This window comes from Homalodisca vitripennis, chromosome 7, assembly GCF_021130785.1.
Source record: "Homalodisca vitripennis isolate AUS2020 chromosome 7, UT_GWSS_2.1, whole genome shotgun sequence".
NCBI lineage: Eukaryota > Metazoa > Arthropoda > Insecta > Hemiptera > Cicadellidae > Homalodisca > Homalodisca vitripennis.
Window position 1 is genome coordinate 126,244,093 of NC_060213.1, and position 144,179 is coordinate 126,388,271.

General features: G+C 33.5%; 5 protein-coding genes across 8 annotated transcripts; 2 read left to right on the forward strand and 3 right to left on the reverse strand.

Moving 5' to 3' along the window:
- Positions 1-316: 316 nt before the first annotated feature.
- LOC124366274 lies at positions 317-41,113 on the forward strand. Of its 2 annotated transcripts, none has more exons than XM_046822679.1 (13): positions 317-628; positions 12,320-12,413; positions 12,802-12,997; positions 15,203-15,399; positions 17,714-17,848; positions 18,914-19,071; positions 19,462-19,501; positions 21,030-21,231; positions 22,154-22,300; positions 23,068-23,216; positions 24,362-24,512; positions 34,551-34,709; positions 35,978-41,113. In XM_046822679.1, the coding sequence occupies exons 2-13, from the start codon at positions 12,390-12,392 to the stop codon at positions 36,151-36,153; spliced, it is 1,734 nt and encodes a 577-aa protein (XP_046678635.1). In that variant the 5' UTR covers positions 317-628; positions 12,320-12,389; the 3' UTR covers positions 36,154-41,113. The 2 variants fall into 2 exon arrangements, with proteins under 2 accessions (XP_046678635.1, XP_046678636.1); XM_046822680.1 differs by lacking the exon at positions 317-628 and adding an exon at positions 3,423-3,487.
- Positions 41,114-42,259: 1,146 nt separating this feature from the next.
- On the reverse strand, positions 42,260-64,861 carry LOC124366275. The gene is made up of 10 exons (XM_046822682.1): positions 64,688-64,861; positions 63,333-63,521; positions 61,549-61,682; positions 49,598-49,960; positions 47,950-48,097; positions 47,511-47,679; positions 46,212-46,297; positions 45,930-46,070; positions 44,239-44,415; positions 42,260-42,615 (listed from the first exon to the last, which is right to left on the reverse strand). Exons 2-9 carry the CDS (start codon positions 63,497-63,499, stop codon positions 44,247-44,249), a joined length of 1,377 nt encoding a protein of 458 aa, XP_046678638.1. The 5' UTR covers positions 63,500-63,521; positions 64,688-64,861; the 3' UTR covers positions 42,260-42,615; positions 44,239-44,246.
- Positions 64,862-79,480: 14,619 nt separating this feature from the next.
- LOC124366276 (glycoprotein-N-acetylgalactosamine 3-beta-galactosyltransferase 1-like) lies at positions 79,481-99,798 on the reverse strand. Of its 2 annotated transcripts, XM_046822683.1 has the most exons (9): positions 99,752-99,798; positions 89,966-90,095; positions 88,693-88,805; positions 88,343-88,495; positions 87,827-87,965; positions 86,787-86,905; positions 84,591-84,695; positions 81,677-81,831; positions 79,481-80,249 (listed from the first exon to the last, which is right to left on the reverse strand). In XM_046822683.1, the coding sequence occupies exons 1-9, from the start codon at positions 99,768-99,770 to the stop codon at positions 80,106-80,108; spliced, it is 1,077 nt and encodes a 358-aa protein (XP_046678639.1). In that variant the 5' UTR covers positions 99,771-99,798; the 3' UTR covers positions 79,481-80,105. The 2 variants fall into 2 exon arrangements, with proteins under 2 accessions (XP_046678639.1, XP_046678640.1); XM_046822684.1 differs by lacking the exon at positions 84,591-84,695.
- Positions 99,799-105,381: 5,583 nt separating this feature from the next.
- On the forward strand, positions 105,382-129,294 carry LOC124366277 (myeloid differentiation primary response protein MyD88). Its single transcript, XM_046822685.1, has 9 exons — positions 105,382-105,614; positions 112,636-112,775; positions 120,371-120,546; positions 121,584-121,676; positions 122,018-122,145; positions 122,598-122,763; positions 125,407-125,581; positions 127,023-128,925; positions 129,075-129,294. Exons 2-8 carry the CDS (start codon positions 112,648-112,650, stop codon positions 127,417-127,419), a joined length of 1,263 nt encoding a protein of 420 aa, XP_046678641.1. The 5' UTR covers positions 105,382-105,614; positions 112,636-112,647; the 3' UTR covers positions 127,420-128,925; positions 129,075-129,294.
- Positions 129,295-131,962: 2,668 nt separating this feature from the next.
- Positions 131,963-142,385, reverse strand: LOC124366278 (ribonuclease P protein subunit p25-like protein). Of its 2 annotated transcripts, none has more exons than XM_046822686.1 (5): positions 142,269-142,385; positions 140,211-140,307; positions 138,733-138,908; positions 133,988-134,104; positions 131,963-132,298 (listed from the first exon to the last, which is right to left on the reverse strand). In XM_046822686.1, the coding sequence occupies exons 2-5, from the start codon at positions 140,304-140,306 to the stop codon at positions 131,995-131,997; spliced, it is 693 nt and encodes a 230-aa protein (XP_046678642.1). In that variant the 5' UTR covers position 140,307; positions 142,269-142,385; the 3' UTR covers positions 131,963-131,994. The 2 variants fall into 2 exon arrangements, with proteins under 2 accessions (XP_046678642.1, XP_046678643.1); XM_046822687.1 differs by having other exon boundaries at positions 142,185-142,340.
- Positions 142,386-144,179: the final 1,794 nt, after the last annotated feature.

Genomic DNA, 144,179 nt, shown 5'->3' on the forward strand with positions numbered 1-144,179 from the left:
TTGTTCCAGATAAGAGGTTACAGCCATATCTCTTCCTGGAACGTCATAGTATATTATCATCTTAATATATTTTACTACTACTTAAAATATTGTATTATTTTTAAATAGTGTATTTATGAACGTTACTAAACAATGGATAAATCAATAACATTATTCCAGAACACATACTACAGATTTTATTTCTAGATCCCTGGATAGGACAACAAACGATCATGTTACCCTCTTCAACATTCGAGGAGGCAATAGGTACACGTGACCAGCTGATCGATCCGTGACGTCATTGTCGCAGTGTTTAACTGTCAAGTGCTCAGCTGTGCCGTGTTGTTCAGTTGCCGGTAGTTTTAGCAGACGACAACCGCAAGTTTTATTCTTTCTAAACTGATTGTTCGTGTATATGTGTGAAATTTCATACCATATTGGATTTCCCGTGAATGAATTGCAATGCTGTTTTAAAATTAAGTGTTCACACTAACGGAATTCGTAAATTAATTTCGGCCCAAACTGTTGGTAGGTTATCTGAGAAATAATGAAGTTAGTGATAATTTGATTATACAAAACTTGGCAATGATTTTGTCAGCAACAGACATTGCAGCTAGTTTTCCTTCTCGTTAATGTTTCAAATCAATTGGTAAGTTAAGAAATTTAAATATTGAAAAATCTACTATTAACATACTATTTTTAACATAAAATATCTACCTAAATATAGAATTTTTGCTGTGAACTGTTTCCATCTTCGAATATAGTTTATTCTGTTAAAGTAAATGCCTCTACTATGTTTTATTTTATTTTTATTTATTAGGATACATGATTAAAACATGGATACCCAACACATGGAGAAAGGCATTACAGCAATATAACCCATTGTTTGTGTTTGTTAATGAATTCATAGACCGTTCTGAACTGTGTTCTAAACCTTTCTGACCAAAAAGAAATTGATCAAAAACAAGATTGTGTAAAAGGTTTCTGTACCTCTCCCACATAATTTTTATGACTAGTAATGATATATCTTCCATAAATTTATTTATTTTGATAGATTTCTGCCTAGTTTAAATAGAAGTGGGTTTTCATATTGCCCATGTTGGATTGTAAATCAAACAATCAATCTTTATTTGCCTTTTTCATATGACATGCATTGACAAAGTCAGTAATATTGTCTAGATGACATGGTCAGAAACTAGTAATCCTTAATATATATATATATATATATATATATATATATATATATATATAGTTAAATATATTGAATTTCATGTTCAGTAATCATTATGGTACTATATTAGATCTGCCTTTTATTATTGCTGCTGTTTTGTGTTTAACTTTAAAATTTGGTATGATTTAACCTTATTTATTGATGCAGCTTACTATCGCTACAAGCCATTTTGAAAACATTATTGTAATATATAATAATGATAATAATATATAATTAATATAATATAATAAATATATAATAATAATAATAAAAATCTGACGTAGTTTAGGACAGTGAATGACACCATTAACATTCTAAGCAACAGGAGTAAATATAAAATTTGTTCTCTGATCTCAAGGAAAAGGAATTGCGAAGAAGTAAGCAATAAGTCAGTATGCACTTGTAAATGCAATTTTATGAAGCTGCATGCTGATGAGTTGATGTGCCTTGATTATTTTCTCAAGTGAAGGTGTGTGTCACATTAACGAGGATTCCTTACAAAAAGAAGTATCTCACGAGAGTTTAGAGTGTTGCTATAACACGGGCAGATCGATCAGAAATGAGAAACTCTTTATTTCGTAAACATAAAGTTTAGAAAATGCTTCAGTACATAGCTTAGAATTATACAAGTGTGTGTATGTATAACAATGATGCTTAGCGGGTGTGGCCCTTGTGTGTAAGCCCTCAATCTCAGGAACTCTTCGATGCTGTAGAAGGGGTGGTTTTGTAGCCATCTGGTAATTGGCTTTTTCGTGTTCTTGAGTTCGTGGATGGTCTTGAGTTCCTCTAGTAGGTTGTTTGTAAACTTGGCTCCACTGTACAAGGGTGAAGTATGAGTGGGTCAGCTCCTCGAGGCACAGAGACTCCTGATACATGAAGGATTGTTTCCAAGATGTATAGTGAAATTACTGTAAGGATTAGTTTTTTGATGTCCGAAACAGAAAACCTACAAGGGTATTAGGTTTCTTCCAAATTTTAATAATGAGCTCCCACTATTAAGATTGGATAGTACAGTTACAGCAAGATGTTTTAAATTGTTGACTTGGTGTAGTATGAGAAAGGTTTTACTGTAGTCTTAGAGTTTTGAAATTCTGTTATATGTGCATGACAACTGCATGTTTGTTTGCGTCTAAGTCCACAGAGCAAGCTGACATTGACAGGTTCTCCTAAAAATGTAAACAGTCCTTTCGAGATATTGTTTCTCGAAATATCTTGATGTAGCAATCAGATAATACAGGAACAGGAAAGAGGTTGGGAACTCTGGGTTACACCAAAGAAACAAGGAAAAATGTTGACCACATACTTGCATTTTTATCAAGCCACAATCTATGAAGGAACTCCTAATCTATTTCAGCAAGGACCAGAAACTTCTAGTCTTCTAACTTTCTAGGAGGTTTAGTTTTTTCCTGTAAACATTTTCAAAAAGCTCCAAAGAATTTAATCAATATTGTTTGGGATATTAATTGCAGAACAAGAAATAAAGCACAAGGGCACAAGTTTGGTTGTGGTTGTTCTTCTTGTGTAAATTTTAAAAAGAGCAATATTAAAACTTATCTTTGCTCTGAACTTGTGGTGTTTTTGAATTATCACAGAGTCTATTACTATATCTCAGGAAATTAAACACAGAACTTTCAAATACTTTTGCATTAGTACAAGATTAATTTGGAATTGGTAATCCTAATGTCCTATGGCACAACTTTGAAAGTAAGATTTTCAAGTCTCTGTTATGTAAACTATTTCCAAGTTGAACTGTAAAAAGTTATTCAATTTGAGACTAGATTTGTAGACATTTAGTTAGGTATAATACCAAATCAAATAAAGTCATGATACATTGTCAAAGATGTTAAACAAGTAACTAATATTTTCAAATAAAATAAGTTATGTTTTACAATGTGTATTAGAATACCTAGTAACAAGTAACATCAGTATACATTTTGTAAACAGAAATAAGTAATTTTGTTTTATGTAAAAATGTAAGCTTTAACCATCAAAACATTAAATAATGGTGCTCACATATTATTAACTACAGTATTGTGTAAATTATACCAGTAAATTATTTTACGCATTTAGTTTATAAAGAAAACAAGGAGGAAAGTAGAGTGTTGTTTGTTTTACTTCATAAATAAATAATACAACATTTTCATAGCTATCCAAGAGATAATTACCATGTTGTAGTAGATAAGAGTTATGAGCTGTATTGACAAGTTGACACGGAAGCGTTATCTAGCAGTCGCCAAGTAGAGTACATGCAGTAGAGTTGTGTTTACGCCTGTAAATGTGAAAAAGAGGTTAGAATTTGTAAGTGTTTCATTGGTTTTTTATATTTAAGCTTGTAAAATAATGTAAATGTTAAAATTAACAATAATTTGAAGTTGTTCGATTGTAGTGTTGTTAAAATAACAGTTGATAAGTGTGTAAGGGGTACTTTGAAGGTGTTTTATACATGGAAAACACACCCACTGGTGTAAATTTTAGTAAATAAAAATTATAAATATATAATTTAGTTTTAGAATTTTATTTTAACAAAATATTGTAACAACTAATACTACTTTTACTACTAGTTTTACACTACAGAGAATCATCCATAATATAATTTATTATATTTTAAACAATAATCTACAGTAAATTATTAGTCTGTCATTGGTTTATTTAGTTTTTATACCACATTGATCTTTAAGAGCAAAACCCGTTTTTTAAAGATTTTTGGACTGGTTAGTACGGTTCTTTGTTTAAAGTTCAATATTAACAAGGGATATTTTAAAGGATTCAAATGGCTATAGAAATTCACCATTGTGAAATTTTATAATAAAACAAAAACTTTTTGAGGACTAGAATCTATTGTCTTCCTCAGATTTTGTACTAAAACGTAAGTTTAAGTATTGAAAAAATTAAACAGGAAGCAGAATAAGCATCGACCTGATACCCGCACTTGTGTGCAAAATGGATAATTCAACCATTAGTCCTTCTAATTTAATATCAGACTTGTATGTAAGATTTTATTCTTTATTTTGCTCAAAACTAAGCAAGGTGTCATTTTGGGCAGCATATTATATGTAATTTGAAGTTTATTGGAAATGTACAAAAATTATCTATGATATAGTTAATACACATAATAGACAAACAAATTTGTTCTTTATTGTTACTGATAAAACTTTTACACTCGAAACGTGTATTTGTTTTTAGTCCCTATTATTTTATGATCAGTGAAAATTATCTCCCAGCAAATGTATATCTTTTTGTTATAACACAAGGAAATGAAACACCTAATTAGGCAGATTAGGCCATAAATAACACAATTCAGGACACTGTAATAGTGTCAGGGCCAAGATATTGTAATATCCTACCAGGAAATCTAAAATAACAACATTAAAATTGATAATACATTTTTAAAAGTTGGTTTTTGTGTTTCATTTATTAACTTTTTATCAAACAATTTTTATCATTACTACATTAAAAAATGTGATAAACATATATTTGAATAATCCTCTAGTGTACTGTTAATGGAGGTGCGCTTGTTTGTTGTATTAATTTCTAAGGATTTATTGAGGTATGCATGTTAGGGTAAATGAACCGTACTATATTTAATTGGATCCCATTTCCTCTTAAAGCCTTTTTAAATTAATCAAATGCTGGTGACATCTAAGTATAGATAGGAAGTAATAATTTATTGCTGTATTGCAATGTACTATGAATTTATTAATCATACAACAAATATATCAATATTTTTTAGCGCAATATTTGAGCAGTAGAATTATAAGTTATCAGAATGAGTTTATTGCATTATATTCCTAGTGTGTATTGTAAAATTGCTGTCCAGAATAAAATGTATTTTATTTTTAATTTAATTTTAGTTTTAACAACTGTTTTATTTAGAAACAAGGCAATATGTCTAAACATAATAAATACCCCTGTGGAGTATGTGGAAAAATGTGCAAGCACTTCAGCTATATTTTGTAATACCTGTAAATCATGGAATCATTTGAAATGTGTAAATTTAATATACAATAATGTTAAGAATTTGTCAGAAGAAGATTGTAAATCATGGAAATGTCCTAATTGCAAGCAGAATTATGTTGAGGAAAGTGGAGATGAAAGGATCGTATGTGACAAGCATGAAGAGGAACCTAGTAATTTAGAGGATTCTCTGACACTGGCAGCAGAAATTGGACAAGCACTTTTAAGAGAGAATGAAGAGCTAAAACAGGCCCTGCATGAAACCAGCAATGCCAAATCTGTCTATGAGCTGGAACTTGAAGACAAAATAAAGCAAAAGGAAGAGGAAATTGAAATAATGTTGGAAAAATGTAAAGAAAAAGAAGAAGAATTACTTTTAGTTATAACTACTCTAAGAAACAAGCTGGAAGAAGAGAAAAAACTAAATATGGAGCTCATATTACAAGCAGAACAAGGGAACTGTGGTATGGTTGAAAAACGAAAGGAATTACCCTGTACAAAATGTGAAATACTCAAAAATGAAACTAAAAACATGGATATCCTCTATAAGATCTCTAGAAATTGCAGCAAAAGAAATAAAAAATGAAAATCTAGTTCTACAAAGTAAACTGAACAATTCTCAATGTATTCAGTGTTTTCCACCTTTAAAACTGAACACAGGGACTAAGCAAAACATAGTTGCTGACCAAAATAAGTGGCAAAAAGTTCCTGTGGCACATAAAAAAATCTGTACCTCCAAAAATCCAAACCACTAGTAGTTGGATTGACACGAACAATCGCTTTGAAGTATTGTCAGGAGAGGAGACTGATGAGGATGAATTTGGAGATGACACAGAAGTAGCTACAAAATCAAAAGAGGAAGGCAGGAAACAAATTAACAAAAATAAATCAATTTTTTTTACATCTACAAGACAAAATAAAACAAAAAGTAAAAACCAACGTCATACTGCTACACATACCGTTAAACAAAAATATGCATGTGACAACGAGACCTTCAATGGAGTCTGGAACAATAAACAAAAATAAAATCCTTATTCTGGCAGATAGTCATGGGAGAGGCTGTGGTGAACACATCAGGGACCGGCTTGGTAGAATGTTTGTGGTTACTTCAATAATCAAACCCAATGCAAATTTTAATGATGTAATTGAAAATATTGAAGAACTAACAGAATCCTACCAGAATGGGGTGATTATGTTATTGTCTTAGCAGGAACAAACAATTTCAACAATAGAAACACCAGATTTAGATTTTTCGGTTTGATTTAATAAAACAAGTAGCCCGTAAAACCAATGTAGTTATACCTGGAATTCCACATAGATTTGATAAGTTGGGGTTCAACACCAATGATGCTATTAAAAGATCCAATATCAAACTGATCGAATACATAAGAGTCTCAAAACTTGATAACCTCAACTTTGTCATTGTTCCAAATACTAAATATACCTTGCATGATCATACCAAACATGGCCTGCACTTTAATGCAAGCGGTAAAATTAAACTCTCAAACCAAATATTTGTCTTGGAATTAAGAATCATATATCCAAAAATATACGAGGTTACGTCATTCCACAAGCTAACTGAGAGTGAACTAATTACACTTCCCCATGAGACATACGTGGATGCTGTCAAAGGGATCACTGATATACCTGGAGGAGAAGCAGAGTTCACCACCTCAACTACATCAGAAGTGCTGCAGTCACATGAGGAAAAGAGACAGTCCAGTGCCAGTGTTTACCACAAACTATAACAAAACTTGACAACAAAAATTGTACTGATGATTTTTTAGGGACACAGGTTCCACCCCCAGAGTTGCAACACAGAACTTAAACCTCTTCCAAAAAGAAAAACACAGACATAAAACTTTGTTAACAAATTCTACGTTCAGCATAGTCCACCAAAATGCTCAAACTGCAACAAATAAGTTAGATGAACTTTCTCTTCTATGTGAGGAACTAAAACAAGACATCTTCATTAGTTTTCGGAACACGGATTTACAAACGAAACAATAAATTTTTTCAAAATTATTAACTTTGATCTGGCCCAATCCTTTCAGCGTCAATTTTATAAGGGAGGTGGAGTAGCAATTTTAGTTCGAGATCGAATCAAGTCTGAGCCACTGAGGTTTAATGTAGGAAATTGAATTAGATTTTTGAGATGGCTGGAGTTGAGGTCTGCTTGAGTTCTCTCGGGAGAATTGCTGTAGTTGGTTTGTATAGATCACCAAATGGCCAATTTGGTGTTTTTTTTCGAGAGACTTGAGCGGCTTCTAAACTATCTCCTCAATAATTTTAAATATTTTGTTGTTATAATGGGGGATATCAATATTAATGTTTTAAATATGAATGATAAGCAAACTCAACAGCTTAGAGACTTGCTCAAATCTTTTAGTCTTAGCTGGTCTGTGAACTCGCCAACTCGTGTGACAGCGACATCGAGCAATGCCATTGATAATGTCATAACAAACGTACTCAATAGTTCTGTGTCAGTGCTGAACACTGCTATATCCGACCATTACGCACAGGAGGTGGTGATCCGTGGATGTTCAGTGAGCAAGAATCCCACAACATTATTTTAAGGAGAAATTTTCCATCCACATAAATATAAATCTTTTAAATAAATGTCTGGCAGATGAAAATTGGGATTTTTTTAGATTCTTTTACTTCTGCAGACACAATATTCGACTCCTTCAACAGTTGTTTTCATGTTCCACTTAAATGTTTGCTGTCCCCTTAGGAAAATAAAAAAAAAAGGTAAAGTTCAGAAGAAATTCTTGGATAACACCTGGAATTCTGATTTCTAGAAATAAATTAAAATTCTATAATGAAATATTCAGGAACACTAATGATTATAGATTCAAATCCTTCTATAGAAATTACAAAAGAATTTATAAAAAAGTAATAACTGCTGCAAAATCATACGAAATAAACAATAAACTAAAACAGTCATCTAACTTTTCTAAGACAGCTTGGAACATTATAAAAAACTCAACAAATAAAGCATCTTCAAAATCCATTCAGCTTGATGCTGATGGGATAAAATTAACCGATCCAAATGCAATAGCTTTGGAATTTAATACATTTTTCTCTTCAGTGGCTGGTTCTCTTGATGCTGACCGTGAATTGGAACTGGATTACAGTCACACACACATACCCCTGCTTCATCTATGGTTCTGGCCCCTGTGTGTGAGGACGAAGTGGGACGTATTGTAAGAAGTTTTTCAGCTAAAACTTCCAGTGACATAAATTGGCATATCAATGTGGCTTATAAAACAATGTTATCAGCACATATTAAGCCCATTGACAAAAATCATAAATTAATGTTTCTTTCGAAACTGGCACATTCCCATCCGCACTCCAATTGGCAAAAGTCGTACCTGTTTTTCAAAAAAGGCGATCCAAAGTTAGCGGATAACTATCGACCAATTTCAATTTTACCTGTTTTTAGCAAAATTTTTGAAAAACTGTTCCTGGACCGACTTCTTAATTTTCTTGACAAACACAAAATTTTGTCTGATCTACAATTTGGTTTCAGACCAGGAAGATCAACTTTTGGAGCAATCACACAACTTGTAGACTTTATTGTGGAAGGCTTTGAGACACACCAAAGAACGCTCAGTGTCTTTCTTGATCTCTCAAAAGCGTTTGATACTGTTAATCATGGTATATTGCTACACAAGCTGGAAGGCTGTGGTGTACGAGGGACAGCACACCAGTGGCTCCACTCATACTTGAGCAGTAGAAGTCAATGTGTTCAGGTCCAGAATGCAGTATCAAGTTACTATTAGAATATACCAAGGAGTCCCACAGGGATCAATCTTGGGTCCTGTCCTTTTCTTGATTTATGTGAATAATTATCCATGCGTCAGCCTTATATGGGAAAATCATTCAATACGCAGATGACACGACTCTCTGTTTCCGGGCTGATTCTCTAACTACATTGGAGATTCAAACCTTCATTGATCTATAACTCCTGCATTCAAAATTTTCTGGTAAATAACCTCAAAACTAATCATGAAAAGACAAATTACATCAACTTCTGTTTACGTGGGTTGAATACTTATGAAACCCCAACAGTAATGATGGATAACATTGTTCTGGAAGAAACTGATTCTGCTAAAATTTCTAGGAATACACCTAGATAAAGGGTTAACCTGGAAAGTTCACATTGAAAGTGTATGTGCTAAATTGGCAACTGGAATTTTTGTCCTTCGCAATTTATCAAAGTTTTGTACGTCTGATGTCTTAATGATCGGCTTACTATGGATTGATATTTCCATACCTGTCGTACGGAATTTCTCTATGGGGCAGTTGTGCCATATCAATCTTGGAAAGAGTATTCAGACTGCAGAAAAAAGCTGTTCGAATCATCGCAAAATTGAACAACAGAGAGTCATGTCGAAGTGCCTTCAGGGAGCTCAACTTGCTAACTCTACCAGCTTGTATATTTTAGAGACTTCATTTTACTGTCGATTTCAGTGTATATTGACGCAGGGCAGTGATATACACAAATACGAGACAAGAGCTCGGGGGCGCTTTCGAGCCCGACAGCATAGAACAGTAGCATTTGAACGCCTCCTCCCTTCTCAAGCTGGGATCAAATTCATTAACAATCTCCCTGAAACACTAAATTTAGAAACAAATCCAAAAAAATTTAAAAACCCAATTAAAACACTACCTGGTGTCTTGTGCTTTTTACTCAGTTGGCGAGTTTATGGAGCACACTTGGGATTGATATTCGTGGCAGTGTTGCAATCCTGGGGGTTGATCCCACGAATTATGAATTTTGTATGTGTATGAATGTGTGCCTGCGTGCAACTGTATGGAAAGTCGAGTGAATCGATTTAGTTTTTAAGATAAATACCGTAAAAAATTGGTATTATTGACTATTGCAATACAATGTAATATATATTGTCAACGCAATAAAATATATTCTATTCTATTCTATTCTATTTTAAACTAGCAGTTACCCGCGGCTTCGCACGCAATTTTCTGTTGAAAAACTGTACAATATATCTATGTATTCTTTTTATATGACATAATAAACAGTCTAGAGATAATCGATAGTCACTCAAAGCTATTCCAATCTCCTGATCCAATTTAGATTTATGTTTAAAGAACATAGGTTTGGGATCCTGAAGTCGTAAAGTGAAACAGTTTTTATAAGATTAGTACTTCCCTCCCACATTCTATGATAATTTATTGAAGTTCTTCGATGGCTTCAGTAACAATAAGAATCAGCCTTTTTATCCCAATGACAAAAGTGTATTGTACAACTAAAAAGTTGCTGTGGTCAATATGGGTCTGTTCTGGTTGTTTAAATTCACCCCCGGTGTTTTGGGCATAATAAGTCGCCCGTCATTATAATTTATTTTATTTTCATTAGCAATTTCAGAAGATATTTCAACAGATATTTCAGAAAGTATGTCGAATTATAGCTGTCAACAGCTGTTTAGTGCCAGTTTAATTTGAATTATGAAACATTATTACGTTTCGTTCTTATCATACCATTCGAATGTAAACAAACTAATTTTTTCAATTTGAATTTGAATTTATTTGGTGAAATGAATGTGTTATGGGTGGTAAAAAGTACTATAAATGTTAATTCAGAACCAAAAAGCTATATTTGTTCCAAATTTCAGCACAATCCAGTTTGTCGCCCGTCATTATATATTTATTTTCATTAGCAATTTCATTAGCAATTTCAGAAGATATTTCAACAGATATTTCAGAAAGTATGTCGAATTATAGCTGTCAACAGCTGTTTAGTGCCAGTTTAATTTGAATTATGAAACATTATTACGTTTCGTTCTTATCATACCATTCGAATGTAAACAAACTAATTTTTCAATTTGAATTTGAATTTATTTGGTGAAATGAATGTGTTATGGGTGGTAAAAAGTACTATAAATGTTAATTCAGACCAAAAGCTATATTTGTTCCAAATTTCAGCACAATCCGTATAGCAGTTTCAGCGTGATTCGAGGACAAACCTCCAAATATCCAAACATTCAAACTTTTGCATTTATAATATTAGTGGGATTCTGGTGACATAATTGTCAAAATCACAGCAATGCTACTCTTCTAAGGGTGGGGTTATTTGGATGCTATTTACACTTTATACCTAAGTAACCCTGAATAATAACCATTGGTTGTTGTGTAATTAGAGGATTTCAGGTCTAGATTTTTATGGAGGGTCTGGAATATAAAAAAGCCCTTGTAAGGTATATATGCCAGCCTTGGTACCTGTTGTCAGAGACAATGTCAGAGTCAAGAATGACAGATAGTGACATGCATGTGTTACAGACATTTAGTGACAGTTTCTGTATGGTTAGTGAGTGTTAATGTCATGAAGGAACCTTCACTCTCTGAAATATATTCATGACTGCAAAACGGTACTGGGATACTGATCATGTTTTAATCCATCAAAGGGAAGGGCTGAACTTATAATTCAATATAGTTAGATACAAGATCCCAGTTACATATATGATCCTGGCCATTTTTTGCATAATATCTCCAAAATTCCAATGATTTAGTGCAAAATTTAATAAAAATACCAACACTATTTTGTCCATTTTGCAGACCTTTGTAAAATAAATTGTCTGTAAAATGATCTTCGGCTAATTTTCAATATTTACACGTCTTTTTATTCAGCATCAAATATATTAAATTATACAGTAGTAGCTGTGACACATATTTATTCTTAAAATATGCAAGGAAGGATCCAGAACTGACTTGAGGGAGGGGCCACATTGGTTTATTTTAATTGTTACCATATTTACTGCAACAGTAGATTTTGCATTTCAATATTAAACAGGGTATACTGTACATATACAATGTTTTGAAAGAAATTCACTCATACTCACAAAATTTAGTTCATTCAGTTAAGTTAGTTTTTATAGTTACAACGTGAGAAAGATTGAATTATTTTCAGAAATACTTCTTTAAAAAAAAACTTTTTAAACTGTTTTTAACTTGTTATTTATGTAAAGTACATTGTTGGATTTTTAGTAGATATAACGGATATCCATGCATACTGGTGTTAGGATCTAAAGGATTAATACATATAAAACCAATTTTAGTGAATATTCTCAAAATGTCATTTTGTTTGATTGATTAGTTATTATAGTAATGTCTTAGATAGTAAAGTAACATTAATCAACCATTGTTTATTCACAGATGTCTCCTGACTTGAGAAAGCTTGGAGTGATTGCTCTGTTTTAAACACTCGTAGCAACATCTTCCAAAGATGGAAGCCCTCATAAGTGACAAGGTAAGCTAACAGTTTGGAATGTAAATCATGAGTTTAACTTCTTGACGGTTTTGCGTTTATACCTGAAATTGTGTTGTTTTGCTGAATTCTTTTTTATAGAGAGGTGTGTAGAAGAGTTTATATATATATATATATATATATATATATATATATATATATATAAACTTTTGTGAACTTTTTTTGAACTTTTTTGAACTTTTTTGTGAACTGGAATAACTTTATTGAGTTTTAGAATGTTAGAAAACACTCCTTGTTTAGTATATTCATTAAACAAGTAAGCTAAAATTTCATGTATATACTTAGCAGCTATCTTTAGTATTGGAGGGTAATAAGTAAGGTTGACAGGAAACAACAGCTGTTGCTCACCTCTGAATTTTGTTGGTGGCAGAGTGCCATGGACCCCGAGGTAGTCATACCTGAGGAGGTGGGAACAGCGGGTGGCGTCTCCCAAGCGCTGTGGATAGGGTTGCCACGCTCCTGGGCGCTTGCAGTGTTCTTGGCAGCAGGAGCGTCTCTTTCCCTGTGGGGACCTTCCACCTGCCTGTTGGGAGTCATTGTTGCAGGACTTCTAGCTTGCCTCAGAGGTAGAAACCCCCTGTAATCTACAATTACAGCAATTTCTTAACCTGATGATTTTAAATGTAAACTTTAATTTATTGGCACGAGATACGGTAGAAAGTTCGGCAGATTATTACTGTAGCCGTAACATTTAAATTAAAGTTTAATACAAAACATGATTTTATTTATATTTAAATTACAATAACTAGAGGAGAACACCAGCAAGCTGCATTCACTTGTTCCCTACTCGGGGGAGTCACACCCATATATTAAAGTTTGTTATTGATGATGGAAGGTTTGAAAGGATAACAGGATTTCAAACATTTGCCTTTGTTATATGTTACAAAAGGTATAACTCAACGCTTCGAGAATTGGGATCTATCCTCTTCGTCAGGTGGAGGAGGTATTAGTACATTCAAAAATAAAGAACAGAAAGACGAAAAGAAGGGAAAGAAAAGAGTTCTAACATACCCAAAAGCTGCTTGGAGTCTAATCCAGGCATTGCCACTGCAGAGAATAGAATTTCCGAGCATAAGTTATATCTATCACACTTTCATCTGTGCCGGTGTGATGTGTGATTCTGTTTCTTGTGACTTGTGCTCGGGACTTGCATTTTCTGCAGTGACAACGCCTAGACTAGACTCCAAGCAGCATTTGGGTATTTTTTAACCCTTTTCTTCCCTTCTCCACATACATCCTCCACCTGACGAAGAGGATAGACTCCAATCCTCGAAACGCTGTGTTCTATCTTTTGTAACATATAACAAAGGCAAATGTCCAAAATCCTATCCTGTCGACCAACATATTAATTCTAAAGCCGGAATGTAATATACAAATTTCTAATACTTTTAAGAAATTCAATAGTTAAATAGCTATAAAACTCAAAGTGCTATATTTTCTGACAGAGTTATTTCTAAAAGATTCATCCTGTACAAATTGGCGGCCATTTAAATGGTTAATATTTATCTTATTTCACAGCCACCATTTCGTAATGATTAAGGCTTTTGCAGTGTGGTATGCGGCGTTATGTTCTAATAATAAATATTTTTTAAATGATATGCATATTGTCTTGCATGCCTTCTAAACCAGGAAAAAAATAAAAAAAATATATTATTCAGCTTAAGATCCAACATCGAAACTAAGTCAATTGATAATTGTGTAAATTCAATTAAATTTCTGGTAATTCAGATAGATAACCAGCTTAATTTGGAACAACCATATTGATTATGTAAGCACCAGACGTTCAAGAGTAATTTATTTATTATGTCGCCTTAAATTTAGTGTTCCTAAAATTGATGTAACACTAAATTTCATGTAATTTTCTGATTTAATTTTGTAAATTTCCAATTAATTCTAAGATATGGATTGATTTTTGGGGGAATTTTTCTAGAATTTACATATAATTATTGGAAAAAAAGCTCTTAAGGTAATTAATTACATATTCAGGTCTGATGGATCATCATACACAATTGTTTACACATTTTAAGATACAGACAATAATCATTCTCTATTTAAATGACAGTCAAGTACATTCTCCAAAATTCTTATTATTACAATTTTATCATTACAATACAAGAACAAAAAATAAAACAAAAATTGATTTTCATTGCTTAACCAAAACACTCAAAGGCATATTGTCTTATCATTGAAATTATGTAATCACTTAGAACCTTTAATCAGGAAATATCCCTACATTACTTGTAAGAAAAAATATTTGAGTTGGTCACTGGAAAATCTTTTTTTTACGATTCATATGAATTCTTTTGTATCACCAATATACATTTTTAATTACTCGCCTAATAAATGAAATTTTATCACATTTATCAATTAGTGTTAACATTTATTTTGTATGTATTATAATAATTATTATTGTTATTTTTACAGGTATAATATGTTATTGGCTTGGCATTATGCTGAATTTTACTTTGTTAAAGACTGTAATATCCTAACAACGAATAGTAATTTTTAAACTTTTTTTATTATCACCAAGATATGGATCATTGAGAACCCGAAGTACATAATAACGTAATATTTTTAGAACTCTGGTGTATAAACTTGTAACATATTATGTGTGACATGTAACGCAAAAATGTTTGTTGTATACATTTTGGCACTACTGAATATCGTAAGATTATAGTTGTACACATATTGACAATTTACTACTTGTAAATTTTGCCATGAAATTTCCATGTGATCTCACCACAGCAGTTACTCTACTCAGTGGTGGGCAGGTGGGTGCTGCGGAGTGCAGAGATCCAGCGGAGGCTCTTGGCTGTGTGTTCTACAGCGTGCAGCCAGCCTCGGAGTTCTGGCCTGCGGCGTGAGTGCTTCCCTGCAGCTCAGGCTGGTCTGGCTGTCGCAGGCTCCTCACGTCTTCTCCGTGGCGATCCTGCTCTTCCTCAGCTTGATGTTTGTCTTGGGTCTGGAGGTGAGTGGAGGGTCATGCTTCGTACTATCCTTTTAGATCATGTATAGATTCAATCCGTTTTCCACATACGTTGTAGTTCCGTATTTTTGGACATTATCAATGAAATTTAATATTTGTACATTAGTGATTTGATTTCGTCTTCTATGTGATAACAGCTTTTGCTAATGTAATTCATTCCGAATCCATAGCTTCTTTTTAAATAAAAGAAATATATCCTCTTTAAAGCTTTCCGTTTTAGAGGCACTGCATAAGAGAGCTGGTGTTTTTGAGGGTGTTTTTTTACTTAAGGGGGTTTGTCACGGCCTATCCTTTTAATGCTAATTTATGAAACTTTGTGTACCTTTTTCTCAGGAACCTCTTGGCCTATAATAATCCAAATTTAGGACAATATTATATGAGCATTCCTTAACAGTTGTAGGGGGGAATAATTAAATATGTTTTTAAACATATTTTAAGATATAAAATTTAAAATATATATATTTTTTTATAAAACTATATCACGGCGGTTATCGCAAGATAACCAGATCAAGCAACGTCGAGCGTTGCATCTGCTTGGATGGATGACTGCTGAGCGATCCTGTTCTTGCTAGCCTGCCCGGCCATTGGTGGTGGTTCGGAAGTCACCTTTAAGCCATTGGTCCCCAGGTTAAGTGTTAGAGAGGGCTTCTTAGCCCTAACTTCGCCTGGTAAAATAAGACTTTCTTTACTTTTTTTTTTACTATATAATATTTTATTTTTGTACACAAATGTGTTATATTTTTTTTCTAAAAATGTCTTGTGCTCAAAATGTGTGTAACTTACTAGTTTAAAGTACAACTGTAGCTTTTTCATCCTAATCTGATGAGTCGTTCTAGAAAAAAAGGTACATATGTGGGGAAAAAAGTTAAATTTTGGGAAATCACAGGTGAAGACCATATTAAGTGAGTTCACTAACCTGTAACATAAGTTAAATTAAAATAGTTAATCCGACATCAGATTTTAATAATTTTTGCAACAAACTCTTCAGAAAATAACCTAGAACATTAATATGTAAAGAAATAAAAATTGAAATTTTTTATATTTTGCCATACTGAACCCCTTTAAGGCTAAAGCATAATTATCTCAGGATCCAATATTTGGGAAGGTATTTTAAGAAAAACGTAACCATTCATATTATACCAAACACTGTCGAGTCGACTTTCAGATGCCGAGCTATTTCAACTTTTCTCTATACTCAAACTGTTTTCCATGAAGAACTTCTATAAATTTTGGAAAAAGATTAAAGTTTTTAAGATTAAAGATTAAAGTTGATTAAGCCCATATATGTCTAGGTTTATGTTACACAAAGCAGTTACGCTTTGTCAAGTGTGTATACAATATAATTATGATTATATAATTATAATAAATTAATTATTAATTGGTTACATACTTATTATTTATTAGTTATATTCCTGTTATTTATTTATTAATCAAAAATAATATTTACTTAGTGGTATGATTCTTTTAGCGACTTCATGTTTTGGTTACTATTTTTGGCTGTCTAAATTTCTGTTTTAGAATATTTTTTATATTTGTTGGCTAAGCTTTAGTAAAACCTGTCACTCCTAAAACTAGAAGAATTTCATTTTTGACTCTCTGCACGATATCTCGAAAATGTCCTATAGACGTGAAACTGTGCATTAAGTTTCATTCGTATGAGGAACTCTGAGTTCAATGATGGCACATGTCACTTCAAGGGATTTGGCTGAGCGTTAGCGAATATTTTTACATTTGTCTTATGGGTAACTATAATGCTATAATGCTATAATGCTATGGGTGGCTATAGCCAATTTTTGTGTACACATGTGACATATTAACATAAGTAGTATAACTATCCCAGCACATACAACGCCATTTTGTAGTGACTTGGTGTGTAGACTTTTATTATTTAAACACTGATATGAAACCGAATGTAGTGAACAAAAGGCGGAATGTATCATGTAGTTAGATATTTTGAGAAAGATTTCATACGCAAACTTTAAATTTTGCACGAAATTTAATTTCTACAAGAATGAGTTCCATGATGCATCATTTTTGCGTCAACATCTTTTTTGTATGATTGTCTGTCTACCTATATGTCCACAGGACATCTCGAGAATGAAATGATCTGTAGATTTGAAATTTTGCATGCAACCTCAGTGGAACCTGTTATGATATGTGATGTGGTATACTTCAACCTCGTCTTATACATGACTTGTGACAACGCTGTTGTAAAATTGATGACAGTAAAAATATTCTTATTTGATACGAGAGTTATGTGAGAATGTCTGGAGTTAGATGTGTACTTTGTGTCTAGAGATCGAGATTGCTCCGGACTGCCTTGATGGTTGGTATGTCTACGGCGTTGCTTCTGCTGGTTTCCGCAGTGTGTCTCTTCTACCAACCTCCACTTCTGCAGAAGCTGATTCAACCTTCTGTTACTCTTAGTCAGGTGAGACTTTGTAAGAGACAATTTTTATTAAAATAAATTCACTATGGTTTATTTGCTTACTTACTTTCTAATACATGATTTAAGAAAACATTTTCTGATGGCAAAAGAAATAAATTTTGATTTTCAGAGGAAATATTTCTATTGTGACACTCCTAATTGAATAAAATACAAACGAGTATTGGACAAATTTTTATCCATCCCAACGCATGTTTGCATGAAAGCATCGGCTGTAACCAAACAAACACGCCAATTTTAATACCCAAGTACTTAGATATTTTAAAGTATTCAATTATTATTATTTTTTTCTACAAAATACGTTTTTATCTAAAAATAACAAATTTCAGTTAAACTTTTTACTGTTTCTAAGCCAAAATTGTGTTTGTCACAAATTGAAACATCTCTTTAAACGTTGTTATTTAGAAGTTACAAAACATTAAATTTTATTTTTTTGTGGGAAATGCAGTTAAAACTGTAAGGCATTTGATTCACCTTATTTATAAATATTTATGGAGAACTTAAACCATTATCTTTTTCTAATTATTGTTTTTCTTGAAAATCAGAGTTTTATTAATGTGTCTAGTGTTTGTAACTCAAGTGCCAATCACCCATTGTATATGGAACAAAAACAAAAGGTGCACAGAAATAAATGGAGATTTATTTGTATTTCAAAATTTAAAATCTAAAAATGTTTATGAAAAGGAGCTTGGTTGGCACTGAGGAATATGAACAGTAATGAATGCTTGGAACTGACTGTGCCACCACTTCAGTAAGTGCTTGGCACTTAAAGGGTTAATAAAATAACGAATGTATAAAATATTTTAGAAGTTTTAAAGTATAAACAACCTCTGCATAAAGATTTTTATTACATTTTGGCTTCTTAATGACTTCTACTGTGACCCTTGGTAAATAATGTTTAGAAGATTGTGTTTTATGTTGATATGGAAGTACAGTTGTGAGCCAAACAAAATTTCATGGTATTGCGGAAATGGTAAAGTGCAGTTTTGATAAGTAAAGAAGGAAATATATGGCATTTTTATACTTTTTATTTATGGTGTTTTGCCAAAGGTAATGGAGTGTGCAGCATTCTTCACCATGGTGTTCTCAGGAAACAGCAACAAAATTCCTGACAGAAGTGTGTCTCTGGCGTCACTTCTTCCTGTGGTCATCCTGCATCTGAGCACGCTTATCACTGTGGCCTTCCTCTCAATCGTTGTAAATGATGAGTAAGCCGTGCATGACCTTCTCATACACTGATCAACTTGTGAATTTTAAAAATATATTCTGTCTAACAACAAATTTATATATTATATTGGTACAGAACTAAATAAATAAATGTATTTATTTAATATCAACACAAAATTCTTAAGACAAATATTTGCCAGTAATTGTAATATAGCTACATAGTTTTAACACAAATATGTTTTTATAGCTAATAGTGATGGCTTAAAAATACAAATGACTCAATTTACATTAAATTGTCTAAATTTGTATGGATGAAGTTTTATAAACAACATGTAAATAATCAATAACAGGCCTAGTCACATATTTTAAATTATTTATCTTTTAGAGATTTATTTGCTTTCACCATTTATTAATTTGTTGTTTTTTTCCAGAAAATTACATTCAGGAATCTTTCTCATCAGTGAACTGAAGGTAAAAGCACTGTTTATAGACTATGTTGTAGAAACATATTCTTTTCTCTGACTCAGACGTAAGCTCTAATACAAATTTTGAGGAATGATACCTATAATATAAATAAAAAATGTTATGTTAATGTCCTCAATATTAATATTCTTAAAATGTTTTCAGAAAATGTTTTTACCATTATTTGTTTGTATAATTAAATTGTAAATAACTCAATTAAAATAGAAAAAGAGTAAAAACTAAAATGTATAAAGTAATATATATTTTTTATATTATAACTTTAATAAACTGCAGACTATTGTGAAAAATAATTGAGCCTTACTAAACAGATTCTTTATTAAAGAGAAAACTTGCATCAAGTATTTGTAATTAACATAATTTTCTTGTAAATAGAAAGTGTAGAAAAAATGAAAAATTAGACTCCAATCAATATAAAACTATAGTAACAAATTTTGCTGTATACCAACATTACTTTTTAGCTTATTGGGCATTAATTAAATGTTCAAATCATTTAATAGATTCTGATAACTAGTGACAGTTATAGAATTGATAATGATTCATTTTGAAATAGCAATCAATGAAGTTATAGAATTCAACAGTTCATAAAGATAAGACCAATAGGGTAAAATTGTACTTGAAAGAAACAGGTGTATGAACAATGTAATAGTAATTCTTCTAAGAGAAATATAACGTAAGATTTATGAACATGTTTTATATGTAGTAATAACCTACCAATTTGGGAATTGCATTACATAAGTCATGTATTTTGTTAAACAGATAATTCATGAACGTTCAATTTCTTTAGACAAGGATATGTCTAAATAGTATTAACTGTTAATAAAACAAAACTTTCCATATGGTTTATTTTTTGGACAAGGCATTTCGAAACCAAAGGTTTCATCATCAGGCGACTCTACAAATAAATATTTGCATTATTTTTCTTATAATTAATATTAAAATACCACATGGTGTAAGTATGCAAATATAGAAATATTGGAAATATTTCAGCCAGTATGAAAAATTAGATATGACTACAGTCAATGAAGAAGGGAATTTTTAATATGACCTTAATTTTTTATGAGTTTTCTTTATTTCTGTTTATGTGTGGTTTCCCAAGCATTTAAGTTCATTGGTTTTGTTACTTCTTTTATTAATTTTAGGCTTTTAATTAATGTTTTGTGTCCTGATTCAATGCAGTGCTTGGCTACAGCAGATTTTTCAACTCTCCCATATTTTGTGTGCGATAAATGTTCTTTAAATCGTGTTTTTATCGTTCCTTTGGTTGGCCAATATAAATTTTACCACAGTCATCGCATCCAATTTCATAAATTCCTGATTTATTATCATTTGAAATTTTGTCTTTAGGGTTTCCTAAAAATTTGGGATAGTTTGTTGCTTGTTCTTTGAGTGACAGTTTTATTTGTGTTTTTCTAATTTTTGCACATTTGGTTTTGAGGAAGTGTTGTAAGCTGTGCAAATAAATTCTTGTTGTGTGTCTTGAGGTAGCCTTTAAAGGATATGTCTGTTTGGGTGTCAGGTGGAGACATCTGGTACTGTGGGAAGGCTGGTTTGTGACAGTCTCGCAGTGTTGGCAACACTGAACCTGTGCCTGTCATTAGTGGAGGAAATGGCTGAGAGCAAGCGGAGTGTGGCAGCAGTGGCCGGCGTGTTGTTACCAGCTCAAATAGCCAGGGACAGTCTCCTGACTGGTACTCAGTTGTGGACTATTCTGATATCTGGTAATACAATACGATAATTCTTTACTTTAGTATGCAAAAAATAGAATACAAATATGTTGTGTGTTTGTATTGTTAGCCTCAATACATCCATGGTAAAATCCATCAGTCTTCATCTACAGTGTTAAATTCTCCAAGACTAAACAGATTTTTAAAGCACTACCCTTCAGTTTTCTTAAAAGCATGTTGTAGAACCTAGCTCCAACACAAAATGCCTTCTTGGCAAATAGGTCTGTTATATATGCCAGCAGTTAAATCCAGTTGTGATGCCTATGTATGTAATTATATTACGTATCTAATATTCTATATAAAATAGTCCATGCTCTCAACATGAAAGAGCACATAGTGGGGTTGTTCATTTATTTGAGCAAGGCTTTTGATCTAGTCATTGATCACTCACTTCTGCTGTACAAATATGTAAATTATGGGCATCAGAAGTCAGGCTCACAAATGGTTTTCATCATATCTTGTTGGATGTATTCAGAAAGCGGAAGTGCGATTTGTTGATCTCTCAGGTTGTTTGCAGAAACAGTATGCTGATGAACTGCGAGTTGGTGTTGGTGTCCCCCAGGGTTCAGTCTTGAGACCATTACTGTTATTAGCTTTTGTCAATGATATAAACACCTTTGTCTATTTTCTGCTGATACTTCACTCTTGGTCTCAGACCTTGAAATAATCATTTTTACTACATCAAATGCTCTTTTTTAGTGGAGTTCTGAGAATGGATTAGTTGTAAACTAATCACATGACTCGGAACTCAGTGATGACTCTGGTCACAGTTCTGACACGGACATCGATGCTGCCGTCCATGAGTACAGGGAGACTATTAAGGTCATCAATGAATACTATATGGATGAAACAATTTCTTACAATAAACACAGTAAAAACAAAACTTTTATTATTAAAAATGACCTTGTGTCCACAGGTGCGGTGAGCTCCCTCCTGGTCTGCCTTTGGTCCCTTCCATCTCTCATGATGTTGGTCAGTGTCTGCTGCCTTTTGGCCCACTCTTGTGATTTGCTCTCTGCACTGTATTTGACGTACCAGCCTGTCTTTGTTTCTAAACATGCAGGTTGGTAATTTTTAGTTAAAATTACATACATATTGTTTTGGTTCTATATATTGTACATTTATTATTGGAATTGTTTATTTACAAAGCCAATTTAGTTATAGTAGTTTTTATAATTTTGAATTAAATTCTTACCTCTAGTTCTGCTGTAATATTTCATTATTATAGGTAAAATATTATAAGTACTAAGTTTATAAATAAATAAATAAACATTTGATATCTATGAAAATTTATTAATTTTTTGGGTACTTATTAATTTTATATTAGACAGTTATAAAGAGAATATTAAAATTTCTAATACTTTTAATCAGTTACAAGTATCAGAGATTTGTTTTTGTATTTTGACTTAACTTTTAGCTAAAATATTTATTTATATATCAATAGACATAGCTTGAATTTAGAAAAAAAGTATTGGATTGCAACAAAGTTTTATTAGAGAGAACGTTATGGGAAGAATGAACGTACTCCTGGTTGTATTTTGTGGGATGACCGAAATATCCTATTTTGAGAGGAAAATGTATTAATTTTTGGTTACTTGTTAATTTTTATAATTAAACAGTTTTAAAGAGAATATTAAAATTTGTAATGCTTTTAATCAGTTACAATTATCAGAGGTTTTTTGTATTTTGACTCATTATAGTGTCCACCTACGTAACAAACTTTTGGCTAAAATTTTTTATTTGGATATCAATAGAAAAGGTTGAATTTAGAAAAATCGTATTGAATTGCAACAAAGTTTTATCAGAGAGAACGTTCTGTTGATGCTGCAGGTGAAGAGGTGGAGGGAGGGGGGAGCTACCAACTGCTGTCTGACACTACCCAGCTGGTGGTGAGTGACTCGGAACTCAGTGATGACTCTGGTCACAGTTCTGACACGGACATCGATGCTGCCGTCCATGAGTACAGGGAGACTATTAAGGTCATCAATGAATACTATATGGATGAAACAATTTCTTACAATATGGATGAAACAATTTCTTACAATATATTGTTGAGGTGTAAAATTAAATGAGGAGGTGACAATCATAGCCGGAATATTGAGTTATTCTGAAGATTGGAGAAAGTTAGTTACCATAATCAAGCAGAACAAACATCTAGACAGTAATTTAAACAGTAACACACTTAAAACCATTATTAAACTAGCAGTTACCCGCGGATTTGCACGCAATATCGTAGGTTCTGGATTGAGTGAATTATATTTCCAACAGCAATATTGAGTTTGCCTTCTTCTCATGATCAAGAAAATATGTTAAAAAGTGTATGTTTATGGTCATTATAATTTAATTCAAAGTTAGTATTTTTTTGTTACATAGCTAATTTGCTTCTTTCCTGATCAAGAAAATTTTTATACATACACAGCTCTGAGAAGCCTACTTTTGCCAAAAGACAACTAATTTAGGTTTCATAACATTTTTTCAATGTGAAATGTCTCTTATATTGGCACTGCTTTCATGTAGCATAGTTCTTGCCGACTGCTTCAAAGGAAGTTTTCGGTGTCAAATTCTGACTATCTTATGTTTTAGTACATTTTCTAAGATAGAAGAGTACTTACCTTATCCCTGAAATCTAAAACAGCATGAAAAACAATGGTTATTCCTTAGAGAATGTACTTACTGTAAATGTAAAAAAAGTGAGAAATAATAAACACTTTTAAGAACAGTGGGATGTAGCCCGGTGGGATTTTTGAAATAACGGCCCACATTCATCCCATGGACCGTAAGAATGTCCATGTAAAATTTCAGTACAATCGGTTGAATAGTTTACGCATGAAAGCACAAAATAAACATACAAAGGCACTTTCGCATTTATAATATTATTAGAATGTGTTATGGATACTTATTAATTTTAGTGTTAAGCTTTTTATTTTATTTATATCTTATTATAATTGACGTGCATATTTATCAGAATTATAGATGGCCTTTTTTTGGACAGAGAAATTCCTGTCAATAATTAATAGCAATATGAAAAATCCGTTTCATTCGGATGGAACAGCAATGAGGTACATAATTTCAACTATAATTGTCTAGATTGATGTTGCAGTTTCTAATATTCAGCTGGATGTAGGTGGTGGCAGCTACGGCAAGTCCACAAGAACCAACTGTCAGTTCAGCTCGCCATGCCACGTACAGTCTGCTGGCGTTATTGGTGGTGTCTGCAGGACTGGGGGTGGCTCTGTCCCACGGTTACACCTACCTTCCAGCTTTCGCTGTCATGGGTGAGTAATTGATTTTTCAAAATTCTCAATCAAAATTTTAGGAATTCATAATGATAATAATCTTTCACGGCGACCTCACATTGAGTTTCTGTCTACTAAATTATCTAGAATTTTTTTTATTGAGACGTCTATCTTGCTGCATTAGTAAAAATTATGTTTGGACTGCACATTTTGGCTACTTTCAGTCAATTTTGAGATAAGGATCGATACTGTGGGGCAATAGTGCTAGAGTTCAGGAAATACTGGTGCTTCAAATGAAAGCTGTTAGAATTGTTGGTAAAGCTGAATATCTCGATCATTGTAAACCTGTTTTTAATAACCAAGGAATTCTTAGAAACCAAATGTTTGATTATCTATTTACATTTTAAATAATAAGGAATTAATAAACCATACACAAACACATAATTACAACACAAGAAACATACGTAACATTTTAATTGACTTTTGTCGACTGAGCAAAGCTTTGAATAGTCATGTTGTAATTGGCTTAAAGGTGCATAACAAAATTAAACATCTGATTGAAAGATACCCTCTTAAAATTTATAAAAATAAACTTTATGAATGGCTTTTAATGATTGTTTTAAGATAAAGTCATGATATAATTAGTGTTATTCTCAACTGGACAATTAATATCTTATATTGTTATATATAATATTTATGTATTATACTTATTAAATATTATTTAGAGACAATGCTACTTAGTCTGTAGCTAAATTAGACTTTGTCAATGCATGTAACATGTTTTATGACAGATAAGTGAATTTATTATATTATTATTATTCCTAAGTCTACTTGTGATTCGAAAACGATTCCTTTACATGTGTTCAATATCTTCCAGCATCGAATTTTATCAACGACTTTTAGAATTTTCATTGGAAGTTGAAGTGTATTGTTCAGGAGTTGGCATTGTTTTGTGTTAGGACAAAATGAGTCTCTGAAGTTAGTAGTCTAGAAAATGAGAGCCAGTTTTCATTTATAAGAACACAACCTAGTTTTTTTTCTGAAATCAACAAAGGAATCTCTCTGAAAAAAGGAATTGATCTTCAACTGTTATAATTTTGGTGATTGCTGAAATGTGAGGAAAGCTAAAAAAAATGTGAGTTGTTAATTAATTCACAGGTTTCTTTTATTGACACACTGTAAAACACCTAAATAATTTTTTTGAAGGCTCTTGGAGCAATTGGAAAAATGTTTAACTAGTACTAAAAGTTAATAAAACAATACTTTTCAAAATGTTTTATTTTTTTGAAGTAATATTTCCAAAATTGTTGTATTTGCATATTTACACCATAGGGTATTAATATTAACTGTAATAAAAGTTATGCAAATATTTATTTGTGGAGTCGCCTGATGATAATGCCAAATGTAACCTAACATTATTATTATTTACATGTTGCCTGAATCACTAGTGTGTCAAGGAAAAGAAATTATGACCTGCGAAAATTTATAGTTTGATATGTTTTTCGCAGCTCTGTTTCCTATATGTTTAAAAAAAAATGTGTTACATTGCATCAACTCCATCATCAGCCACCGGTTGTTGACATCAGAGTCGAAATGCCTTTTCAGTCTGCTCGTTAAATGTTTGACACTAGTACAAATTACCTAATGGGCTACAATAGCCGACAATCTCTCGTTCAGATGGTTGCCCCAAAATTTATTTGGCGTTGAACACAAGACAATTTCAACAATGTTGCAAGTGTAATTCTTATTCTGTTCTTTCAAGGAACACAAAAAACTTGTACAATGGGTGATAAATAAAAATCGGTAAATAAGAGATGTATTCAGTTTTTCCTTAACCCTCTAACTGGCAACTGCTTTACATATGGCAGTTTGGCAACTCCCGTACTGACACTACCGTACATACGGCAGTAAGAAGAAGAAGACTTTTTGGAATTTACCGGAATCTACCACGGCTGGTTGTGTACCGAGTGGAGGAACACTCCGACGCCAAGATGGCAGCGTCCTGCCTATTGCTGCGCCATGTCAAAATTTCGGTTACTTTCTGGATAGCCCCCGTATAACTTGCAAATGGTGTGCATTCATACACATAGTGATAAATGAGTTTAGAGAGGACAGCCTCTATGTTGGGATTAGAAAAGTCGGTTATGAAGACATTCAAAATGAACTGTTTACATTGTGTCAACTTCAGAGAGAACTAGACCGCAAAAGAAGTTTGTCTGGTTTACCCAGCAGCAATCCAGTATAGTCTAGATACTGAGGTGTTCTCATTGTCTCATCAGTGATTTCACAGTGTAAGATTTCAGATGCTGCACTAAGCATCTGGGCGGTACCAAGGATGGGCGGATCCAAGATGGCGGACACACAACATTCATAGTGAAAGTGCTCCCCAGTTTTAGTGGGTAAAACAACAAATTCCAACTAAACTCTTTCACAGAAACAACCCGTAAGTAATAATGTACTAACTAAACAAGAATTACTTACCAGAGAAGAAAACCAGACTATTAAAGCAACATAATACTACTCAAGTCTTGACTGCTCAAGAAAACACATTTTTATGTACTGTTACAATATTAAAACAAACACTATACCAAGTTTTATTTTTTAACAAAAGGCAGTCAGATGAACAATATCTTAATTTCACTCAGTAGTATTTCATAGAAGACTGATTACACCTTGAATCTATAACAGCTCAGTTCAGTTACCTGATGACTCTGCAAACACAGCACATTCCACTGCTGTCGACTGCCAGCGGACTAGCTGTTGTGCAATATTGACTAATACTACCTTGGTATTAGATTACTAAGTGTGACAATCCTATTTATTTATTTATGCATTGCAGCTATAAAATGGAAAATAAATAAAGTGAAAAACTACATCAGACCACTTTTATTGACCAACAATAGGAATCAGACAAACCTGGCTCATAAAAGTGTATTCACCATTTTATTAATTATTGTAACAATAGGAATTAGACAAACCTGGCTTAAAAAACTGTATTTACCATTTTATTAATTACAACAATATGAATCAGACAAACCTAGCTTAAAAAACTGTATTTACCATTTTATTAATTACAACAATAGGAATCAGACAAACCTGGCTCAAAAAACTGTATTCACCATTTTATTTAACTAACAACTGGAATCTGGCAAATAGTAGCAGCCATGTCCAGCTATCCCTGTGGAATCTGCGGCTCGGGTGTGAAATATTCTGCCATACTCTGCACTGGGCCGTGTCTCCACTGGTTCCATGCAAAATGTGTAGGAGTATTACCAAGTGACTTAAAAAGACTAAAGAAAGCAGGAAAAGAGTCATGGCAATGCAAGCGATGCCTAATACCTCATCACACTGTGGTACAGGACCCAAGTGCCGCGACGGAATACTGTGAAGTTGACAAACTCAGCTCAGATCAGAAAAAACTCCCACTGAATCAGTCAATAATGAATGAGTCAGTGAAAGTACTTGAACTGAGCATAATTGAGAATAACCTAGAAGAAAGTAATGATAATGAAGAAAAGCTGAACATGGCAGCTAAGCTGGGGGCTGCTCTCCTAGAGGAAAACCAATTACTGATTCATAAAAACCAGAACCTATTAGCAAAAATGGCTACTCTGGAGGCATTAATTGAAGAAGCTGCGTCCAAGGAAATTACGTACCTTGCAAAAATTAAAGTATTAGAGGAAAATTACCATGAAATTCACCTTCAAGCTGAAAAAAGAAAATCAGACTGCTTAGAAATTCAGAGCATGTTCGAAGAACATGACAAGGAACAAACACAACTCATTACGGGGTACATTAAGGAAATAGACAAACTTAAAAAGCTAACAACAAAGCTACAGGCAGTGGCAGAGAAAAGGGAGTGGGCAGAAAAAGCGGAGTCTGAGAGTCAAAGCATAGAATGTCAAACAGACCTAGATCTAACTACTCCCACTATCATGCAGTCAAGTTTTATCCCCAGAATTTTGAGTGATCCAACAGAACTCGAAAACAGTCTGAATAGTCTAAAAAACAGAGTTGAATCTTTAGAAACTCAAATCCAGTACCACAGCTTCAAAACTGAAAATAAACAGCAATCTAAGAAAACCAAAACATCGAAACAAAGTACTTTCAATAAATCTATACCCTGCAAGAAAGGAAGAAATTGCTTTTCTGTATCTCAAAAACGCATTGAAGCAAATACGGCAACACAGAAAGAGCCCATATTGGAACACTTGTTGGATTCTAAATCCGGCCATGTGATCAAACTGGATGGTGTAACACGCAGGAATGTAGGGAAACATGAACTAAGCGATGATGAAGATACTGATACACGCCAGACTAGATCACTCTGTAGAAGAATTATTAGGAAAACCGCAGTCAGCACAAACACAGGCCGTTTGTCCTTTCTAAACCCCCGGGATGAAGGTAACATAACAAGCCTAAAAATGTTTACATTTGTTCCTGACGAAACTCCTCTGATCTCCTCACAATTGAACATTGACTCTGACTGGGAAAAAGCATGCGGTGTGGCATTATATGATAAAGACACTAACACATGCCAACCATCACTACCCCTAGAACTACTCACACAAATATCAGACAGAGTCAAAGCAAATGAGACCTCTTATAACAGTTTTATATCAATTACAGTTAATGGGAAAACTATCCTCATTATCTGCTACTCGTCATGCCTAAACAATTGGAAGACAAAATTATTTAAGTTTCTGGAGGTATTAAATGATTGTATTAAATACCCCCTCCTGCTCTCAATTGACATAGACAACACCTGACTACAAATACGTCCAGAGATGACCACCACAAGAGATCTACTACAAGTTCTGCTGCAATTTGAATGTAACACCTACTTGCACAGGTTCAGACTTTACACTAAAGATATAACCGTTAAAAGAAACATAGACACTGTCCTAAACAAACTTTTTAAGCATCAGAAAGAGGTATCCAGAATATCAATAAACAGTATCCCAAATTTATACAGTAATTGGAGGAAACCAGTGACTTCAATCTGCTTGGGGGAGGTACAAAGCATGACAAACGACTGCACTCCGACCAAAAGTACAACTGACACAAGCAAGGTGAAACAGGCATTTGCAGAGCATGCAATGACAGAGCAGAGGGAATTGTGGCAGAAAGCTGAAATTCTTCTGCTGCAACAATTCTCTCAATTTTATAGATCTCACAGCTTAAACGAAAAACATCTATCCAGTCAAGAGATGAAGCAAGTAATAACTTCTCCATCCAAAATCAACTATGACATAAAATTCTGGAAATATCTTACTGGGAAGAAACCCTGGCAAGCAATATAGCCATGGCTTTGATGGATCACGATTTGTTAAACTTGCATGTAAAAACTCAAAATATGTAGTTGATGCTAACATCAAACCAGCAAATGATATCTTGCTCGTCTCAGAGGAAACAGAGGTAATGAATCATCTGCGACTCTACAACAGCGTCAGGGGTATCGGTAGCAGAGACACAGTGGGGACAAGGCTTAAGTTGGTCCAAGGAGTCCCCGGCAATGGGAAAACTACCTTTATTATCAACAACTATAGAGAGGGTGACCTTGTACTGTTCCCAACACGAGATGCAGCAGTTGACTTCCGCAAGCGGCTAAAATTAAAACGAGAAGAAACATCTGCTAAAGAGATAAAGGACTCGTGTCGAACAGTACATTTCTTCATCATAAACTCTACAGACCACCTGAAAAATGGAGGAAAATATAAGAGGGTAATTGTGGATGAAGCATTAATGCTACACGCAGGGGAAATTCTGTTTGCTTGCGCTCTTGCTGGAGTTTCAGAGGCTCTGCTGATTGGGGACAAAAACCAAATACCTTACATAAACAGAACCCCCCATGATCTAAAGTACTTTAACATCCTGGAAACAGCAGAATTGACTCAAGTGCTCAGTCACTCATACCGATGTACAAGTAGTGTTGCAGATCTTCTCTCAATTTTCTACGAACAAGGCATGACAACCAGCAACCCAGAAAGCAATGAGTCAATGCTGATCTGCCCTAACGGGATTACCAACCTGCAGATAAATTCTGGTCAATACAAAATCCTGGTCTTCAAACAATCTGAAAAGCTTGAATTAAGCAAGATGGGGTATAACATTTCAACCATCCATGAATACCAAGGGAGACAGGCGGAGAACATCATAGCAATACGAACATCCAAGTATAAAGATGAAATATATGACTCACTGCCCCACTGCTTAGTCGCCATAACCAGACATACAGGATCTTTTAAATACATTATACCAACAGCAGATGATCTCTTGAGCAAGTGGATAAGAAAAATAAATGGAAGGAACCAAGAAGTTCAGCAGTCTATTCCCGAAACTCACCAAATCTCTGCAATAGTTCACACTAAGAAAATCTCACCACCAACAGGTTCAAATTTCAGCAGCAACCTTCAGTCTACTGTGTTCCCAGACATTCATCGCTATGAGGATGGCTCATATGTAGAACTACCTGCCTACCTCAAGAGACCAAGACCTATAATCTCAACCAAAAAACCTTATTCTGTTGAATAAGAGAACGAGATAATAAGTATTGGTGAAACTAAGTACCTTAAACACAGACATTCTATCAATTAGAACCAAGATCAATGCTGAAAATCAGGGCAACCAGAAGAACAAAGTTGATCAGAGAGTAGATCTTGTACAAAAGGCACCAAACTCTTCACATTTTTTAGCACAGGCAAAAAGGAAAAAAGTGAAGCTCAAACAGACTCAGCTTTTCCCGACCAGAACATTCATAAACTCAAAATTAACAAAACGCAATCCAGACAAGGTAAATTTATAAGTCCCACACTCCACCAACAACCAACAGATTTGTCGGCCCAAATTAGAAAAGCAGATGGAAAAAACTCACCTGAGAAAACCAAAATTCTCCACCACAATGTAGACCGACTTAGCAACAAACTTGATAGGCTCAACCATTTCCTTGATCATTCTAAGCCTGACATAGTTGTGCTGACAGAACATGGACTTAGCAACAGCATTCTTCCTAACGCTAATCTGATCAATTATAACCTCATAACTTCCTATTGCAGAGTCAACCATCTCAAAGGGGGCGTGTCTATATACAAACGCAAAACTCTAGCCAACTCTGTAAAAGATCACAGCATTGCTAATCTAAGCCAAGAATTAATCTGTGAAATGGCTGCCGTAAAAATGATGACAGGGAAAGGTGATCTCTGTCTTGGGGATGTACCGACCTCCAAATGCTCCTTTTGATGAAACACTAGCATTGATTGCCGAGGCTTTGGACACTATTCCACAAAATAACTGCGGAATCTGTTTGGTTGGAGATCTGAATGTTGACAGTCTGGAAGATACCAATGAGAAATTCCTCCTCCGTGATCTTTTAGCTTCCTATGACATAGCTAGGCTTGATCTACCACCAACAAGAATCACCAACACATCCATCTCATCCATAGACGTTGTGTGCACTAATCTGAACAATACCATGATAGATGTAGATATTGTGGACACTGGCATATCCGACCATACAGGGCAGTTATGCACTATCAAGTTTCCTTGTAGATCTAAAAAGAACCCAACATCTTGCAACAGAACCTTCACCTCTCGTAACGTGGCACTTTTTAAAAACCTAGTGTCTAACCAATCTTGGGAGAAAATCTACAAGGCATCAGAAGCAGACATGGCATATGATAACTTTATCAACATTTTGACAACCGTGTTAGACATAACTTGCCCTTACAGAAATTCAAAACGCAATAGTCAACGATCTAAGCTAACCATCTCCAGCCCAGAAGCAGATAATCTAAGAAGATTATATATTGCTGCTAATAACAGGTACATTCTCACAGGTCAGGAAGAAGACAAAATAGCAGCCTCGAGAACAAAAAAGGAATATGACTTAAAATTAAGATCTATCAGGCGTAAGGCTAATGAAAAGTTGATAACTGACTCTGAAAATAAAAGTAGAATGATTTGGAGCATGATTAATTGTGAGAGGGCTTCGAGAATGAGTGCTGAACAAGAAAAATGGAAGCTAAGCATTGCAGGAGAGCAAACTGAAGAACCGTTGAAGATAACAAAACATTTTAACAAGTTATTTACAACAGTGGCAGAAAAGACTTTAAAAGCCAATAACCCCCCAAGAACTGTTGGTACAGGTGTTTTTCAGCACAACTCGAGGAGCAAACTTGTTGCTTTCAAACCTACAACGAGTGAAGAAGTTAGGATTATCATCCAAGGAATGAAATCTTCAATGTCAGCTGGTGTAGATGATATCTCCTCAAGACTTCTGAAGCTCTGCAAAGAAGAGTTGTGTGCTCCCTTGAAGGACATCATAAACAAATCACTTTCACAAGGAGTCTTTCCAAATAAACTAAAAACTGCCAAAGTAATTCCTCTGCATAAACAAGGTCAAAGAGATGAAATAACCAATTTTAGACCCATATCACTTATCCCAACGGTATCTAAAGTCATCGAAAAAGTTGTGCTAATAAGACTAATTGAACATCTTGAATTTAACAAGCTCCTACCAGAGAGACAACACGGCTTCATCTCTGGAAAATCCACTACAACTGGGCTTGTTGACCTGATTGAGTTTGTTATCGATAGCTTAGAGTCTGGAAACTCTGTTGTTAGTACCTTTGTAGACTTAAGCAAGGCTTTCGATTGTCTTGACCACAGCCTAATACTGAAGAAGCTTGATTCTCTGGGAATATGGGGAACACTTCTCAAATGGTTCACAAGCTATTTGTGTAACAGAAGACCGATTGTTAAAATCAAACATGTTATTGAAGGGTCAGTGAGGAGAGTGGCTTCAGAACCTAGGGGTGTATCACGGGGCGTGCCCCAGGGATCCGTCCTGGGACCCGTTCTATTCATCTTATTTGTTTCAGACTTGCCAAAGTACTTAGAAGCTTACTGCTATCCCATCATGTATGCTGATGACACAGCCTTACTCACTACCAGCAGGTCTCCAGAAGAACTGAAAATAAATGCATACATATCTCTAAGTATGGCACAAGACTATTGTGAAAAGAACGATCTTGTGTTCAATGAAACAAAAACAAAGCAGATGAGCCTGGGACGACTAAAAGATAGGGTATCAGGACCTCCTAATATAATAATGACTGACTCACTAAAACACCTGGGAATGATTCTGGATAGCTGTCTTTCATGGACTCTGCATGTTGACTACTTGTGCCAAAAACTAAGCACGGCAACATTTGTTCTGAAAAGGGTAAAGGCCACCAGTACAGATGAAGCTATGACCACCGCTTACCATGCTCTGTTAGAGAGTCACCTACGATATGGTGTGGTACTGTGGGGCAGTACATCTAGTACAAATATTCAAAAAGTTCTTGTCCTGCAAAAGCGTGCCCTAAGGACTATGGTGGGTCTATTGCCGCATGAAAGCTGCAGACAGGTGTTCAAGGATCGCGGAATCCTGACAGTAACAGCTATCTATATTCTGGAGGTAATTCTTCACGCCACAAAGAAAAACTTGAAGAAGCTTGGAGACTTTCGAGGGCATGCAACTAGAAACGCACAGGATTACATCCTCCCACTACACAGGATGGAACTCTTTACGAAGAAACCATCATATGCCGGCGCAAAGCTCTTTAACTTGCTTCCTTTTGAAATCAAGAGAGGAGACAACAACACTCTGAAAAGAAGACTGCAAAACTGGCTGCTTGAAGAAACCATCTATACCCTCAATGAATTTATTGACCGCTGCAGGAACTACAGGACCACCTAGGAAGAACTGCACACAATTAATAAATAAACCAATTTTTGACTTATTGTTAAATCCTTTAACTTTATTTGTAAACAAGATTGTAAATTCTGTGACTCTATTACATTTCTTGAAGAAATTGTTAATAAAGATTTTTAACTTGACTTGACTTGACTAAGCTGAAGGTGAAATAGAGCTAAACCTAACATTCGCATTGAAAAAACTCTTCCCGCCATAACTACTTTATTTGTTGAAATAACACTGGTTCCAATATAGACCCTTGTGGAACTCCATAATTTACAAATGAGTATTTTTATTTTGTTACTTCCATCACTCCATTTTTTGTTTGTTGTTCACAGAAGTGCTGTTGTTCGCATATGTGATGTCACGCCAGCCTCAGCGGTCCCAGAATGCTCTCTCTCCTTGGTTACCTAGTGCCGCATTAAGTGTAGAGGTGATGCTAGCATCCCAACTATTCCCAGCCCAGTGGTCTAGCTTGCTTCTCTGGTCTTGTACAGGTTAGAATCACCTCTTTTACTCATTTCTAAGTTTAAATTTAGTTCGTAATTATCCATGAATATAGATTTAGAATGAATTATAACTACACTGTTTCCTCTCTATTTTTAAAGTTTAATTTAGAGATTATTGTTATCAATCTTCTATAGTGATATAATTTAATTTTGCTATAGTTTTAACATGAGGGCTGTCCTGAAAGTAGATACATTTTCATCTGTAGCCACTAGGAGTGTGGTTAGCACCAGCAGTAGTGTGACTCCATATAGAATGCACTATGTTCCGTACTTCAACATTCAGTTGTGCTAGAGTGAGGGTTGCATTTTTTCGCACCATTTTACATTGTAAGTTTGAAATGAGTCCCTCAATTGAAAATCCCACAAGTTAAGAAGTAATAAGATTTTTTTGGGCAAAAATCCATAAATTGATTGATATTTGAAACGGTAATATGATTTTGAACATTTGCCACCGTTCTACGTTACAAAATGTACAGCACAACGTTTTAAAGATTAAAATCTATCCTCTTCGTCACAAAGATCTATGACAAAGAGGATACATTTCAATCCTCAATACGGTGTGTTGTACATTTTGTACCATTTAATGATAGTGAATGTCTGAAATTCTGTAATCCTTTTAAACCTTCCATTGTCAATAGCAAACTTTAAATAAAGGGTTGAATTTATCAGAAGTGTTCGGAAACAATGTAATCACTACTAAAGGTGGAGTGCATCAAGCGATTAGTATTATTTCCAACTGGTTGAGTTCCTGATTGCAGAATTTTATTATAATTTCAGAGCTTTTATTCAGTAATGTTACAAAAGCTTTTGTTCAGTAATATTAAAAGTGCTTACATTGTAAAGAGATTATGTTGAAATGTAGTGTTTATTTTTTGTTTCTCTTATACTTTTTTGTTTTCATTATAGCAAATGATAATCTACTTTCTAAAAATAGTTGAGAAAATGTAATTTTACTGTTATTTAAAAAAGTTTAAAAGAATATAAATATCACAGTATTTGGAAATGTTATAAAAAATCTGAAATCCATAATTTTGAAACCATTACCAACATCATTTTTGTTCTTAGTTACAACTTAATAAAATAAAGCCATATAAAACTACAATTCTGTTACTTTATTGTTTTTGATTCTTTAAGTAATATACTAAAACGGACAAGACGTTAAACAAAAGGGGATAAAATATATTTTAACATATGGTACGTGTTGTTGTTACAGTTTAGATGCAACATTTAATAATCAACACAATGCTGTTGTCTAGGTTTGGGATTTTGGCTGTACAACAAGCGTAAGTACTGGTTTCATCTGCAGTCTCGTGCACGTAGTCACGTGGACAGGACCAAGTTACGCATTGACCCACACCACCGAACTACTCTGTCGTTCCTGACGAGCTACCGCAACCTGACACATGTAGACACAGTTCACGTTGTACGATAAGCTGATCAATATTTTGTCTTCAAGTCAGAAATTGCAATATCTTGCCTTAGTTTCAACAATACTAAGAAGTATGCTTTGCTTTCATTTCTGTATTATTCAGAATGATTTTGGCACAATTTTAAATTGGCCTTACTTTTGGATTTGTACAAAATATTTTGATTTGAGAGTTTTAGATTTGCTTTTATGGATTTATAACTATTTGTTATTTATACAAAACATTGCAAATTAATTTTTTTACTTCAACACACTTGGAGAAATTTAATTGTTTACAGATACCCGTATTTGTGCTAGAATTAATTCATTCTTGTGGACTTTAAATTGGCCAATGTTTTATTCCAACAGGCAAGATTAAGACAGTTACAGCTCCCATATTCACCTTTGAGAAAAGTGCATTTATTCTTCAGATATGTATGTTTTTGGGGAATAGTATTTTTGACTTCAAGGTGAAGTCAGGAGTATCAGATTGAGTGGAGATATTCCCTTGTATTTGATTAGCTTATGCTTCTTTTAAACTTCGTGGGACCTTGAAAATGTTGTGCTCCTTGTTTCTTTTTTGTCTTTGTCACATGTACATGTTTAATAGAATAAGGCTGGGGAAATTGAGATCGTTGGATTATAAGTTGGGCGATAGCTGCGGATGCACAAAGATGCGACTACTGGTGACTAACAACTTTTTCAATGCTGCAATAAGCAATAGTTTGCATGGCTGTATGCAGAAACTTTATCAGATGTTGAGGCTATAACCTTTTATGCAAGGACGTAGCCAGCGAGGGGGTCCGGACCTCCCAAATTTTCAATTACTTTTTTATTAAACAATTATTACTATTTAAATAATTCAGTATTACTGATGTGTACTGCTGAAAGATCGTTCTCAACAAGTAACAGGTCAAGAACTTTTTAAGAAACAAAATGGGGCCTTACTCTCTGTCCACTACGGGAAAAATGTCAGTTGTCTAGACCCCCCCCCAAAGTTTTTTCCTGGCTACATTCTTGCCTTTATGGTCTGCAGAAGAGATGGTGACATGTTATTTATACTCGAGTAGTAGGTGGGATTTTTACAAGAAGGATTTTCATTGTGCATGGATATCTTGGCAAAGAATCTGATGTCCCAGAGTGCTTTGGACCTATGTTCTATCTGCTTGAAAGAATCACCAATAGAATTCTCTGAAGCAGCTGTATAAATGTTTATAGGAACATGATAACCACCAAAGATATGATGGATTTTTTTAGTCGGATACTCCGTCCATCTCCCACATGGTATCATTTGTAATTCCATATATATATATATACACACAAATATATTAATGTAATAATCATTACTTGCTTCTACACACTAACAGTATTTTCTAATAATTTCCAAGATTGTCTGCATGTATACAGTGGTAACCATATACTTGTTTCCGTTACAAAAGTTTAACTTGTAATGATTGTCTAGTTCACATTTCACATTGAGACTATCTTTCTGAAAGATTGGGCATTTTCCGTCATAAAATTACACAGACTGAACATAAGGAATATAAAATTGATGACAGACCATGGTCATCCTACCATAGCTTTGCTATTTGTCGATTCGCTATACTCATAAGAGTTCTACAATTCACACCTCATGTTGCTAGGAAAATGATTTTTTACACACTTTACCGTTTGATTGTTCTACATAAAACTTGTAGAAGAGGTCTCAAGTTTGATTAAGGTGGTTAAGTTTGATGAACACTTAACTTACTTACTTAATTACATTATTAGATTATTGAACACTTAATTAGAGATTATTGATGTTCCAATTAATCAATGAAATCTCTAACGATCAGTTGTGATAGTATGTACTCCATCTTCTCAGAACATTTGGGCTTCCACTATGTTCAATACTAGTTCCACAGCTCTTGACACAATGAACAGATCTGAAAAATCTTTGCCAAATGGAGAGCCAGTGGGCGATTGGTTCTAAGGCATTGGACTTTGGGTCAAGTTAGAGATAGCTCTGTACCTACTATTGACCTTGAACTGTACTGGTTGTCTCTCTTGCTGTTTGATAAGATCCTCACACAGGTCATTACCAACGAGGACAAGCAGATTAAGTCTAAAAGAGGAACTGGCTTCCTCTTTTTGGAATAAAACTTTTTGACCAAGATAAATTACACACATTTTACATGAAATGATGCCTTAAGATAAAATATTAATTCAGCATTACAATATTAGAAATTACAATTATGGAGTAGCAAGCCTTTGAGTTTTATAAACTTAACGTTATTTATTGAACTAAGTAATTAATTGATTATAACATGGCTTCTTTTGGTATATGCTGTTTTGTTGAGTAAAACGTGTCCATCCTATCTCTTAGCAATACTTTTATGCTATTGTCATCTACATCACTTAGACATAACTGTAGAAAGCACATATTATATGTTTTGTAACTGTTTGAAACCAGTTAAATCTATAATAAACGATATTCAATATGTAATTGAATACTGTACTACTGTTAAATGTTTGATGCAGATTTGTTTTGTAACGGAACGGTGGATTTACATCTGTAATTGACTTTTAAAGAAAGGATTGTTTTAAAACTCATTTTCTCAAAGGTTGTTTATTAAAAAATATTGCTATTTTTAATGTCAACATTTACTTGTAGGGAAGTCATTAATGTTAACTATTTAAAGTAGGGGTAGTCATTTATCTGTTCGATTATTGAAGTTAAATCATTTTTGTAGTGAGTAGCAATTTGTATGGTTTATTACAGCTATAAAGTATTTTGACTGTTAAGTGAACTTAAAATGTTAAGAGTTAAAACTAGTTTATTACGTTACTAATAAAATATATTTGGTTCCAAAAAGTTTTAAATTTTTATCAATAATTATGTACCTACTTATATGTCTCAATACTCGAGATATTTAAAAAATGATTACTTGGTTACGAGCACATGTAGAAATGGATGTTTATTAATTTTTTTGGAAACAGATAAAAAGTATTGATTAAATACGTTTCTGGCTGTGAGTTGAGTGAAGAAACTGGAAATAAAAGTAAAGCAAGAGTTTATAGTCCATTCAAAATATACTGTTGAATTATCCTTAACCTGTTGAGGAGTAGCTGAAAGTTGTTCCAAAAGAGTACAGACGGTTATAGCCGTTTGATTCCAAAAGAGTATTGACGGTTATGACCGTCCATGACGGGGTTGCTAAAACAATCAATATTGCAACTGTTTATGCACTCCAGTGGCGTTCTTACATACTATTTCGACTGTGAAATGTTCAAAGTAATTATTGCTGTACGGTGCTGGCTCCTAGTGACGGAATACATAAACACAGATTTGCCGCCAAATGTTCTGTCATTTTCTCGTGCCACGTCCATTTATAGGCTATACATGGAATCAAAAAACCCAAATGCTAAGGTTCACATCATGGACTTCCGAATTAACGTTATCAGACAGATACTGGAAGCACATGTTGCACCAAGAGAAGAGGCCGCAGCTGTGACGCGTCCGTTGGGCGGAGCCCAGCAGCCGCTACGCTTGTCAGGTCGCCATTTCCCCCGCCCACTACCAGTAAGGGAAAATGGTCGAAGGAAGCTAAAACGCTGCTTTGTGTGTTCAAATACAACACGGGGTGAGCGTAAAAGGAAAGAAACTGCTTATGAGTGCACAAAATGTGAAGTAGCACTTTGTGTGTACCCGTGTTTTAAACACTATCATACGTTTGTAAAATTCTAAAAAAAAAAAAACAAAATGTATGAATTTATCAAGTTGTAGATCCAAAAAATGCATTATTATGATATTTTGTAAGGTTTCAATACATTTTGAATGAAAACAACAAAAATTTTTTCTTTACTCCCTGGAATTCATTAAGGATAATTTTGCTTACTCTAGTATACACTAGGTAGGATGACAGTTATAGCCGTCAGTACTCCCCAACAGGACCTACCTTTTCAAATGTAAATTAAATTGGTCTTCCTTACAATCGTGAAAATTCCCAGTTTGGCTTGTGTAACAGCCACTGTACCGCAGCTAGAAGTATATTCTAGCAACTATTACAGTCTAAATTAACAGGTGAGCAGGGTGGAATGTTATTGTGTTGGCCGCGCACTTACTACACCAAACTCTACATCACTTTCTTTACTGAGCTCACTGCCTGTACAATTACGTTTTGGAAACATGTTTACGTAGCTATACGTAATTGAAAGACGTAAATAGTAACTGAAAGGCAGTTCAAAAATTGTAACCTTCAACAAGTGTGTTAGTTATTTTAAAAAATAATTACTTTATCGTAAGTAGAGTTTTGTAATTCTGTAGAATATTTAATAATGCAGTAATATAAAAGTGACAACATTTGAATATGCCACATTATTTGCGGACTGTAAATTTTGAATGAATGTCAGGCCTTGATACAGACTGTATTTCTATAGATTATGACACAATTTACCAGTCTTTGTAATGTAATAAATAAGTATTTTTTTCAAAATGGAACAGTTGCGTATGGATGTGCTCATTTGTGTTGTGTGAACATCATTGAAAAAGTTTAATTGAAATTTTCTTTAAGCTAGATTATATAAGTATGTGCTAATTCGAAATGTTAAGTACCACCTAGTACACATTTATGTAAAGAATTAGTTTATAATAAAATATATTAAGATATATTTTAATTTTCAAATTAATATTTTGTGACTATTTTAAAAAGTAACAAGAGATTTTCCATTAAAGATTTAGTAAACAAAAGTCCAGTTGTTTTAGGCAATAATAAATTTCAACCAAATATATTTTTATATTAATTAGAGTTTAGAGAACATTGTAAGAGCTTTATTGAAATAACTATTCCATCCAATTACAAGTGTGTACTGATTGTTGTATAGTGAATTGTATGTACCCCTCTAGGAGCACTCACTGATGTATGTTTCTTTTTAAACCATTTTAGTGGATCTTTTGAAATATAAATCTGTTTTGAATTCAAATAAAATTTAAATTTTTGGACTAGAATTGTCTTACTATTATTTACACGTGTAAACACCTCATATGTTTTTCAGTACAGTAAGTATATTATTGATTTTGTCACTTATGTTCACAGTATTCAAAACGTTTTAAGTGCCCTTTAATGTAAAGTTTTGTATGTACAATAAATACTTGACTATTCAGATCACTAAGTGAATAGTGTAATGTCAAATGACCACGTAACGTAGCACGTATGTCTACCTCAATGGGTTAAAGGCCCATAGTAGTCCTTTGTAAAATGACTAAAAACTTTTTCGGTCATCATGGAAGCTATCTTAACCAGCTAAAAATTTAATATTCAAATATTTTTCCAACCAAAAATTGAAAGCATTTCCTTCAATCCCAACTGACCCATCATATTGATCTGAATCTGGAGTGGGTACGAATTATCCCATACTTTGCATCCTTTTAAATGTCTTTATGTTAAGAAGAAGAAGGGAATTATCCTTCCAGTATAGTAGAAGTATGTTTGCTCTTACTATCCTACCATCAGTATTTTTAAGAATGACTGTCTAGGGTCTGATAAAGTTTTTCATATACACTCTAATACTAGTTGTGACTAGAAAAATCCAGACTGAGACTGATATTTGTAAGTAAAAGATTTTTCAGACTCTTAAAAAGTTCCATGTCTATTTTCCACTGATGATAATTTTCCGTAATCTCGTCCATGACTTCTGTCGCTTTTTATTTTACTGCTTCGACAGTATCAAATACTGTTCCTTCAAAACCTGATTTGGCTTTGGGTAATAAAAAGATCACAAGGGACCAAGTCAAGTGAATAGGGTGGATGGTCTAAAACAAGGATGTCATATTTGGCTAAAAACGTCTTTATTGAGAAAGAGTATTGTGACCTGAGGAATTGTCTTGCTGGAAGATCTATGACTTCTTTTTCCACAAATCATTGTTTTATCTGTACACGCTCATGTAATCTAGTAAGGACACTGATGTAATAATTCTAATTCACTGTTTGCTCTGGTACTCAATCAATATACACAATCCCTTTGATATAAAAAAACCAATCATTATTGCCTTGAATTTCAATTTTGACATTTTTGCATTTTGCTGTGAAGAACAAAGGGATTTCCAAAACATTATTGATGTTTTATTTTGGGATCATAAGAAAAAACCACAAACTACTTTTTTATAAGTTGTAGTTGTATTTGAGTAAAATTTGCAACAATAACTAAAAATTGTACACAGAATAAAACTAATCAACAAATATTATGTTTTAAATACAATAAATTATTTGTACTAATAAAAAATAATTAAATTAGTTCAATCTATGTTTATATTATTTGTACTAATAAAAAATCAAACACTCAGAAACTTGAGGGTTTATAAAATTCCAAACGTATAAAAAATAAGTAATAAAAATTATTACAAGCCTTTGAAATTTGTACAACTATAAAAATGTAAATAAAATGAGTTTAATCTTTGTTTATGTTTATCCGCCGATTCATGAACTGCTGGATCTTCTCCTTGAAGAAGACCTACAAAACATATGGATTAATTAATAAAACTGCAAGAACTTTATACAACATACTTTTAAATCTTAAAGTAGTATACAGCCCATCTGAGAAGTATTTTTTGTGTATCAGACAAATTATTATGTCAAAAAAAAGCTGTTAGATGTCTTGCAGGTCTTTGATTCTGACAGAGCTGTAGAACAGTTTCGTTGAACTTAAAACTCTGTACAACCTTTACAACCTTAGCAATTTATGTTCAAGAGTTATTTTCCATGCATTATCCACAATTAAATCAATATATCCACCACTGCAATTCAAGTCAGAGCACAAATTTTTTCCTAGCACTCAATCGTATTGATTTTGGTGTGCCATAATGTGCTCTTATTTAAGTGCACATTTGTTTATATTATTGCTGTAACCTCTTTGTTTCCGGTTATGCAGTTCTGATAATGCTCTCCTTGAAAGCAAAAAACCTCACAAAATAAAGTTTTATTATCGGAGTGTTCGATTTTAAAATTAATGAGTAATAAATAATAGCACTACATCTGATTTGTATGATTATGTAACTAAAGAAAAACTGTCAGTTCCATATATAATTCTCAATATTTATTACCCTCAAATGGAAACGTTGGTAGATTACATTCCAACTGTGGTTTAGAAGACACTGTTGCACTGATCAAACGTACCGGGTGTCCCACATAGAGGTTTAAACGTTTGATTTTATATTACTTGCCAATTTACGCACCAAACGTTTTCGAACTCTACACAATTCATTAAATAGGTTTTTAAAATATTCTGTGAAAATTTCAGCTCTCTAGCAATTGTTGAATCAAAATGGTGGCATTTTGAAAAATTATACTTTAAAAACAGTAAAAAAAAAAAACAGTATTTTCGGTTTTGTAAAATTGTTTATTGTCATATTCTAGAGAAATAAAGCATTTCAATTAAAAAACTAGAACATAGCGTGTTAAAAAACCTACAATTACAGCCACAATTATCCAAACTGTGATTCATCAACAGCGATACACTTACAAAGAAATTCTGCGGTATCCAGAGAAATTCCTCTTCAATTGATTGTTTAAATTCCTCATGATTATTGAAGCTACAAGTATAAACTTGTTCCTTTAAGTAACCCCATAGAAAAAAAATCACGCACAGTTTTATCTGGGGATCAGGTGGCCAATCTAAAAAATCATTTCTACAACCAATCTAACGACCATGAAGGTTGTCATTTAGTAATCGCTTGACAGGATTTGCAAAATGAGGAGGAGCATCATCTTGTTGGAAGATTGCTTGATCCATTTCTAGAACCGTAAAATGAGGCAAGAAATATTCTTCAATCAAACAGCTGTTTTCAAGAATGAGCATTATTAAACAGCTGTTCTTTAAAACAGCAATTCAGTAATCTAATCAGGTAATTCAAGAAATAAATTTGTATAGAAAGCAAAATGGTAAAATTTTCAATATTTGCTTTTTGCATTTTGTTTCAACAGTTGCTAGAAAGCTGAAATTTTCATAGAATATTTTTAAAACCTATTTAATGAATTGTGTAGAGTTTGAAAATGTTCGGTGCATAAATGGGCAAATAATATAAAATCAACGTTTAAACCTCTTCTTGGGACATCCGGTATATATATGTATGCTTACCTTTAGTGTCAGGGTTTTTTCAAGGTCACCAGAAACTTGGGGTGTTTTCCACCCCACTTCCTCGCCTCCTCCACCACTTCAGCCGCAGGTTTCTCCTTGTAAATGCAGACATGGTGATCTTTCAATTGCTTTTTTGAACCAAAATGTCGGAAACCCAGTTTGAACTTTTGGCTAGAGCTGAAAAAGGAGACAAGTATTAATATCTACCTCTGTCAATTTGGTGGTGGTAAGGTGATAAGGTGATAAGATACCACTGCACTGTGTGGTGTCCTACCGACTTAACTTGACAAAACAGCATAGTTTACTTGGTTGTTTTCAGTTTCAGAAAAACTGACAAATTAAAGGAATGTTTCATGCTGACAGTTCAAAAAAAGAAAAAGAAATGTATCTACTGTGAGGTTACAAACGTAAGATCACTTACAGAATACAGAGTGTCTGTTCCTTATTAAAGTAACCCGTAATCATAATGATTAATCCATTCGCTCAATACGATATTGCTGGTTAACACATTATTGCTGTGGAATGAAACTTCTGGACATTTGCTATCGTTAATTGAAACAAAACAAAAAACAATAACACTATGTTTTTAATTCCACAATCTGTTGCTCTTCCTCCGGTAGATCACTGATCTAATATATATATACTACATATAAGATAAAGTAAACAAATCATACCAATGCATCATGATACAGAAGTCATTAATAATAACAAACGTTTTAAGTATCAACTCCATTCATATTATCTCTTAAACATGCGCTAACATTAATTATTATAATCAGAATTAAAGAACAAAGGCAAAAGTCTGCTTGTAATAACCAAATAGTACCAACTTACCAGCAACCGATACAGTAGTATACAGCGATCTTGACAGGATAAACAAGGTGGTGGCAAATCAAGAAAGGGAGGGTGATCCTTTTTCATTGGTTCACTCTGGATGATTGATTCTTAAGACCATTTTGAGACTAGAGATAGTATGCATGGAGTTGACATACACAACATTTGTTGTGATTTCTTACATGTTACAATGAATTGGTATGATTTGTTCACTCTAATCTAATTTCACTCTATATGTTAGGTTAGTTATCCACCAGAAGAAGAGATCAGACTCCAGGTTTTGAAATGTGTTGCAATTCTCCTTTCACTTAGTACTTATTGGCAAGTGTCCAAAAAAATCACGTTACCTTCCAAAACCCTCCCCGTCAAAAACAAACTTTAACCTTTAAAGCGCTGCAGAAAATTTTGCCTCTGTTCATAATCATAACCATAATACTTTATTTACATATTCAATTAGTGTGCACTTACAAAATATTTAGTTTTTGCCAAAGTTAATCTTTATCTTTTTCTTGGGAGAAGAAATAACAAACAAATTGTTGTAAAAAGTTCTACCAGCTTTACATGTAGACACAACGCATACGTGAGCATTGCATACGTTAAACCCGCATGCCTCGCCTCGCATCATAAGAAAAAAATTCTATAAAAAAAATAGCACCAATAGATAAATTAATAAAGGTTTTTTATTGATTTTCGACACGACACGCAATGTATTACAAAAGCAAACCAATGTAGGTGTTAAAAAGAATTAAAATTCTGAAATCTGAGTCGTGATAGTCAACAAAAAGAAAACACAATTTAACAATTTATATTCTCATTTAAAAGTAGAGTTGAACTTAGAAACAGACTTTTCAACTTACTTCATCAACTGTATTTTCTCCTTCTCGTTGTACTCTGTGTCTATGAAAAACATGTCCTCGTTGGAGCTCTTTTGAAAATTGGTGAGGAGCATCTCGGCAACCTGCGGTGTTACATGGCCAGTATCCTTCTTTGTCATAATTCTGCAAAGAAGAACAATTATTATAATGGTTATCTCTTTGATAAATCTTAAAAACTAGTCAGATTATGCCTGAAAACGTGTGTTTCTCTACACTGTGACAAATTGTAGGGTAGATTAAAACGTAAGTTCTACATTTACTCACAAATAACTGCGTGGGTTTTTCTTGCAAGGTATTCTTTTCTCAATGAAGTCTGGTGTTCTTCCTTCTTTAAACCAAGTAGGATTGGGCTGTAACAAACAATAATTTTAGGACCAATTGCTTATGGGAGACACAAGAAAGGTATAAAAAAGAAAGAGAAAGAATAATTACCCTTATGAAGTATGTATTATAAAAATTTAGTTTTAGAGAGCAATGTGAACAAGCCTACCTCGAAAGTTGGCAGAATTTTGATATTAACAAAAAGCTCTGTGTCTTTAGTCTGTGATAGGTTGAACCAGAGAATCATGCCATCTGAGCACTAAATCACCTCACTATTCTAAAGTGATGTATTCAGGCAATTGACATAGATAAACTGGAAAGAGAACTGGACCTAGGATTGACCCCTGAAGAGATCCCCATGGGAAATTAACATTATTTTATTACTTTTTATGTAATTGAAATCTTTAATTGCTCCACTGTCAGAATAACGTAATTTAACATTAAATTTAAACAAGAAATAGACCTTTTGCATGTCAACTGGTAGTCAACTCAAATATGTAAGCAATACTTAACTTGTGCTCGATTTGACCTAAAAATCCTGTGTTCACAACTTCTCTATTGTGTTCATATAAATTCTTTAAAGGGAATTGGAGTGTTCAAAAAACATGAATGGTTAATTTAATATAACAACTTTTATGGATAATAACTAAAAGTCTGAAGTTTCTAAGGTCTTTTAGAGGGTAAATAAGGAATTACTCTCTAGAAGCCAGAAGTTTAGTGACATTTCTGCATCATTGAGGATTTTTAAAGAGAGGTTTTGCATCCGTATTCAATTTGCCAATTTTAGGCATAATTGTTTTCAAGTGTTTCAATTTTATTTTTCTTATCTATTTTAAAAACTTTTCTGTATCTATTTTGGACGTTTTCGAGAATGTTCTTGAATTCTGTACCGATCAGGGTTTTTAATTCAATACTATTTTGGAGGAGGCTTTATTCATGAAGATGATATGCAATTCTTTTATAAGTAAAAATTTATATGCAGATGACAACATTTTACTGGCTTTCCCACTATTATGAAAAGGAGCTTTTAGAGTTAACCAAGCTCTAAAGATTTTTTAATTGTTTACTGAAACAGGGTTTTTCCAGACATTTGCCATCGTTCAGTGATAGAAATGATCGTTAGTCACCTGAGGAAGAAATCAGATTGTAGATCTCGAAATGTAGTGTTACCGATTTTTTGTATCATTGAACGATGGAGTAAATGTCCAGAAAGTCGTTACATTCATTTCATCCCACACTCACCTCTATGTAGGTACAGAATTTCTTCAACGTAGCTACAGCGTTGGCAGAGGCCTGCTGTTTGCCCTCGCGCTGAGTTGGCTTGAAGCAGGACGCTATACAGAACGGTGGCTTCTGTTTACTTCCGGCAGTCGGGTTGACCCATAACTCGCACGTCCACCCTCCTTCCTCCCTGTAACCAATTTTGTGGGATAACGAAATGGTCAGTCACCTGTGAGTTACTCATAGACATCCAACAAATGCCCCTTGAAACCCAAATTGTAGTATTTACAGAGAGATGCAAAAACAAAGTGCCATATCAAATAAAGATAGCTAAGAGAAGAGAACATTATACAAGATACTACGGGAGAATGGTTACGATACTACAATACTCAGGCTCCGAACCTGAGTGTACAAAACTTTTAATTGGACAATAGTATGAGTAGAACATAACCACACTCACTTGCTGCCATTGAACTTTAGAGACATCTGGTTTCCGGGGAAATTTGCACGTATGATGTTGACTGAATCTTGTTCAGTCATACTATTGGTTCGTGGTGGTATCATCAGAACAAACGTCTTGGCTAATTCCTTCGCATCAGCTGTTACGTCTGGAACAAGACACCAGGAAGGTAGAATCACTTAATTCCTAAAATTGCTTTATACAGAGTTTATGTGAACAGGAAATCTTTCTTCCTAGGGTTGACAGAGCGCAACTCTTCAAAAAGCCGAGGTATACAGTAATCTACACTTTGCTGTAATTTAAAGCTGCAGGTTGTTTCTGATAAAAGTCTAATTTTATTCTTCAAGTTTCGAAATATTGAGTTTAACTGCAGTTCTCCTTCTTCTTAGTGCAGCGTATGGAGTCTGATGCTGTTACAGACTTGACTGTGGAACCTGGAGTCATGATTGTCTGAAGAGATCCAAAAATGTTGGTGACAAAGAAGCTAAAAACAAACTATATACATCATTTCAACATCAGACGATGTCAACATTTCAAATGCTGCATTAAGAGGAAGGTGAACTGGAGCTAAACTCAATATTCACATTGATTTAATCCTTCCTACCATAGCTACGTTAAGTATTGAAGTGTTAACTTTGAAGCAGCATTCTAATATCAAATCCTCATCTAAGACATTGGTCTTTTTACATTTGTTACAAATAATTGTAAGGAAATGTCATTAGTATTGTTGATATTTTTGCATATTATCCTGAGATTGAGTGAAATTGAGGGCTGAAGCAGCCCTACCCTAACTCCACCTAAAAAATAGACATATTTCATTTCATTTATGATTTTAGAAAAAATATACACAGAAGATGTGATTAAAACAAGGCAATGCATGAATATGTGAGTGGCAGTTAATTTTGCATAATTATTACTATTATCTTAAAAATGGGTACCTCCATCCTTATCGATGCTCACTGACAACATATTCACCTTGTTCTTAATGATAATTTGAAGGTGAATTATCCAAGATTTAAACATGAAATGTGTTTGTATGCACATAATAGATGTTTCTGAAAATGTTAATTTTTCATCTCTAAGAGTAATTACATCGCAACTATTTTTAGCCACACACAGTTCAACAACAATGTACTGATCATTACAAGTTCAATTCTTAGTTCTGTCTTACCTCTTGTACAGTTATACTCAGTTTTTTGTGGACCTTTTTGGATTCTTGTGTGGTGAGTGTTGTATTTTGTATAATTAATTCATACAATGCGGGAAGTAAGATGCAAACGAGTTGTAACACTGTCAATTGTTTCATAAACAAACATTACCGATTATAAATGACACCAGGCTCATTATTGTACTTCATAGCTATAATGATATTAATTTTAACTGACTTTTGCCTTAATCTAAACAAGATTTGGTCCTGTACGTAGTCGGTCAGTTAAAAGGACTAATTTAATTGGCTGCTACTATACTTTATATTAGACTTATCAAAACTTAACGACCAACATTAAGTAGTAACAAAAATCTTAAAACTTAAGCTCAAAAAGCTTCAGGTAATTAATTTGTAGAAAAACTACAACACTTCCTTAAGAATAGATTTGTAATTTCACTTAAGTTTCTCTTGAGAAAATAGCCAATATCAACAAAATCCTACCTTTTGTATCCGGAACAGATTTAGACTTGTTATCATTGTCATTGTCATCATCATCATCATCGTCCTCATCATCATCATCATCCAATGTAATAATGTCCGATTGACTTTTCTTATTCACGTCCGGTTTGGGTTTGTCATCATCCAATGTGATAATCTCTGGCTGATTCTCTGCATTCCCCTTCTCCACCCTGGGTCTCTTTGGCGCAGACCCCTGGTCCACATCATCTCCTCGTACATCAGTAGCAAATCTCTCCAGAGCCCCAAGTGGAGGTTTGGATCCTACAAAACAAGACCCCTGGTCCACATCATCTCCTGGTACATCAGTAGCAAATCTCTCCGGAGCCCCAAGTGGAGGTTTGGATCCTACAAAACAAAACCATCTTAAAATCATATTTTTACAGGTTTTTTTGTTTAGTCATATGTAACCACAATATTTCACTCTGAAACTCAAGGTAGAAAGTTACAATACATTTTTTATTACAAAATACATGTACCACGAAAATATTTCACTGGCTATGAACTATTTGACCAATCATTATGATAATTTCTACGTATTTTTCCATGGAGAAGGTTTATATGCTATATCCAATGATGTAACTCGCCACCAGGCAGTGCTAAAAGATGTTTTCAAAGTGCCTGCACATTATAAACTGCAATTACGAGACAGTTGTGTATATTAAATAGCCAAACACTATTTGAAGATGCTAAGTTATAATGTATATTTGTCTTTATAATAGATTTCTGATTGAACTTAAAGCTCAATAGTTAGACCACTTTATAATAAAGTACATGTGCGTGTACAATGGCTATAAACATACACTTTTGATAGATTTCTTGATCGTGGCAACAAGGCAAACTTTGCATCAGCATTGGAAATATAATTCACTTGAACCAAAGGTACTCAAACACAGGCAAATCTTACAAAAAGCGAGCGAAGCCTTGGGAAACAGCTAGTAATGTATATTTAAAAGAGGTTGTTACATGATATGGTAAATTTGTCGTGTTTATGTTTACAATTGATTGTGTATATTTATCAACACTTTCTTCTCGAAGGGCAAAGTTGTAGTGAATGAAGACATAGTAATGTTATGTGCTGGAGCGATTTTATCGTTATTGGAAGCGATCAAGTTTTACCTAGAAACAATTTAGTTCTTTTTTGGCTTTAACCACATCAAAGACAGCTTGGAAACAGTGAATGCCTTCATGACATTCATAACTTGGAAAATCTAAATTCCTCAGAACCTTGCTCGTACTGGTAAACAATACTTATCCTGATCTGTTGTATGAAATGCAGATAACTGTTGTATGAAATGCAGATAACTGTTGTATGACAGTTTCACTGGAATTACCATTAGCTCTAAATAATCTGTTTCCACATGATCAACTGGACGATAAGTGTCAACTTTCCTGAGTGACGTTCAGGTAGGAGATATCCTCATGAAATGTAGTCTTTATTCTCTCCTTACTTACAGCATGGAATATAGTCTTTACTTTTTATTTCCAGATAATATAATTTTTTATTTAAAATAATATTATTTTGATACTTTGTTTTTGGAATATTAAACTGAATATGTTTAAGTTAACTCATTCGCTGTGACATAAAGAATGACTACAATTAACTGATGCAAAACATTTTGAAGCATTCTGTGCAGCATTTCACGATGCAGGTCCAATTGGAACCAAGTACTTTGAATGTATTAACCCATTGCGGATCAACGACGTGAGGGTGACGCGGAGCGAGGCGTGGACCAAAAGCACAATGACGTGACCCTCACGCGGATGACGTGGTACGGATGACTCATTTGTTTTGAACGCTTATCGCTGTTATATGCCTCGGAGATATTTATAGTCTGTTTTCCTGGACTGGCTTCCTATCTTATCTCTGGTACTCGTCCACAAATACTCCCCTCGTTATCGGTCAATAACGTTATTATTTGCGACAAATAGTTTGTCTAAGGCGTACAGTCGTGGCGTTCGATTTTCCTTTGCCTCGTGTGCGTGTACGTAAATAAAATGGGTGACAATTTACGATCATCTGAATTAGATAGACTATTATTAGAAATTGGAAGTGATGAAAGTGATATCGATAGTGTTATTGAGGATGGAGACGGTTCTATCACGCGTATTTGTCCACGTTTTCATAATTACGCGGATACTAATGTTGACAATTGTGGTGACTGCCCACCACATTTATCAGACCGCCGAAATCAACGATTAGAACCGGTCTTTCTGATAAGCCGCGTGCGGATGGAGGACCGGTGGTCTGATAAGGGGGAGTCTAGATTGAGTCAGGGACCAGTGAGGACGTCTGATCGGCGAGTGGCGGTGACGGAGATATTACCTGTCGCAAGTCTTATTTTTATTATTTATTTTAAGAATTGTGTGTCACACTATGGATTGATTTAATAATCAGGGGGGGGGGGTTAGGGTGCCGGAAAAAATTAATGGGGGGGTCATTGTAAATTATAAATTGTTAGTATGTTGGGACGGGTTTGGTCGTGATGGGAGGTCGGCGTGTCGGTATGTGTAAATTCGTGTCGGTATGTGTAAATTGGTGTCGGTAAGTGTGGATTTATCTTTGGCGGTTATTGAATTGTTTTAACGATTTACTTTTAGTGTTTGGTCCTTAAATTACAACTTAAAATTCTTATCAAAACTGGAGGAGAATATTGTGTAATTAGGATTATGGTCGCTCCACGGTCTTCATCGTGCAGGCGGGTACAAGCCTAGTCCTGCGCGGTGACGCCACGCCTGTAGACATTTTAAAGCAACAATTTGTAGCTCTATTGAAATGCATTCGACGTCTATGTCCAAATTTACACATTCTAATCTCTCAGCTTCCGGTTTATCCTCGTATTCAACGGTGCAATCACACAGTTTAATAAATTAAATGCCTTCAACCAGTTTTTTATCTTCATTGAAGTCGGTAAACAACACTATTGTTCCTACTCCCACAGTCATTTATAATCGAAAGTTATTCCATAAATTTTACCCACATTCGGACAGACTAGACAGCGTACATTTTAACAATGAAGGGTTTTTCTACTTTTAAACAATGTTATTGAAAGATATATTAAAAAAAAAACTCTTGAAACCAGTTATTAAAAACCAGCTAAAATAGAAATATAGACTTGTTATTTTAAAACTGAATTAAATGTTTCATAGGTTTAATATACAGACTGTTGTTTATGTTTTCTGTAAAAAAAAAATACTTTAATGCCAGTAAGTAATAATAAAGGGTATCCATAAGATAAAATATGATGCATATATAAGCCTTAAGTAATAATATTACTGGATATAATAATCTTTTTTCTATCCAATTGAATATACGCTTAAATAATTGGCCACTATAATAAAATTGAACTATCAAATGAAGCACTCAATTATTGCAGTAATTAATTTAATAACAAATATATAAGTAAAAGTGAAACATACAACAATATTAATTGGTAAACCCCCTTATGGTTTACAATGGTACTGAATACCCCTCCATCTTTACATAATAAATAGTATTGTGATATTAGTATTGATATAATTTAGTAATTGATATAATTTATTTATATTGAGTCAAGCATTAAATAAGATGTTAGAGTGCGAAGATATCCTCAAAGAAGACGTTAGTGTCACTGATCCACCGTATGAAATGGGAAAAACGCCCTAAAGGACTGGCTTGGGTAAATCTATTAAATGCATCTCAGGCCAAAGAACAGTGCTTATGTTGGGGAATAACTCCAGCACCTAAATTAGAGAACAATCGTGTTCTACTAAAAGAGCGTATCAGTGGAGCCAACTGTCAAGCCAACTGTTCTTAATCCAACAGAGTCGTCTACTAGCCATACAACCACAGACATTCAGAGTCCCGTAACCGATTGGATGCAAATAGTCCACACAACGGCAACCGCTGTGGGAAACCAAATTGCGTCAGCCTTGTCGCAGATGCAGGGGACTTCACCGTCACCCTCGACATCACGCGCAATGTTGCCCCTCTGTGTTAACTGATTTAATTACAGATTTACCATCGCTTGATGGAATAGTTATTAGAAAACTACTCGATTTTGTTATAAAATTTAGGGAAATTTTGATGCTAAATTTAGCTAATCCAGACAGCGTCATATTAGCAATTTTACCTAAAACTACAGGTCAATTAAGAAAATATCTGGCTACAAGCTATTTCATCAAAACAGAATCCGGAAAGTCTAATTACCACCGTACTCGATACTTTTCTGCCTACTAGAGCTCGTCAACAGGCCACGGTCGAACTTATATATAGAATCCAGAAACCAAATGAAACACTGGTTAGTTTTATCAATGATATCAGACCGTTAGCAGAATTGCTTATTACCGGCTATTTCACCCCAGGAGATGCTTGAAATTGTCATTACAGGAATTAACCCTCAAACCAGAGCTCGATTAGCGGGTTTTCCGGCTCCAGCCACCATTTCTGATTGTTGAGCTTAGCCCCCCGATTACAAGTAATTCAAAATACGGAAAACCGGTTCACCACAAGATTTAAATTCACCGGAGTATTATCAACAAACTGGACCACAGGTCCATGGTGGACGTCAACTAAACCAATCTTATAGACAAATAGGGAGAGGCAATGTAACTTAAAATCGATATCCTATACAAGATCAGCAAAATAGTTTTCATAACCGCCGCAGTCAATCGGGATAATTTACTCAACATAGACCTCCTTTTCAAAATATGAATACAAACAATAGGAATCAACTATATAATCGATTCTCCAGAAATCAATCTCAACGTGGGTTTTTTAAAACTACAAAAGAGGGTTCTAATGGGCGGAGAATCCCCTCTTCTAACTTTAACCGCCCGTTTTGATAAAATCAAGCCAGCAGTGAAGACCACCTTTCACCAAGTCGGCTCAAGCTCCTTCTTTCCCGGGAGTTCAGTTTTGTACAGTTTCCTTTGACTTTTCGCAAGTTAATCATTAATTCTTTGGTAGATTCGGGTTCTTCATTCTCCATTATATCGAATGCCTGTTTTCAGAATTTAAAGAATATACCAATGGTGATAAAATCTGTTTCAACCATACATGAGTCAGCCATTTCAGCCTCGGGACAAAATATAATATTTAATTTAAAGGTTATATTACACTTCAAAATTTCAAACTTGTTCTTGGGATTTTCCTTTTCTTGTCGCCTCAGAAATTACCAATGCCAATTATTCTGGGCTGTGACTTTCTAACTAAAACTAGGGTGATCATTAATATGGCAAATAAAACATTAACTTTTCCATATGGCACTCCTTCGGTCATGTATCTCGCTCAATCAGCTGAATTACCAAGTACAACAATATGTCCAATTAAGTTAGGGGAAAACCTCTCATCTGATCAAGCGGACCAACTGTTAGGACTAGTAAATGAGTTTTCCGCAGAAACAATTACTACTAAATTAGGCCGTACAAATTTGGTCGAATATCAAATCAAATTAAATTCTGATACAATCGTTAGAAATAGGCCCTATCAGTTTGCTCCACCTAAAAATGGAGGCAATCAAGGAACATGTGGATCATTTATTGGGCCAACGGAGTGATTAGACCATCAATGTCTCCCTATGCGTCGCCAGCATTTTTAGTACCAAAAAAAGGCGGAAAAACGCGCATGGTAATTAAACTATAGACAGCTTAACTCATTAATAGATCTTGAGGCAACTCCCATGCCAACTATAGAATCTGCTTTCCAGCACTTAGGGCAAGCTACTTTCTTTAGTTTGGTGGATTTAAATCAGGCATATTTACAGGTCCCTTTACAAGAGAACTCAAAGAAATAATACAGCTTTTGTTCTACCTTTCGGGCAATTTTGAGTACAAATTTTCTGCCTTTCGGTCTTGCAAACCGGCTCTCAAGTCCTAACACGTTTAATTGATCAATTTTTTGGAGATATAAAATACAAATATGTGTTCAATTTTTTCGATGATTTGTGCATATACACAAACGGTACTTTTGATCAGCACTTGTGCCATCTCCGAGAAGTCATAAATCGGCTAAAGCAGGCAGGATTAACCATCAATCCAGATAAAATGACCCTGGCAGCAAATCACATCCAATTTTTTAGGTCACACATTTGCCAATCATACCGTGACGATTCACACGGATAGGTGCAAGCCAATAGTTGAGGTTCCCCCCGCTCCTAAAAACTTGAAACAGCTAAATAGATCTTTGGGTATGACAGCCTTTTATTCTAAATTCATTAAATCATTTGCAAAAATAGCGCAACCACTTAATAGTCTAAAGAAGAAAGGTGTAAAATTTACCTGGGGGCTTGAACAACAATCCGCATTCGAAAAACTTTAAAAACAGCCTTGACATCAAATGCAGTTTTGAAAATGCCGGATTTTAATCGATCTTTTGTTTTACAAACCGATGCATCAACCTCCGCCTAGGTGCTTCACTCAGCCAAGAATATAATGGCAACTTGATGCCAGTGGCATTTGCTTCGCGACCACTAAACAAGCATGAGCAAAATTATGACACTCTTCAACTTGAATGCCTGGCTGTTGTCTTTGCCTTTTCCAAATTCCAACAGTATCTTGAACATAGGGAATTCCTTTTGCAGACGGATTGCTCGGCATTATCCTGGCTTTTTAAACCCACCCACGTCAAGTTGGAAAAATTTCTCGCTGGATTACATTTATAAATTTGTTTAAATTTCAAGTACAACATATCAAAGGATCGGATAATGTAGTTGCTGATTGTTTATCGCGCCTGTTCGAAAACAGTGAACCAACTGAAGTGCACGCAAATAATTCATCGGAAAAGCCATCCACCTTACCACAAGTGGCACTCTTGGCAGGATTCCCAGAAATGTTTAAAGATATTGGTACTCATCAACGTGAAGACCCTGATCTCTTAAAGATTATAAAGTCGAGTAATAGGCCACTAACTATCAACTTAGTCAGGGAGTGTTGATGTACAAAATATCGGACAGACATACACCTAGAGTGGTATTACCTTACAAACTCATCGATATGGTTATTAAATATTATCATGAGTCCCCAACTGCAGCTCACTTGGGCATTAAAAAGAACACAAAAGCGTATTCTTAAAATATTTTGGGCCCAAAAACTTGATACAATAATAGCAGACCGAGTAAGATCATGTCAAATTTGTCAACGTTCCAAGCAGGCTCAAAACTCTAGAGTGGGTAAACTTGCATCGGAAGTAGTTACAAGACCTTTTGAAAAGATATTCATAGATCACATTGGTAAACTTCCTAGATCAAAAACAAAGGCAACCAAATATCTGTTGACGGTAGTTGATGCGTTTCTCCAAGTTTGTTATTCTGTTACCAGCTAGAAATGCTAACAGCAAAAACTACAGTGGATATTTTGTCTAAAAACGTTTTTTCTCTTTTTGGGTTCCCAAAATTTTTAGTTTCAGATAACGTATCCCAGTTTAAATCTAGACATATGGCAGACATGTGTATGACTTACGGTAATCCAACATATTTACACTTCTGCTTACTACCCGAATCCTAGTCATGCTGAGCGGGTTAATAAAAATCTTAAGGTGGCACTACGAATTTTTCACGGACATAACCACAAGACTTGGGATGAGAACATTCACTGGCTGCAGGTAGCTTTTAACTCAGCATCACATGAAAGCACTAAAGCAACTCCAGCTAGCGTATTTTCTAGGCCGGGAAATACAGCATCCACTCGAATTGGCATGGAATCTCGATTCATTACTGGCGCAAGAAAACCGCTACAAACAATGCAACAGCGTTTGGGACAATGCACTCTCAAACTTAAAAAAAAGCTAGGTCAATTAGGGAACGCTTATACAACGCTGGTAGGACAACTACCCACATCTCACAGGGTGACTGGGTTATGTTTCGAAATAATCCAATTAGTAAAGCTGCTGAGAACATCAAACAGTAAACTGCTCCCCCTGTGGTCCAAACCTTGTGTGGTGGAATGCTTTACATCACCTGTCACAGCTAGACTCTCGTCAATCCTACAAATGGGAAGTTTATAAGAAAGGCTCATATATCTCAATTAAAGAAGTTTTTCATGCCCTAAATATTAAGTCCGTGGTAAGCGACCATATTCCTACACAATTCTCCCTAGGTGATATTAGTTCAATGTATCTTTTCCTCTTCTTTCACACTCTAACATTCTTCTTACACATTATTACACTTTTGGGTCCTCTGTTAGCGGCTGCTTGCACGGCTGCTGAGTCTGAGGGAGTTTTCTATGAGGGCTTCCCTACAGTGGTCTGTGGTTTGATCGTTGGTGGAGTATCTAAATATACACTTTGAACACACTATGGAGATGAAGTCTGAGTTTCCTCGGTTGGTGGGTTCTTTGTATATTGTAATTTTTTTTCATAAATTCTTTCTATATTGCAATTTTACGTAGCTTTTGGGTAAAATAATCTATGGTAAAGATGCATTTTTTTTATTATATTTTTAGTGCGCATCCTTTTACCGGATTGCTTATCAACCAGGAAATGCATAGATTCTTTTGAACATGTTGATCACATGGTCAAATTAATTTTTTTCTTCCTCCATAGATATACACAATCAGACAAGAAGAAAATCTACACATCTCTATTCTATCCTTACTTTTACTAACAACTAACGTCTTACCAAAATGTAGGGAAATCTGTAGGAGTCATATTGTACAAAAACTAAAAATACTTTTGTGCTATTTTGTGTAATTTATGTTGTAATATATGTTGTGTTTAGGATTTGATTTTAGTTATGTTGAACAGATAGGTTTATCCTGTCTTAAACTATTCAGAACGAGTTACGAATATAAACATGATAAACGCATTAATCGTATGAAATACAATAATCGTTATTACTCGTAGCATCGTATGCTGCTCGTATGTGTGTTGTGTGTGAATTTTTGCAAATTTAATGTGATCAAACGAACATTAAGTTAAGTTGCAATATCTATGTTTTTCTAAATAATTAAATGTTATTTATTGCTAGATATATATAACACCGTCTACATTCTACGTGAATTTTGTGCAAGCGAATATATGAGTTAGGTGTTGATTGTAAATGGGTATATTTTAAAAATACCTTTCCTTGTCATTTCACTATTATATCTTAATGTATGTTTTCCTTGTTAGGGATACCTTTGTTATTTGTGTGCTTATTTATATATTCGTGTATCCGACCTTTAATCGTAAAGTGGATCTATTTTTTTTGTATAACGGAGCTATTTTTGGATATCGCATAAGCAAGTTATGATCCAGCCGGACGACCATCCCCAAAATTTTTCGCCGTATATTTACGCACCTTAGCTTTGCGGGAACATGGGCAATGTCACACACTAATTTAAATATACTACCTCATTACTAAAAAATACTACAATACTTCGCCACACGACACGTCAAAATCCTATCATATTCCAATTAATTCCTAATTTAAGAATATGTGAATATTTGTAAATACGCGCAATGTGTATTCCGAGCACTTTCCACATAAATTAATCCTTACCAAATTCTCCACCCTGAACAATGGCCATTGGATAACTGAAAGCTATACATACCATGTGAAAGAAACAGTGTTGTCACTGCAATTGCAAATGAAGTCATCAGGATCAAGAACGGCAACATCTAAAGAAGAGACGTACCACAGTGCAAGCACCAAAACACATTACCTCAAAAAACTCTCGTCTCTGGAAGAAGACACTATCTTCACTAGAAGTATCGCTAAAACCCACAGGACTGTATACGCACATCGACTGCAAGCAGAACAAAGACAACCTATAAGGTCGCCAAAAAACCAGGCGCGTAAACCACTCTCTCTCCGCACGGAATCCACATGCAATTTTATTTTCAGGATGACCAGAATTCAATCCTAAATCCCTCACATACACTACACAATCACATAACAACTTTCTGATTGTATCGAAACTCTTTCCTGTTCGGGGGGGTGGGTGTGTGACATTTTTCCCGTTGTTTTAGAATATATACAAAATATTAACGGTAGGTGCGATCGCCTATTCGGTCAATACTTGAAGGGTGACTAGTACAAGAGTAGACCAACAGTTGGATTTGGTTCCATCATTATTTATTAATACGTAATTGGTCCTCCTGTCGTCACCCGCTCTTCGATTGGTGGAGAGCATCCAATATTTTTTTGGATATTCCAAATTGAAATTTTTATTTAACTATAATGTTTCTTCCTTCCCCACTTCCTCTCCATTTTTTTCCTTTAGGGGGGGAGATTGTGGTGACTGCCCACCACATTTATCAGACCGCCGAATCAACGATTAGAACCGGTCTTTTCTGATAAGCCGCGTGCGGATGGAGGACCGGTGGTCTGATAAGGGGGAGTCTAGATTGAGTCAGGGACCAGTGAGGACGTCTGATCGGCGAGTGGCGGTGACGGAGATATTACCTGTCGCAAGTCTTATTTTTTATTATTTATTTTAAGAATTGTGTGTCACACTATGGATTGATTTAATAATCAGGGGGGGGGGGGTTAGGTGCCGGAAAATTATAGGGGGGTCATTGTAAATTATAAATTGTTAGTATGTTGGGACGGGTTTTTGGTCGTGATGGGAGGTCGGCGTGTCGGTATGTGTAAATTCGTGTCGGTATGTGTAAATTGGTGTCGGTAAGTGTGGATTATCTTTTGGCGGTTATTGAAATTGTTTTACGATTTACTTTTAGTGTTTGGTCCTTAAATTACAACTTAAAATTCTTAATCAAAGCTGGCAGGAGAATATTGTGTAATTAGGATTATGGTCGCTCCACGGTCTTCATCGTGCAGGCGGGTACAAGCCTAGTCCCTGCGCGGTGACACGTTGCTTCCAAAAAATCCATCCCAATCGTCACACACAGTGACGAGCGGGCTATCACACTAAAATCCACTACTAAGACAAAAGACAGTCTCAATACAGTGTAAATATTTTGTAAATATTAGATTAGTTGTTTCTTGAAGTGACAGTATTATTACAACATTTTTTTATTCTGTAAAACATTTGATCCGTCCTACAATCAAGCAGCTACAACACGCAAAAAACGTTAGTAAAAATGTTACGTACCTGTATTTTTACATTTTTTTTAGTATAATATACTTGTTTAATATGATCTGTATAATGTTTATATAACATAAATAACAACATAAACAAACAAAACATGTATAATTAGCGAGCGCGCTAAGCAGGCAGGTAGGCGTGCAACCACTGCGGGTGCTGCGTTGTAATACGGATTAATTCGTACTCTAAGGCCCGCGCGCGCGCCGTTTTCACGATCCGCAATGGGTTAACCTGATTGTGAAGCAACATACCCTAATAATATCACTACAAAAGATCATGATTACAATACAAGACAGAGAGACAGACTTACGTATCCAATCCATAGAACTAAATTATTTGAAATGTCCCCTTATTACAAAGGACTAAAATTTTACAATACAATTCCAATTTCTCTTTCCTCTTTGCCTCTAGAAAAGTTCTCTATAAAATTAAAAAAATATCTTAATAAAGAACGAATATTATTCAGAAAATTATTTTCTAATTGATGCAACCTTCATTGAATAAATTACTCCCCAACCCTTCCAAAACTTTTAATGTGTATATTTATTTTATTAAGGAGAGGTTGATCCCCTTTTAAGCCTTATTCTGTCCTGTCCTCATGAGCCACTGGCCTGTGCGAGGATCTTATCAAACAGAATAAGGGGGAGAGTCGATACAGTACAAGGTCGATGACACTGATAAAAAGTGCTTCGGTCACAGACAGGATTTGAACCTGCGCTATCTCTAACTCAGACCCAAAGTCCAACGTCTTAGACCGTTTTGTGTGATTAATAATGATTATTTAATTGATGAATTATTAATTATGTTTATAAATTGGTTTTTTCTTTTCAGATAAGTATATTTTAAGTTATATTGACGAGTCACCTGATCATTATAGACTTTATCTACTACAATTATTAATGTTAAGTAACAATAAATTTTTGATTACTGACCCTTAGCTTTAGCTCCTGCAGCGTCTTGCGCTCCCACAAACGTCCTCTTCAGTCTGCCTTTCCTAGACTCTCTGAACTCCTCCGCCACCTCCTTGGCCAGTCTATTGACCAGCTCCATTGTCTTGTGGGGGTATCTGCCAGACACATCACGTTAGGAAGGTGACAAGTCTACTGACAATTAACCTTATTCTACAAAACTTACATCTTTATTCGGGTCATTCCATATGAAATCAACAAACTACAATAAAAAAATCTACTTGACCACCTCAGAATTTGATGAAATTTGTTATGAAATTTCCAATTTTATGAAAATATCTCAAACGTTTTAATTTACAGGTATGTAAATTTTCTCAACATCGACCAAAATAATAATATAATACATACATAGTATTTATTGCATTTTCACAAGACTTGTAAAATACCCTTTCTTAAATTATTATTTGACTATAACCACATCAGCCTACCACTTTTGAGAATCAATACCAAAAAATATTAACTATTTATAGCATTTTTTTAAATTTCCAAAAATGCACTTTTTGAAAAAATACAAATTTTGAATTTGATTTTCCAGAAGCTTTTTTTTAACAAAGTATGTTGTGTTGTACATCAACAGAAAGAGTATTTAAACTTGAGTAAAATGATAACACCTCCATATGTCCAGCTCAGTTAGGAGAAATGTTATGGTGATTTCAAAACATGTTGGTTGCTTTTATTATGGTCGATCTGAGAAACTTTACATAGCTATAACTTAGAAACCGTTTGGGATATTTGGAGAAAAGTTGGCAATTTTGCTAATATATATGAGGAAGACAACCTTCATACCAAATTTCATCAAATTTGTAGGTGGTCAGGTTTATAATACCCTGATGTTCATTTGTAAATGGGGGTAAACACAAAAACATAATGGAATCCTCAATAAACTAACAACAAAAACAATAATTACAAAAAGATTTATAGAAAATATTAAAGAAGAACTACATAATTTTAATCAATACAGAAATTGACTTTGTTGTATTTTGAAATTTATATTTAAACCTTTTACGCATTTACATATAATAGAATACTAGAAAGTCACTTACCAAACACAACTGTTACTGTTTTTCTGAAGTGTGATTTGTAGCAAGTTATGTATTGTTTGAATTTTTATGGTATAACTGTTCTAAGAAAAGCTTTAATGAAAATCACATTATGGTACACAAGTGAACTCTGCCAGTTTGAGGATTAAGTAAGTGAACAAATCAAAACATGAATATACCCATAATTTAATTCAATAGGATATTCAACGGATGTTTCATACTTTCTATTTCTCATGCATAGCATAGGTACCATAAATGAGGGGGCTAGTACTCCATTAGCAGCTTCCACAGAGGTCTGTCATTGTGTTTCAAGTTCACTGGTTTAAATTATAAATATAACAAAGTCTTTGGTTTGAACAAAACATTTTCAGTAGCTTGACAGTACTCTAAAGATTCAATGCTTTTAATGTTGTTGTACAAAATTTTTAACTTTATGGTGGCAGTTTTTTCAAAGTTATATTGTGTATGTATTTCATATGTATATATCAACTAGACTGTACGTATTTTTATGAACATTTTAAGAAAATTTCACTTACATAATTGAAACCGTACATTTTGACTAGCTACGTAAAAAGCAGTAGGACCTATTTACAATTTGAAATGGCAAAAAGGAAAATTGCAAAAAACTACAGACAAATTCCCTTGTAGAGATCCTCAGAAAGATATATATATTAGTGAGAGTTGCTAATTTAACTTAATAATGCCTACCTGCAACCCAGGAACTCCATATTGAAGAACACCTGGGTGAGACATACAAGCCGATCTTCTGGATACTTCTCCTTATGGGCAACCATGAACTGTCTCCGCAGACCCCAGTGTTCATCAGACTCGTGTTCGATTCTGTAACGGTCCACATCCCAGCTGGTGTTGAACATCACAACTTTCAGACAGACCTTGCTGCAAAAGTGATTTACTGGATACAATTTAGTATAAATATGTTGTAATATATAAAATAGTTTGAAAGAATAATAGGATTTCTGACATTTGCCATCTTTATAACAATACATTTCAAGGATTTAAATCTATCCTCTTTGTCAAGTGAAGAGACAATTAGTACATAAAAGTTAGAATGTGCAGAAATTGATTGCCACTAAAAAAAGAGATAAGAAATGAAACATTCTCTAAAACTGCTTGTAGTCCAGACAGGAAAAATTAACCCAGGCATTGTCACAGTACAGAATGCAATTCCAGAGCACAAATACTCATCACACCAGCACATGTGAAAGTGGGATACTCCTTTCAATTTGTTTTATATAGCTTAAACTTATAGAAATCAGTAAACACCTTGAATTAAAAATTTTAAATATACAAATTATCCGGGTTTTTATGCCGACCAAGAAAATGTATATTTTTATAATACAGAACAAAGACAACATCAAACTAAAAAGAACAGAATGCAATTGACTTGAACAGCAATAGTTGTAAAGATTGCACAGCACGTTAACATCTTTAGCTTTTAAGTGGCCAGTAACAATATAAAGAATTGTAACATTATAAAATTGAGTTCGTTAAAAGAAAGTATGGAATCTGCTGATTATATTTATATAACTTTCATTATGATTTGAATGCAGATTGTTCAAAAGATGACTTTGTTAGCAGGTTATGATTAATCTGTCACAAATTGCTACCCTGCCAGTTCACAACACGAAAAAAGCATTGTACATAATGACTGGGTTAATTGTTATGTAATTTATGTATTGTTCAACTTTTTAATTAGATTGTAAATAAAAGAATTCTACGAACATTATCTCTAACCGATCCTAAAACATTCCGAAACAACTGTTTTCTCTTAGTTGAACTTTATTTTGAACACTTTTCAGTTAGCCTATACCAAGTTGTTGGTTATGGAATTGCAATGTTGATTAAATTTGTCCACATACTCTGTTTCAAATGCCTATTTACCTCAAAATCATCTAGGCCTATTAGCATCTTTTGCTGGTCTAGTCTATATCTGCGATTTCAAACTGAACATAACCTACATAATTAACTTAAAACTTTAGACCTATAAATAAGTTTTAAAAAATTTTCAAAAAGAATGTCTAAGGTTAGAACATCATACTTACTTTTCTTCAAAAGATAATTAACCTCCTCACAACTTTAAAGATTTATCTTCATATAATAAATCAACGATTCTACTTTTTGTTTACCGATCCAATCCAACATCTGCACCGTGCACCACAATAATATAACAAACAATGAAATGAATGACACGAAGACGAAAGCCGGCACCTTACTCAATTTTTTTCCACAGAAAGCACAAAAGGTTAACAGGCGCCAGAGAAACGCATGCTGCTTCATACTACAAAAAAATGTTGTGGTTGTCCCTTTTTGTTTATTACAATTTAAACAACTATTTAAGGCGTCCAATAATACTTGCAAATGTTGATAGAGGTTCAAGCGAATTGGAAATTTTATTTCAAGTTTTTCCTAAATGCCTATTCATGTTTATTTCTCACTGCACTAACCAGAGACTAGACTTGTTACAGAAAAAAAAAAAAAAAAAAACAGTAGCAGTCGTGGGACTGCCGATAGAAGTGAAAACGGAACTATTAAGTTGAGAGTAATTAACAATACGTTATAGTAGCAGTACATCTGTAATTGTAAATGTGACGCGTTTTTAATTTTCCAATTTTAAAATCCACGAAAAATATTATCAAATAACTAGAAATCTATTTTACCACGCTAGTAAGATAAATCTTATACCGTAATAATCGTTGTTTTCATTATTCATTTATAAGTGATTAAACACCGAGTGAACAACAGTGAGTTGAACACCGTTGTAAATAATACAGTTATTGCTACGGATAAAGTATATAATTGCAATAACAATTAAACCCACAATATTTTTAAAACTAATAAATTAGTTAAATTAACTTGGTTCTTTCGTAAAGGTATTTTTATTGCACAATAAACTAATTTATTGAGTTAATACGGTATCAGTGAGCCAATGCGCCAACTACAGTTCCGGCAGAAACGTTCACTCATCACTTCATACGCTACTACAGGCTAAACTAAACTTCCAATAAAAAAATGATAAATTACAAAAAAAATATTCATCTATTTTCACACAACTTTCTCGCTGACAAATTTTTTTCGGACCAAAAAATAAAAAAAATCCTCGCTTACTACTTTTTTCTTGTCATTGTAAACGCTATGTAAAATGTAAACAATAATCAAAATTATTTCGAAATTTTTTTTAATATTTAAAAATGTAACCAATAGATTGCCAATATTAAGAGCTTTAATTTGACGCATCTTACAGAATTGTACGAAATTGGCTTCACTTTTAAATCGCGAGAGGAAGCCGTAAAGGTCACTGATTTTCGCAGTCTGTTTTCATACTCCGCCGGGACAGTTTTAACACAGCGAGACTGACTTTTTCATGCAGGTTAGTAGTCCGCGGCCAAGTCTACGGTTAAAAAACACAGCGAGACTGACTTTTTCATGCAGGTTAGTATCATTAACATGTCGGTGACGCGAACCGAGGATTTTACCCTCTACCAAAACGCTCAACGTGCCTAAAGAAGTTTTCACTTCAAAAATTAAAAGTAGAAATGACAAATTGTTATGATAATATGCTTTTAGTGTGATGTATTCTGGTCATGTGCTACAACCATCTACCTAGCCTCTCAGATTATTCGTCAACTTATGACTCAATGGGTAATAAAGCAATCAAACTTGCTATTTCAAGGCAACGATTCCAGCTATTAATTTCTAAAATGTATTTCAATTTGCCTCAGCAACCCGAAAATGCTTCAAAGACATAATTATATCGATGAAATGATATCATGATTAAAATTTACCTTTCGTAAAGCAAAAAGTGAAGCAAGTTATCAAAGCATAGATGAGTATATGGCAAAGTTCAAAGGAAGATCTTCCCTCAAACAATATTTACCTTTAAAACCAATAAAAAGAGGCATCGAACTATGAGAAAGGTGTGACGCTGAGACTGGGTACTGTTATGATTTGAATGTTTATGCTGGGAAGGAGACGGAGAATGTCGATGGTACTCTAGGCGAAAGAGTTATAGAAAAACTTTCGTCTAGCATTCGAGGCGATAAAGAAAAAGTTGCACTATCGTTTGATCGGTTTTTTACTTCTGTAAACATACTGAATACCATCAGCCACCCTTGTGTTGCTACCTGTATTAGTAATAGAAAAAACACGCCACACTTTGATAAAAAGCTGGAAAAGGGAGAATTCGACTTTTTGGGGAATGATCTTGGTGTCCTTGCTGCTAGGTGGAAGGATTCAAAAGAATTTGTGGTCCTCAGCAATTTTCACAAGGATACTGTTACAAATGTTCAGCGAATGCAAAAAAATGGCAAGAAAAAACTAGTCCCATGTCCTGAATCAACTGCTTTCTATAACGAAATCATGGGCGGTGTAGATCTTTCCGATCAGAAAGTTAGTATCTATGATTTTGGTAGAAAATCTAAGAAGTGGTGGAAGAAGGTATTTTATAAGCTCTTGCTAACTTCTGTTGTAAATGCTTGGATTTTATATGAAGAGATTCAACATAAAAACCTCTTTACTGTCATTTGTTGTTCCACTAGCTGAGCAGCTGTTGTGTGAAGGACGGAAAAAACACCAGTGAAAAGATGGCTCACATTAACCAGTTGAAGGGACCACCAGAAGGAGGTGCAAAAGTTGCTCCGAAAATAAAGTCGAAAAGAGAACATAAACCATGTGTGTGGAATGTAATATACCTCTTTGTAAGGACTGTTTTTCAAAGTATCATTTATAAATTGTAATCAAACAGAAAACAAATCTTAATTTTGTAATATTAACAATGTTTTGCACAAAACAATAATAAACTTATATTTTGCAAAACAGTGATTATTATTTACCTATACCGTTGGGACAAATATGTTCCATTATTAAATACCACTGGGACATATGTGTCCCATTAAAAAAGGTCATAAAAAATAGTAAATATTAAAATTAAAAAAATTTACATGTTATAATTTAATAAAAGGTTGTAATATAATAAGGTTATAAACAAAAATAAAAATTGGCAGTGAAAGGGTTAAGGATGTTACGCAACTTGTGGTCTGACGTACTCCTCCTAAATTTACATATTGTTATAATTTAATAAAAGGAACAAGATTATAACAAAATTTAAAAAATAAAATAATAATATGATTTATATGTAATTCCCTCAATTCATCAAAATATGTGTAGAGTTAAGTAAATTATTTATTCAACGAATAAATATAAATCAAGCAAGCGTATTATTTTTGTATATGAACAAATGTTAACATAATATGACACATAACTAGAAAAATATATTAATAATGGACTTTTTGTAAAGGAAAACTCTATAAATGTGATTTAAATATTTTAATAAATAATATATTGTGGTTAATACTACCATGCAAAACTATTACAGTAAAGTAATATAGGTAATGAGCAAATATTTTTAATTAGATATGAACTGTTGGTGAGAGCTGGAAACCTTGTGACTTGGACAAATATCTTATGTAAGTTCTGCAGGATATCCAAGAAGACTGCTATACACATCATCTGCAACTGTGAAGCAAGAGAGATGGAATGTTCGGCTGTAGAGCCAACTTAACAAAGCATTTTTTTTTTAATCTGCTGAGGTGGGACTTTTAGCTCCTAGGTATGTCTTGAGGTTTATCAAGAGCCTCAAGATAACCTAGGGTCCAGACTTCAGTATCAATCACAATAGCTTCCCAGAATTACAGTGAAAGTGGAAAATTGACCATACCGTTTTGTATCGTAATAATTAATTTAAGCTAAATTGTTTTAGGTTACATTAAAGTGCCTTTTAGTACTTTAATTATTATTCTTTAACGAACCAAATTCACTGGCTGCTATGCTTTATTTAACTTTTTGTTAACAATTTACTGTTTTAAATCGTACATCTTTTAGCCTCAGCATTTTGTATAACTTCACAGATACATACGGGTGCTCATGTATGCTAATTTTTGAAAGCTTTAAAGGTAGAGAAAGGTCAAATGTTGCCAGTGTTCCTGGACAAATAGAAACAGCGTTTAAATTATCCCCCGAAGAAACAAATTGGAGACATTTGGACATTTTTTGAAAATGTTTTCAAGTTTTCCCCCAATTCAAAATTTTCAAATTTGAATCCTCCCCTTTGTTTTTTCACATAGGATATAAAAATAAGAATTGTGGCGTAAACTAGAAATCTACATCCACGATTAAGATAATCCGTCAAAAGTGTATGTTTATAGCCATTGTACACGTACATGTACTTTATTTTAAAGTGGTTTAATACTCAAGCTTTAGGTTCAACCAGAAATTTATTTTAAAGACAAATATACATCAAAACTTAGCACCTTCAAATAGTGTTTGGCTATTTAATACACGTAACTGTCTCGTAATTGCAGTTTGTAATGTGCACTTTGATAACGTTTTTAATTTACAGCGCTGCCTGGTGGTGAGTTAGGCTACATCAATGGGCATAGCATATAAACTTTATACGTGGAAAAATACATATACATATAAATGTTAATAATGATCGGTCAAATAGTTTCTAAAGGACATACAGACAAACATTCATTTTTATATACATAGATGTACTCACTCGTAACTCATATTTTTCTATAATGCAAATATCTTTATAAAAGAAGCTAGATTTATGTCATGCAGTAGATTTTAAAAGTTACTTTTTTCTTCTTTCTCTTTATTAAAACTACTAATATTTTTGAACCTAAGTATTTATTAATCAACATTTAATTGCTTATTCAGTAATTTTCTCTCTGTTACAATAATGACCAATTTAAATTTTAGTATTTCTTAACCCTAGAAGTGTGTCCATGTTACCAAAGATAAAATGTCAGTCCATTTTCAACGTATTGCAAGGGTTTATTAAAAAACTCGTAAAAAAATACTTAATATAAAGAAAACATATATTGTTATATATCGTTTTTCTTCTCAGAAGTTGTACTATTTGAAATAGGAATAAATGTTTTGATATTCTTTGGTTTAATATATATTTTCATGAAAATAATGAGAAATTGCAAAAAGTTTTATATGAAAATTTCAAATTTGGACCTCTGTAAGGTATTGAAATATTACAGTAAGGTCAAAATGTTAAATGTATCAAATGTAGAGAATTTTATACCAAATTAGAAAATATATTAAACATTTCTATAAAATAAAAATAGTAATTTTGCCATTTTTTTTACAAAAGCGAAAATGTATAAAAATGGACAAGGGTTTGGTTTGGTTTTCATTTTTTTACCTCCAAATGTGACTATATATTTATATAAAAAATAGTTTTCTATTGTAAATTATACATGCTATTTGAAAACACTAAAAGTAAACAACAACAAAATAAACTGTTATTTTATTATAAGCATAAAAAAACATCTTTTGAAAAATGAAAATATTTTATAACAAAATGCAGAAACAAGCTAAATATTTTCACTTATACTTTATGTTTATGTAGTTTTTGAATATACACTTAGTAAGTATGTTTATTTGGCTAAAATAAAATATAAGATATGTTCAAATACTTTGAAAAGGAACTGAGTTATAACATTTTTTGTTAATAGTCGCACGTTGAAGAATTTACTCATAAAAAATAATCTGGTTTGCAATGTAAAAAAGTATGAAAACCATTTTTAAATTTTTTTACTTGTTATATTATGTTAGCACATAATGTTTGAAAGAAATACACTCAATAATTTTTGAAATTGAGTAAAAAATAAATGTTGTGCGTCAAAAACACAAGCGTAATGTACTGTGGTGCAAGTTACAAGACAATGGCCGGCAGGGAGGGGTTGGGTTGGTCTTGATGCGACGCCGTGATTCATATTTTTCGTTTCGCACTGCCGGAAACTTACTGAACTAAATTTACCGCTGAAAGATTGTACCGGTAGATCGTTTCTTTCACTTTACACTGTTTTTTTTTCTTTATTGACAATAAATAACTGTGTGAATGTTATTATACTAACCAGCATAAAATATGCTGGTTTACAACTTTAGAATTGTCCCTTTTTAGAATATTCATAGTAAATCAACTATTCGTTCTAATGACTTTTTGTTTGCACTGGAAGAAAGAATACGGTATTTCATTCCGCGTCTATTGACATATGGCAGCACTGTTTGCAGGCAACACGTAACTTGCTGTGATTGGTTGAAAATGACGTATTTCTTTGACCCGGCCACCCGCGAAATTCAACTCAAATGATGACTTCTTCAGAAAACATTTCACCACGGCCGTAATATTGAAGTTAGAAAAAGAAAGTTTGTATGAAAATTGTAGAGTGGAATCTCACAATTTCAATGATACCAAAAACATGGTGATTGTTTGAAGATAAATAATTATTTTTAATGAAAAACTGAACCGACATACAATATGCTGGTTCCCACAACACACATAAATTACAACTGACATAAAATATGCTGGTTCGACACTTCTAGGGTTGAATTTTAACTACTTTTTCTTAAATTATGTGTCCCAATCTACTGATTTAGTTGGTTTAGTCAGCTGCTCTCTCTGTTTAAATTTTAAGATCTCTGCCTCCATGACTCAAGAATGATCGCAAGCAATGAAGAATTGATAAATGTGTTCAATTATTTTAAATTTAAATGCAATCGTTCTTGTCTGATGTAATCTTAATTGTGATTTAATTTCCTTTTCACAATTTCATAACAACTTCCTGCAACCTAGAGAAAATTCTACATAAGACTGCTGATTTTATATTTATTGTTCTGTTTTTAACTGGAATAAAACAGTGATACTGAGAGAATAAACTTAACAGTGATAGTGTACTGTAGTTTAACCTTTAGACAAGTATTGGGAAGTGATCTTAAAAGAGAGCGAGCATGCTGGTTTGTTATAATCTCATTAAATTAAATTCTAGGTGCTCGGCTTATTTTACCCTTAGTAGTTGCAACTATCCTTGGCGTGTGAACAGCGTAAGCATCTGTTACTGGACGGTGCTGCTTTCTAGCGACATTTAAATGAACTGTATGACATCATATTTTCACAAACATTTCCTGTTACGCATACACCCATGCTTTGAACTGTATCATACTATGAAGATCTTGTAGATTTTTTATCTTGATAACCATTTTCAGTCAGTTTTACATGTTTTTGTTCTAATATGACAAAACTATTTATTGAAAAGATTGTAATTGCAGTTTTACATTTTTATATTGTTTTACTATTTTAAAAAGTGTACTTAAACCATTTGGAAAAAGGACACTACTTGGAAAAATATACGTTTCATTTTTGCACGAACTTACTTAATTACCTTGATACGTTCACATTTACTTCAACACACAAAATGTTTGATCCATTCCACAAACAAGGGGCAAGGAGAATATTGATGGCTAATTGAGATGTGGAAGAGAATTAGAGAAATAAAACAGGTAGTATGAGATGTATAGACAGTGGTGTAGTGCCGAATTTAGCTGTGCCGGAGCGACCATGGTGTAAGTATAATAGGTGTGCTACCGCGCAGATTCCCCCCGCCACCCTCGCAAAGGTCGGGCACGTGTCGTCAGTTTCCGACGGCGGCGTTACATTTGCAGACTTTCCACTTAACTGTCATTTTACCCACTTAAAACTAGAGCGATTGTAATAAATATTTTATATATTCTGGTTCATTATTAAATACACTTTATAACAGTAGTTATTTCATGGTGAAAACTGTAATATAAATACATTATACTTACACCATAGGAGCGGCGAGTTTCTGGTATAGCAAAAAAAAATCTTATTGATTATTAATAAAGGACATTTTATTTCGTAAACTAGGCTAACACAATTTGTAATGACAAACAGATAAGCTATGATTTTAGACATACCTTGAAAAATTACTGTGCTGTCGTGCTAATACATTATTGTAGCCTGAAAATGAATACTGTAAAAATGCATTGTAAAAAACTATTAAATATTGTAAAAATAATATTTTTACAATTTTCAACGGTAATACGAACATGAATATTGTGCGATAACCTCTGAAGTATGTCCCAAAATTCCTCTCCTTTTCCATTCCCATTTGCTTTCTTTAGAGGTTCTGCTATTTTTGTTTGGGTGTCGGCTGCTGAACGATGTCTTCTTAGCTATGTCATGACATAGAGGTCAGGCCTTCCATCTGCGGAGCGGGGGACCTTGGAGTAGTTTAAAAACAGTAGGGCTGAGACATAACTTACTGTCAATGAGTTCCTTAATGGTGTGAGTATGTTATTCATACTGCTGAACTCTCTTTCAAAGCCAGAGGAACTACAGGGTATTATTTTAGTGCAGCTTATAAGCTCTTTCAGTCCATCAGGTACCCGCCTGCTTTTGTCCAAGTAATCCCTGTAAGCAGTCACAGCTCTGTTGATGTTCAACTTGAAGCGTTTGCATAGCTGCTTCCACTTGAGTTTGGCCAAACCCAGGTTGAATATCAGTAGGCCAGTAATTCGGGTTCCAAAACTTTTAGTCACTCTACAAACTCCACGTTCTTGACAATTTCTTCGCCTAAGCTAGCGGTAAACATTCTCTTCTTTAAGTTGCTGATTACACTAGAAATCAACTGTTCACCATTAAATTATACGATTTTAGGTTTTCATTTAACTTTACAGAAGCAAAACAGTCCTTCCCTCATGGCGAATTGTGCCTCCAGAACTTTTGCACCAGGTTTTTATTTCAAAGATTCCAGATATCTGATTGATCTATGAATCAGTTTGTCTGCAAATACAAGGGACGTGCTTCTGTTTTCCAGACTTTCAGACAACAAAGCCAATTCAGCAAGAATGTCATACGTAAATGCTAAGTTTAACAAAAACTTATGGGAAGTCAGCTTCTTTAATAAACCATTATATTATATTTTCATCTATCAGTGGATGTTATCTCAGGATCATCCACTGCTTTAGAGAAGTGGCTGACTAAGGCTTTATAACCAAACCACACGGCGGAAACAGTACGAAAACTGCTTGCTACCCACCTTGTGCTTAAAATTCTGCCGATTTTATTCATTTGAAATATCGAGCTCCTGTGGACATTCTTTTAACTCTCGCTTATTCTTTGGAGATGTGCTGTACAATGAATAAAGTTTATCCATGAAATGACTGGAAATGGTTAACTCCGGCTGCTTCACTTATGGCATCCCCAATAGCCAGTTCCAGTCTGTGATTCATACAGTGCCATAATTATGATAATATTAGGTAAACAGATAAAAATCTCCTTGCTAAACCTGAGTGATTTCCCAACATTGCGTTTCGCCCCGTCGCTTGTAAAGGAAACCAAGTTTTGTTTTAAGTACTCGCCATTTTAAGTATCCTTCAAGGCAATGGTAAACACTGTTAAAAAACTGTCTCAGCTTTTTGATCGGAAAGCTCGACTAAGTCCCAAAAATAAATTACTTGGTGGTTTATCCTTGCTAAATTCACATTTTACATATACAATGAGGACAGATTGTATATAGAATGCTTGTGGAATTCATCAATGATTATTGACAGTTTTCCAGAAATTTCCTTTACTTGATTCAAAATGCGCATTTTCATTTCTTTTGAAATATGATCTATTATTTCGAACCGCGCTATACCTTGAATGAAGGCCTACGCCGATATCTACCCCATTTAGTTTTTGTAGCTCAAGCAATCCGAAATGGTCGCTGTACGGACGGTCGTTTTGAGCAATAACATATGCCGATCTAAACACAGCCTTTGTTGAATCGAGCTGAGCTTGATTCATTTGATAAATTACTTGTGGCATCGAATGTTTGTTTGATTTGTCAATAAATTATTTGAGCGATTTGGTGAGCTTTCGACTGTATTTATGTTCAATAATCTTTTTCCTCAAAGATTTGAGTTGATTTGTTCTATTTGAGCCATAAAAACAAAACTTTGTACAAACGCCACTCATAAGAAAGCGAAACATGTTCTTTTTTGTAGGCTCCCAAATTACCGACTTTCAAAAACAAATTTTACAGCCTAATTTACCTTCCTTTGAGTCTATCCAAGGAAAAGCCGCCTTCTTTTTCTCCCAAATATATCTTCTGTCCAAATTTTCAGGCCACTGTGTTTCTTTGTGGGGGGGGGGGGGGTCATCTGCTCGAACTTCCTTTTCATTAGGCTCAGGCTCAGCGAGGTTACTTATTTTAATTTTAGCTTTTGGATTTGATGTTCCAGGAACTGGATTTGAGTCAGTCCATATTAGGGGCACTAAAAATGACGTTATATATTTTTGTTTAGGTTTTGGTTCCATCACTTCACAAAATTCACACACTAATAATTAAAAAAGTAGTAATAGGCTTTCACAAATGTATTATAGAGTAATCAACTCAAACAAAACTAACAGTATATACGGGTACGCTGTTTGAACTCAACCACTACGACTTAGGCCCCGGGGCACGATACGAGCGGTGAGCGTCGAGCGTCAGAGCGGCACCGCTTTGCAATCGGGCCCCATATGTTGCCGTGGAAATGTGATGAGGGGTGTCACGATAGACTTGAGCGGTGAGCGACAGTGAGCGGCGCCGCTTAGCGTCGAAGGTACCGCCAAACCCTGCCCCGATTACTTTTTGTACGACGCTTCAGTCTAGTTCAAGATGGCAGAAGGGCAAAAACCACGTGAACCTCCGACTAAACTTAAGAAAAAGGACATTTTTGCTTTGAAGAAGCTTAGTGATACTCAAATTGAAAGTTTGGTACGACATGTGAAGTTCAGTGTCGTTCATCATTGTGGAATGATAAAGACAACAACGTTCTGGATTTCTTTCAACTGTTTGATGAGATGGTGGTACTCTCCGTAAATCCTTCTTCGCCTGTTAATTGGATGAACTCTCCATCGTTTTATCCCGCGCTTGCAACCCCGAACTACGCGCCATTTCAATATTGAATTTTCCGATAACAACAGAAGATGTACTAGGTCCTCACTCGAAGGTATATTGCAACACACTCGCGCCGCTTGTATCGTGACCACCCTCGCCGCTCTGGTGACGCTCGAGTGCCGCTCGACGCTCGACGCCTCACCGCTCGTATCGTGCCCGGGGCCTTAGACTTTCGACGATAACAGCTTAATACACGCACTCACAACAACATAGACACCGGGAACGCGAATAACAAGTCTCGACCTGTCTGTGTAAGTATACACTTCCACAGCCAGTAGGAGATGGACGGGCGGGGTGGTGTGGCACACCTGTCATGGGAGGGGGAGAGGGAGAGTGAGAGAGCATCCTGATTTTTATGAAGGCGCTAGTTGCTAGTTTATAAAGAGTTGTCTATTGCACAGCGACTACAATTACCTTGATACCACTCAACGGACATATAAGTGATGCAGGTTTGTTCTGGCCTTTTTATTATCCAGCGACTCGTCACCCGCCTACCACTTTTTTACAGGCGGATGGCGCCAGTTCACAGCTCCGGCTCTAGATGCTATGCCGGAGCAATGAATACAATTGTATTCATTGGCCGGAGCGACGGTCCGCTTCTTAAAGCTGATCTGTGCCGGAGCGCCGCTCCGGACCGCTCCGGCCTCACTACACCACTGTGTATAGAACTTTAATTTTAACTTAGTACAATACTTTTAAAACATTGAGGAACAGTGAAAGTTGTACAAGTACTAATAACTCTTGAGTATTCCACTAAAAGAACAAAATAAACATAAACATCACAAAAGTTGTAAAAGTTCCATATTGTCTGGTATGGAAAATATAGAATGCACTAGCGACATGATTATTCGGAATGCGGTTATTCAAAGTTCTGGATTATCCAAAGAGTGTTATAAGAGTTAGACTTACTCTCAGTTCAAAAAGTAAAGATGCCTCAGTTGGAAAGTTAACCACAAGCTAACTAGTAGAACTACAACACGAGGTACATTAAAACATAGTTGGTTTGTTCTGTATTTAAACATATACCTAAATCAAATCATTAACAAACAATAATTTCTAGGTTTTTTCCATACAGAAACAAAAACAGTTGACGATTAAGGCGCTTTTAAATCAAACTGCGACTTTTAAAATTTATAATTTGGGATCTGATAATGCAAAAATTTTACACACGGTAGAAGCGTACTGTTTTCAAGTACGTAATTTTATAAGGGAGAAAAGTAGTCATTATTAAATTAACATCTTAACTATAATTCGTTCCTGGATGATTTGAAAAATTGAGCATTGTTCAAATTATATAGCTCTTAAAGTTATTATCTAGAGCGGGTAATTTGATAAAGTGCTATAAAAAGTTTAAAATTTAACAGAATAACTAATGACTGTGAAGGGTGGTTTTGCCATGTTCGTCACATGCCTCCAACCCCAGTTCTTCATCCTCCCCTCCAACCATGTACCATAAGTTTTGGAGTCCATTGAGAAATCAATAACAAAGTATGCACAATAGTTTTTACAAAAGGAAATTGGTGTGAAGAAAATCAAACGATGTTTTATGCTTGGTAAGAGGACGTTTTAACCACATTGAACATTGAACTTTAATAACTACGACCCATAAATAAACTGTATGTAAGAAATTTATGACAGCTCTAATGGCTAACTTTCATTCTCGGGTATTTAATCCTTGTGATCCAAGGGTAGTGATATACCATTATGCTTGCTTTCCATTAGGAATTGTTTACATTTGAAAGTTATAAGTAATGATCTTATTGTAGGTGCATGGTGGAAAGATCATGAACATACGGAGCACATGGAGTGCAGTTTATGGATATTGTATGACTTCATATATATATACTAACAGTTACCCGTGGCTTCGCACACAATTTCCTGTTGAAAACAGGACACTATATTCACGTATGATTTTTCTATGACATTTCAAACGCTCCTGAGATAATTGACAGTCACTCAAAGCTATTCCAATCTCCTGATCCATTTTAGATTTAAGTTATGTTAAACTTATGAACAACTTCCATCTCAGGTTGGTGTCAAAGTGATCAACAGACTCCCGGAGTGCATCAAAGGATTGGCAAAAAAGAAATGTTTCAAAGCTCGATTAAGAGATCTTTTAGTGTCGAATGCGTTTTATTCCATTGACGAGATCATAATAAATCACTGGGAACAATAACACTTTTTTTTCTAATTCAATTCCAAAGAATGCACCTCGATAGAGGGCTGACTTCGAGTGATCACGTCAACGTGCTATGTTCCAGAGTTGCCAATGGTATCTTTGCTCTGCAGAACCTTGCAAAATTTTGAACTGAAAAGTTATAAAAATGGTCTATGATGGGCTAGTATACAAAACACTTTTATTATGGAATAAATTTGTGGGTGGCTGCGCAAAATACAAATTCGAAAGTGCCTTTCGGCTCCAAAAGAAGGCAGTCAGAATCATTGCAAACTTAAAATTTAAACAGTCATGCAGAGATGCCTTCGGGATTTTGGTATTACTGACTTTGCCTTGTCTCTATATCCTGGAGTTGGCCCTGTATTGTCGATACAAACGTGATTTTACATAGGGTAGTGACGTCTAAGGATGTAATACGAGGAAAAGGGACAACCTGAGGATTCAGTCTCACAGAACGATGGCTTATGAACAACTTCTGTCTCAGGGTGGTGTCAAAGTGATCAACAGACTCCCGGAATGCATAAAAGGATTGGCAACAAAGAAACTTTTCAAAACTCAATTAAGAGATCTTTTAGTGTCGAATGCGTTTTATTCCGTGGATGAGTTCATGAAAATCGCTGAGAACAATTAACACTATTTTTGGTAACTAAATTGTCAAAATAAATTAAATTCTAATGTTGACAATAAATTTGTAAAAAATAGATTAACATAACATGAATCGAAATGGATGTATACTTAGTGCAAAAATGTATAATTGTATTAATATAAGCTACATAACTGACATATACAATACAATTTTTCTTTAATGTCTACTGCAATAAGAAAATTTGAATTGAATGATGTCACATGCCTGCAGTTAATCAATATTTATCTTTCACCATGATTTAGGTAAGCATGTGTGTGCATGATGCTGTGGTTCAGTTTTTAGATATCAATATCAACCGTAAGCAGGTTTTAATGGTGATCTACCTTATTTGACATTTTGACTCCGAAATAGGTTTGATCCCATCAACACGGGATAATCATGTCTCTAGTTCTTTACAATATCAATTTTTATAACTACTAACTTCATACTTATCCAATCACAGATTTAAAGTTAATAGTTTCATTTTTTTGAATATTAGGTAATCTCTAATTAGGCAAGTAACTGCTGGTGAAGAAAGTTTCCAGAAAACCTAAAACATACACTAAATATCTCATTGGAACATTTTTTTGGGAGAATTCAATCCCCAAATCTTCCCTATTCCTAATTTTGTACTGGTCATTCCACATTTCCCCAACAAAATCTCTCAAATTCGACATATACATAAATTATCTTATTTTCTTACATTAAACATGTTAAAAAATAAATAAATGCACATTAATACATAACAATACAGGTAACAACCTAAATTCTAATTTTCAAGGCTAGACAGGACAACAACACTTATTATAAATATCAATTATCTCATACTGGATTAAGAACAGTTCATTAAAAAAGGTTAGAACTGTTACTGGACTAACAAACCATTAACATTATGATGATCGGAATATTAAATTGTCATTTTTAGTGGAAAAATTCATTTTGAGACAACCTCCGATTAAATTAAAAAGTTGGACTTTTAGTTTTCAAATAAAGTAAGAAAGATGCCTTCTTTCGCACTATTAATTAGCTGGGATTTAGGAAAGCCTATCATTGGTGGGGCTGGAAAGATTTAATTTCTTTCGTCTGCACGATATCTTGAAAACGAATTGACCTATAGACTTGAAATTGTACATGCCTCATTTCTATATGAGGAACACTGAGTTTAATGATGGTCCATTTCACCCTATGGAATCTGGCTGAGCGTTAGCAAATATTTTTATTAGTCTTATGGGTAACCAAGATAGCAACAATAAAATAGCAGAATAAATAAATCTGTAAATAAACTCAATACATCCAAAAGAAATTCTAAGTTGTAACAATTAACTCATGCAGCCTATACATTTCTACACAAATATAATTGTACAAATTATTGTTGTGTAGCCTACTTTTATTATTTAAACACTGGTATGAAACCTAATTTAATGAAAAAAGTGAATGTATTATGTGGCAAGGTATGTTAAGAAAGATTTCATATGTAGACTTCAACTTTTGCATGAATCTGCATTTCTAATTGAAAGAGTTCTATGATGTACATTTTATATTTACGAAATGAGCTAAAGATTAGAAATTTTGCACGCAACCACAGCAAAGCCTGTTACGACAAAACATATTGTGGTGTACTTCTACCTTGTTTTAAGTTGTGCGAAGACAATAGAAAACTCAACAAAGTATCAACTGAAGTGAAGAAAACTAATATATCTGTAATATTGTACACCGAGCTCATGGCCGATGTTGAACTTCATTGGTAACTTTCAGATCACAGCGTTTTCTTCAGTTGTTCCTCATCGAGTCATTCCCATTCTCCAATATTACAATGATATAGAATTATAGTAATGACTATCTGGCCGACTGTCTATTGGTCAGTCGGTGTGGAGGATGCCGAGGGTGTCATGGTGTTGTATTCCGTACGGCCGCAGATGATAGATCAGGTACTCCATCACGTACATCTGCTGTGGAGAGATGTAGTGGAACGTAATGGCTAGGTCCGAGCAGCAGTCCATACCCTAAAAACTCCATTGATTACAAAAAGTTCCAACATTTTCAAAAATTTTCTCTAAACAGTTGATTCTTATGTAGGTACCAGATTACCAGTCTGATTATTTCTATAGGGTCATTAAGAAATATATTTTTTTTGTCTCCATAGGAAGGAAGGAAATGTCGGGGGTAAGGACTGAATAAAAATTTAAGTAAACTAGATAAGCCTAATTACAACACTTAACTGCTGTATTTAAAACAAGTTGGATTGCTGCTTTAAAAACAATTTTTATTTTTGGATTTCTTGGGGGAGGGGAGGGTTTCTGTCACCCTCAATCTTCCATAGTTACGTCACTGGTCTGTGTCATGTTTTGGTTTACAGTCTCAGGTATGTTTGTATTTTTTATGTACAACTTGCTGTTAATTTTTACTTTTGTTTGTTCATCGTCATGTGTTTTTAATCATTTAAATCCTTGCATGTTCAATCTTATATTTTTGAATTTGGCATTAAAGAAGCTTGCATAGAGTAACACAACTTTGTGAAGTCTATGGCTCTGTTATCCTTACAACTTAATCTAAAACTTAAAAAGCGTAATGTAGTGATTTCCACTTTGCGGTGTCCATGCCAATTTTTTTTATATTATCTAGGTCTCTTCAGGTTTTTCAAACTTTATTTTAAAATTTTTTTGTTTTTAAACAAGAAACAATTACAATTATGGCTTTTTCTTATGTGCTAGAGGCTAATGGACAACTTAATTAAAATTTCATTATAATACACAGCTCAATGACATTTGAAATATTATTTATCCAATAAATATTTTTCAAATTTATCAATATTAATTTTTTTTACAGTTCTTGATGATGTGTACCTTATCAAGGACATGCGCTCTATCACTGCTGATGTTATGTAGTCTACCTAATAACATACACATCGGACTTTCGTAAAGCGCGTCATGTGTTTGATTGGATACACGTTGTTATACATTTCCTTATTACGATTTTAGTATTTCTATGTTTTGGTGGTTTGGTAAGTGTGATCCAGCACTTAAATAAATACCTTAGAGTGTTGTGTACATTGTCGAGAGGACGACTGTTTAATTTTAAGGTAAATTAATTTTTTAAGTACCCCTTGGAGGTACATGGAGAAGCATTGAAAAAAACACTGCAACTGTGTAAAATTGCGAAGCCTACATACATTTCCCATTATACTTAGACGTTTAACGTAAAAAAAGCTATTACGGTTTTTTGCCATTATTATTGAAAAACTCAACATTGTTGTGAAAGTGTTAAACACCTGGTTAAAGAAAAAACTTAATCATAGATTTTTTTAACAAAGTAAAATGTGTATAAATGTCACCTTTTAACATCCTCTATCATCAAAAATAAATTTTAGGTGAAATAAAAATTATAAACTACTAAATGGCACGATTTTACTGTACTGTCAGAGTTCACTTACATCAGTGGTATTGTAGTAGATGTAGGACCAGTACCAGAATCCCGGGTCCAGGTGTGGGATCAGGTGGTTTTCTGGGCTAAACGGGAAGAACCGACCACGCTGGTACTGGTCCCGGGAATCCATAGCCACCACTCCCACATTTTCCAGGCAAACACCTTTAACATAGTTCTTCTCTGAGTAATTGTAAAAGAGGAATAATTAGGTATTTTGTGGATGGCTATTGAAAATTATGGTTACAAATTTAATCATAATAAAATTTCAAATGGACTGAAAATCTATAGCATTGGCTGATTAAAATGTGATAGGACAAAAATGTATCTCCGATGTTTTTAAATTGGTGCTCAAAACCTTCATACTGTTTCATGAAAACCGATGCAAAAATATCATGAGTAGTAAATAAACCACTCAAATAAAGACATCATGTTTTGTACCCACCTAACTGATTTCGATAAATTGGAGAATAACTGAGAATACAGGTTTTTACTGTGTATGTAAATATTGATTTTATTTAAATTCTCTATAGTTTGTTGGATGCAAGCATTAAATATTAACTATCTTATTATGTAACGAATAATTTTTTAAGGCCATCTTTATGTTACTTTAAGATATTTTGGTTTTTTTTTTTCTCCTTTATTACATGAACATAAAGTACAGTAATAGTGTCATACAGAATTCAAAATGTCATACAAGTAAAAATGGTCACATATTTTATGTCATTCAATATTAGTGCAGTTCTTTCTCAGCTTGGCGTTGTCAGGAACTCTTCAAGGGTGTATATTGGTCTTTTCACTAGGTAGTCTTGAAGTCCTTTCTTGAGTCGATTTCCTGATAGGTTTCTGATGTTTTCTGGGAGCATATTTTTGAGTTTTCTACCAATGTATGATGGTTTTTTACCAAAAAGAGCAGTGCGGTGTTGAGGCAATATGTATCTGGAAGCATTACGGGTATGGTAGGAGTGGACGTCACTGTTGGTCTGGAGGTTTAGTCTGTCAACATGTATGATTGTTTCAAATATGTAAAGAGCCGTTACTGTTAGTATACCCAGAGACTGGAAGGCTTGTCAACAGCTTTGAAGTGGTTCCAGTCCAGCTAGAGTCCTAACTGCTTTCTTTTGTAAAATGAGCACTCTATTAAGGTTTCCAGCAGAGCTGCCCCAGACAACCAGTCCATATCTGATATGTGATTCCACTAATGTGTAATAGGCAGTTTTTGCAGCTTCTAAAGTTCCAATCCATTTGATTCGTTTTACTACATACAGTCCTATGCTCATTTTTTTGCAGGTGTTATTTACTTGTTCTGTCCATGAAAGCTTGTTATCTATTGTGATACCCAAAAACTTGACCTGATTACCTACTGATGTATTGGGTAGACTTGGTGTTTGGTCTTTTTTCCTACTGAAATGCACTTGAGTTGTTTTGTCGGGGTTTAGTGCTAGGTCATTATATATAAAGCTTTGGAACCCTGTTTTAAAACTAAAAAATATGCTTTTTGTCTACCCTTCATTTAGGTTTAAATAAGAGAATCACAAATATTACAATGATGTAGATAAATTATCATGAGTTTCGAATTTAAAATATAAAAACACAAATGTACCAATGCTGAACAAAGCAATATAAAACAAATGTTCTTAAGAATCGTTTTTTAAAGCTTTTACAGAAGAAACACAAGCATTCATAAAATTATCGGAAAGGTATAGCAATGTTTTATGATTCACTGTAACTAATAATAAGAACAAAGTTTCCCTTTAGACATTTATATTTTGTGTAAAGTCTTTCAAAATCAACCATTTGATCTTCAAGCTCCTTTACAAATTAAAAAAAAAAAAACAAAAAACAAAGTAACTCTCATGGAATGAATGAGTTTGGATAACCCCTGAGTGATAAACATTCATGGTTTGCATGCCCTCAGAGTGGTGAACTTTTATATTTTGCCACTAGTGTGAGGAACTCTCATGGTTTGTGTGCCACTAGTGTGAGGAACTCTCATGGTTTGTGTGCCACTAGTGTGTGGAACTCTCATTGTTTGCGTGCCACTAGTGTGAGGAACTCTCATGGTTTGTGTGCCACTAGTGTGAGGAACTCTCATGGTTTGCGTGCCACTAGTGTGAGGAATTCTCATGGTTTGCGTGCCACTAGTGTGAGGAATTCTCATGGTTTGCGTACCCCTAAAGTGCTGAACATTCTGTTTTGTTTAGAAAAGGTCTCAGTAGGAATCATCTCTATGGCAGCTATATGAATATTTTGATGGTGAGCAAGCTCTCCAGTAAAACTGTGGGAGGGAGCTGTGAAGGATCTGGTACAGAAGTCATTGGGCAAGAGAATACTTCGTCACCGAGACCCTTAGGATCTATTGTGACATAATCCTGAATATGGACAGCCCAGGACATTTTGAGGCTTTTGATAAGCCCCAAGACGTCCTTTGGAGCTAAAGATTCCACTTCAGTAGGTTTAATAAATACCCTGTAAAGATTGTTTCTGCATAGAGAGCTTCCTACAGAAGTGACATATGTCCGACTCATATATTCCCGTCTTGTACAGGTGGTAGCTGATTTCCCAATATCCAGTCAACAGATTAGAGAATAATCTGATGTTTGGCTTTCAGAGTCCAAGAATTATTTCATTGTCAGTCGATAAGGGGTCTAAGACAGCTTTGACTTGACTCGGATTGACCTCCAAGAAAAGGTTCCAGACCTGTGTCACGTGCCATAGCTGTATCTCGCCAACCTATCCACTGTCTCATTCCTACAACCACTGCATGCCATGGTACCCACTAGGTATGGCAGTTGGTTGAATTAAAAGGCTTCGGTATTGTGTCTCCCAGTGACCTTAATTTTGGTTTCTTTCCTCTTACCTTTAATTTAGATTTTATTTCATGTTGTTGGCAATGATGTACAAACACAAAACAAAAGTCTTACCAACTTCCACATCCTCCGCTCCATATGCTCCAGGTCTGCACTTAGTTTTGTCTGGAATGGCCTTAGAGACTAACCTCGATACGGCCTCCTTGCTCAAAACGTACCCTGGGAATATAAAATCCTTTGTTTAACTAAAGTAACAAATATTACAACATGAGCATTATGTGAATGTTGAGTTTAGCTCCAGTTCAACTTCCTCTTAGTGCAGCATCTGGAACCTGAGACTTAACTCCTGGAATCTGGAGTCATGTTCGTCTGAAGAGATTCAAAACAATTCAGCGACGAAGAAGCTGAAAATGAACTTTGGTGCACCTGATGAGACAATGAGAATACCTCTTCACCTAGATTACACTATATTTTTATATTCTGTAGTCTAGGTGATATAAAGAGTTCGTTCTGAGCTTCTTCACCGACATTTTTTGATCCCTTCAGATGAACATGGCTCCAGATTCCAGGAGTCAAGTCTGTGACAGCGTCAGATTCCAGACACTCTCTAGGAGTAAGGTGAACTGGAGCTTAACTCAACATTCACATTGAATCAACCCTTCATACCATAGCTATGAGGACTAAGCAAAAAAATCATTTTGACCACATAAAGTCAAATACAATTTTTGTTCTAGGTACACTGCCAGTGATGATAAGTTCTAACCCAACCTCAAATATTATAATACTGTACCTTCTTCTCTTGTAATATTTCACACCTATGTTCACAAGTAAAGCTTTAAAAGTTGGTTCTAACTTCACATAAATGTGAAGTTTTACGACAGTAAACACGTACCTTTCTGATGATATTTTGAATGAACTTTATAGACATTTAATTTGTATTTATCATTTAACTAGTAAATAATAACATTTGGGAAACATAAATTTTAATCTTAAGAAAATATTATTGTTGCAGCTATAGTATAAACTTTTTATAATTATTATCTTGCACGATTGGGACTTCTTATTTGAAGTCTTTTAAAATAAAATTCTGTCTATTGTGATATATCAGTTAAACAATGAAGAATTAACTAACCCCTGGGACAGTAACTCAGATGTAAATATTCTAAATCGAACAACCAGTAACTTCTGAATGAATACATGTTCAGCACGTAGTTGAATTAACCTGAATAAAATGTTTGATATTAGCTTTACGACTTCTGGTTTCATTGGTTTGTGGCACTAAACTCATCTTATTTTGTGTCACTCATGGGTTTTATTCATTTAAGCGTACCATAACAAATATTTTTGAAATATTTCGGAGTTTCTGGTAGTGAAGAGTTTCACACATTCAGAAGTACAGTGCATACCACTTCTTAAAATTTTGTATTTTAACTCTTCATTCTATTAAGGTAGACAGTAGTCTTAAATATTTTTTAATGTATTAATTTACATGTTGATCCAATGTATGATTAATAACCTACAAATATTTCTTTAAAACCCATTACCAAAACCCAACAGGGATGATCACTTCTGGCTGGTTTATACCTTCCAGTTGAACCTACCACTGGGCATAGCAAAAACCGATGTGTCACTTAAATTTGGGCAACCCTATGGATGTCCAGGAGCGGCACATCACTAACCGCAAATGTCAAGATTCTGGGGTTCAAGGGCAATTCTATAGGTCTAGTCTACTGCAGGAGATGACTGTTGGAGTTGGTGGAGTTTGTTCCCTAAACTCAGAGGTTCTTGATAGCCTCAACAAGGGTGTGCCACCCCCTACCTGCTTTGACTGGAGACGCTGGTTCAGAGCTGGCCTCCCCTTCTTCCGGGGAGACATGACTTTGAGATTTAGTGACCTAATTCTTTCTCATGAATCTTGATTAGAGGCGGCCCCTACCCCCTAACTTTATCCATCCTGAATATCATGTCACTACGGAAGCAGTGCTAAGGTTCTTATAGGACTAAGTGCAATTTATAAGCTTCTTGTCCTAAGAGAACAAAAAAATAAAAAACTTCAATCATTTTGCAAGAATACTTATTTATAAGTTATGAATCAAAAATAAGAATACAACCTATTTTATTACAATATAAGTATAAAACCAATTTGTTACTTGAATATTAATATTACTAAAGAACATACAAATACAAAATTACTTCAAAATACAAAATACACTATTGGCAATCTCTTTTAAAAAAATGCATGTTTATGTCTTTGGATGTGGTGGAAGAAAACTTTATTAGAATAAAAAAAGGTGTCAAACCTGTCAGTACCTGCCCCACCGCTCATGTAGCCTTGCTTGACATACGGCTTGAAGCGACAACCGAAATAGAGAGGGTCTGAGCTATTGTAGTTATACAGTAAGTAGCGAAGGTTCTCCATGATGACATACCTGTACACATTATCACATGATAATCATGAAGGCGATATGTGATGTAATTTAAATTCAGTAATGAAGTGAAGGCTTTTCAACTTAAGATATCAAGTACTACATATTAGTAAAAAAAGACAAAACTAACAAGTTTAGTAAAATTATTTTTGAAATTTTCTCTTTTACACTGTAACTAAACATTACTATCTTGAGATATTTTGTTCTCCAATACTATGTACAAAGTATGTATCTTTAACGTGGTCATGACGGGTTTTTTTTGGAAAAAGACCATTGGAATTGTTACAAAAATTAAAAAATAGTATCTTGTAGAAATTTTTATACTCTATGTAAAACAGCTGATCCCTATCAAAAGACAAAATGTTTGTTGTTCCTGGCTTGTGCAAGTCTACCATTAAAGTGTACTTGCATTGACGGATTTCAATGAAACAAGTACCGTTGGAATTGTAATGAAATTTTTCATATAATTGGTGTCTATTAAGTTTTTTATAACTGTACTGGTTTTTTCTAATTTGCCTTTAAAATTGGTTTATATTAAAGAATATTACACAATTACTTTTATAACATTTTCTCTTATCTGTTCAAACTTTAGTTTAACTACTTTTATAGATAATAATGTTTGTACAAAATTGCGGCTAGTGGCTAAACGAGACATTTCTCACCTATGAATACTATCAACCACTGAAGTTTGTGACACCTTTTTGAGAACAACCTGCATATAGATGCCTTATAAACATATTATGAATTGGATTGTTAATACCAATGGTCTGAGAAGTTACAGGAATGAATTCGTTGGTAGAAAAAAGTATTATGTTTAATTTTTTAGACTGTTTTATGGTTCTTCATATTTGACGTATGCAAACTAGAAAATGCAGAAAATATTTCTTTAATATAACTTCTCCAAAGTTTACATTGTTGACTTACGTGTCGTCGTCTGCCTTGAGAACCCAATCGTAGTCCCGACTGTGATGCTCATAGACATAGGTGAAGGCAGCTTTCGTCTTGGCCCATAGCAGCTCATGACTTTCTAGTACGTTCAGTATAACCACCGGCAACGACGAGTCTGTACATATCACGAACAATTTATTAACTCTAAATTCAAGTTCTCCCTCACCATACATCTCACTGATCTTCCTACCGGCCAATGATATTCAACCAGTACAATTGTTGAAGATTTAAGTGTGCAATCAACGTTAAAGCCCTGCAACACTTAAAAAAATAATATCGGAAAACAACAGAGTACAAGTAGTGAATCCCACAAATATAGGTGACATGCCATATTATGTTAGCTAACAACTTGCCCAAGTCGATTTAAAATACCACCATAAAAACACACTATAGGTACTTTTCCTTTATCCAATATATTTAGTGGATATTAAAAACATATGTAGACTAGACTGAAAACGTATTGAAACACATATTTAATTGACAGTAACGTACCGTTGGCAGAGCTCATGAAAAGCAGAGTGTTACAGCGTTTTCCCCAAGTGGCCAGCACATGTTTAGCCTTAGTCTGATGGTTGGCCGGAGAAGTCATGATCCAACACAACACTCGCACCTCTTGTGCCAACCGTTTTGCAACCAGATCTTCATCTAGATAACAAGTAACTATTTTAATACATAGGTCTTCAAAAATCTACTTATGGTTAGATTTTGTTTAAGTACATTTTCCTTCCAGAATATTTAACTGAACATTGAGGTTCACGATAAAAAAAGGAGACATTGAGCATTATGAGACTCTATTTAGTTACAGAAATAAAACGAGTAACAGTAATGGCGACAGTAGGTACCTTTGTGGAAGTCCTCGTGTGGAGAGTGCAGGGCCACTTCCCCCTTTAGTGGTGGAAGACCAGCCATATCAGCGTGACTGTGCGGGTCTCCTAGTCTGTCTACTGCCTGAAACCTGCCGTAAAAATTATCTTACCAGTAATAACTTGAGATGAGTAAAGAAACTGAAAATCACACAGAGGGAGAGGTGGATTAGTGGTGGAAGGCGGTTCCTCTCAGACACTAGTTTTTTGTATTAACTACAATTCCATTAAAACATCACCTTTTAACTTACCTATATGAGCGTGACTCATTTTCCTTTCAATAGTCTTATTTTAATGCAGGTTTGTTTCTCCCAAGGACCAAAATCTTAACGTTGTTCTCTAGCTATTGCTGTGCTCCTTGCTTTAGTACTGAAGAGTAATCTTTTAGTGCAGCAAATACAGAGTAAATTAACAGCAGAAATTAATGACAGCTGGATTTGACAGGAGATAACTGCCTCAAATGTGCAATCAGTTGCTTACCTCTACAGAGTTTCTTTATCTATCTCAGGAAAGTGGATGTCTCTGAGGCCGTTCTTGTGTGAAGAGAGAGGTCATATTTCCAGATCTTAAATGACTGACAAAATATATCTACTCATCACTCTGCTGCATGGTATAGAGGTAAATCTTTGGAAGTGTTCATGCCATACTTTGATTCATACCACCTGTTTCCAGCAATGCAGACCTGGCTTGTGACTCAGCACTTTGATGATGACGTGGAACTGCAAGAAGGTGTGACTGCTTGGTTAAAGTCTTAGGTGGCCAAATTTAATAAAGCTGGAATTTCAAAGCTAGTTCACCGTTATGGTAAATGCCTAAACTTGTATGGTGACTATGTTGAATAATATTATTTTAGTGTCACTTTTAACTGTATATGATAACACTTTCTTTTACTTTGTTTTTTGTTTTTATCAAAACGTAATCTACTTTTTAGATAGCCCTCGTACTAAAAATATTGAAAATACACAAGTATTAAACTTAGAATAAAAAAGCACACAATAATAGATAAATATTGATGGTTGCAGAAAAATATTGAGAAAAAATAAATCTATTTACATTGATTAAATTTATCCTGTACTTAAGCAAAAACAAGTATAGCATACTACATATTAAAAAGTACAGTAAGATAAAAAAAGAAATTAAATACAAGAACATTCTGAAAGCAAATTCATCTACTGTGATAGATATTTTGGGGAGTTGATTTTTCATGAATTAATTTAATCTCCTTACATACTATTATATCAATAACTCTCACCACTTTGGATTATTGTGGAATTCTGGGAAGAATGGGGAGTGTTCTAAGATCAGATAAGTGCCTGTGAAGCCGATTGCAAACCCAGTGAAAACGGTGATAAATGTTCGTCTGGCTGGATTCACTCCCAGACCTGTTTTGAACATTTCATTTTTTACGTGAGCTTTATCAATCCTAAAAGTAAAACTAAATATTTACTTTCTACTTAAACAAAATATATAGGGAAGAAAGTATTGATTTCATTTAAATTTATTTTCAAGTAGAGATAAAAATTATTTTAGGTCTTTAATATTACAAAAAGTGGCATTTAAAAAATTGGTACCGGTATGCCTTTTTATATAAGGAACTTACGGATATACTACTGGAGTGGTTTGCTAAAATTTGTTGTAAGGGTAGTTCAATAATACACACAGACCAGTTTTTATATTTTACGGTTTTTTGCTTATAACCAAAATTATTCATTAAACATCTAGGTTACTATCCAATAAAATTACTTTTATTCAGACTTTTTCTATATACAATGAATAATATGTCAACTAAACACCACAAAAACTCAATAGAAATTCTTAATACATTCTCAACCAATACAAGATTTGGACAGATATCCAATTGAGAAACAATAAGAACCATATGACCACCAAATAACAAGCTTAATAAGCTTAAGCTTGTAATTTTAGTAACAAGCTTAGAACTTTATTATTTTTAAATGAAAACTGTAACTCATTTTACGAATAGTATACTACATAATTAGGTATAGGCTATATTTATATAAATTTCCAATAATGTAGGTAATGTTTTATTTCACTATTCATATGTATATAGCTTCTGTAGTCTTTAGTATATATAAGTATAATAATTTGTTTATTAACCATTTGCTCTTGTAAATAATATTAAGCATAGCAGTTGTGTGCAGTGAAAAGTTTCTGTTGAAACCATATCTAGTGATTAGTGTTTAGACGCCACGGAGAGCAGCCAGGCTGATAACAACTTGTACTGTCTTTCTGGACTCAGATAACAATCATGTTTTGTATTGTTGTCCACTGACCACATTACTTGTAGAAGTGGTCAGTTAATTCCAAGTCAGTCTTATGTTTTGTACAATGTACTATTATGATGGAATAAATTCATTTATCATTTATCATTTAAATATTTATTTAAGCTATTAAATACTAGACATATAGGTATAATATAAAAATTCCTAAAGATTGTGATCAAGAACATTATCTTATGAATTAATTATGCCTATGAATTAACATAAGGATCAAAATTTACTGCACCATTTTAATTAACATTTTAATAACAATTACTTAAATCTTAGAAATTACTCTATTGAATTTCATGGAATTCACAAAGATGTTTGTATGTAATATATGTAGCACTTCTTACTAGCTTGAGCCACAAGCAAATAAGTCAATAACAATTTACAGTTATTATACAAAAGCATTAAAATATGTTTCAATATAGGTACACAATCATTAGAAAGCTCAAACATTACAGGTTATGTAAGTCAGGTACTGCACAAAAAGGGATTAGTACACATCTTGTTGACAAATTACTTTAAAATCTTGAAAAGTCCTTTGATGACAAAAGCAGTCACTCGGAATATTCATTAATCTGAATGAGTGTGTGACATTAGTCATGTCTGCCATTAGTCAAACTTCAAATTTAAGTTTTGTAATTTTTGTTCTAATTGTCCATTAATTGATTAATATTATCTTTTTAATTAATGGCATACCTATGAGATCAATTTTATCATAGGTTTTCTGTGCTTGTTTAAAAAAAAAAAATTATGAATATTTATTCTAATAAAAGTCATCTGACATAAAATGCTTACTAATTTAAATACACAATATTTAACACTTTTACCGTATCACCGGTCTGTGAGACCGGAGGGGAATTTCATGTTTCTAAAATTGGCACTACTGGTGTTCGGTTTGCCCCCTCTACGCTCAGTAGCTGACAACCGGTCTCTCCTGAGCCGATTTTGATTGGTTTTAGTTTGTCTAGGGCGTTTGACCTTGAATCAGTCCAGATATTTTGTGAGCGCTACGGTCTACTGTACCGGATGATACGGTTACTGTAACTATTCTACCGGTCTGTCATACCGGGTGATACGGTTAAAGTGTGAATAGTTATTACGTGTTTGTATATATTAGTTTTTATGTTTTATTATAATTTGTTATACTTATGAGTGACTCGGAAATTTTAAGAGTGAACGAAGGAAGATTTAACGAGCAACTTTTACAACTCCTACATAACGTTGAAGGGGATGATAGTGACGATGAACCTGTTGACGATTCGGATGAAGATCCAAACTAAGTACTGTCTGATAACGAACTAAATCAAAGTAAAAGTGATGATAGTTTTGCTGTTGATGAACCCCAACTGGAAGATGAAGATACATCCACTATCGTGTCGAAAATTATTTGGTTCAGGAATCTGAAGATGACTTTTTTGGGGGAAAGATGGTAGCGTATGGTGCAGAAAGGAGCCACCCAAGCAGCGCAGAACACCACAACATAACATTTTGAGGAGACCATTACCCGGGCCTACTGCAAGAGCAAGAGCCTTAGGTAACAATCCACTCATTACAAGATTTGAATTCATAAAACGTCTGAACTTAAAACTTATAAAGCCTCACATGACAAGACGCCTAGAAATTCAAAATTTGCCAAGAGACATTAGACGCGTCATCACGGAGTACGTTGGAGAAACAGAAGCAGCAAATCCTAATGAACGTGTTCCTAGTGACAAACTGGAAAAATGGAAGACATGCTCCAAGTGCCCAGCTGATAAGGAAAGAAAAACCAATTACAAATGCGGTCAACCCATCTGTTTGGAGTGCAGCAGAAAGTTGTGCATTCCAGAAAGTTGTGTTAAGAATATCTAAAATCTGTGGATACTTTTTTTGTATGTACTTATACCTTTTTAAGTTTTAATTGCTTTGGTAAAAATGTATGTGTATTTCTGATATTTGTAAATACAGCTTTATAATATACCAGTATTCTAGAATATTATTTTCCATCCTAAATTCCCCAAATTATTAAATTTTATAATTTTTGCAATTATAAAAATTAAAAAAAATATTAATTGTAGTTTTGTTATCAGCAGGGAATAATTGTAAATATATTTTGTGTTTAAATCTGAACTAAAAAACAAGAATAGACCTAAAACAGCAAAAAACCTCCCTCAGGTCTGTGAGACCGGATGATACTGTAAGTGACTGTAATTTCATGATACGGTAAAAGTGTTAATGAATCATTAGGTTGTTGAAAGTGTTTGGAAGACTTCACTTATCACAGTGAAGTTTTATTAATTACACAGCCGTACGTCTGTGTAACACCTGTGTACACTCTGCCTGATTATCTCCTTAGTGAACAGGTGTCTTACTGTCCTACATTTACAGATTTCCTTGAGAAAGCTAATTTTTAACAGATTTTCTCAAAAATTAGTAAACAATTTCTTTCCTTTAGGATGCGTTTGTTATAATTGATGACATCTGATTTGGGTATTGGCAGTATTATTTTTTTCTAATTGTTTTTTGAAACAAAACACGTTTTTTCAATGTTTGGGTGTCACCCAAATTGTTGGTAAAAAGCAAATGTTTAGTGAGAGTCTTTTTAATTATAATCAGTTGCTTTAAATTAATAAACTATTTAAAAATGTGGTCCACACGTAAATTTGGAGGATTAATGTATTATTTGGACAATAGACAAAATTCTTTATTTGTAATCTTAGAGATCAGAATGGTGACACAACACAATAAAATTTTCAATTTGTTTCAAAGTTAATAGATACATCTGGTAAATAAATAGTTCTTATATACAAGTTTAAATCTTCTAATTGGTAGGTTTTACAATCAAGTAATTATTAATGTAAATTATCTTCTTCACTCCTCCAGTTTAAGAACTTATCAAGCAAGTAAATTGGCCGTCAAAGCTGACTTCAGCCCTTTTCCTTGCAGTGATTTAAGTTCTTCAGGAAGGAGATTAAAAAGTTTCCTGTCTGAATAAGAAGGTTTCTTCTCAAGAGTGCAGTATGTTGTAGTGGAAGATGGAAGTTTGGTGCATGGTGGGTATTGTATGAGTGAATGTTGTGGCCTTGTAGTAGTTGTTCTCTGTCTGCGTGGACGATGACTTCTCTGATATACAAGCCAATAATTGTTATCACACTCTGGCGAGGGAATGCACTCCTACACTCTCTCTTGGACCAAGGGTTGACACTATCCTGACTGCTCTTTTTTGTAATAGTAAGATTTTTCGTAAGTTTCCTGCTGTTGTACTCCCCCCTCCCAAAGATTAATAGACTGTATAAATAGATGGGACTCGAATAATGCATAGTAGGCAGTTCTCGTAGTCACAATATCACTGACTTGCGTTATCCTTTTTAAGATGTATAAGCACAAGTTAAATTTCTTGGAGAGTTGGTCAATATGATTGTTCCATGATAAGTTGTTATCTATAGTAATTAAAAGGAATTTCGTCTGACTTTCCATTGATACATCAGGTAATCCTGGATTGTCTTCTGGCCTTCTCCCAAAAGCTTTTTGTTTAGATTTCGCTGTGTTGATTACTAAGTAATTTTCATGACAATTCAGGTAGCCATATTTAACACAATGTAGAAGTTAACAGCCAAGTTGTTTGATGATATTTCAGACACTAAGAGTGTCGTGTCACCTGCGTACATCAGAGGAGTACAGTGTCTGCCGAAGTACTGTGGCATGTAATTTGTCAGAAGAATAAATAGGACTGGTACCAGTACAGAACCCTGGGGTACACCTCTGTTAATAGGCAGGGGGTCTAATCTTTTTGTTTGTAAGAAGCCTTTTTGCATATGTTGGATGTCAACAGTCTGGCTTCTTCCCTCCAGATAACTTCTGAACTATTCCTTGATCTTTCTTTTAACTTCAACTGTTCAAGTTTTCAGAGGATTAATTCATGCCCCAGACAGTCAAAAGCTTTGGTGATATCCAGCATAATGCTGTTTCATTGAGAATCAACATCAAATATTACATTGTGTATACCATTGTATATAATGTGTTATTGTAATATTTTCAAAAATAAATGATATTCTATTCTATTCTAATTATTTGGGCAACCATATTTTAGAAAAGAAATATTTATATTTCATGATAGAATGATATATTCTACATAATACATAAAACACACACACACACACACACACACACACACACACACGCGCGCGCGCGCGCACACACACACACACACACACACACATATATATGTTCTACTGATTGGCATGAACATCAGCATAATGACATATTACAAATATGTTTTAATTTAGATTTAGAATATTTGAATCTAAATATAAATTGGTATTTTTTATACCGTACAAAAGTGTACATAGTTGTTTTGATTAAGTTTTAACTTAAAATCCAGAATCCACACGGTTTAAGATAGCCTACACAAGATGTCTTTAAATGGTAAGAAAATCTGGTTTTTAAAACTGTTTAAATTGATTGAAATTAAATATTAGAAAGTTACAGTATTGTTGAGGCAACTACAGTATTGAGAGAATAAGTCTGTGAATACATACCACTAGACATTCACTTATGTAATGACAAAGAGAAAATAAAGTAAATCAATTAGTCTAGTCGTGATAGTAACTTCTCTACCTTAAGCCACTGGAAAGGAAATGACGGTTGTAAAAACAACAAGATAACCAATAACAGATAACAACTACCTTACAGTTCATTGCAACTAGTTTACGTTCAAGTATTATGTTTTTGGTGTTTCAAAATATTATTTTTCTGTTCTGGAAAAACCTTAAAAATGCCCTCTTAGTCTTGTTTTAATCCTAATACGGACAGTTGTTTTACTATAATTGGTAGGTTTGTTTGGGTGATTTGCAAATTTTTTGTAGTGTGTAGACATTTTTGTTTATTGTAAACCTATGTATATTTGATACCATTTTGTTCACAATGAACTAGTGAACTAGAGAATACTATAATGTATAATAGTATGTAGTACAAGTCAGTTATAAAAACCTGTTATAAAAAATAAAAAAAGTAGTGGAAGTATACATAGCAAAAGTAAAAATTATAATATAGCTAAAACGTTCATGCATTATAGTTGGATATGGAGTTTTTGAAAATATACGACACTATTGTACATAAAGTAGTACTTGAAAATAATTGCTACCATGGAAACATAAATTTCAACATGTAAAGCTAAACAATAAAAAAACAGGTTGATGACATAACAATATATTGTTATGTCATCAATAATATAATGCATGTGTGTCAATATATTGTTATGTGTTTTAAGATATATTAAGAATATATTCTTGACCATCTTAATACACATATAAAAAGATAAATCACTAAACGTGATATATATATATATATATATATATATATATAGCAATATAGCGATCATCACTTTGTTCATCCGTACATTGCAACTAATGCAATTTTTATATGCAGCACTTGGTCTTGTTTCCGTAATTGTTTTGAGGTATATATATATATATATATATATATATATATATATATATATATACAAGTGACCAAGTGCTGCATACAAAAATTGCATTAATTGCAATGTACGGATGAACAAAGTGATGATCGCTCTTTTACGGTAACTGTCACTGACATCGTAATTAAAGTAAGGAACAAAAGACATTATGTTATTCAGCTGTCCCATCATATTTCCTATGGTATACACATCACATAGTTTTTTTTTCTAAGAGATGAGAGTGAGCGATGCTAATCATCACAATATCTGTTGAATGCCAGGTTGAGGGTTACAAGTGAATTTAACCCTTTTGATCCCTATGTCCTTATTTTAGGACGTCACATGAAATCGCGTATGATCCAAACGTCCTATTTTTAGGACATCGCGTGAAATTGCATATGATCCCAACGTCCTACTTTTAGGACGTTCGGAAAAAAATATTTTTCGAATATAATAAATTGCAGTATAACTATAATTATTATATCAGAGTACTTGTAATGAACCGGCCTACAAAGTTACAGTAACTATCGATACTTTTTATTCGATGTGTCAACTATGTTTTAGTTTGATTAAGATGGCCGTAGATGTTTGGCCATGTTAAATCTTTTTCTTCTTGATATTATCTTAGCTATTTATAAACATATTGCAATGGGTTCTACTTCAATTTTATGTGTAATAATAAAAAACATATTGTTTTTGACCTAGGAATTTTTTGAGGCTTCTCCTTACCATGTAAAATTTAGGAATTATTTTTTTGTAAGTAAAAATTTTTTTACAAAAACTTTTTTTGTGCATGATTACAAAAGTTTAGTTTAAATCATGCAATACAGTGTACTTTGGAAAGTAAAAACATAAAAACTACATGAATTTTCATCAATAAATGAAAATTCTATGCAATTTTTAGCTAACGTCTAAACTCCTAGTAAAATGTGGCTGGGACTGGTGCAGATACCTCAGCGCCAAGAGCTGGGAATCTGGCAGATCCCCACACAAAAATCTTGGGATCAAAAGGGTTAATTTGTACATGATTTTGCTATTCAAACTTAATTAATAAAACATTTTTAGTAGTAATTTTAAGTCTAGAGGTCTCCTATTTTATTTATCTGTTTTAGTGCCAACGTCCATATACCATGTATTTTAAAATTCGACCATGAAAATTTGTTTACGTATTATAAATTTGTTGGTATATAAACAATCAGAATTAACCAAATTACAAGAAAAATATCTATAGTAATTTTGTAAGATTAATTAGATATTTAGTTTAAAATTTAGCGTAAAACACAAAAAAAGTAAAAATGAAGCTTTCTAAAAAACAACTTAACTTTTAAAGTTTTTAAAATATCAATCAATACTTTTTATATTTGTACTTAGTTTAGTTTTCTCTTTCAATTGATATTTTGTTTTATAGTGGAATAATTTTTCAAGTTGCTATTTCTCATGTGAAACTGAAAAAAATATACACTGTAAATAGATATTTTAAATTAAATGAAATATCAGATTTGTTAATTATTTTCCATTGCACTTAACAGTGTTGTTTCTAAATACATTTCTTTGAATTAAAATGTTTAATTATTTGAAAACAAGACCAAAGCATATATTTTGTAAGTCAAGGACACGAATTAAGGAAATATACTAGCATATGTTTAAATAGTTGGTTGTACTCTTATTATAGATTCATTTTTTATTAAAAGAATTTTCAGTATTGCCTGGTTTCTTAACCTATTATAACTGTGCATAGTGTTTTACTTTTAGAAGTAGAGTTGGCAGAAATGTAACTTCTAGTGGGGGTCTTCAAAGAATAGAATATCCCCCATCCCTTTTAAAATGAAGTTTCAAATCAATGTTTTTTTTTAGATTTAAGAATTTTTTAGGAGTCACAGGGGTCATGACTTCTCCCCAAATACTTTTTACATTTTGTTTAATTTACAGGTAAACTTTTAGGCTCCAAAATGTACAGATTCTGATGGGCCAAAAAAGAGCTCTAAGAACAGCGCTGAATTTAAAAAATGATCATACCGTAAGACAATATTTTATTGAATTGAAAATTCTAACAGTCTACAGTTTATATATACTGCAGTGTATAATGCTGGTAAAAAAATATTAACGAGTTTATAACAAAGGAAAATATTCACGATTGTGACAAGAAATAAAAATAATTTAGTATTACCTTATCACAAATTAGTTATTTGAAAAACAAACATCCTACAATGGTGTTAAGTTTTTAAAACTTATTCCAATCAATTAAAAACATTAACAAAGAAAAAGTGTTTAAAACGTTTCTTAAAAATGTCTTTGTTGAAAATTTCTTTTAGTCTAGAAGAATTTTATAATTTATAACAACTGGATCTATAACATATCTATAACATTTATCTGACAGAATAGTTTAATTATGTTCATAAGAACAAATAGCAAGATTTATACTTCATTTCTCTTTATAAATAGTAGCTACTTGCATTTATATTAATTTATAAATGTAATTTATGACAAATATATTTTAGTTTTCTAGTATCGTAACAAGCCTTGACACTATTCATGTTAACATATTGTAACAACAAATGAATAAAGATGATTTGAATTGTACAAAAATGTGTTTCAAATGTGTGTTTATAAAATTTCCCAGACCCCCTCTTTTGATAACCCTCAAATACCCCAGTTGTAAACGCCCCCCAAACTGCAAGCTAAATCCGACCCTGACTACTACCGTTTGCAAATTGACATGGCTTCGGTTAGCGTTCTGTCACGTTTATCTGCAACATTAAATTTTATGGTGGTAAAACATAACAAGCTATTTAAATGAACACATTATACCATTGCTATGGCTGTTTACCCACCTGTCACATTAAGATAACACACAAGGCTGCAGTGTTTACTGAAAGAATTTTAACAAAAGTAAATTATTTTTAGGAAGTACTCAAATTTTGTTTATACTGAATAATAAGTTCTTATAGAAATTATTAATTTTTATGGAACTAAAGGGAAAATTACACTACACTTTTTACATATGTCCTAATACAGAACAAACCTATAAAATTTTAGTTTTCAAAAACATTAACTACTGACTTTGTACAGAAATTAAAAAAAAAAACCGTTGTTTTGCATTACTTAGAAAATGTATTTATTCGATACAGATTTCTTTTGCATATAGACTGAACGTGTTATATGAAATGTAACACCATATTGTGTAATCATTTATATACTAATTCAACAAATAGTTTAAAAACTTAACTAATTTTATGAACTAAAAAATAAACAAGCACTAAAACCAACAAGCGAGGTAAAGTTTCTAGAGTAGTGAATAGATGTAAAGACAAACCGTGAGACAGTCTGAGCATCTCGACCTGTTGACTGACAACTAACTGATTACACTTATCTCCCCCCCCTCCCCCAATACCAATCAACTAATCAGATCAAACAGAATATGCCGCGAGGTAAGAAATGAGGCACCACTGTGTTGCTATAATTTTTAATTTGTTGCCATAAACCACATTGCCTTTTTTCCACAATTTGTTTTCACCCGCACAATTTATATAGTTGTGCTTGGACACTGAAGTGTTACAAATAACACATCTGTGGATAACCAAGATTTCAGAATCCACAGTTGTAAATGTTTTTAATATTGATTCAAAACTAAGCCCCTTAAAAAAGTTATTTCACGCCGTTTTTAAAACTTTGATTATGAATGTTCAACATCTATTTAATCAAATTCGCAAGTGTCTGCCAAAAACTAATTTTGTATTGGTGATAGTCTTTTAATAGAACTGTTATATTTACTGGGTTTTAATTTATTTTTAACCGTAATATATAAAACAAATTTAATGATTCTCTCAGAATATTATAAATTAGACTTCCCAGCCGAATTTAATCAGACATTTCAACAAACTCTTACTATTTGTACAGTTTTAGTCATTGTGTGAATTGCATTATATTTATAAAAGATGGAACATTTTATAGTTCTTGAACTTAAACTTTTAGGGACACATTTTTTTGCCATATTTTCAAGCATTGAACTAAAATAGTTGAAGAATCGGTATAAATTATAAGTAAATTTGTTAATTATAAAAGTAAATAATAATAATATTTTCAGTATCTAAGTGAAAATACCCTATATTTATTAACTGCAACAACATTCATTTGGACCAAATTAGTTCATTTTTTATCGTTGCTGTTGCTTATGTACACATGTAGGTATGGACATTTTCCAAAAAAACTTATTTGAATTGGTGTCCCAAAAAAATTTACAATTAGAGTAAAATTGAACTCTATTTGCCCCTAAAATACTTTTTCTATATACTATCTTGGGTGAGAATGTTAAATTATATCGCTGTAAATGTTAACTCAATATTTAACAAAATTGTTTTTAGTTTTATGAGATGACATAAGCATACAACATGAACATAATCTTGTTGAAAAAATATTATTTTTACCTCTGACTTGACTTTTGACAGCAATTTATTCTTCTAATTTAATTTGTATGACCATTTATTTAAAAATGACAGTGATTAAATCAATAATCAGTAAAACTTAACAAAATCCTCATCAAGTGTACAAACTAGAACAGAACAAGGTCTTTATTGCCATAATAAAATTATGGTTTGCTACAATATAATTTAACATTGCATACAACAATTATAGAATGTTATGTATTGTGATAAGGATTACACAATGATGATAAGAATTATTTAATTTTATAAACTTCTCATCCACATGAAGCTAGCAGGCCAATTAAGTTTTTGAATTGTTTCCACTGCTTATTAAAAATAAGTCAATTAAAATTACCTTTACTGTGTTTATTGTTTTTATAGGAAATTACCATGTCGATTCTACATTTTTTTTCTGAAACATTGTTCGTATAATTTTGAAACACATTGATTTTATTATTCTTACACAGAAGCTTCCATTTAAAGATAGATACAGTGTAAAGGATTCAACCATCATTTAAAATAAGTAATCAATATATAATTATGAATAATAAACTGTAATTACTGAGTTATTTTAAAATTTATTTATAGACCATACAGATTGTACAGATAATTTTGTGGACACTGTGTATATTCAGTGTATTTATTTTGAATTACCTACCTCCTTTTTAATTTTTCAGTTCTTTTGTATGTGTTATGTCCTGACTTATATTAGACCTACTATCTGCATTGGCAGAGTGTTTTTTGTTCCAAACGTACACATGTACTACCTAATTTGAAAAATCATAAAATTGTAATCTTACAATAGAGGAATTATATAATTATAACATTTTCTTAAAATTATAAAATGTAATATTTGCAGAATGTGAGGGGAGGAAGGCCTGGAGGGAGGTTGGTAGGGGGAGGAGTAATTTTGGAAAGTTTTATTATTTTACTTTAAAACATTATTTATCTAGGGAGTCTCCAGATGTTTTGGAACTCCAGTGGAATGGTTATCTTTGGTGGGAGGAATGGGGGGAAGAAGAGATGGGAAGTGGATCTTGAAAAGTGTTGTATATAACAAAAAATAGATTAAATGTCACATAGTAAGGCAAAGAAACTAGAATAGTATTGTGGTGGAGTTACAGAAATACACAATATAAACAAAAAACCAGTTCCAAAGATAAATTTTTCAGATTTGTCAAATTTCAGAAGTGCTTGAGAGTAAAAAATATTGCAAATACAGCGATTTTGTGGATTCACACACTCTTAGCTTTAGAGTGAGGAAGAATTGAGGGATAAACGTTTAGAGGCAGAGTTAGGGAATATTGGTTGGAGGAAACAGGAGAACATAACCTCACTTATCTTGGTGGGAACCGTATCCAGTATGGCGCGCAACATAACCTATTTTTTTCCTGCTCCTTCAAGATGGCGACGCCCAGTTGGCGGGAATAGGGGACATAACCTCAACAGTGCTAACGGGAGAACGGTGGTCATTCTGTGAACTCATTATCACGATGTTCTAAAGTATTGAAAGTAGTGCAGAGAATAACTCACCTTATTGAGCTATGTGGGCCTGAATGCGGTTTCGGATCAATCATACTACGTATAGTACCCAGGTTAAACATTGTCCTGCATAAGGATCGGTCCAGAGCGCTGGTAGATATCCTACGACTGGAAAATGCCCCGTCCCTTGGAAAGTAAATTTGGAAGACAAATTTAGAATGAATATTCAAACTGATTGAAGAAGTTTAAAAATTTAGAGATGGGTTTATCTTGGGAGGAATATGGTAAATCTACCCACAATCGGCTTATGACATATAGGACACCTCACCACTCTGTTAGAACAAGGACGGCGGAGTATGCCCACACATTCGAAGAGCTACCGTGGGTAAATTGTCCATACAAACAGGACAGGCCACGGTGCGGGTCTGGGTGGCAGAGAGCGGCTAGATGGCAGGTGTGTTGTGCTGCTGAGCTTCCTCCATCCTGGTAGCGGTCGTTTGTAGAATGTCTTAAAGAGTGCGGAAAGCTTCCTCCCAAGCGGACGGGGATGGTGAGCATCAGGTATCCGGCATTCAAGTGCTTGGGTTCACCATTTTACTCGCGATGTCACAGACCGTTGCAAGAGCTCCCAGCGATTACCGGGCATGTCAGTTAGGATCTATATCCTGAAACATAAGTAAAGAAATAAACAAATGAAGTGCTACTGAGGGACAAGGGGAATGTAGCGAATGAAGAGCGTTAGACATAGGTGGTGAGAGCGGGACCGACTTCGAGTCCTATAGAGAATTGTGACCTTCAGGATGAGGGGAATGGTGACAGGCCCGAGTAGAAGGAGCCACTGCTGATGAGAGACTTTCGGTGGGGTTTGTCGTAACATTTCAGGGGTATCCCTAAGTCGCCTGTAGAAATCCGAGAGGTCTTCTTCGGATTGTCTTTGGGTCGATGGATTCCGGCGGAAATACCAGGAAGTTTTGAGCTGTCAACAAAATAGGGATATTTAGATTCTATAGAGCGAAACCTACGAAATATGGAATCACACGCCTATCTACTAACCTACAATGTGTCTGACGCGCTAAGATGGTCTGCAACCTCCCTGTCAGCCTCATCGTCGGAGTTCATCGATAACTCAGCTATGGCTCTATCTGCAGCCAACACCTCAGAGATGTTGCTAGGAAGGGTGGTGTTTATATCGACATTCTGACCTGTATAGCACGATTCCATCTGCAATAAATGAATCCTAATATATACTGAACAGGGGAAAATGTTACATTGTTGTTACGATGTAAGTTACTCACTGAGCAGGAGTAATAGAGTATAGACTCTATCTATAGTGACTGCTGTAGTACATAATCAACACAATACAAGAAAACGATAAAGTTAGAAGACCTGTCGCTTACCTAAGAGTGCAATTATTAAAGAAAATAGACAAGTGGCAGTGATAATAAATCAATGTAAATTACTGTTCAACAAGCCATGAATAATTTAACAGCAAATATGTTAACCACATTTTTGGGACAAACCGAAAATTAATGGAAAAAGCTGTTCAAGGGACCATAAAAATTAAAACAGTAAATTTGTTAAAATGAATAAAAATCTGCTAGAATTACGTGTAAAATATGTTTGAAAACAACTGAATGCTGAATGCAATGAAAGATTTGCCTGGATTCTATAAAAAATCTGTCATAGCTAAAACGTATTGAACATTCTTGTAAAACCAACAAAAAGTCTTCATTCTACAAAATTGATAGTACAGCATTCTTTGTCTGTATTGTCTTTTTTTCTAGTGAAAACAAAGTGTAAATTTATTCTGTTCATCTCTTTGATTTTTTCGTCTATGACAATTAAAAATCTGTTTGGCAGGTGCCCTTTGGAGTCTTCTAACTCTTCAGTGATGGTGTACCCAAATTTATCTTTAATTTTTCTCTAAATTTACGATTTTGTATTTCTTTTTATCTTATAATTATAAATAAGCTAATTTCTTGTACTCTTTAATTGCAAATTCTCCAACATCATTCAACTCCTTCAAGAACTCCATCATTTAGTACAAAACAAAATTTATTTCAGAGAACTTTTTTAATTTGTGTTTTTTTTTTTTACATTTGATATTATGTAATAATTTCTATCTTCAAATTCTTAGTTGAAGACTTTTTCTAAAATAAATAGAAGAATCTAACCATGTTTCTCGATAAATTCTGCTGATTAGTATACAATTGTGCTAAATATCGTTAAAAATCTCTAATTTAATTTTTTTTTCAAAATTGACAAATTTTTATTACGGCTATTTTTTAGGATTGGAGAACGCACATCTGACATGTATTTAATTGATACGATATGATATCTGACGGTCTACACCACCTGTTTGGTGTTTGTGTATTAAAATAATATAGCTTTAAGAGCACCTGTGTATAAATTTTCATTGCGGTCATTTGCTTGGATTCGTCTTAGGGGTGATTTTAAATGGAGAACGCACGTCTATTATTAAAGGACGTAAACAAAAATAAGAATCTCCTTTTTCGAACGTAAAGGAGTTCGAAGGAATAAGAAAAGAATTTCTTGCAACTCCACCTTCTTCAAACGAACCACGTTTTCTTTGAGCACGTACGCAAAACAGACACATAAATACAGATTTTAAATTGTGAATATAAGATATATGTACTTTGAAATTATCTGAAAACAAAATGTTTCTTTTGAAAATATGTATGGAAATTAAAGTTCACGTATACATGCGGTTACTACAGTAGGAGACATATCATTGCAAGCCTGAGCTGCAGCAAATAACTTTGTTTATAGAATTTAGGACTGAAATATATTGTTAAATTTAGCATGAGTATAGACGATTAGTACTCGCGTTATTAACACTAGCAATAAAATTATTAATTGAGACCATTTAACGTTATTCATAAATAATAAAGCCCGACAGTCAGGCTAGCTGTAATATATCTTGTACTACTGGTATATATTAAAATAGTGTGACTTCATGGTGTAAATATCAAGCCAAAAATATGAAGAAAAAAGAGCTTACGTCTGTTGTTAACTTCAGTCCGATGGTGAAGGGTGAATGGGTGGGTCATTGAGTAATGCGTTGCTTATTTACGTTTTGGAAGAGATCACAGGTTTCCTGTACACTTCATAAAGTTGAACACTCAAGTGTTGTCCTATAAAATGTCGAGATTCTAGGATTTTGTTTATGTGAATGTTGTATTATTTAATTAATTAATTATAATTATCACCTAACTTTTCCCCACTCTCGGGAATAAATTAGCTGTTACGCAAGTAAGTACTTAGTTTACAAAATTAGGTTATTTTTCTTCCTTCTATAATGCCAACTTATTAGAACATGGCAAACATTAGACAGATTAATAGGCATTAGTTGATACAAAATGTACATAAAAAGAAACAAGAAACATTACAGAAAAGAACAGCATTAATAAACAAAACATAGATAGGCCTAGACACTGAATTGCTATACAGTAGGCTATTTTCTTGGTTATAAGGTTGTTCCAACACTTGAGATATTTTGTAATATCATGTGAATTATAATGTTGTCAGTAGTCTAAATGAAGAAAGATGGCAATGATTGAATATGAATATTTATAGGTAAAATGTCATATTCAATAGTTTTTATATTTAAAAATAATATCATCTGATTGTGTTGGTGTTCACTTATTATACCGTTGCCTGGTCTTGTTATGATCTTGAGTTAACCTTGTATTAGTTGCTGCTGATGTCAGCCAGGTACTTTGGTATTATCCGGAGGCCACTAATTTTGGGAGTACGGGGTGGATGATCTGGCACCTTCGATACCACCCCGCACTTCTGGTGTAAAAAGAAAAACATCCCTTGTGATAGTACATAAATTCAAGCTTAGATCACATTAGCGCTCCTTAACATTTTATATTTAGAATATGTAAGTGTGTATTTACCTATTTTTACAGCCTAATAACATAGTAGTGACAGAGTGTCTTCCATGTCGACAAATCTTTCCTTTTGGGAAACAGAACACAAGAACCGATCGTCATAATCAGTGCAGTTTTCATAGTACCTAAGTCAGATAAAGTCTTCTTTTTAATAATAATGTAGTTCTTTAAACCCGTGGTAAGAAAAACTCTTCCAAAAATAGTGGCCTCTAGATAATACCAAAATACCATCAGGCAATTATACCATCTTTGGACACGTATAATAACAATAATGCTGAAATCGGGAATTTTACCCAAATAAAAGAGATTTGTTCATTTCAAATCAAATCAAATATTTTACTTTGCCAGAATATAACAAAACGTATATTAGTTGTCAAAGTAATATCTGAAATTTAAAAATTTGCTGAACTTCCACACTACAGTACTTTGAAACCCCATTAAAACTTTAGTACTCTCACTCGTAACACATTCACTATTGCCAATTTTCCCCCTTCAAGCGCCACTTCTCAGTATACTGACTGTACAGTCACCCAGTTGTTTGCCATAAACGCATCAGAATTATAAAATGCTTGGGATGCTAAAAAGCGTTTGAAATGCGTTTATTATGCCTTAGGTGTCACTTTTAATTGATTCTGACAATTATTGACAAAACGAACTCCTGTCTTTGAAGGTAAGTGTTTGTAATTCACAGTCCTGTGTCTGCCAGGCAATAAATATCTCTGCCTTTTGTTTCATACATACAGTGGAGTCCCGCTAATCCGAACACGTGTAATCCGAACGTCGGTTAATCCGAACAGGTCTAGGAGGAATTATTTATAACGATAATGAACAGTTATAGGAACTAATTACTTAAAAAATGAAAATGGGTACATCATTTCGTACATAAACAAAGAAAACTTTAATTAAATAGACATACAGTATTTTATTAAGACAAATTGTGTACGGTACAGTACATAAATAATGAAGTTAAATACAGTACCAAATTGAAACTTATAGGTTAAGTATGAGTTAAATTACTGTATTAAGAAGTGAAATCAAACAAAAATTGGACGTACAGTACTGATATTATTATTGAGTACAATATTAATTGTTAAAAGACATGAATTCAGTTATTGTCTTCTGTCGCATTGAAGAGAGTCTATTGAATGACGCGTAGTTTCGCCATCGTGTCATAAACATGATATCGGCAGGTGTAGCAGTAGCCTGTTGCTCTGCGTAGTGCAAGGTTAAGCGCTGCTGCACCGTCTGCGTGTGGCACCAACTCTCCTTTATCACCCAGGTTCTCGTCGTCACTTCCTTCCTCCTCACACTCGACTGATTCTTGAGTGACAGCCGCAACTATGTCGTGATCGGTTAGGAATTCGGAGCACGCACCATCTGCTACCATCCATTCATTGACGTCTGTTTCATCTGCTTTCTTGCAACCAGGAATTGCTTGAACTAGCCGTAACACATTTTCTCTATCGTTATCTGCTTGGTTGTCTTGGAACGCAAGGGTAGGCCATAGTTTTGTCCAAGACTTCCTCAAAGTTTGGTCTGTAATGTTCTCCCAAGAATCAGCAATCCAATACACAACATCCTTGATGTTAGTTTGTTTTATTTTTTGAACCAAAGAGACTGATTCATCTTCAATCAGGGTTCGCAAAAACTGCTTGCAGTATTTAAGTTTAAGTGATTGCAACACACCTTGGTTCATTGGCTGCAATAAGGCTGTAACATTTGGAGGTAAAAATGATACTTTAATTTCACCACTAGAAAGTTCTTCGGTATTTGGGTGCGATGGCGCATTGTCAATCAAGAGAATAGCACGTGGGGGTAAATCATTGTCATTACTGAATTGTTGGACACGGGGTACAAACTCGTCATGAAACCATTGTTTAAACAACTGTCCGTTCATCCACGCTTTTTTCTGGTTCTTGTAATAAACTGGCAATGAGTTCATATTGACATTTTTGAAAGCTCTAGGTCTAGCAGATTTCCCTATCAACATTAGTGGAAGCTTGTGATTACCAGCAGCATTAGAACATGCCATTATTGTTACTCGATCTTTGCTCATTTTAAAACCAGGAGCATGGATTTCTTCTTTAGACGTCAAACTCTTTGTAGGCAGTGCTCTAAAGTTGAGGCCGGTTTCATCAGCATTATAAATTTGCTGTGGAGAATAATTTCCATCCAATATCAAAGTTTCACATTTACTCACGTATTCCCTTGCTGCATCGTGGTCAGATGAAAGTTGTTCTCCTGTAATTGTCAACTGCCGTATTCCATGGCGCTTCTTCCATGGGTCTAGCCACCCAGTCCTAGCATGAAAACATTCACCGCTGTTCATTAATTCATTCAATTGAATTGCCTTTTCTTGAACAATAGGCCCACTTAAAGGAGTTCCTCTCTCCCTTTCCTGGGAAAACCAAACAAAAAGCGCTTCATCCACTTTATCATACTGGGATTGCTTCACTGTTTGTCTGTTTTCAAGAGTCTGGCCAGAAGAAGTAGCACAATATTGTTCAAGCTTTTGCATGATTTTTCCTCCAATCACAAATTGTAGATTTGCCAACATTAAACTCTGTTGCCAATTTAGTCACACTTTCACCCTTATCTAAACGCTGTAGGGCGTCTAGCTTGTCTTTAAGAGTGACGGTAGTATGCTTTCGCTTACTCGCCATAACAATCAGCTCTCACACTTTTACTACGCAAATAATCACAACAGTGGAATCGATGTTTGCACTGAGATGACAGACGACACACTGCAGACTACAGCGCAATGTGCGGCTATTCTATGAGTCAGTGTGTGTATTTTTGGCATGCCGCTCCGTGGGAGGGGGAGTACAGTCTGACCCGTAGCGCGTGGACCCGTACAATATCCAGTACGCTCACATTGCTTAACAATAGAACTCTCACACTAAATACAGTAAATGTGCTTAGTATTCGCAAACACGTTTATTTGTCAAGAAATACAATGCAACAGTCAGAAAACATGTTTTAATAAACAATGTTGATAATTCTATAACAAAATAGACCCATTCTCAAGTTTAAAACCGTATTTTTCTGTAATTCTGGCTAATCCGAACAATCACATAATCCGAATAGGGCTCGGTCCCAATTAGGTCGGATTAGCGGGACTCTACTGTATATATATATATATATATATGTCTCTACCACTTCTTATGGTACATTAGACATGCAAAATAAAGTTGACTCTAAGATGTAGAGGCTTGAAAGAGTCAACAGTAGCAGTTTCTTAAAGGTTTCTTTGCAAGATTCTCTGAACTTCAAATGTGTAATTACGTGTATTGCTTGCCTTTGCATTTTGAATACTCTGTGGAACTGGCTAGTTACGCTTGCTCCCCACAACACTAAGTCGTACGTAAGATGGGGGTAGATCAAGTCATCATCTACCTACCTGAGTACATAATGTACATAATGTAATGTAATAGCAAATAATGTCCTACCTGAGTAGGACATTATTTGCTAAGGACCTCAAATCATAATGCTTGAGAACAATTTAGAGCAAACATGGTCTATGTGGACTTGTGGTCAATCTCCTATCAAGGAATAATCCAAGGAACTTTGATCATTCGACTTCGTCCAGAAGGGATTCATCCAATAAGATGGCTGGTGTGTCGTTTGGATCTTCTGATTGCCAAGCTAAAGTCGGCACGTTTGATTTTGGAGAATTAGGCTTTTCAAATTTTGAACACAGTTATTTGTGTCAACAAAAGTTTGTTGTTCCAGAATTATTTTTGAATTGTTACTAAAGCAAAGCGTTGTGTCATCATCATAATGTACAAGTCTCCCGTACCGTAGCAATGACTATGTCATTGGCATAGATTATAAAAAGAATTGGACTTAGGATAGTTCCTTGAGGGACCGTAACTCAGTTGAATCGGTTCAGAGAATTTGAAATTTGGACAATATGTTTTTTATAGCTAAGAAATGAGCTAAGAATAAGAGCATTAGATCTAATAATGAAAGTCCATGTCATCCTGACATAAGTGCCTCCAGGCATACGAGAAACATACCTTGAGATAGTGTCTATCACTAAAAGATCAAATTATAGATAGTCTGATCACGATTACCTCCAGCCATTACTGCTAGTTAGGAAGCGTGACTTGACAAAGCAAATATTATAAATTCACTATAACTTCCTGCCATCTTGCAAAAATCAGTTCCATTTTTAATGTTCTAAAATTTATTATTTCTTATTTTCATCCCCTAAAACCTTATAATATTGTCTTTTTCAGGAGGACGAATGCAATATGTTAACATGAATCATGTTACGTGTGTGGATAAAAATAAATTTGAAAATAATGCACACAAATTGAACCAAACTTTCTACAAACGAATAATTAGTGCAAAAACAAACATAAGTTTAATAAATAAGCAAAACTAACGTAACCATAATTTCTTGTGTACATACTTATCTACTTACATACCACGTGGTAACTTCCAATCACATAAAAATAGCTTTTTGCAAGTATGTTCAAAATAGAGAAGTGTGTATTTTCAGCAGACATTGAATGAAATCCGAGGCAATTGAAATGAGACAATCCAATTGACTGAATAATCATAAACAGTAGATTATGCAAAATTCTCATACACTTCTCAATAATTTTTTCTTTATTAGGTATATCCTATCTATATACTATCCTTCTCTTTAGGTATTATTTGCTTAGTTTTGAAACTATTATAAACAGGCTGTTCACGTTCTTTGAGTTGGTTAAAATTTTCATCTAGAATAGATTTTACTTCAATGATTGAAATGTTTAATGACTCGATTGTTTTTATCGTGAAAAAGCTAACTAGTTGTGGTGAAACCACGGATAAGGTTCACCACAAGTATCTTAGGAGATTTTTCCTGTTCTAGGAAGTATGAGTAAGGAAGGGTTATAAGAAGTATGAGTAAGGAAGGGCTATAAGAAGTATGAGTAAGGGCTCCCATTACTGCAAAATCCGCTCTACTTTTGGTGTCAGCAAAACCCCCCATCTTGCTCTTGAATGCTATAAGAAATCTCTGTAATTTACTTCCACATATTCACAGAAAGTTTTCAGCTGTTCTGTCCTAAATAAATTGACAAATAGTTGAAAAATTTCACCACTATGGCTTCTACATCAACAGAAAGTACATCTGTTGTAAAAGAAACAGCATTGTGTAAAATAAAAAAAAAAAATATATATATAAAATAAAAATATGTGCTGAACCACCAATACCTTCATGATCTTTACCCAAAATATCATTCATATCTTGAAAATTTTTTCACTTTGACGGGTTATATCTCCAAATGTTCGTTTTGTCATCACAAAATGACAAGCAAAGAAGAAGGTTACCTTGAGCTAGACTTGTCAAACAGAATTATTTTTTTGGGCTACACACCTCCCATCATCTTATTTCGTCAGCGGCAGATCTACTGCCAATACGCTAATGTTGTGAGAGTTTTCTTTAAACCGATATTTTTTTAATCATTGATTGTTAAAACATGGCATTCTAGGTTTAGGGACTTTTTTTAAACATAAAACTTCCTCTACAGGGTGTTTCTGAACCTATCTCTCATAAGTGTACTATAAGAGCCAGAAACAATAGTTTAGTTAATTTATAGCAATGTTATTTTGTTGTTGCTGTGACTTCTGTAAACCAACTATTGAAACATTAATCATTTTCGTGACTTTTATTGTACCATTCGTACTGAATTAAAAAAATAAACAAATTTTAATTTCTTCGCAAATTATCATAGTTGGTACTAAGAGTAAGATTTCTAATTTTTTACTAAAGTAAGATTCTTGCTGTCCAGACCTGACTTTACATCCCTCCTTCCACTATTACTTTATATATATATATATATATATATATATATATATATATATACATATAACATTACTTCAACAAGAGAAGGCCTTCTGTTTGAACTCAGTTTTATTAATAACGGTGTGAAGTAATCAAAAAACGGAAAGGATCCAAATTAGTTATTTCTTAATATTACAATTTTATTGCAACAAAACTTATGATTTTAATCAACAGATACCTCAGTAAACTGGCAACACTCAAAACCTCTCGAGAAAGGTATACAACTGACTTTTTGATACCTATATAACATCTCCAGGTACCAAATGTTGTAATGTTTCAATGATTGGTTGGGTCACAATACAAAGAAAAGAATCTTTATCGACCAACTTTAGGGCTCTGTGACTCCAAAAGGAAGCATTTACTAACTTGTGTTCACTAGAAGGAAAAGTCTTAATTTTGATACAAAAAAGAAACATCTAAGAGATCTCTTGTGTGGGTTCAGAAATCTATCCTGTAAATCTATGCAATTAGTTCAAATTTTAAATGTTAACAATGTAGGTATTTTATTGTGTTGACTAAAAATAGTGTGATCTTACAGTATAGCGAGAAAATGGAGGCAGAACATGAAATAAATTTGTACGACATTCCACTTTTGGCTCTCAGACCTTCAACTCGTCAGATGATAGTCAATGAGCTGAACAAGAAGAAGATCCTCGGATCCGAAGAGGGATTGCCCAGGTAATTTATGAAATTTATGCCGTTAGTTTTTAAGAGGTCTGCCATTATAGATGGTTATTACTACAAATCTGTATTTAACTGTCTTAATAAAGTGCTAAGTATGGTGCACAAAAGTTTTTTTGAAATTGGTGAAACTCATCTGAAACGTAGACTGTTATATGAACAATTTTGTACGGGTCGGGATACCTTACGACAGGATGGTATGATAGAACTGTTGCATGTCCAGACAAAAGGTGACATGCCTTTTTGTTGTTTAGATCCTAGTTGTGCAATGCTTTACCATACATTTTAAGGCCCAATGTTTATAGGACATTAAGAAAGTTCAAAACAATAAACACTACCGTAGCATTAAGTGTCATTATACAAAGAACCAAAACGTAATATTTGGTATTTTTTCTTTACTCTTATTTTAACCCAAAAAATGGCACATGTAAGTGCCACTGGAGCAGTATTTTAGATTTAGTGGTAAAATATCTTCGAATAATTGTAACATATGTATACAAATATAACATGTTATGCATAATTTTCTTCAGAATGAGTTGTAGAAAAAAAAAAACAATACGGTTTTTTTGTCTAAATTTCATTTTCAAATTAAGTTTTTTATAAACTTTGTATAATAACAAACACTTTATGTATAATTTATTTCTTACACGTAATTTCATGTTTGTACAGCAACAAATCCAAAAGATACATTTTGTTCCAAATATATTTTACAGATTTCAGAAGTATTTGGAAAAAGTACATGTTTATCTCAATTTGTCATAATACACACACTCATTCTTTTCCTTATACAGGAATGAGGCTGCAAACAAATAGAAATACTATAAGTAAGGCCCTGTAACAATTAACTAATGCACTATTCTGTAAATTATTTACATATATATATATATATATATATATATATATATATATATATGTATATAATTTATAGTATGTATATTGTAGTATGTATATTTGTTTGCATCATCTTTCCTGTACAAGGAAAAGAATGAGTGTGTGTATTTTGCCAAATTGACATAAACATGTACTTATATACTCTGGTTACATACTTGACTGGTAGTGATTAACAAACAATACTGGATGTTTGAATTTCTCGGACAGATAAGTAGATAATTCAGAAGTAGTTATTGCATGAAGAAGAAGAATATGATATTCAAAGAGTTCAGTTTGATTACGGATAGCTGTTGAAAAAAAGAGTAACATGATCACTCCGTCTTAAATTGAATATAAATCGAATGCAATCGTTTTTAACTCTTTGTACTCTGTCTGAAAGCTCAACATTCATATAAAATAGCATAATAATAATTAAATAGCTTTGTGTATAGTTTTTAACTCATTTTGGAATATCATGAACTAACATTTATTTGTGTTTGCACTCAGTGGAGAAATGACTTGTTTACAACTTTAAATCTAATTGTTTGAATGTGTAAACAATTGTAAACTAATCACTGATGCAAGTTGAGTCAATCAAGCAATCAAGGAAATACAAGAAGTTACTATGTGATACGTCTCACCTCGACTTCGGGACATAAGAAATTGTGGGAAGGCTTACTTTTTCATTATTTGTAATTTTCCTTCAATAGGAAATCTTTTACAAAATCCTGAAGTTAGTTTTTCTCAGAATATACTAATTTAAATAATAATCACAATAAAACTGTTTAAAAAAATCATTGCGATATATAAATTTGGCATAAAATTTATACTATTCAGGAGGTTACACGAGAGGAAATTTCCACATGTACTTAAGAATAATTATAATTAAAAAATTATTTTTAAAAGTAAATGTGTTTAATTAACCCTTTGAGTGCCACGGTGTTTTGCTATATGGTATGCATAAAATGCAGAGCGAAAATGCCTGATTCTGCTAGGGTCTGGTTAAAAATTCATAAAAAAATTATTTATTGGTATAATGTCCTGAGTTTTTGTTTTGTTTTTTTTAATATAAATATATTTTCTTTATAAATATAATACTACATTGATCACTTATTTAACTTTTTTATACCAATAAAAAAACAGTACCGGTAACAAAAATTTTATGAGCAAAAACATTTTGTTTTTTATTTTGACACAACTTAGTGTTATTGAAATATTTTATTTTTTCACTTTTAGTTATTCTATCTTATACTCCATTTAATTCTTTACAAAAACAAATATAAAAAATATGTATATACTTATAAAAAAGTTTGAAAAATAAGTATGAAAATATGAACCACTACAAAACTAGAAATTTTCTAACCTAACCTAACACTCTGTGTATTGTCTACACTGCTAATGCTTAAATCTAATGCCTGCAATACTAGGTCTTTATTGTCAGCAATGTTTTTACGACTCATTGTTTATGAATATCACTGAACAAACACAAAAAACATAAAAACTGTACAAATGTATATAGTAAAGTACTAGCTGCTTACGATCACCATAACTCACGGTCAAGTCATTGTTCTACTTATACACAGACTAGAACAACATACACAAACGAAATAATTTGAAGATACTAACACTAGAAAACTCAATATTTATAATCATTTGTGAAGACCAAACACTGATTATGACACTAAAACACTCTTAACATTAATAAATGACCAGTATTTCTAATACACATTACGAGAACAAGCTACTGGTTTTGCAAGTGGATAACGAAAGTGAAAACTGAAAAATTACGTTCTTGCAGGAAATTATAAAGCAAAGGTCTATTTGTTCGACTTAAAAATGTCGAGAAACATTCACTTCAAGGGTTAGTAATCTAAAATTTTTGTCTTAAGGAATATTGCCAAACTTGGGTGCTAGAATAAAAAATAATTAAAAAACAGGTAGGTAAAAGACTTGAAGATAACTAGATTACGCGAAAAAAATATGAGAAGAAATAAGCTCCAAAACAGCTAACATTGTTGTTAATCCTAACAATATTACCAAAGTCAGTACAATGTGGCAATCTTTCGTGGAATATTACCTGTCACATATTATCAGGTTTAGTATGTTATCAATATATATATATATATATATATAATATATATATATATATATATATATATATATATTGAGGTTTATTATGGGGAAAATTTTTTTTGTTTGACTAACATTATTAGGATAATAAAATTTTATTTTATTTTTCAGCAGCTCTCTCTTTGGCAAGATAAATAATTTGCTACTCGGACGTGAGTGTTGCTTTGCTTTTTGAGTGGTTTTGCTTAGTAGGTAGATCTCTATTTATTTTCTTAATGATATGAGTTGATTGGTTTGTTTGAATTTAGAATCTTTTACACTTTCTGCCCATATTTTGTTAGACAATAGACAATAGACAATAGACAAAAATTCTTTATTAACATGCTCATTGAGAACAGTATTAGCGTCATAGTAAACACTACAAGTGTTTTTTTTTTTACAAAATATAAAGTTTTGTAATGATATAAAAGGTTACATTGTAAAATTTAAATGTCAAATACTCTTTGAAAAAATTCTTCTATGGAGTAGAAGGGGCGGTCAGCAAGCCATTTGTGTAGTGCTGGTTTGAGTTCATTCTCTCCTTTGTCTCTCAGCTCTGATGGCAGGTGGTTGTGAAGCTTCCTCCCGATGTATGTAGGCTTCTTTTCGAACTGTGACAGTCGGTGGGCTGGAAGGTCATACAAAGTAGTGTCTCTGAGGTTGTACTGATGAACTTCACCCCGCTTTGGTAGGCCCTCTCTTACTGCGTGCATCACAGTTTCTTGAATGTATAGTGATACGATAGTGAGGATCTTATGGGTTCTAAAGGCTTCTCTACAGCTGTTTGGTGGTTGCAGTCCTGCAAGTGTTCTGACTGCGGTTTTTTGTTTTTTGAGAACCCTTTGAATCTGACCAGCTGATGTTCCTCCCCATGCTACTAAACCATATCTTATGTGAGCCTCAAACAAAGCGAAATAAGCAGCTCTTGTAGTTGTTTCATCAGTAGAAGCTTTGATGTTTTTAATTGCATAGAGGCTGGAACTTAACTTCCCACAGAGTTTGTCTACATGAGAGGCCCAGGATAAGTTTTTATCCAGAGTTATGCCCAAAAACTTGACTTCGTCATTCATTGCAACATCTGGTATACATGGCACACATTCAGATCTCCTTCCAAAAGCTATTTGGGCAGTTTTGGTAGTGTTTACTGCTAAGTCATTGTTATGACAGTACTGATAGGTCATGTTGAGGGATAGGTAGGATGTGATTGCCATATTTTCAGTTGAGGTTTCACTAAACATCAAGGTTGTGTCGTCAGCATACATCAAGGTTAAGCATGCATCACCAATGTATTGAGGTAAGTCGTTAGTGAAAAGGATGAAGAGTACTGGTCCAAGAACAGATCCTTGGGGGACACCTCGGTTTACAGGTAGGAGACTAGATCTTACATAATTGGATATTCCATTTTCTGTTTTGCTTAGCTCAACCAGTTGTTTTCGTCCTCCAAGGTAACTTTGGAACCAATTTTTAGCTGTTCCTGCTACTCCTAAGTTTTCCAGTTTCCAGATGATGAGATCATGGCTAAGACAGTCAAACGCTTTACTAAAGTCTAGGAAAATTCCAGTAGTTAAATTCCCTTCTTCAATACTATCTATAAGAGACTCTACCATTTTTATTATTGCAGTGGTGGTAGACCTGCCTTTAGTAAAGCCTGTTAGTCAGTAGATACCCTATATAGTAGTTGTAATGTTATACATTTTTCAGGAGTAATGATTACTTACCAGTAATGCAGTATCATCAACACTACATAGAAGTAAGATCAAAATGGAGGAGTAAATAATTTATTTCAAAATTTTTGCGCATATATCTTTAGTAATCAATACGTTTAATAAACGTTATTTTTGTCCTGAAATCACATATGAAATCAAAGAACTAAATTTTCAGAAGTTGTTCAAAGCATGAAATATTTCAAAATACAATTCTTCACTAATATACCAAAGATAATAGCATTTAAAAATGATTTTAAAAAGATCTTATTGATTTCAATATACAGTGATGATCAGTAATTTTTAATGATCCTTATATAATTTAAGTCGTAGTTATATATTTGCACATCAATATTTGATACAATTACATGATTAATAGTAAACCGGTGCATTGTCAAAATAATAATCTATAAAATATTGCACATCAACTAATTTTTTTCATCATTGTACAGAAGCTGAGGACAGATTTACATTGTAGAAGTACACACAACTTAGTTTTTCGTTAAATCGACAGTGATTCCTATTGGAAGAAATTAATGATCATTCATTACAAGTGTACTTAGTTACGGTAATTTGTTCTCCACTATGTAGCACTACTGATCTATTGTTTTTCTCAGCTGTCTTTACAATACCAACTATTTTAGCGTTTTATGGCATTGATTGTGTGTATTATTATGTGCTGTTAATAAAAATGTGTTCTGCTGCCGATGCAAAGATTAATTCGTGCCCGCAGGGACACTTGTGGCCAACAAATCTATCCACAACGGGTTAATACATACAAAAATACTTGCGATATAAGACTTTTCAAAAACATTGCGATTTCATACTTTGTACACTTTTATAAGTGTTGTATACGCTACTACTATATTACATATGCTACTATTGAGTACATACAATTATTCTTTTAACACACCTATGAGGTAAAATCGGTTCTTTCTGAATATTGCAATATAAAAAGAGTTTGCTAAATGTGACAAGCTAAAACAGTTATTTGGAAAAATAGTATTGTTTGATATTTATATACCCTTTGATACTAGTATCTCATTTTGATCCTCACCAAAGTTGGTGTTTCTGATGAATGATTTAGTCCTTCGCTTAGTTCTATCAATTTCATGATAACTAGGCCTAGGTTGTGTGAATAAGACAATGTGGCTCCAAGGCTACAGTGGAAAATGACACTTGATGTGCACCTAAACAAAATGAGGAAAATTATGTATTAGTCGGAATTACTAATTATCATTGTACATTGTAACCAATCAAATTTATTTTTTATCTTAGTAAAAATATGTCAAAATACTATAAAATGGTCAGCAATGACTTTGTATCAATAAATTGTAGTTAAAGTAAAATGGACATTTAAGACTCACTCACTAATTATAAAGGAGTAGTGAATGCATTTAGTAATATAATCGCACATTAAATTATATCTAAATATACCACTTCCTGAAAATACTGAAATAATAAATTCATTATTGTGATAATACAAATATTTTATGAACCATGGATAATACCTGGAAATTTGTTATATGTACAGCGATATTATCCAAAGTCAAAGCTTAAAATATTTTATGAACCATGATTTCCATGATACCTGGAAGTTTGTTATATACATATGGCAATATTGTCCAAATATTAAATATGGTAATTTTACTACGTTTATTTTTAATTTTGATGCCATTCTGTACTAGATTTACATCTTGAATAAATATATTATAAACAATTGATCAAGTTGTTTACTTTGGATTTGTGTAGTGTGCATGTGTGGAGTATGCATGCTAATATATGAGTAATTCAGCTTTTATTATTTGAAAATATACTAAATTCTTTGTACAGAATTGCCCACTACTGTAAACAGTCAGTTTCTGTTTTATCTTTTATCCCGTTATCTTTTATCTTTTCGTTTCAGATTATGTGTTGTATGTAATCTTATATGCAAGAGCTGGGGTTGATATGATAAGATTGTAGCTGTTCAAGAACAAAGTCATAAATTTTACGTTAGAGATAACTCAGTAATGTATAATCAAACTTTTTGTTAAGTGTTTTTGCCAGTAAAATACTAAAGAAATAAAAAATAACTCATTGGAACATTGTAATGTCTAGTATTTATGAGAAGTAGTGGTTGAGGGGCAGATGATTGGTCACACACAGCACGTCGATATATGCTTCAAGCGGAGTAGTGGAAAGGTTGTGTAGCTTGTTATTCATTTCTAGTAGTCACCCAAAGTAGACAATAGAAAGGATAACAGGATTTCGGACATTTGCCAACGTTATATGTTACAAAAGGTATAACACAACATTTCGAGGATTGGAATCTATCCTTTTCCATCGTCAGGTGTGGGAGGTATTAATACATACGACAAAAATATAGAAGAGAAAGAAAAAAAAAGAAGGGAAATAAAAAGCTGTTGACAGTGCCTGGACTGGACTTAATGCAGCTTTTGGGTATGTTTGTACCCTTTTTCTTTTCCTTCTTTTCTTCTTACTGTTACTTCTTAAAGTACGTCATAACAGCAATAATTACTTTGAACATTTCACCATTGAAAGAATAAATAAGAACGCCACTAGAGAACATAAACAGCCGTAATCGCTTTTTAAATAAATTAAATGTGGAAGTATGAAAAATGTCTTTTCCATTATGACATACTTTGTCAAAATTCTAAAAAGAAACAAAATGTACAGAGGGTACAAATAATAGTAATATTAATTTTGGTCTTTCATAATGTTTAAATACATTTTGAGTAAATACAATTAAAAAGTGTTCTTTACTCCCTGGTGTCCATTGATGATAATTTGCCTACTTAGTAGTAGACTATAGGTAGGTTGTCGATTATAGGCGTCATTACTCCTCAACAGGTTTAAAGAAATGAAAATGTATCAACTGTTATTGACTGGTTTGGGGATGTGTTGCAGGGATTGGCGTGGGTTGGTACACCTGACAGGCGTGCAAACCCCCTCTAGTGACAGTCCAGCATCACAAGTGTTAACAGCCTGGGAGAAAGATCCAGCGGCCAGCCTGGGACAGTTGGAAGAGTACTTGGGACAACTAGACAGATGGGATATAGTTGACGACGTCGGCCATCTTTTAAGTGAGTAGTGGGATTGTAAAAAGACCTGAAACAAGTATTTGATAGCATTGCAGTTATCTCAAAGTTACTAAATATCATCTCTCACACTTCGTTTCTATAGAGATCAATTAGGATGACCAAAAAAATCCAGTTTGGGTTGGAGTTGATGATACAAAGTAGACTTGTAGACAAATTAGGCAGAATTGTTTATAGTAGGTTTTATATAGGGTACTTTCTGACAGAATAAAAGCTAATATGGCTTAATGCCAAATTAGAATAAAAGCTCTAACCTTTAAAATGTTTAATTATTCATTAATCGGCCAGTGTTATATTTTCATTGGTCATAAGTGCTATGTAAGCTAATGACCCCAAAACACATGCGTCTGTCGGCTACTAACAAACAGAGCCAGCACACATGTTTGGTAGTCAGTGTGGTACAACGTGAAGTCCTGATTTTCAGTGTTTCTGACGGTGATGGGAAAGGGGTTGTGGTGTGGGGAGGGAGAGGGACCGCGACGGTTGTACCGTTCCATAACGAACCAGCTCCTCCATATCTGTTAACATTCAAGCAGATTGTGCATGCTCCTTCCTTTAGGTTGGTTCATCTACTAATAGGAGTATGTTTTTTTTTATGTATGATTCTGTTACCATACCAGCAAATGTTTTTATCTAACTGAAATAATTTTAGTTTACTGGAATTCATTTCAACATATTTATAATATGTTCCTGATATGTTGTCAATGGCGAAGTGTAGTCAGTTCAGTGATTAATCGCAGAATAACCAAATCAATCAATTATGGGGACCTTTAACGATCCTGTCCATGCAAGCAGTCCGCCTGACCAGCCATTAGTGGTGGTTCAGAAGTCACCTTTAAGCCTTTGGTCCCCAGGATAAGTGTTAGAGAAGGTTTCTTACCCCTAACTTTACCTTGTAAAATAAGATATCTTTAACTTATTACTTGTAGGAAGTTGATTCATATTCATCCACGAGAAGGCAGGCTAGATTGACTAGACGATATTTTAAACTGTTTTGTCACATATTTGATTTTGTTATCCAGGAGCTGATGCCCAAGAGTTTATGTCAAGAATGGTAGATGTCCCTCGGCAGTCATCAGCATTGTCCGAGATTGATCACAGAGTGCTCACCTTTGGTAAGTAGAACTGACGACATGTCCCTTCAAATTTGTTCTTTCAACCAAAATCAAAGATCCTTTGAAAATTGTGTGTCTATCAGTGATTTTTATTCTCTATACAGTGCTCTTTTATATTTTCTCAATAATGTTAACAATAGACTATGTATAATCGTGTAAAACAACCCAGTTATTGCACTTAAAATTAATAACTGATGAACACTCTTGCTCTTGGTTATTCTACAGTAATGAAGCACTGGTACCTAAGAGGCAAAGCAGTGTAAGAATGAAGGAAATTGTTTGTCTCTACTGTAACTTATGAGTACGATTGATCGTTATGATAAATTGCATTTTGTGTCCAGATGACATCAAGAGACTGGAAAGAGGATTGGAACTACAGATGTATGACGCTCTACTCCTGTACGCAGATGAGGATCAGGAGTATGCCAGTCAGATGTTGGACCGTCTGGAGAACGACTACAATTTTAAGGTACATATAAACATTTATACTTACAACAGAAATGTATAAAAAAGTACAATATGTTAGTTTGTTTGTAATTTGCTCAAAATTGTTTTAGGAGTACCACAAGGTTTTTTAGTAATTCTTAGCATTTTTAATTTACATTGATGTAGTAAACACATACATTGTGGTTTAAATATCTGCCTGCATTTGCTTTTTAATGTGTCTGTTTAAATTAAATAATTATTTTGAAAATTATGTAAAAAAGTAAAATTATCTACACATGTTATAAGCCACTTATTTATTTTATTGACACAAATTGATCTTGATGGTTCTTTATTATTTATTGAACAACTGTTAACACTTGCTTGGCTGCAGAATTCTTTAGAATAGTTAAATAAGTAAAGCACACATTAAAAATTTTAAATTACTTCGTGCTGGGTCTTGTTACAGAGGGAAATACATTATTGAAATGTTGACAGGTATGTCTGAAGGAGAGCCTGGTGGGAGGTTTGTCGTTTGAACACCAAGGTATCATGAGGTTGATCAGTGAGAGGTGTAGGAGACTCATCATCATCTTGACCCGTAGCTTCCTCAACAGCACAGTCAACCAATTCTTCGTCATGTTTGCTCATGCTATTGCCGTAGGTGAGCGAAATTAACCACAGTTTGGTATTCAAGTATTTGAATTTTGGTTAAAAATAATTTTTTTTCTTTGGTAATTCTTACTAGTTTAAGGTGCATTAAGTGGATAACATTAGATGGGATTTAAGGTGTGGTGACAAGTAACAATAAGAAGTAGGTTTTATAACATTTTTTGCCTCAACCAACTTAGATCTCTCCACAAGTTTTGCAATTTTCTTGAGCAAATTAAATATTTTTGCCACTTCAAGTGATACTGATAATTAAGTCAGTATAGTTAAACTGTGTCCAACTGAAAACTTTATTGACCAGTTAGAGAATCAGAATTGTATATGAAGGGGGGAGGGTGTTGAAACATAATTTTATTTTATAACAGCTTTTTCGTTTTATTGGCTAGCGAATACAGGTAACGAAAGATATTAGAGATAACAAACATCTCTCTGTCAAAAGGGGTAACAAATCTTTACAAGATAACAATACATTTTAGGTTCCCATAACAATTTTGTACACATATTCATTTGAGTAGCTAACTGTGACGTACTTTTATATAATTTAAATTAAAGTTTGGTACATAGTGGATCTAATTAATTTTCATGGAAATCAACTAAATACACTGCACTATCAGGCAATCAATCAATAATACTGTGCAACTTTATTAAGCATACAATATGCACAGAATGTACTAAAAAACTATAAACTAAATACATGATTTTTCGTGTTAAAAATGACTGTCACTATTGGAACCTTAATGGAACAGTAATAAATATTGGGATGATAAAAACCTGTAATGCTAGCCCTGTGAAACAAACCTTTTGTCTACATTGCACTTCTAAATTAAAGGTTTTAAAAGAATTTTCAATGGGTAGGAAGGGCTGGCTTATTCTTATTAACATAGAGGCACTAATAAAGACACAAATGGGATTTTCGTAAGTACTGAGCACTTTTTTGACTACATGAAAAATCAGTTTGGCAGAAACAAAGAAGTTTCACTGGATCTAATTTTATTGGCCAAGGAATAGCTAAGCTTATAGAACTATATAACTGCTATTATAGCTTGTAGAGAATTGAGGATTTTAACAGTAGTAGCTCTTTATATAATTGATACTATTTTGCACTCCGTAAGTAACAACTGGACAGACTAGAACTGGAAACCATCACTGCTACAACACAAGAAATAGACACCACTTTGCTCTTGAAACACACCAACTAAGTTTATATGAGAGGAAACCATCATACAAAGGAGCAATCTATTTCAACATTCTACCAAACTCTCTGAAGAAAACACCAGTCAAACACCTGAAGAACTCACTCAAAAGTTGATTTCTCCAGCGACCCTTCTACACTATTCAAGAGTTTATGAACTGGAAATCTATTGCATCATGAACTGATATTTTAAACTTTATGTATTGTATGTCCTTTATTGTATTGACAAAAATTCTAAACTCAACGTTTATGAATAAAGAATATTGTCTATTGTCTTATAATTCGAGGAGATGGAAAAAGATTCATTTCTGTCTGTCTATTCACAAACATCTCGAAAACAAATTGACCTATAGACTTGACATTTGGCGTTAAGCTTCATTTCTATATGAGGAACAGAGTTCGATGGTGGTGCATGTCGCTCCATTGGTTTAGGCTGAGCGTTAGTGAAAATTTGTATGTTGGTCTTGTGGCTCTTTTTCTTTTCTTGCATGTTTTCATGGATGACTTTCGCTAAGGGAGCAATTGCATTTGTGCTACAGACGATGTACTGACCACATAGCAACCATAATAGCAACGAAAAAAATACAAGAATAAATAAATTCATTAACAAACTAAGTATAGTCAAATGAGATTTTAACATGTGACACTTATCTAATACCTTTAAACGAGCAATTCTATATATATATATAATTATATGTTCTGATATGTTTCATCAGAAATACCAAAGAATAAAAATAAAACTTTTTGTATAAATTAACAAAGGTTCAAACTGAAAAGAAATTTTGATTGTAATGAATTAATTTTACTCCTTTTAAAATTAAATCTATCTATTTCATATACTTCGTCTCACATGTACTGTTAAAGTCAAATGCCTGCAAACATTAACTAATCAGAAAGGGCTCATGATTTAGAGGTTTTGAGATCTATAAGATTTGCAGCAGCGTGCGTCACAGTGTGTAGCTACTAGAAATAACGAACAACGAGAGTGACGTCTGCAAGATATGCGGCACAATGTGTAGCTATTGAAAATGATGAGCAATGAGAATACCAATTAGAAGAACAAAGACATCGTAGGGCTTTAGAACTTATAACTATTTACCAACATATAAATGTGCCATTACTGCAGCTGTGCAATATCACGCCTTAGGATCATTTGAAATTTTGTGTATCCATTGCGGTGCATTGTATTTCCCTGAGGAACGGGTTTCTAATCACATTCATAGAAATTCTTTTGGTGTTATTTGCATGGACACATTTTAATAGAGCAACCAACATTTTCAAATTAAGTACGTCTTTTTTTAAGAAGTTATCTTCTTAATTAAAATCATGTACATTGTGCAGGAATTATGCAGAGCAACCAAAAATTGTAGCTTGTATCGTATTCACCTGTGCTGCAGCCTGTTGCTTCTATCGTATACAGGGTCTGATATTTAGTTTGTTTCGCAGAGAAACACAAACGGATCATCATCCCTTGTATCTATGAACAGGACCAGATCACCCTGCCTATGGAGATCAGTTACATACACAAGCTGGACTACAACAGGATATGCCTCAACGGTTACAACTTCTGGGAACAACTCAGGAGTTCTGTAGCAGATGCCCCAGTCTTCTCCTCTACCAGGTATCCAGAGTTTCCACGGATTTTCTTGGGAAAATGACTGAGTTAATTAAGGAAATGTTAAAAAAGAACTCTCCCTTTGGTTGACAGAAACATAGTAATGTACAGGGTTATCATAAAAGAATGGTGCAGTTTTGAACATGGTTTAAAGAAAAACCGAATTACTTACAGTTAATATTGTTTATTCATCTAATTTGTCATCGCAAACGGTTTTTTTTTTCATAATTTAACAATTTTCAATATGTGCGCCCTTAGTTGCTCGACAAATGTCCAAACGATACGCAACTTCTCTCCAAACATTTGTTAACATTTTGTTACACATGGGTTTTCAGAGCCCCATATTCGTGAATTGTGTCTGTTAACACATCCATTTACATGGAAAGTAGCTTCATCTGTAAAAATTTTATAATCTAAAAGTGATTCGTTTTCACCTATTCTGTCTAACATCGCAACAGCAAAATTGGAATGGTTTATACAATCATTGGGTTTCAATTTCTGCAGCATCTGGATTTTATAAGCGTGTAATTTGAGTTTTATTTTTGGGTACATTTTTTTTAATGTTGTTCTTAACCCTTAGCACACCGTAGACGGAATAATCCGCGATGTTTTTTGGTCTTATAACGCCAAAGACGAAATAATCCGCCGATCGATAAAAATATATTTTATTACTGTTTTTGAAGTTTATAAGTTCAATACATAAGCCACAATACAAAGTAATGTACTGGCTTGACCAAATAATCCAGTTGCAGCTGTCAGCTGGCCGCAGTAAATTGTTTTGTTGCTGGCAGCGGTTCTCCCACTCCCGCCTGTACGCCGATGACGATACTATCCGCCATTACCGACTGCCAGTGGAGCACGCATTGTGCCTTTGGTGTATGTTCTTGCGTTGTCATTCCTTATACAAACAGTTGTAAAAAGTTATTGTTACCATGTTTTAGGTGTTTAATAAAGTTTTTATTGTTTCTTTTCTGTTGAGAATTATGGCTGCAAGTCATGTCCCGAGACCCCATGGCTTCATCCCGATTTTTGTTTTGAAGTTTACCGTACAACTGCCTAAATCTAATATTATCAGAACTTATAAAACTCAGCATATTACACTTTATTTGTTTTCTTATCCTTGTACATAGTTTTCATATTTTTCATCACATGCATTTGATTACTCTGTAACCTAAATTTGATTTTGATTGAAATATTCCATTATTATGAAATAATGTGATTATTTTAATACAAGTATTTCATTATTGTAAATTTTTTTTGTGTGTGACTATTAGTCATTAGGAATGAATAAAAACATTAGCTTTAAGGAATTTTCATTTTTATTTTTTCACCTTAAATGAGCGTAATCTAAAAACTTACTAAATTTATATCGGCGTTCTAAGGGTTAAAAGTGAAACGTAATCATTATTCTTAAACTGATTAATTACATAAAATGAATTTGTTTCAGCAACGTGACGATACGTGAAATCACGAACTCAGCAACTTTACACCCTCCTGTTCCACAGAGAGCCATAGAGCCTGCTAAAGAACAAGTGGCAAAACCTTTCGTGAGGGCTGTTAAATCCGAGGGAGCAACCGTTGACGCAAAAGGACGACTTGGGGTGACTAATGCAATGACCAAGTCGACCAACAATCTGCTCAGTCTGTCTGAAAACATCTGCTCCAATAGTCCGATGAATATGTCCCATAAACTTAGCTGTAGTAGCTTAGATATATCAGAGAAAAAATCTAAGGTCAATTACTTCAATAAAATTTTCAGAAAAGTCGTTACTACGAAAACAAAAGAAACCAAGAAAAGTAAGAAAAACAAACAAAAATGCTGTGAGGGTATAATGGCTTCGTAAGACTAGCCAGGATGCTGCAATTTCAATCCGAGTGACACCTGTAATGCTTTTTTTACACCAATTTTATTAACACGTTGCCAACAATAATGTTCTAGTTGACATGTTTGAGCAGCCCGCACCAAAATAGTCTGATGAAATTTGTTGCCATTTTGCTACTGACCGTCAGCTGGTTCTATTTTGTCGTGGCCATGTAACCAATAGCGGTTTGATTTACACGTTGTTGGAAAAAAACAGATGAACCAAACTCGTACGTACAGTATATTTCCTTATGGTAAAATCTAATGATGTTTGTTTATTGCAATATTTTTTATGACGGTCCAGTAATTTATCATACATGTAAAACTAGCGATGGTGATAGGCAGGGGATATAGAGAGCAAGAACGTAGCCAGGAAAAAATTTGGGGGGTCCAGACAACTAATATTTTCCTGTAGTCGACAAAGTTCTTGACCCGTTTCTATGTTGAGAACGATCTTTCAGCAGTACATGTCAGTAATACTGAATTATTTAAATAATAATCGTTTGCTAAAAAAGTAATTGAAAAAATTGCAGATTTGGGGGTTCGGACCCCTTGGGTTCCCCTCGCTGGTTACGTCCTTGGTAAAGGGGGGGGGGGTTTTGCAAATGCCTCTATATAACTATTTTGGTGCTGACTGCTCTAGTAACTAAATTGCAGTGTTATTTAACAAGAATATTACTATGCACCAATTGTCAGTGAAAGTAGTTTATCACCTTCTCCGCTGTTACTAAACAATTTCTTGTTGGCCAAACACGACTTTTCAATATGACGTTTTATAATATACTGCATGAACGAATTGATTTAATTTATGAACTTTTGGATCAGGGAAGAAAGTACTAACAAAAGCTATAGTTTTGTACTGATGTAACTCTGGTGTAAATGAAGCATTAGCAGCATCAGCCTGGTAGCTTTTCTGTTCCTAATATGAACAACGACAAAAATATCCATTGTCACCCTTATTTATTTCTCATATCATCCCATTTAATATTTCCTTTTCATAACCTTTCAGTAATATTTTTCTCTAGCTGTATTGTCATCATATTGTCTTCCTCACATTTTACAAGGTTGAAGAAAGACCAATAATAATCTCTCCTTGGTATATTATTTTATTTTAAAAATAATTTAAATTTCAACTGTTTGTATTTATTTCTATGCAATATTAGGTAGAAAAAAGTGATACTGCTTTATGAGAAAAGTTGAGGAAGATTAAAATATTTTGTATTAAAAAATTTCAGTTCCAACAAATTCTACATTATAGTTTTTTAACACGTTGAATTCGGCAGATCCCTTACGGTGCAGACTTAAGTTCACTCAGTATTATAGACAAGCAGTGAAGGTGTTTAGAGTTAAATACAACAACACTTCAATGTTTGTATGACAAAATATTCTAACCACCTTAATAATTATTATGAAACACACAGATACTTGTAAAAACAACATTTTTGCAAACCTGTAAATCCAAAATTCAAGTAGTTGTAATGTTACAAAGGTAAAATGAAATACAACAACACTTCAATGTTTGTATGACAAAATATTCTAACCACCTTAATAATTATTATGAAACACACAGATACTTGTAAAAACAACATTTTTGCAAACCTGTAAATCCAAAATTCAAGTAGTTGTAATGTTACAAAGGTAAAATGAAATACAAAAACACAATTTTTACAAGTAGTTGTATCAAGTTATAGTTAAAAACCTGCAATTTCATGTGTAAAATAATTTGATAAACAGCTATTATTACAAATTAAAAACATTATACTTCAACACAACATTAATTAAGCAACACAAAGTATAAAGTACACAACTTCATGCAATCGATGTGAAGCCTATAAAAGACTTGGACAGTAAATATATTTTATAAATAGTATAGTTTCACTTGAACATTAGTACAAATACTGTAGGCCTTTGAATATGTACCTTTAAGTTCAAATAGAAACATTGCAAAGACTAAAATGAAAAGCTTACATGCTCAATTGAAGACTGAGTTTGCATAAGATGTCATGAATTCTGTGACTGCTACTTCTCTTCCGTCAGAACAGATACAACTTCAAAATTGACCTGAGTTCATTATGATTATCAATTCCTTGAACATTTATTCCATTATGTATAAGGTTTCGAAGAAAATAAAAATAAATTCTGTAATTTTGAACTGCCAATAAAAATAAATTATGTAATTTTTGAACTGCCAATAAAAATAAATTCTGTAATTTTGAACTGCCAATAAAAATAAACTATGTAATTTTGAACTGCCAATAAAAATAAATTCTGTAATTTTGAACTGCCAATAAAAATAAATTACATAATTTTTGAACTGCCAATAAAAATAAATTCTGTAATTTTGAACTGCCAATAAAAATAAATTCTGTAATTTTGAACTGCCAATAAAAATAAATTCTGTAATTTTGAACTGCCAATAAAAATAAATTCTGTAATTTTGAACTGCCAATGCTATTTTATGCATTACCTGTATCTATTGATGTATGTTGGTCACTATAGGTTCAAATATTTTTTTGGTTCAAACTACGTACTACAAGTAGTTAATATCTGTATTTCAGTAAGAGAATGTAATTTTATCCAGGGTTCTTTGAAAATTTAAATTTTGACTCATAATTAGATTTTTGTAATTTTTAGTTTCCCATCCATTTCATGCTGTCATATATTAAGTAAATACTGTATACATGTTGTTAAGTTTTAGATATTAAGAGTTAAATTTAGTAGTAATTAAGTAAATTGTTATGTAAGTACACATCTATATGATTATTCTGTTATCCTGAAATCATGGGTTTATATTTTACTATATTGTAGGCATATTCATAGTAATCATTAAGGTAATTAAATTATTCATTACCAATTATTATTTACAAGTTATGTAGTTTTTAAAATCCATTAAAGATTAAAAATTGATGCAGTGCAATAAAGAATATAAATGGTTCTGTTATTTAATAAAATATCAAAACACATGTAAAAACATTAGATTTAGTGCTGTGATAACATAAAGCCATTGTATTTTAATAATACATTTTATGTATATTTTTAGAAATATTTCTATTTTTGAAAGTAAAATAACAAAAATATTTTTATAAAAGTTACCAGATTTGTTGTTTTCAATTAATATTTTCTATATTGTTATTTTAAGATGGTGTCAGAATAAGGTTCTTCATATAGTTAATTGTTATAGTTTAACGATTGCTGTGGCAGTTGTTACTAATTTGTTGTGTATATTTAACCAAGTGCAATGAATACATTCTCAAGATTTTTATATAAAGATATAAGTGTTATTTTGCTTATGTGTTGGTTTATTTTGCCTCTCTATTTTTTATTTGAGATAGTAATGGGTCCAAATCTCAAATCCACAGAATCTTCAACAAAGATTTGGATTCGCCATTAAAATCTTCGATCTGCTGCGTCACTAATTATTGGCTGATATTGTTTATTATTGTATATTAATTTTGGAAATAATATTATGCTTTTATATTTATATTTTTCCTGAAGCGAGTCTGCTGCTGCATTACTATTAATTTGCATACAATAGCTGATCGGCATTACACAAATACCGATTGCAAAAATGTACTTTTGTAAATATTTTGTTTGTAGTTATTATTTTCTATATTTATGTTTACCTAGTGTCGTGAGTTGCATTCCGCAAATTACTGATTGTGAAAATGCATTTTTATTGCATTTTGTGTTTGACCCCGTAAATAGATAAACTAAAATATGTGTTGTGTTGTAAATAACATTTTGCTTACAGTTAGTATTTTCTATATTTACTTTCATGCATTGCCGCAAGTGAGCTGTGCCTATTTGCAGACAACCACTGATCGATGTACGCAAAATACTGATTGCTAAAACGTGTTTAAGTTTTATTTTATTTATGAAAAACCATAGAAAGAAAATCTAGTTAACAAGTAAATAATATTTTGTTTGCAGTCCAGTGAAAATATTTTCATAATACTGTATTACAAATAAACAATGCTAGTGTAAAATTGCCAGTTATAATAAATAATCTATGATCCCACATTAAAAAAAAACTAGTCACAGCATAACTTGTGATGCTGTCTTCAGATTGATGTAAAATCTGTAAGCATTATTTGCGGATGCTGTGCTATGTAGTGTGCAACTACACTTTGCTTATGGAAAAACCTTCATTTCCACCTGATTCTTTCAACATTTTTTACACGGATTAAAAAAACTTACTTGTTGCTAAGGGTCTATAAGAGGAGGAACAGTAATGTTTTAAAAACTATTTACAGGATGTCGAAATTTTAATCGTTATTTGGAAGAAATAATTTCGATGTAACCGTTGGATGTAATAAAATAAAAACATCAATTTGATTTTTTTACTATTCTGTCTTCTACCAGCAATTATTAGTGTACTTAAAAATCATCAAATATTGTAAATGTTAATAGCAAATGTGAATGGTGTAGGTTTGATGTTTTTAATCAATCCCAAGCCTCCTCAGTAATACATGTGCTAATCAACAGTAACCACACAAACATTCAATAAGGAAAATAAAAATACAAAATGTTAAAAACAGAACCTGTATTGCAATCTTTACTATCTAACACTGTTATCCACAGTGGGTTGTTTCGTGGACTTCTGTCCACCTTTGGGTGTTACTTTGCCCTGGCTTGTCTCTCCTCTCTGCTCGCTTCTCCAGTTAGATTGTGGCCTCGGAGCCTGCGAAGTGGCAGCGGCTGTTTCTCCTTTTCCCTCAAACTGTTTGCGTTTGGACCCCTTTGTCCGTGACGAGCGGAGACCTAACTCTTCGAACTTCTCAGGGTCAATCCTCCTCCTTTGTTGTGGTCTGTTTTGTTGTTTTTTCCTCTGATTGTTAGCCTTTGTGTCTGGAGCTTGATACCTACAAGCAAAACCGTAATCAGATATCCAGTACGGAAATAAAACTCAATGTTATGAAATTATTTGCCATTTATATGAATATAAAAAAATGAATAAATGTCTGAATTGTGAAGTGTCACCAGAGGGCTAAGCATATTTAAGCTGATGGTACACATGTGGAATGGAACAATATAAAAACTATCAGATTTCTTGCATGTATTTTTTGACCCTTATTTTACCTTCAGTCATTGACATATTTTATGATCTGTCCAAACAAAGGCATTTGTAATTAGAATACCTCTTTCCCACTTTGTTAGTCAACTTCGGTTAGTTGTGGACATTTCTTTGGCCCACACTCACTCAAAACTAAGTTCCTCTTTTGCGGACTACCTCAGTTCTTTGCCTTTAGAGTATTACAAAAATATAAAGGTACAATTAGATTCGAGAAGATAATTACATTTTTACTAAACGTTGGACATATTAAATATGTCCAATTTTCACATTTTACAATATTAGGCTATGAAGGCCAAATATTGTAGAATGTAAAAATTTGTTGTACTGATTGACAATAAGAACTGCTCTTGTAAATAATTGAAACCCCCTTTACACAAATAACAAATGTATAAACTGTTTAATTTTTTTAACAGTTTGGCATATTTTGTTAATTTTAGACAATCAGACAATATGTTCAATTATAAAAATTTAAATTCTAATTGGATTCCCTGTGACAATATGGACTATCACCTTCCTTATATCGCTCCAAAAAAAGCAAGAGCAGAAGCTATCCTTTTTATTCGTTGGGACTCGGTAAGCAGCCTGGGAACTCAACAGGCACTCAATTTTTGAAAATACAAATGTTTAGACGCAATACCGTGTAAAGTTGCTCTACTCACATTCGGGAAATCCGAATTATTTCTAAATCTAAAATAGTGAATCGTCGATCTTTATGACATTTTTTGTCAACAGCATTGACCAAATCATCTCAAATTACTGATGGTCGGCCAGAGCAGGGTTTTTTTTTTTTTTTTTTTTTTTTTTTTTTTTTTTTTTTTTTTTTTTTTTAATAAAAGGAGAGACCGATCCCCTTTTAAGCCTTATTCTGTCCGTCCTCATGGGCCACTGGCCTGTGCGAGGATCTTATCAAACAGAATAAGGGGCAGAGTCGATACAGTACAAGGTTGATGGTACTGATAAAAAGTGCAACGGTCACAGACAGGATTTGAACCTGCGCTATCTCAATATCTCTATCTCTTTATCATGCACATTATCCTGTCCTTCATTAAAAGCTCACACCCACTTGTGCACTCTATTTGTCACTAATTATGTCAGGACAGTAAACTTACAGTAATCTGCTGATGAATTTCCGCTGCTGAATTGTTTCCTGCAGACAAGAACCATATCACTGCCCTGACTTCACAATCGGCGGGCTGATCTATTGTCTTAAACAGTGTGAACTGTCACTATAAACATCACACAGCAACTGTAACAATGCTAATGGTGGCGCTTGACGAGCAAGGCATGCTGGGAGTCCGCGCACATGCGTGTTTTGTCCTTGGCTCCAAATTCAAATATGTAGTTACAGTGAATCGGACCTTACTTTTGAAATAAACCTGACTTCGGCAGACGCATTAGAGCACAGTGTAGCAGGGAGAGGAGTAGGTCTTACTCAGTATAGATCCACAGTGAAGGTGTTAATTGAGGTAATAATTACCCAGGCAATGAAATATCCAAAGGATCCTTTGACAACAGGATGTGGATGGTAGGCTGTTCCCTGATGACCACGAGAGGATCCAAGTCTTCTATCAGTGGGTCCCAGTACTCCTTCACTCTGAACACACAATCGTTGATCAACATTACAAAACTGAAAATTAATTTGCTGTCTTTTTAAAGGCTTGAAAACTTTGCAATAATCCACCACTTGTTGGTTTCTCGTTTTTGTTAGTTATGGAAACTGACCTTTCTAGATGTAATGACACCTTAAAACATTACTGCACAAAATGGTAAAACCATCAGAGAAAAATTAAAATTTTGAACTTAAAAGCAAAATAGTACATTTCATTACTAGTCTAAAATGTGAGCTACTGCAGGGCAAGATTGCATTTACATGCAAGGTGAAGCCGAACGTGGAAAATGCTATCGAGCCCTGCAATAGAACTTTTGAGACAAGCATTGAATGATACTTTTCATCACGATGCAAAAGAGCACAGAAAATCTGTTAAAAGATAATCTGACATTTCATAGTCTGGTACTTATTCTCAAATAAAATATAACAATGTTTCATAATTAATTTTGATGTTAAAATCAGCAGGACTGTCAAAACAAATTAACGGAATCACACTGATGCGTTTACCTTCTGGTGAGAAAAGAAAAACATCCCTCGAGATAGTACTTAAATTCAAGCTCAGATCACATGAGCGCTCGTAAAGGTTATCTCTTTGGTACTACTAGTAACACATTTATGATAACCTAACCTAAACCTTCTTATATCACTAAACATAAATAATACGTAGAGACAGAGTGGCATCCTTCTCGCCGATATCGCTTCCCTTTGGGAGGCAGAAAACAAGAATCGATTCTCACGATGAAATGTAATCTTCATAGTAAGTCATATAAAGTCTGTTCTTTCTAATAATCTAGGTTTATTAGGTTACTGGTAAGACAAACTGTTCCAAAAGTATTGGCTTCTGGATAGTACCAGTGTTCATACTAGTTTGTGTGGCCCCTTCACTGTTTACTTCCTTCATCCCACTCTGCACCACAAACTCATCATATTATTTTACAAACAAATTACTACATTGTTACTTTAGTAAAACAATAAAGTAGAGCAGACGAAGGGCAAAAAAATAAATAAGTTTTCCTTGTCAGAACTATTTCATATATTTAAGAACTATTCAGTCATTCCCTGAATGCGATTTTAGCTCAAAATTGTGCTTGAAAGAAATAGTTAGATTTTGTAATAACTGAAATATGAATATGGTTTATTTTAGAAGTACAGGATATCAACTATACTTGGACAATACTTGGACAAAATAATTTTTCTCTAGGCCCATAAACAATGGAGTTTTTATTTCAGTTTAAATGGCCGCCATACTGGAATGAAATGGTGTACCATGCTGGTCAATATACTTAGTTGAGATATTTATAGGATTAATTTTTGTAATTTGTAAGTTTCAATTTTTTATGGAAAAGTTATAGATTTCACATATTGTTGTCCTTAGTTGTAAGTAGTAATTAAGATATTGTGTGACCTGGCTAAGTAATGTGATTTTTGACATTGTCAATAATATTTAGAAATTCAATCGACATTAATATTATTATTTTATATACATAAACATTACCACAAATCTCAGTAAAGGCAAAATTTGTGGAACTACTGATTCTTACCAGACTGTTTATAGACTATATGTTTATGAAGTAATATTGTCAGTCAGGTCAAGAATCGGAGAACAAATGCTTAGTGGTACTAATCACCAGTATAACGCATGATAGAGAGACAAATTGCCTACTCTTTCTCATTGATTGGCACTTTTTGAAAAAAAGAAACACAATATGCTGGAATTATCGTTTACAAAAAATTTCCATAAATATAAAATCAGAAACTTCTTTTTCAAAATTAAAAATAAACTAAAAATGTATTTAATAAATAAAACCCTTTATTCATTCAATGGACTATGAGGATATTTTACCATACTCTATTTTAATTTAGTAAGGGGTCAATCCATTTCAAATCACCCAGGTCATGTTGCTCAACATTTTTAATTTGCCTAATTTTTTTATTATGAGTTCCCTATGGGTACACAATCACAAAAACACTATTTGAAAAAATTTTACAAGCCATAGTTTTTTCCTGGTGGCCATTTTAAAATGGCGGTTTTGCAGATTTTAGTCAAATACGCGGTTTGCGAAAAGTTTAATTGCCAAGCTATTTTTAAAAGATATCAGAATAATCCAAAAACCAGTGTGTTCAGCATAAAATGAACTTCGATTTGACCATTATAATAATGTTTCTTTTGTGCAAGAAAGTCAATCAAAGTTGTTCTGCAAAATCTCGGAGGAAAATTATCAATTGTTACTTTTTAAGACCATAAAAGTTTAAGAAGGAAAAGAGACTCACTACTAATATTTTATTTCTTTGTTGAAAAACTAATATAACTACCTACTAAAAAAGTTTTAGCCCTGAGAATGCTCTCCTTTTTTTTCTAGAGCTTTTCAAAATGGCTGAAAGCCTAATAATGTCAATTTTCTAGGGTTAATAACTAAAAAGGGACTGAATGAAAATAAAATTAAAATTTTACAGAATGTTCTTTATAACAAATAGGAAATATCTCATAAAAAAAATTATGACTGAGACTTAACTACATTTAGAGATATACAGCATTGAATTTCAGTTTAAAAGCGCTACCCTTTTTCTCGCTTGTGTGGTACCCAAGTTAGCAAACAAGGGCTTGTTTAAATCATTATGTTAACAATAAACTTATATTTAATGCTCAAAAAAATTATATTCCTTATTTAAACCTACTTAGGATTTACAATACAAATTATTTAAAACCAGAAAATAATGGTATATAAATAAACAATACTCATAACCACCAAATACCACTTGCGCACTTTAGGAAAAAATAATTTGCTTAGATCTATTTTACTGTCAAAATGTATATGCATTTTAATTTATGTTCTAAAATATAATATTATTTAAATACATTTTATTAAAATACATGATGTAAAAAATAAATGTTAGTACCTGAGGAATATTTTAAAAATAGTAACTCATAATCTTTACACAGTGAGAACAATAGGTAAGAATTATTAATTCTTCAACTTAACTTACCGATACAATTTTTGTACTACACTTGCATACTGTATCCACATAATATTGTTCTTCTGTGCATTTAGATTTAAAAAAAACATTGGTTTCAATTACTTATTGGCTGCAATTTTCATCAAGCGAATTAAATCAAGATCATAATTCATTACATAGTTTCTCATTTATTCCCACAAACATTTTTCCCCATAAATGTGGTTGTATTTGTCTAAATACTTATCTTTGTGGTAGTGGCAAATATTAGTAATTTCTTTCGAAATTCTTAATTTTAGCAAACATTTCTTCTCTTCAGCTGACAAGTCACTCACCTTTTACTATTACTATTTAAAAATATTCCTCAGGTACTAACATATATTTTTACATCATGTATTTTATAAAATGTATTTAATAATATTATATTTTAGAAACATAAATTAAAATGCATATACATTTTGACAGTATAACAGATCTAAGCAAATTATTTTTCCTAAAGTGCGCAAGTGGTATTTTGTGGTTATGAGTATTGTTTATTTTAAACCATTATTTTCTGGTTTTAAATAATTTTTATTGTAAATCCTAAGTAGGTTTTAAATAAGGAATATAATTTTTTGAGCATTAAATAATAAGTTTATTGTTAACATAATGATTTAAACAAGCCCTTGTTTGCTAACTTGGTACCGCACAAGCGAGAAAAAGGGTAGCGCTTTTAACTGAAATTCAATGCTGTATATCTCTAAATGTAGTTAAGTCTCAGTCATAATTTTTTTATGAGATATTCCTATTTGTATAAAGAACATTCTGTAAAATTTTAATTTATTTTCATTCAGTCCCTTTTTAGTTATTAACCCTAGAAAATTGACATTATTAGGCTTTCGGCCATTTTTGAAAGGCTCTAGAAAAAAAAAGGAGTGCATTCTCAGGGGCTAAAAACTTTTTCAGTAGGTAGTTATATTAGTTTTCAACAAATAAATAAAAATATTAGTAGTGAGTCTCTTTTCCTTCTTAAAACTTTTATGGTCTTAAAAAGTAAACAATTGATAATTTTCCTCCGAGATTTTGCAGAAACAACTTTGATTGACTTTCTTGCACAAAAGAAACATTATTATAATGTCAAATCGAAGTTCATTTTATGCTGAAACACATGGTTTTTGGATTATTCTGATATCTTTAAAAATAGCTTGGCAATTAAACTTTTCGCAAACCGTGTATTTGAACTAAAATCTGCATAAACCGCCATTTTAAAATGGCCGCCAGGAAAAAAAACTATGGCTTGTAAAATGTTTTCAAATAGTGTTTTGTGATTGTCTACCCATAGGGAACTCATAATAAACAAATTAGGCAAATTAAAAATGTTGAGTAACAAAATTTTATTTTTATTGGGTGATTTGAAATGGATTGACCCTAAGAGATTATAAATAAATGGTCTTAATTTGTAAGTTTTTGAAACCATTCAATTATATTCATGTAATACAGTATTAAATAAAGAATATTTTGATTTGATTTTATTTGATTGGCCCTGGGAGTGGTTTTCCCTCCGGGGGTTATGTTCAGAAGTTATGTTGAAATTGTCGAGGAGAGGGTTTTGAAGAAAACTAAGTCAGACATCTAGTGGTCTAGTTCAATCACATTCTTAAAACTATGCCTACGTTTCTTACTTGCGGAAGCATATCTTGTTGATTTGATGCAGCTTGTGGTGTCGCTTCATTATCTCAGCACAGCTGATCACCTTGCCGACTGCGGGTCCCGAGCCTGACCACAGGACTGTTTTCTGCGTCTCAATCTCTTTCAACGCGTGTTCCAACACGTTCCGCATTTTGGTACCGGGATTCACCTTGACAACAAAATACTACCATTGACCTACAGATTGCATGTGAGTCAAACTGGTTTATAAAATTGGTACGTCTAAATGGTTTTAAGTATTGAGTTCCAAATCTTGCCACAACTATACTAAACCAGATGAGAAAATTACTGTAGGTGTGTAGCAGTATACGTAGAAATAACCGACAATAACCAATAACAATTAAACTAAACTTTATAGCAAAGTGTATACATATGATCTTATCTACATTCTTGTTAGACCATCAAATAAGGATTGGATTGGTTTAAAAACTGGAATGTGATAATGTAATTATATAAACTAAAATAAATACATAGAGACTTGAGTTAAAATGACGAAAACAAATGATAATTTTACTAATCACATGAGCATTTAGGGAAAATTCTTTATTTAAAGTGAGGAAATTAAAAAAGACTATCCTATCTATAATGAAAAAAAGTATTTCAATAGGCCCTTCAATCAATTGTTTTGGCTAGTATGAGGCAGAAGATTTTCCACAAACGGTCTTCTTTAGATAACAGCTTAATTCCTTCCTATTAATGTATAAACTCAAAATATTCCTCTAAAATATCAATAATCAATCACTCGGGTACCATGGAGAATGGTGGGGAGTGAAAATTCTTTATCTAGGAAAACTATACTGTAAGCCTACAAGAATAAACATATTTCTAATAGGTAAGGTTATGAAAAAGTTTTGTTACTAGATTAGAGCTTGGATTTCAGCTTATTGACAACAATAAGCTGTTGGTCTGTTTCGTAAAATTCCACTATGCAAAAATCTGTTTGAACCGTACCGTATTAAAAACAAATACAAACTTTAATAGTATATTTGCAATACTACATCATTGGAAAAATCAATGGTAGAGTTGCTATATTCAAATGAGAATTGTAAAAAGAATGTAAATATGTATAGTTATGATTTTTTGTGATAACACATGTGTATGACAATTTTTTCTTTAAAACATGCAAGTTTTAATACATTTTAAGAAAGAAGAAGACAAATGGAAGTACATGTATTTCTCAAGCATTGTTTATATATGAATAATAGTTTTTGACTTAAAGTATATTATTAGGGGAAGCGTTTATTTGGTTATATATTATTAGAAAATCACTCTAGGAACTGTCTGATTCTATCTTCTACACATAAAAAGTATTAATATTACATTTCAATTGATATTTTAAGATATTAACAATATTATCTTGTATAATTCTAAAAATAAACCTAACAGAGATAGGTTTTACAATGCTCATTTTTACAGAGTGGTTCATGAAACATGCTTGTAAATTGGTACTCACATGCATCCATAAAAAGTCCTCTGGTAAGTTAGGTATAGGTATCTGGCTTTTCTCCAAGGGTTCCTCAACATTTTTTCCTTTTTTGTATTTGTCCATGCTGTAAAATAAAAAAATTAATATTGAAACGTGTACATATTTATTACATACATGATGAATAATATACAATTAATGAATAGCAATCAATAAGGTAAACAGAGGTTAGTACCTACACACAACACAGTGGCGTATAGAAAATAACTTTGGGAGGGGGGCTGACACACTGTTCGATAGAAATGTGTCAGATATGTTTACCATGTTAAGTAATTAATTGTAAGTAGTACGCTTAGTATAAAAATATAGCTTCACTATAATATAATCTTAAACGTCTATAACGTAATTCAGTTCGACATTATTGTTCCAAATTAATTGAAACAAAGTTAAATCAAGCGTATGGTATTTGCCGCTAGAGACAGGAAATACTGTTGTTTGTCAATATCCATTACAAAATAACATGATGAGTTATTACGTTCCTGTAAACTGTTACCGTCATAGCGTAAATGTAAGTAACTCATTACAATGTAACATATACTGAAAAACTAATAAATTTATAAACTGGTTAATTCAAATTTGACTATACAACACAATGATTGGGTATTATGAAGTTTTAATCTACTATTTATTATTAGGCCATACATATGTAGTATAGATATAAAAAGTTAAAGATAACCTTAATGAGCGTTCACGTGATCTGAGCTTGAATTTAGGTAGGCTACTACTTCAAGGGGTATTATTCTTATTTTGGCAGAAATTCAGGGTGGTGCCAGGCGTCACCGAAACCTGCACTGATGGTCAGGGGCATTTCTGATCGGTATTTTTGCAACCTCAGATCACATCCCAGATCATCCATCTAAACCTACTTTATCACATAATAACATTGAAAAATGTAACATTTCTATTTCTACCCTAATTGCTTTGCATGAAATCGTCTTGGCTGTTACTGGTTACTGAGTAACCCAAAAGTAACAATTATTGCTTCTGAAAGAGAAAAAATCATTCACCCCAGCTGTTATTGAAACAACAGTATCCCGGTAATAGGTTACCACTGAATTACCTGTTACTTATACTAATACTGTAGATATGTAATGGCACTAAATGCAGTGGTTATGCACATGTTTTATTTGTGTCAAGACACATATATTCATCAAATTAGTAAAAAAGGGTAGGGTATGATAAGTGGACCCGGTTTTTATATCGAAATTTGTAAACGGTATTACTTAATCATAACCATCGACATAATCAATCGATACTAAATAATTATTTTGAACAATTAACTTACATGATCTATTTCAACAGCTGTAAACACTTTCAAATAATACACGTCAAATATTTCAATGTTACATAAGTAACATTTGATTATTAAAAATGGCAGTACATTTTAGAAAACTACACGACATTGTTTTGAAAGATGATAAGACATGTTTTTCGTGGCTGTAAATATTAAATTCATGTTTTATTTTAAAACATATGATTGTTTGGGGACTATAGATACTTTTATATCGATTGATAGTCTAGGATTTGAGATTCGAATATTAGGTATCGATGGTTACATTCTTCGATATAAAAAACCGGGACCGCTTATCGTACCCTACCCGTAAAAAATAAGTAGGCCTAAATGTTATACTATTTTGTCTGTTATATTTTATAAATACATATATCCTAGATTGTTTTACTCATAAATATCAATCATTCAAGTGTTGGTTGCTTATTATACTGCAACTGAATCCTGTTGTATAAAATATTACCAAGTTAATTTCATTTGACAAAAATGTGTTTAAGAGAGAATTAAATCTCTTTAGACACCACAGAATTTAAAATTAATAACCTAGGTCTATTGTTGAGAAAGTTCACAGACTTTTCCTCTATGAGGAGTTTTAGATAGAAATAGTTTCATGGAAATAATAGGGTCTAATTAACATTTTAGAAATCAAACAATACCTTATCCATTTAGGTAGGGAAGAATGTTACACATAAAATAACAACACTTTAACAAAATATATATGTTTATAAAGAAATGTTTACCTTTAAAGATGTAACAACAACTATATATATTTAACCAAACACTCGCACTCAATTTAAGGTTATGTTTCAACAACCACTAACAACACACATGAGTGACATGACACATAATACTTTAAACTGACGAGTGACGACAGCTGACAAAATGTCGATTGAGTCACCAGTTCATCGAACAATCAAATACTTGTAAAACAAGAAACTACAATACTAAGATATATTATATATAATATAATAAAATAATATATTATATTTAGATTTACAATGACAATGGTACTTTGGGATTATACCGACCACACCAGTATGAAGAACACAAAAATAGAAATTTATAGAAACAAACATGATAGAACGAAAAAAAACAACTCTTCAATTACAAAATTACAAACTTACAAGCATTTCCAGGTATTGTGATCGGTATTGTTGTCGCTGTTATCTTATCTTTCTCGAGAATCCTGATTACGGCAGGCCGCGCGGCATCACGTGATTTGCACGGTACATCATTGCCTTTCCATTACAATTCAATTTATATTTCTGATTAGCCCCTCTAGAATTTGATATTTTACTGATAGGTACTATCTCGAGGGATGTTTTTCTTTCGTCGACATCAGCGAGGGGCAGCACCGAAGGTGCTGTCGAAGCCCGCGCTGATGGCCGGAGGCACTCGCATTTTGGGTGGCGGAATGTGATCAAGAATAAAAACAAGTTTTGAGTGTTTTTTTAATAAAAAGTTTAGTTTGGTAAATGTTTGTTTTTGTTGAATTTTTGTGTTTGGAGAAATGTAGAGGTAAAACACGGAAGTACAACAAAGCGATGCACCAGCTGAACGGGCGGCGAGACTCTGCAATCACGTTATCTACTAGACGCTCGACTTTGACCTCTGTCTGAGGATGGGGAGGTGTTTGCGATAAGACAATTCCTGTTTTATATTGACGAAATATTGTTCTACGCTAATCTAGTAATCAGTAGAAACGAAATGTGAAATAACGATTCATGTCTGGGTGTGGTCGGTATAATCCCAAAGTACCATGACAATTTTCTCTACTATATTTATACGGGGTTTCATGCATTTAAATCGTATTAATGTTGAAAAATCTGTAAATAGAATTATGGATAAAATAATGACCTACCGACTACCAGTCCTATAAAGAAATAAAAAAAAACAACACTAAAATATGGATTCTATTTAAAAAGACACGTGCTTTTGTTTTGAGTAGAAGTGTGTTTTGGTTTACTTTATAAAATCTGCTCGCACTGCTGTAGATGAACGAGGGTAGCATTCCTAAACATTTGGTTTATATATAGTTAACAGTCCGAAATTCCAGAATATATATATTCCGCTATTATTTCATATTTGGAGCCCCAAGCAAAATACTCGCCACCAACTAGATGGATCCACCCTCTCCCTCCTTACAGAAACGGTACAGCAAAAACAGTTCCGTGGCATGTTTTTAAATTTAACGCTCATTTATCTACCAGTGCAACAGGATTTTTCACGTTTTTGTATTTTATTGCAAATAGCAACACATATTGACAGATAAATCTTAAGGATATTAAAAGGCACCGGTAAATTTCTGGAGTTTTCTGCTGCTCCCACTCATTGTTTAACATTTGTCGTTGACGATGGATAATTTTGAAAGAATACAGTGATAAGATCGGCCATTTGCCATCGTTATTGTTATAAATGTGTAACTCTATGTTCCGTACTATCGCACTGTGATTATACATGACATGCCGACATGGATCCTAATCAGTCGTCTACTTTCTTGATTTGTCACGGGGCTTTCTTGTAGTCCAGGTGTATGTGAAGTCGAAACGATGTAAAGATTTCATTTCGATCTTCTTCGTCGCCGACTGAGTTTTGAATCTCTTCAACGTCAGATTTCAGACACTGTACTAAGTGGAAGGTGAACTAATGCT

Bases quoted from the DNA above. Each gene is read 5' to 3' on its own strand.
- LOC124366276 (XM_046822683.1), bottom strand. The intron at 88,806-89,965 runs GTGAGAGTTATT...TTTTTACGGCAG, and splicing joins TTCCACAATAATCCAAAGTG to GTTTCAGGCAGTAGACAGAC. The intron at 86,906-87,826 runs GTAAGTCAACAA...TAATGTGTACAG, and splicing joins CTCAAGGCAGACGACGACAC to GTATGTCATCATGGAGAACC.
- LOC124366277 (XM_046822685.1), top strand. From the start codon at position 112,648: ATGGAGGCAGAACATGAAATAAATTTGTACGACATTCCACTTTTGGCT. The intron at 120,547-121,583 runs GTGAGTAGTGGG...TTTGTTATCCAG, and splicing joins CGACGTCGGCCATCTTTTAA to GAGCTGATGCCCAAGAGTTT. The intron at 125,582-127,022 runs GTATCCAGAGTT...AATTTGTTTCAG, and splicing joins CCAGTCTTCTCCTCTACCAG to CAACGTGACGATACGTGAAA.
- LOC124366278 (XM_046822686.1), bottom strand. From the start codon at position 140,306: ATGGACAAATACAAAAAAGGAAAAAATGTTGAGGAACCCTTGGAGAAA. The intron at 138,909-140,210 runs GTGAGTACCAAT...TTTGTTGTCAAG, and splicing joins AGGACTTTTTATGGATGCAT to GTGAATCCCGGTACCAAAAT. The intron at 132,299-133,987 runs GTAATTATTACC...TTTTGCTTGTAG, and splicing joins TTGGATATTTCATTGCCTGG to GTATCAAGCTCCAGACACAA.
- LOC124366275 (XM_046822682.1), bottom strand. From the start codon at position 63,499: ATGTTCAACACCAGCTGGGATGTGGACCGTTACAGAATCGAACACGAG. The intron at 61,683-63,332 runs GTAGGCATTATT...TGTGTCTGGCAG, and splicing joins ATGGAGTTCCTGGGTTGCAG to ATACCCCCACAAGACAATGG. The intron at 44,416-45,929 runs GTAAGTTGAAAA...CTCCTTTTTCAG, and splicing joins GAGAAAATACAGTTGATGAA to CTCTAGCCAAAAGTTCAAAC.
- LOC124366274 (XM_046822679.1), top strand. From the start codon at position 12,390: ATGGAAGCCCTCATAAGTGACAAG. The intron at 19,502-21,029 runs GTAAAAGCACTG...TTTGGGTGTCAG, and splicing joins TTCTCATCAGTGAACTGAAG to GTGGAGACATCTGGTACTGT. The intron at 24,513-34,550 runs GTGAGTAATTGA...TGTTGTTCACAG, and splicing joins TCCAGCTTTCGCTGTCATGG to AAGTGCTGTTGTTCGCATAT.